Raw genomic sequence first — 137752 nt, forward strand, 5'->3', positions numbered from 1 at the left:
TAACTTAAGGGCCATCACCATGGTATATTTATAAAAAATAATTTATTAAGCACTTACTTGCACATGATGTTGTGCTAGGCACTACATAGAGCCATTTAGACAGAATTTCCTGTTGTCAAAGACTTGGCAAACTTCTAAGAAAACTGTATGAAAAAATCCAGTTAACAAAACTTTAATATTAAAATTATTCAAAGCTACCTAAGCTATTGCTAATCTAAAACACACCATGTTTTAATCATCCATAAAAGGAAAATTATGATTTAATAAATAACAGTGACTTTACAAAGTTTAAGAATTTTAATTTGTGTCACATTTTATGCATTCCAGAAATGAATTTTAAGGAGACAAATGAATTATTCAATATGTCCCACAGCTTCATAAAAATAAAACTACAGTACTTTAAAGATAAAATGTCCTTTAAAAGTTTTAAAAAGAAAACTATTCACTGGTTGATCATGATTGCTCAGAATACTATCTAGCTGATGCTTCATGTGCTTTTTGTTTCTGAATGTTATAATACAAAGAGGATATCTTTATATCATCAAAGTATCCTGTCTAATGATATCACTATTAAGTTAGTCTGTCATAAGACAGTTGAAGAATAGAAATCAATCTTATTATTTATGACAAAGACAAGTAAAGTTTTAAATGAGGACATTGGCTTTACAAGAAAGTCAAAAGGTCTTTTTTTTAAAAAAAATCATAGTTGACTTTTGAGTAAAAGTAAAATCAATAAAATATTTTAAAACCACTTTTACCTTGTTCTTGTGGGGTACAAATTATTTTAAAACTTAATACCAGTGAATGTAATGTAAAGCTAAGTTAAATGGTAAATGAATACTGTATTCATTAAAACCAAAAGTTACTATTAATACTGCTTTTGAAATCCACTCTAAAAAGGAAAAAAAAAACCAACCCTGTGAATATGGTAGAAAAATAGACAGAATATAGAATGTAAGAATTTAAACTGCAAAATCACAGCATTCTATTTCCTTTATAGGAAATGTTTTTTAAATATTATTTTAAATGTTAGGACTCTTACATTTTATAGACTCGAGATGGATTTATTTTTATTTTACCTATTTTAAGGTATATAAAAATGTCTGAAAAATATTTTCCCATAGGAGTTTATAAATCTTAAAGCTATACACCAATTTGTAAATTCAGAAAATTAAAAAAAAAACCTTTATAAGATAACATGTATAAAACAAGAAATGAAATGTGATTTTATTTAAGGCAATACTGGGCTACTTCACAATTTACCACCTCAAATATATATACACTGCTCCACACTACTAAATTTTCTATCACATTCACAACGGATTCTTTAATATCAATTGTTTAAAAATCTCTGATGTAAATTCTTTATTCACATTTCCATTGTATTTATTTAGTTCTATGTCCAGATAGAAGCACTGAGGAAAAAAAAAGTGTAGCTTTAGGAAACCGTTAAAAGAATCTGAGTTAACTACACATGAATGCTATCCATCCAAAGACACTGGATGGTAAACTTAGAAACATGAGCATGTTGTCAGTATAATGTGTTTACCCTATGAAATGTGGTTTCATCAAATTCCTCTGGTAAATAAATGCTGTATGCAAAATAAGCTGGATATGGCAGATTTTTTAGCTTTAGTTCAAAAAGTTCTTAATTTAAAACAATTAAAGACAATTTTAAAAACTTGATCACTTAGTTACAAATTAAAATTCCGAATATAAATGTGTCATTTAATAGTTTAGACTTACAGACTGCTGGTGGCAGCAAATGATTTACAATAATAAATATATACAAAAAAGGTATCTACAAATAAAGAGTACTGTTATACATGAGCAGTGACCTGGTGAAAGATACCAATCACAGACAATTCACAAAGATTTAATTCATGGAAAGGACAGTTTTGCTTTGTTTTTTATAGAAATTTGAGGTTTAGCTCAACTATTTACAAAAACTGAAGCAATGATTATGTTCCTCAAGTCCCATAGGGATAAAACCAAAAAATTTTACACGACTGATGTCATGATTTTTTTTTCCAGGTTAATTCACATCAACAACAACAACAACAACAACAACAACAAAAAACAATTTAAAAAATTTCTTCACGATTACTAGCATGCTTGATGGCTTCCTATTCAAAATAAAAATGTATAGGTTGTATTCAGAATATAGTAGTTATCAGTTCTGCAATTCTCCATTGTCATTACCCCTATTCATTTCTTTTGTGACTGAAAGATCTGTATCATTTGAATGTACTTCAAGTTTTTTCAAACTGACGGTAGGTTTCATTTCCTGAAGCTGCTTTAACACAAGCTCAGTGCAATCTTTAAGAGTCTTGTCTAAAACAATTTTTACATTTTCACTGCACTGAAGTTGTGATGGATTGGCAAACTGGACAAAAGTCTCACTTTCAGAACATGTCCATATGTGATCACCACTTGCCAAAGATGTCTTGTCAGTGGATTTTTTTGAGTTTGAGTGAGAGCCTTTTTTAGTTCCGTTGTTTTGATGGTCCTTGTCAGCATTTTTCTTTTGCTTCACTGCAGATTCCTCAAGAAACTTGAGAAATGATACTTCAAATCCCATTGGTTTAAATGAACTCCAGTCAAAAGTTGTAGGTTGCTCCTCTGTGGTTTGAATTGCAACTGCTGTTTCTTCTTCTTTATGCACGCTACTTACTTCAACTGCCAAAATTTCTTCAGGTTTTTCAACCTTCTTCTTTTTGTTTTGTGAGACAGCTTTTTCTTTATTTGCTCTCTTTAAGTTATTTGATTGTTGTTTTTCAGACTGGCAGGTGATATTTTCCTGAAGATCATTACTTACACATGAATTTGAATTATCTTCTTGGTTCTCCACAGTTGTGCTGTCTTCATTAATGAGTTTGGTAATAAACAATTCTGTTAGTTCATCCATTTCATCTTTTTCAACCTCACTCTGTGGAACTGTTGTCGTACTTGAGTCATTACTGCTCTCTGATATACATGTATCAGATTCTTTCACATCACTTTTTTTATCAACTTCTTGTTCAGAAGAAGTATCTTTTACTTGTGAGGGACAACACTGTTTGAAGACAATGAGAAGATCACGGTGTTGTGAAGTAAATGATTTTGATAACTTATGGCATTTATAATGTCTAATTATATTATTCTCACTTGTAACAACTGATGTACATCCTTTTATCATACATGGATATTGTGTTACAAATCTGCTTGTACACTCTGATAAAGCATCATTCCTAGCTTTTATAGAATACACATGCTTTCCACGTTTCAAAGAATAAGGTTTATTTTCTTCAACCTGCTCAGCTTTTGAATTTTTATTTTCTGAAATAATGTTTTTCTTTCGTTTGTTTTTAGCTTTGCTTCCCTCTTTTCCAGATCTGTTGTATTTTGCCCCTCGATGTTTAGATCTTGATTTTTCTTGATTTGCTTTACTTGATATGTTTTCCTGACCAGGTGTCAATCTTCTTGGCCTAATTAAGTGAGCTTTATGTTTGTCATTATGTTTATTAAAAATATGTCGTAGTAGATTAGATCTAGTTGCATAAATTCGGTCACAGCCTTCACAATCACATTTGTATATACCATCATCCTCCATTTTTTTGGGCCTGAACTTGATTCCATGGTCCATCTCAAGATGAAGAATATAGTTCAAACATGTAGTAAATGAAGATTTACAATGGGACTGATCACATGGAAATCTTCCACAATCTAAGGAGGAAGGCATACTTCCAATTTCTTCAGCCGTCATCTCATGAAGTTTCATGTAATGCTGTATCAAACTAGTGATCTCTTGAAAAATTCGAGAGCAGTCACTCACCTGACATCGGAATTCTTTCACAGTTTGCTTAGTTTCAGTTTCTTCACTTTCTTTACAAGCCTCACTTTCTTCTTCAATCTCCACAGGGAATACAGGTAGATCTGATTTATGCACAGCCTGGTAATGAAGAATCAAGTTTTGCTGTATTGTAAAAGCTGCAAAACAACCCTGATGGACACACCTATATGGTCTATAGGGACTATATCTTGTTGGCACCTCAGGAGACTGGATTTCTGGCTTCTTGCGTTTAATCTCCTCCTTTTCTTTTCTATGCCTCCTATTTTTTCGTCCTTTTGTCTGTATGTTATTGCAAGAATGTGTGTCACATTGCTCTGGAGTGGCTGTACTCACTGGTGGAGAACTTTCTGTTTTTTCAGGATTTTTTTTTTCTATAAGGTGTGTTTCTGCAGTCATTACCACATTATTTATGGCAATTTCCTTTTGTGTCTCAACTTCTACGGGAGGCTGTACTTCACTTTTATTTTCCACTGTTGAAGTGGTCTGTTTTTTTATTTCCACAACTTGTGGGGCTGCTGTTATATTTTCATTCTGAGATTTTTTTCCATACGGTCTTTTGATTTTTAATTTGACCATTTCTTCTGTTGTGAAGTGATGTACCAATTGACAGTGTGCCCGGAGATTAGAATTTCTTGTAAATGTTTTTGGACAGGTAGTTACTACACATTTGAATGGAGCGTACTTGAGTTGATGTTTCTTTATTTCCATAATCATCTCTGCAGTATAGTGATGAATTTTACCATAGTGTTTAAATAAGGCATCCTTTGTCATAGCACTGTAGCTACAGCCTGGGTCTTGGCATACAAAAGGTTTATTAACTTTATCACTAAACTGAATGTTGTTTCCCACTTCAGAAGTTTGCTGAATAACTACGGTATTTGAGGTTGCTTTAACTGGTGTGGAAGCTAAAGCAGCACATGCATTCATTGGTAGACAGGAGGGAACCTTATCAGAAAGAGGAGTAGATACATCACTTTCTAACTTTAATTTCTGTAAGCCTTCCAAAATTTCTAATACTTGAAAATCATCCTTAAGTGGCATTTCAGGCTTAGGAGAGTTGTCACTTGCAGTGGGGATATCTCTGTGCAATGAAAACTGAGGCATATCAGACATTTTAGAATTCTGCATTACATTTACTGAAGGAGGGATCTGAGTATTATAGGTGATCTGTGAATTTTGTGATGCTCCAATAACATCTTGTATTTCACTTTTAACTTCGAGTATTTGAGAACTCATAGCAGTTTTAATAATTTCAAGAGTCTTTTCAAAGTTCTGTATAACACTGTCTTCAGAAATTTGCAAGTCAGAGTTTACTGAGGCCGTGCATGAATTCATAGCCATCATTTGGGAATCTCCATTTTCAGTTTTTATTGTTAAAGGAGTTAATGAAGCATGGGACTCAAGATTTGCTTTGAAGTTTTCTTTGATACTGGCCATGAACAATTGATTGTCAACATTATTTAACTTCTGTGTGAGATTTTCCACTAATGCCTGAGGTTGAAGAGTATCAGTTGGTATCTGTGCATTGCTTTCAATGCTCTTTGCCAATAGTCCCATTGCTGTTAAGTCATTTGTCACTAAGTTTTGAGGACTATTCTCAAGTAATGGTGGCGCAGCTTTCCTTTTTCTCTTAGAAGCACAGTTTCCCTTTTTATTTAAATGACTACCTCTTGCATTCTGGGGACTATTTATCACTGAAGCACGTGAACTATTAGTGGTAAAATTCTGTGAAGATCCAACAGAATTGGGAAATGAACCAGAGCACAAACCATTTTCAACAGTCTTCAGTAGTAATTCATCTGGTGGAAACACTGGTAAGTTGCTGCAGTCATCTATGGAAGGGGTTTTGGTGCTTAGTGTCCTGCTTTGGTCTGTTAGCAGAGTATTTGGGTGACAGACAGTCTGTAATAAAGGAGAAACATCTGGATTAGGTATAACTGCTGCATTTACTTGAGTTGCATCAGTGACACAAGTTGCTGGAACCATGTGTGAAAGAATCTCTGTATTCTCAAATGTACTGGTAATGCCAGCAGTCTCCAAGGCTTGTTTAATAATTTCACTTCCTTCCTCATTCACAGTGGTATTAAAATTAGTCACACTAGAACGAGGAAATGTATTTTGTAAAAATGTTGATGGTCGATTTTCAGATGTAAGCAGCTGAAGAAATGATGGATCTTTAAAACATGTTTCTGAACTGAAGGTAGGTTGTTGTGGTTGCTGGACATTTATTGCATTTGTAGAGAGTATCATGTTGGCAAGAAGAGAGGGCTGACTGTTACTCTGCAAAGCTTCTTGAGAAATTTCTGATCCTTCCAGTGGCTTACAGTAGGACCGTTTAGATAAGTGTCCACCCAGTGATCTGGGATTGGTAAAAACCCTGTAACACCTGCTACAGATAAATTTACCATCTCTAATTATTGCTGGCCACTTAGCCCTTTTGTTATGTTTTGGTTTTCTTTCCTTACCATTTGGGCCCCGTCCACGGTCTTTTTTATTTTTTTCTGGTGCTGGATGTTGAGGGGTGGTGGCACTGAAGCTGTTTGTAGTGTTTACTTCTGAAGTAAAAACTCTATTTTGAGCATTTTCTTCCTTTATGAAGGCAGAATTAGTATTTCCTTCAATTTGTGGGAAGTGATTTGTACTGTTTTCCAGCTGGGAAAAAACTGAATTAGTCCCATTATCTGCTGGCGAAGGAAAAAGAGATATTGAACTACTTTCTGCAGGCAAAGGAAGGAAAGGATCTGAACCACTGTCAATATTTAACGGCAAAACTGTTTTTGCTATATCTTCCAACTGTGATGGCAATGCTGCATTTGACAAATTTTCCATTGGGGAACATAATACAACACCTGGTTCACTTTTAACATGAGAAGGTATATTTGTATTTAGGACACTTTCCACTGAGGGCAACAATGGGTTTGATAAATTTTCTAGGTGAGTTGGAAAAAGAGAAGTTGAAACATGTGGCAATTGTGCTGAACAAGTAGGTTTCACACTAGTTTTGGTCTGTGGAGTAAAAACAGCATTACTGGAACTGCTCACCTGTGACGGCATAAAATATACACACTTCCCATCATTTGGCATATTTAAGTTGCTGGATCTCTGTCTTCCTTTGCTTTTACGCTGCATTTTAAACGCAGCATACTGGTCAGGATGTGCCGTTTTCATGTGTTTTCCAATACTTTGTGAAGAATTATAAGATCGAGTACATCCTTCAACCTGACAACAGAATTTCTGAACTGGAGCTGTTGGGGGAACAGGTGGGGGAACAGGTGGTGGTGGAATAGTTGGTGGAACAGGTGGTGGTGGAACAGGTGGTGGAACAGGTGGAGTCACTAAAGGACTATTCAGATTGGGTTGTGGTGGAACAAATGTGATACCTTCTAGTGTCTTAAGTGGCAAATTATAAAGACTAGATGTAGTTTTAGCATTACTTTCAAAGTCAAGTTTGGAAATAGGTAAATTGTTTTGAAATACTGCCTGATTTTGCAAGGTAAAGGTCATAAGGTTGTTAACTTGTCTTTCTAAGTTTTGAGGTGCAAGATCACCTATTTTAAGGGGATCTGAATTTGCTGAAGTATTCTGAATATGTTGACCTTGACTCAAACAATTACTATTACTCTCTTTTCTTTCCTGCAAACCTGGAAGACAAGAATCATTACAAACATCTTTAACATTTGTACATAATTGTATACCCACAGATTTATCAACGTTCATCATACAGCCTGTAGAAGCCGATTTTTCCTGCTTCACAATATTATCCTGGAGTTCCTGGCTGAGGGATACCTTAATGTTATGAGTTAATGTAGTTGCTTCATTTGCTGGAAGAAAAGGGATAGCAGGGTTTTCTGAAACATCAGAGAGCAATGTATCAGCCCGCCCAAGCTCGGTGGCAGAAATTTTGGCTTGCTCAGTCACAACTGATTCTGTTTTGTTTTGATCCCAAGCACTGTTTCCATCTACTGCTAAGTTACTAGTGTTATTTTCTGAAGGAGGCACAGATATCTCATTTTTTATATTTTCATCTGTGTTTTCACTCACTTTTGAAGGCTGAACTGACTCATCAGCTGTATTGTTTTGGCCTTCAGGAGGCAGCACTTTTTCCGTATTGTGATCATCCAAATGCTTTTCAAGCTCACTCTGAGAACGATAAACTTTCCCACAACTTGTGAATTTGCAGGTATAGGTATTATAGTGCTGTGCTTCATGATCATAAAGTAGATAGGCTTCTGAAAATATTCTGCCACACTTAGGAAACATACATTTTGCTCTAAAGACCTGGTGCTCTTTTCTGTGTGTTAAAAGCTCTGCATAACTGTTAAAGCCTGCCTTACATTTTATCTGTATACAAATATAGGGTTTACTGCCACAGTGCATTTGTAAATGATCATTGAGATGAGTAACACTTACAAAATGCCTCCTACAATACTGGCAAATAACTTTTTTGCTCTGCATTTCGAGGAAGCGCTTAGCTTCTTCATTATCTTTGTGTCCCTTGACATGAGCAATTAAATTTTTGAAGTATTTAAAACCCTTCTTACAGAAAGCTACAGGGCAAGTGAATTCATTGACAGGTATTGGCTTTTGAATAGGAATAGCATCAGGTTCATAAGATTTATCTTTGTCATCATTTTCATCATCTGAACCATCATTGTCATTGAACAGAATGAAATCAGCAGAATAAAGACTGTTCTTCTTTATGGGTCGCTGTTCTTGTTTGGTTACAGTAACAGTCTTTTGATTCTGACTGGCGGCTGGTACTTTAGGAGGTCTTCCTAATCTTCTCAATGGTTTCATAGCAGCCAGTCTCTCTTTACTAGACTGTTTAACATGTAAAGTCACATGAGGAACAAAAGTTTCTTTAGAATTAAAGTTTTTTGCACAAATTGGGCAACTGTAAACCCCATCTTTATAATGCTTCTGTGCATGTCTTACTATTCTATGACCAAGGAACTCTTTGTCACATAGAACACAATACTGCATGTAGGCTTGCCAGTTTCTAAACCTAGCTGATATAAATCCTCTCTCTCTTAATTTTTTAATTTCTTTCTTCTTTTCTTTCTCATCTCTTATGCCTTTAAGAAGGCTTGTGGCTTCATCAAAACAGCCAGAAAGTCCATTCACAGAAGTTTCTTTTCTTTCTCCTTGGTAGTCTTCTACCTTTTCATACACTTCACTGTCATTTAGTTCATCTATTGAAGACACAATAGATGCCTCCTCTCCCATTAAAGCGAGACACTGTCGCTTTAAGGTTTTCCAGTCCCAAAACTCTGGATCAAAGGGCCATTGCGTTTTTAACACAAGTAAGAGCTCACAGCGCAGTGAATTGGGTATTGGAAGATTCTCTTCATCATATTTCTGGTCGGGCTGGTTATACAACATTTCAACAGCATAGTATGCATCAACTGTGGGTTCAAGAAGAAATTCACTGAGCTGACAAGCACGCTTGACCTCCAGATCTTCAGGCAACAAGCACGAAATGGTTTTGCAAATAGATATTTTCACTTCAGTGTTTTCAGCAGAGTCCAATCGAAGAGCTTTCACACAGAGTTCTATGCAGGTAGCAAGCCCGGCTCCTTCCGTCTATGAAAACAAAAGAATAAAAGTAAACGTTTTATGATCTACATAACAGTAATTTACAAACTAAATCTATTTTAAAAGGAGCCAGTTGTAGAAGCTGGATAGGAAGATAGATGAGGAAAAAATATAAGGAAGATCATGGAATTATGAAAGGGCAAAAGGATATAGCCACACCAGCAGAAAAAAAGCAAGCAGTTGGGAGAGACAGTATGGCACAGAGGCAAAAGAAAGGTAGGAAAGACATACGCAAAGTCTGAAAAAGGAAATGTAGATTTTGGTGGATAAAGAGGTGGAATATAGGCCAGTGAAACTTAGGCTGTTTTCTAGTTGACAGAGAGGACGTAGAGCTTCTGGCTAACAGATAGTTGGGAGAAGATTTTCTGGGACTTAACAGGATCTGGGTAGAACTTTCTTATGGATTACAGATATCCTGAGACTTCACTTTCTTGACTCTTTTGATACTTTTATTATTCCTTAAATTTTCTTCTACATTTAATTATCCCCAAGACATTCTCTACATATGCTTTTTCTAAATTAGGATAACTGAGTTCCTTTACTTAAATTTTCCAATTTCCTATTCCACACTTTTCCCTCAACCATACTAGAAGAGTGCAAGCTCCTAAAGAATAGGTAAGACTTTTGTTTTTGTCTTTGTAGATCCAGAACCTATCATAGTGCTTGACACAAAATAGGTATTTAACAAAAATTTGTTGAATTAAATTGCATTAAAGTGTTTATTAAGTACTTAATATACACTACACACCGTGCTAAATGTTGGGAATACAAATCCTCATCTATTCTCCCATTTGCCTTTCACAACTGGCTCCTTTTATGACTATAACTGCAGTCTTCCTTCTACTATCCAGACTAAGATATTGTTCATGAAACATAGTTCATGCTGCCTTGTCCTTAAAAATTTGAAACTATAACACCATTATAAAAAAGCAAAGACCTGCCCTCCAGGAACTTACATTCTAACAGGGAAGACAACACAGTAAGGAAAATGGTGGCCATGGAGGCACACACTTTGGTCCAGAAAATTACAGGGTAGAATAGTGGGGCCACCCCTTCTCCCTTCATAAATACCCAATCAAGGAACAGTGGAAGAGTTGATTTGATCAATATTTATGGTTCTAACTATATTTCAGGTACTGACAATTCTTGAAAATCTGAGAGCTATTCTGGTCTTTGAGCTATTCTGGACTTCTAGCTGGTTCTCTCTACCCACCCTGCTCTGCAAAGAAGAATATATATCTTCACTAAGTCAATGAGGCAACTCAGTGGGTAAAACAGAACATTAGGTCTGGAATCAGAAGACCAGAATTTAAATTTGGCCTCAGATACTTATTAACTGTGTGACCCTGGGCAAGTCACTCTACCTCACTATTTCTTCAACTATAAAATGGGGATGATAATAACAGTACCTACCTCAAAGGGTTGTTAAGAGGATCAAAAGAGATAAAAACTGTAAAGTGCTTAGCATAGTGCCTAGCACATAGTAGGTGTTATATAACCATGCATGTGTCTATAATCTGGTTTCAATTAATATATCCTGGGACACAGACATGATTGCCTGCCAACGGATATCAGTGGTTACAAACATTGACAAAACTGTACTTATACAGAGTGAGTGCCAAACACCTGTTGTTAGTACAAAAGCCATCTGACACAGTCATCTCTTAAAGATGTCACAAAAGCAAACAAGCATCTACTTAGAGGTTCTTTAAATAAAAAACAATAAATTCACAACAACAAAAACAGTACTTCCCAGATGATACATGGTATTGATAAACCACCTAATTGGACTTTTCTGTTAGCTATTCACTTAGCTATCTTTTAATCCTTCTGTCTTTTTTCCTTCCTTTTGCTGATCTTCCATGGTATTACTACATTTCTCTAGGATCACTATTAGTATTATATTTGCTTCTTTTCTCCAGTTACAGTGTTTTTATTTTTTCTGATGGAGAAGAGGGAAAGAATGAAAATGAAGGGGCAAATAAGGAACAACAGCTATTTCTATATGTGGATTACTTGTAAATTATAGCTAAGAGAATATCAGAGTAGAAGGGACCTTAGGTATCACTTGTCCAACACTCATTTTATGAGTGAAGAAACTGAGGGCCAGGGAAGTAAAATTACTTCTGAGTAGATGAGCCAGTGTTCTTCCTCTATTTTCACTATACATGTACTCTTGTAAGTCAGGTGTTTTGTAAGTTGGGGATGGACTATAAATTAAAACAGCATGTTAATGTTTAAGAATTTAATTTAATTTGGTTACTACATCAACTAGAAGAAAGGGTATTATAAAACATGATGCTACAAACTTTATGGAATAAAAACTGGGAATAAGTTAAAGAATAATATAGGCTTCACCAACCATTAAGACTGTTACCTTGTATAATAGTAATTTAAAGGAAATAGAAAGATTAATTTCTCCCTCTCTTTATTCCTTAAAAGTAGATGATATTAAGATTGAAAAATGAAGATCTATTCCCCTGATTAATCAAAGTTTTAAGAACAAGAATTAAGATTTTTTTGGCGGGGGAGAGGAGAGGTAAGGTATTGAATGGGGTTGGGATGAACTTTATTTTCCCTTTTCTAAATAAATTACAAACAGCATATACAATTTAGAAAAAGTCAATCTTGTACTCTGGTTACTGATTCTATGCAATATTAGCATTTCTATAAGATAATCTCCCTATTTGTGGGAAAAAAAAATTCCGAAAGCAACTGCATTCCTGACTGGAATAGTGTTCCATAAAATAACCTAAAATAAACTGGTTTTATAAAAGCTGCACTCTAGGTAATCTTTAAAATAAATTTTTTATTATATCATTTTTATTTTTAACTTCAAATTATTTAATTATTTCTAGTTAGAAAATTTCTACCCTGAATATTCTTAAATGAAAGAACAAGTATAATCTTCCTTTTCCCTTCTGTTTTATTTTAAAAAGCCTAGGAGCACTCAATGAGAAAAGTAATAAAATATGGCTTTCATATGAACTCATTTTTAAAATTATGGGCAATTCACCCATAGCACTTCTCCTTCGTGTCCCCAAGTTTTCAAGTGTCAAATAAGAGAACATACTGCCTTATTAGGACACTGAGAACACAATCAATAGCCAAAGTCCCTTAACTGTATTAACTGGAAAAACAGGTGCCAATAATAAAAAAGCCATCTATTAAATATAATTGATGTAATTTTGAAGATAATTGATTATTCTTACCTCTGAATTAATAACTTTAATCAAGAAGAAAATGTGATAGACCGTCTTGGTTAACAAAGAAAGCTGACGACACCTCTCTAGATAAATTTGCACAGATGGTTCTACTCTTTGTTGTAATTTACTCCAAAAAAGAGTCAGCTCCCTAAAAGGAAGTTTAAAAAAAACACCAAGATTATGCAAGAATGTAGCAATCAGGGACCATACTAATTCAGTATGTGAATCAAATATAAAATCGGCTTCACCTTTTACTTTCTTTATATGAAATAAATATTTGAATAGTTTCTATTTTTTTAAAGAAATGATATATTCATAAGCAGTGAACAACTTAATATCCTTAACAGTCTTCCAGTTCAGACAAAGAGGTACTACTTTCGACAAAGAAACATTTGCTACTTACTTGGGCAAATAAAATTCAATTTGGACAAATAATTCATAATCTATATTTGAACTGGCAATATGATGGATAAAAAAATGGTGACAGCCATCAATGCCATACTTTTTTAAAATGCTTACATTTTAAAGTAGAAATAGGCTACTTCCATTAGGTCTGTTATTAGGTGTCTTTACTAGAAGAACCAGTAATAATTTAGAACACAAAGAAAACAGAACGATTTCACAAAGAAATAAGCCACAAAATGAGAAAATCAAGTCTAATACTAAAAAAAAATTAAATAGAGTTCTGGCTTCCCTTAATTTCATCTCAAACGAAATAATTACATTTGTCAGAAGCAAATGAATTCTTCTGAAGGTAGGGTTCTCATATTTCCCTTTCTAAACTATCGTCCCATTTTTTTTTTCCTTTAAGAGCAATAACCCACAGCAGGAAAGCTTGCTGTGGCTAGATTAGGATAAATATCTCTGTGTTCTGTAACTAGTCAATCGATATTAAGTTGCTTTATTTCATCCTTTCCCTTCAGTTGTTAATAAAGCTGTTTTTGACAACTCAACTTTTGTATTAGATGAAAGAAGGCATGAAAGTTCTGTGTTTGTGCCTGAGCCAGGATTATCTGTGGAAATCAAGAACACTCAGAAGCCAGGTAAGGACTTGTGGCAGTGAGAGGGGCAGCTATCCCAGTGACTGCATTGAAGGCCTATTTAGAGAAAGTAAGGAAAATTTGAGCAGCCTTGGGAGTTTGGCTCTGAGTTTATTTTCCTTCCCACCTGGGGCTATTGCTTTTTCTTGCTCATTTCTGTCTAAATTTATTCTCTTAAAGATCCACTAACACGTTGCAATGCATAAACAGATAACTCTAAAATCTGCATCTCTAGTCCTGACTTCTCCTTAGTTCCCTACCTCTAATTTTTCTACTATCTGCCTTCGTTTGGGTGTCCTTTTCCATTTGAAACTGAAAGTGCTTAAAAATAGCAATCACCATCCTTCCTAATTTATCCACTGCTATCAATGGCATTTTCTTCCTCCTGGTCAAAATCTGTTTGAGACTCCTTTCTCTCTACTCTCTCCAAATCCTATTTTCTTGTGTATCCTAAACCAAAGGTATCAAATATGCTATGCTGCCCTCAACGAGTGTGTAATCTTTAACAAGATTAAAATGTAACTGGGAAATATTTAACAAAATAAATAAAAACACATAAAACATAGTTAAGATAACATTTTAAAACTAAGTTAATATGCTGCTGATGGATGCTTTTTTATGGATTAGTGAGTTTGATATCACTAGCCTTTAGAATCCATTACATCAAGGCTGTCACTTCTGTTTCTGCAACATCCTTTTGATCTGTTCCTTTCTGACAAGCACCAGAAGGGCCTTATAACCTCGCAAATACGCTTTTGGGTGGGAACTTGAACTAGATCTCTAATAACCTTTCCAATGCTAAGATCCTATAATTCTATTTTAGTCGTTCTATTTGTTACTTAGCTTATTCCTCCATCTCTAATTTCTGCATCTTTTAATTGTTTTTGTACTTCTAAGACAATTTTCCTCAAGCATCACTTGCAGTATGTAATTCTCCTACACAAGAATTTACCAAGTCTATCTCTTTGGATATCAAATTCAAAATCTGGTTTCAAAGTCTTTTACAAATGAAACATCACATCATCCATCTTAATACTTTCTGTCAGAAGTACTCTGCTTCAGCATTAGCAAATCTTTTTATCTGTTCTGGCCAGGGTTTACTCACTTTCCTTTTATTGCCCTAACAGAACCCATTATCCCAAATGCATTGTTTCCTATACCATCAAACCATGCCTCCTTTCTAGTCCTTAAAGAACTGGACTGAAATGATCCATGTAGGGAAGCTTATTTACTGACTATTTGTTATGTCTGATATGGTCTAATTATTAATTTTTTCCTTCCATTTGCACTGTATACATTCAAATCTACTTTATAAATACTATGAAAGTTTTATTATATGCTATATTTTAAAGGCCTGGAAGGAAAATGTCTTTTAATTTATTTTGTTTTCTCTAAAGCAACAAAGTCAGTAAAGCTGGAGAATATCCAGGATGCCAAGAGAAAAGGCAAGGACTACTGGCGGGAGAGGTCAGCATGCCAACAATCCTGGGTGCCTTTCTGAATGAAAATTCCTTTCCAGAAAACTGTAAGCTCTGTGAGGACAAGATTAGGTCTTAATAATCTTTGTATTTGCCTCAGCATCCTTGCATAGTACTTTGAAGTAGACATGTAATAAATACCTACTAAAGTGAAACAAAACATAAGCAATTTTAAAGTGAAGTGCTTAATAATTAATGTCAAAGAAGTATGTAATAACTGTCATATACTGTCAATAAAAGTATGTAATAACTGTGAATACTGTCAATAAAAGTCATCAGCATTGAAAAAAATCCAAAGGAATTTTAAAAGTAAATAGTTCATCTAGTTAATACATTTTCTAAATCACCGCTGCCATTCTGTTTTTACTGATGAAACTGGTCTTTAAAAAAATAATTAGCTCACCAGGCACAATACATGTCTCCTTGTTGTAGTTGGCGGGACAAAAATGCAGTACATAAAACCAGAGCACTTTTTTCATCTCCATCAGATTCTAAGTTACATATCATTTCTAGTGCATCTTTGCAATCAACTGCTGAGATCTAAAGGGAAAAAAATACACATGTAACAGATTTTATATTTGGATACATGTTGATCTAATCTACCATTACAGAATTTCTATTAGAAATTTATTGCTTAGCATCCAACAGTAAAATCTCATTAACTCAGATGCCACTAATTAGAACCATGGAAGTAAGCAATGAACTTAATTTATTGATCTTGAGACAAACATTAAAAACACTTAAGAAAAATCACTTGTTTTCAAGGTCTTTAAAAGCGAACAAGTAACAGTCTAATTATATACTTATATCCTCATTAAAATAGATTCATTAAGGACCCCTACTAGATAACAATTTGAAAGAAAACACGTACATTTAAAAGAAAGTTAACAATATTCTCTTTGAAACATCTACGCCAAAAGATTTTAAGTCATTAAGTATCTGAGTGTTTATTATGTGTAAAGTATGCTATTAAAAACACAGGAAGTGTTCTAACAAGTTGTCTACTTATTAGTGGAAAGGACAAGGAGTGATAAAAACTTTTCTGGGGTTCTGCTGACAGTTTCCCATAGACTTCACTGGTCTCCCCCATTTCAAAGCCAGTTAATATTATGAACACACACCTTGAGGGTTCAGAAAGAATGCACGATCAGATTCAAATCTAAATAATGATAATGATGAAATGATGATGACAACTGGCAGTTATATAGTATTTAAGGTTTGCAAAGGACTTAGCCAACAAACTCTTTTTATCCTGGACATACATGGCACTATACTGGCCACTATTCAAAATCAGTTAAATATATATAATCCTACTTGTTACAAGTTTATGAAATAAGATAACATATAGCCCCATAGATAATGGTATTACCATGGACAACAAGAGAATTCCAACACAATGCCACTTAGTTTGTGGTCATTGCAAATTATCTGTGGAGAAAACATTTTTCCCTATGGTAGACCCAGAAATCTTAAGTTTCTGAAATAACTGTTTCCCTAGAATCCCCTTCCTCTTATTGTCAGCCAGATCTTCTCTCCTTTTAACTTCTGCTACCTCTGAACAGAAAGAAGACAGCACAAGAGTGATGGTGGTTTACATTTCCCTCTTGCCTGCCTAAAAGGAAGCAGTTGCTGAATTCCCTAGCAATTAGGCAGGTGAAAGGAGAAAATAAGAACTACCATTTGATACTACTCTGGTTCTAGAAGGCTGCAGTAGCAAAACTTAGACAGAAAAAGGCTATCCAAGAAAGAGATAGCTAACCGTGGAAGGAAGAAATGAAGACTTTCTTAGAGCTTTTGTACCATTGTCTACCCTGTAGGGTAGAGAAGGATTTTCATATATTACATGATATATAAGTTAAGACATTTCTTTATATCCTCTATCATCTGTACTGTTAACAGGTTTCTCCTATATAAGCACTGATTGAGAATAATATGTGAGACCTTAGTAGTTGTATATCTGAAGGTTAAGGTCAGTTCATGAAGAAGGCACAAATTCAATAACTGTCTCAATATTGAAGGGAGAAGTGACTGGTGAACATATGAGGAAAAGGGGTACACTGGGACAAAGTCAAAAAATATGAGAGCCAACAGTAGCAATGAACAGGGATAACTAAGAGAGTATGGAAGGGAAAGGTTGAAAGTGGATGAACAAAAATGAAATTAGGCAAGGTATAAATTAAGGGATTTGATGGATAATAATTCCACCCTTATATGAGAAGAGGTAAGAAATCAGAGCCTTACACATGGTATAGTAGTGACCTAATCGAAGTAAAGGATAGAAAAGAACATTTTTGCATTACTCTTAAAGAGGAAAAGGAGGGGATAAATTCTGGAAGTCCTACAGAAAATATACTATTAAAATTCAACTGTTACTTTGACACCCCAAATTATCACCAAAATGTCCCTTCTGTATTATGACATCTTTGATTTCCTTTCTTCTTTTTGCCAGTTCTTGATAGGAGAAACAGAACCAAGCAAGTATAAACATTTACATGTGATGTGGTTGTCGATAAAACAGATGGCTAATTGGGATGGGAGGGAGGTTGCTAAGTATGTTAGATGGAACACTGCAATGTGTAGATAAACTCACAAGTTATCATCATGAAATGAAAAAAGTTGGGGGATATAATGAAGCTGATGGATGATTTGTAACAAAACCAATCATTTTCATGACCTACAAAAATTAGGGAGTAGATTATCTCAAAATTCTCTTTCAGTTCTGGATCATAGGATGCTATAACTCTCTGGCTGTTTATTGGGTGCAGAATAGGCTTGAACGAAAAAAAAAGCATATCCTTTTGAAATTTAAAGCACATAACATTAACTAGGGTATATAATAATACACAGTAAGCATATCAGGGAGGTGTGTCACAAATTTCATAAAGGTTTATGTGGTAGGAAAACCTATATTTTCAAGAAGTTTTGAAAAAAGTATATTTGAATTAGGCTATAAGGGGTAAGGATTCAAAAGACAAAGAGGGAGAGGATATTGCAGATAAAGGAAAAAAAAAACTATCAAAAAAACCAAACACTCAACAAACCTTTACTATGTACACACTATGTACCAGGTACTGCGCAGGCACTTGGGATATGAAACAATCCCTACCCTGAAGGAGCTTAAATCCTATCAGAAAACACAACATGTTATGTGCAAAATAGATACAAAGTGATTTTCTCAAGGGAGAGCATATACGTTTTCAGGAAAGGTTTCATGTGGAATATGGTGTTTGAGCTAAATCTTGAAGGAAACCAGGGTTCTAAGAGGTGAAGGTGAGGAAAGAGGGCATTTCATATATGAAGCGCAGCAAGTACAAAGGGACAGAGATGATAAATGGAGTGTAGTATATAAGTAACAGTAAGAAGGACAGTTTAGTAGGGTAAATGAAAGGGGGAACATTGTATAAAACTCTGGAAACGGAAATTGAGGGGCATTAATAAAGTACTAAGGGACAGAGATGAGAAGTGGAGCATGGTATATAAGTAACAGTAAGGTCAGTTTGACTAGGGTGAATGAAAGGGAGAAATGTATAAAAGGCTAGAAAGGGAAATTGGTGCCAACTGGTAAAGTGGTTTAAATGCCAGAAAGAGGAATTTGTATCTGATCCTACATGTAATATGGAACAGCTAGTGCTTATCAAGCAAAGGAGAGAGATGGTCAGATTTGCATTTTAGGACAATAATTTGGGTAGTTGTGCAAAAGACAGATTGGTATGGGGACAGATTTGAATCAGGGAAGTGTTAGGAGTCTATTATAAAACTCCGGGCAAGACATGATGAAGGTCTGAATCATAATAGCTTTATAGGTGGGCAGGTGAGGGAAGTGTGAGATGACACTGAGGTAAAGACAAGGAGATGTAGCAACTGAGTGAATATATTAGTCAGTCAACAACCATTTATCAAGAGTTCATTATTCCGACGTACTGTGCTAAGTAAAAGGGCAAAAACAGTCCCCATCCTCAAGGAGCTCACAATCTAATAAGGAGACAACATAACAAACAACTCTGAATAAACAAGATATGTATAGGAAAAACTGAAGATAATCTCTGAGGGAAAACACTAACATGAAGCAGGAATGGGAAAGGTTTCTTATAAAAGGTGGAATTTAGCTGGGACGTGGAGGAAGCCAAGAGAAGCTAGGAAATAGATGAAAAGGGAGAATTCCAGGCATGATAGATAGCCATTGAAAATGTGTTGTCCAAATACAGTGCTTTGTGTGAGGAACAGACTAGATAGAAGGGAGTGAGGTGTAAGACTGCAAAGATGGAGGATTTTAAAAGCCAAACAGATGATTTTTTATTTGATCCTGGAGGCAACAGGGATCCGGAATTTACTCAGTGGGGTGTGTGTATATGTATATGTGTGCACGCATGTGTATGAGACATACTAAGACCTGGAATTTAGGAAAATCACTTTGATAGGTGATTGGATATAAATGAAGTGGTGAGAGACTTGAGGCAGGTGTAATTGCAAGTAGGGTGGGACTTTTTTGTTGTCTTTTGTTTTGGAGTACTTATCAGCACTAAGGTAATCAAGTGCCTTTGAGTATTGCTTTTGTTTGAATCAAGGGTCATTGATTGGAAACAATACATTTGATGTGGTGCTAGTGATTAAGGATCTTTCCCACATCCTTTTGCTAAGTAGTTGCTAAGCCTCAGGCCTACACCCTTTTCCTAAGTAGGCGCTAAGCCCCCGGGCCCTAAACAGGGTATATATGCTCTGAGGTTAGCATTTTTCTTTTGGGGGGCTTACTCATGGGAAAAGTGTTCATATGATTTGGCCAGACAAGACTCTGGGTGGCTGTTGGAAGCCTCCCCCCACCCCCCACTTTGAAAACCCAGATGTTGGTGCTTCTCTCTCTGGTGACTACATATGTATTGTTATGGACAGTTAGAAGCCTGTCTGTTGATTTGTGTTTATTTGCTCTGTTTATATAATTTCTGCTTGTAATTTCTGTTTGTATTCTTTTTGAAGTTCAGGGTGCTGGCTTTTCCCCCTGAACTAAGTATGATATATTTATGTTTAATTAAAGTAAGACTGTTAACCCCTTAAAGTTGCTTTCCTTAGAAAAATAGATCAAAGAACCTCTGCTAGCAGCCCTCCTGTGTGCTGGTATTATTGGTCTTACACCCACCCTCACAGCAGCAACATTGTTGTTACAGCAGAGAAGCCAAGCAGTAGGTTAAGATAATGATGTGTGGATGAGGGGGAAGAATGGGAAGATGGTAGTACCTTTGAAAGAAATAGGGAAGTTTGATAGAAGGGAGATTTTTTAAGTAGATACTGAGCTCTGTTTTTAAAATGTTGAGTTTGAAATGCCTATCTAGTTTTATATCTATTTATCTATCTATCTATCTCTCCACCAGGCAGCTGGAGATACTAGATTGTTGTTTTAAGGGTGACGTTGAGGTTAAAGACCCAAATTTTTGAGTCATAGGGATAAAAGTGATAATTGAAATCATGGGAATAGAAGAGATGACCAAGGGAGATAATGTAGAGAAAGAGAAGAGGGTAAAAGACAGATCCTTGAGGAACATCTTAAGACATATGAGAAACATAAGGAATCAAGATAGGAAACAGAGAAGGAGTAGTCAGAAAGAAAACAGAGTAAAACTCCAGAGAGGTTAAGGAAAATGAAGGCTAAAAAAAAGTCATGACATTTAGAGATAAGGAGTCATGATCTTAAAAAGAGTTGTTTCATTTTAGTGGGGAAGGATAGAAAGCAGATTTTAAAAGAGTGGGGAGTATGTAGTTGAGGCAGATGTAATGAGAGTAAGTAGAACTATTTTTCACAGAAGTTTGGCAGCAGAAGAAAATGGTAAGATGGGCATCTAGGGAAGATTTAGTGGGAGATAAGGGAGACAAAAATGGCTGGTTTCAGTTCAGTAGTGAAGAGGAGTTAATAGAGTAGGAGAGAATGAAGATTAGACTAACAATGGAGCAAAGTAAAAGAAGAGAAAGGTGGGGACAGCATCAATGAAAATGAAGATAGTTGCCCTTTCTGTGAGACTGCAAGAAAGGAGACAGAAGACACTGAAAGATTCAGAAGGAAGGAATAAAAGAAGTTCACACCAGGTAGTCTTCTTTTTCTTAGTAAAGTTGCAAGTGAAACATCTGTTCAACGCAAGGGGAGAGGCAGTATAATTAGGAGCATGAGAGAAGAGAATCCCTAGTAAAGCTGTTATAGGTGAAATGGTAGAGAGTTAATAAAAGCATTTTCATGTAGTGATAAGGACCTATTTGAAGTTAAACTGCATACATTTTTAGTGTACCTAGTCCACTACATTTCTACTTGAAGGAAAAAAGAATGAATGACAGTATCAGAGATAGGCTGGTGAAGAGGTCTAATGAAGTATTTATGGGATAAGGGAGAAATAATGTTGGGATAATGCATTCAAGGAGTTTGGAGAAAGTAGCAGAGAAGGTATGCTGACTGGACTGAAAATCAGGAGGGAATGGTAGAAGGTCAAGAGGACAAAGTATTCAAGGATGCTTACCTTTCTGTTTTCAGACTACTGTCTTAGGACAATAAATTATATTTACACTTTCTGCTGAAGATAAAGAGCATCTACCAAAGCTGGCTGGGAAAAGGATTTTTAAGAGTTGCCTGCTCAAAAAAGTTTGCAATTACTTTTCATAAAGGAAGACTTATTAGATATTTCTATGAATGAGTGAGAAAGAATGGCTATTTAGGAACCTGGAGATGTTTAAGAAACTGATGTAAATAAATTTAAGTGTGGAATCTGGCCAAGGTGGTGCTATTCAAATTACTCTTGGACCTTTCAGAAGGTATAAATTGGACCTATGACTTCAGCAGTACAGAGAATCTCAGCAGCAGGAAATTCCTTCCACTAATGCAGGCGAGCACCTTCTCTGTAACTTAGTTTTACAGTTACCAGTGACACTGAGAAGTTAAGTGATCTGCCTAGGATCACAGAATCAATCACCAAGCATTTAAGTGCCTACTATAGGTTAGGTACCAGGGATGTAAGGATAAAAATGAAACAATCCTTACTCTCAAGAAGCTTACATTCTAATGAGAGGGATAAGAATATGTATTAATATATATAACATATATACAAATACATACAGAGTGGTTATATACAAGGTGGAACACACTAGCAATTTTGGGGAATCAGAAGAGGCTTTATGCAGAAGATGGTACTGAAACTGCATCTTCAAAGAAAAATAGGACTCTGTAAGGCAGAGTTAAAGGAGGGAGCACATTTCAAAACATGTGGAATAGGATGTGGCAAGGGAGATGGAATGTCATGTCTGTACAATAGAGAAAAGGTCGGTTTGGCTAAATAGCAGAATGTAGCAGAAGTAATGTCCAGTGAGACTGGAAAGGTTAGGGATAGGGCTATGAGGAAAAAGTTAAATAGAAGAATTTATATTTTATCTTAGAAACAATAAGAAGCCACTGGAGTTTAACTGAGTAGAGAAGTCACATGGTCAGATATGTGCTTAAAGAAAATTATTTCGGCAGCAATGTGAAAGATAGATGTGACATGAGGGAACCAATAAGGAGGCTGCTGCAATTAATAAGGCAATGGTAATGAGGACCTGGTACTTGTGGGGGTGTAAAGAAGGGGTCAGATATGGAGGTAGAAATGGCAAGATTTGGCAACTGATTAAATATATGAGGCAAAGGAGAATGGGGAGTCCAGGATAATGCCAAAATAACAAACCTAAGACACTGAAAGGATGGTTGGGCCATCAATGGAAACAGAAATTGTAAGAGGGGATGAGATTTAGGGGGAAAGTAATGAATTCAATTTTGGACATGTTGAATTTGAGATGTCTAAAGGCAAAAGTTTGAAATATCCAATTGGGTAGCAATTGGTGATGTGGGTCTCAAAAGGGCTCAGGGTTGCGAGACCAATGAGGTTACCAACAGAGGGGAGACAAGGACAAAATCCTGGGGAAACACCCACAGTTAGGGAAAAGGTGTGATAAAGATGATAAGCCAGCAAAGGAGACTGAAAAGGCAGAATTTAAACCAAGTTTTCTTGGTTCTGAGGCAGGCTCTCTAGCCACTATGCCATAATACTTCTCATTACCATTTAGTAACTGCTTTAATGTTTTCCCTATTGTTTAAATAGTAATTTTTCGTCAAGTGTTGGAACTCCTTAAATTTTTACTTCCTCCAACTTCACTTAAGAATTGGGTACGTTACCTGATGATAGGAAAAAAAATTCCTACTTTAAACAGAGGTCCTAATTATTTTGCAAAATAACTTTTTTTTCCCCTACTTTAAGCTTTTAATTATCATTAGATCATAGGATTATAGGATTTAGAGCATGGAGGGAACAGAGATTATCTAATCCAATCCCTTAATTTTACAGAAGGAGTTACAGAGAGTTAAAATGACTTAAAGTAATTTTTGTTCCAATGGGAAGTTAATAATAATTTCTATCAGAATAATTAAAAAAAGAAGATTCAGATTAGGTACAAATTATTATAATTTTTATTTAAAAAGAAAAATATCCTTCATGGGGGGAAATGGTTATTTAAATTCAGTACGATGACTTTGGAAGTATTAAAAAATACAGAGATAAGCAAAAACTAAAGTGTAAGGTCCCAGGAGGTCAGGAATTATATTTTACTTACCCTTCATCCTCCTCAGTCCTAGCATGTTACACAGAATATAGCAGACATTTAATAAATGTTTTTGAATGTTAAATTCATGGCAAGTGTCTTGAAACCATACAAACTGAAGGATAACTTCAAAGTCTGACACAAAATAATGACTTTTAAATATCACATCTTTCCTATAATTTAACTGCATCCTTTAAGAGAATACTAGCAGCTAAAACAGCAGCTCAAAGAAATTTATATACAGCAGAATGGACTAAGAGAATTCCCCTTATCTAAAAATCAATAAGTAAACAAAAAAAGTCTATAAAGTTAATTAACCCATGACTAACTTGAAGGATGAGAAACAAAAACCTTATGACCTCCTTCTCCCCCACCCATGAATTAACAATAGCTAAAAAATCATGCCTATAAATTTTAGAAGCAATTTCAGTAAAGAAAATATACTTACCTCTTCAATTAACTTGTCATTTGGTGATGCTGTGCTGAGACAGACAAGGTAGGTTTGCTTAAAACTGCCCTTTGTACCAAGCTCTGGGTGGTCAGAACACAGCTTTGCTAAGGCAGTAGCTTGGCTTAACTGATTTGCTTTGATTAGATGTTTAATTCTCATATCCAACAAGATGGGACCCTCAAAGGCTAAAAATTCATTCACTTTGAAAGACAAAACATAACTCATTATTAACTGAAAATACTGTATTTGACAACACTATATTTGAAATGCAAATATTCCCAAGGAATTTAAAAGCCAAAAGGGCAGACAGCACTAAAAACGTTTTGTAATTGCCATTATATTGTTAGGCTAGTTTTTTTTTTTTTCCATAAAGTTCCTGACCTTAAGAAGAGGCTGTATTTTATTAAAAGAGTCATTAGCAATTTCTGTCCACTACAGTAACATATTAGAAGAGACACTGTAATAAATTCTGAAATACTTAACAAGGGTAGAAATAATCCTACATTAAAGTTGTTCAAAAACATACTAAGTTCTTTTACTTGCATGATAGTTAACGCTAGGTAACAGCATTATGGGTTGGAATCCTTGGAGATTCCTAATGGTCACATAAATGTGGATATGGTTATTTCAGAAGGTTTTAAATTGTGGTTTTAGTTTATAGATATGAAATGTTTTTCTTCCTAAGAACTCAAGTCCTATTTCATCTGTGCAGTTGTGTCTGGACAAGTCATATTTCTTAAGGGGTAGAGCCTATAAACTGTTAATCCCTGTATATTTTATTTCTTAGGTGACAAACTATATGAGGTCCCTTTCTAACCCCTCTGGTTTCACAGTGGTGTGTTTAATTGTCTATGAAGAGGAAATTTTTGCTTAATATATAAAATTTTATATGGTGATAACATGAAACAGTTTTTTTTTTTTTTACTAATGATAGCATCCCATAAATAATACTGTTTTTTCTATTTACACATGGAGTACAATACTTACCTAGTACTAATTTTGTTTGCCCCCCCACTATGGATATTCTTTACTCTTCCCTTAGTATTTTGCGCACTACTTATAGCACTATAGTATAATGACTAAGTTCTGAATGACTTGATTATTTAACATAGTTTTTTAGCTTCAAAACTAAATGAATCACAGAAATCTCAGATTTGGAAGGCTCTCTAGCCTCCACTGAGGCTCTCTAGTTAAATCTGTATATAAAAGTACCAGAATGAGAATCCCCTCTACAACATACCCGGCAATACTAGGCAGCTCTCCAATGTCCTTTGGGCAACCTGCAACTTTGATTCTTTAAAGATTGTGGTGTTCCAAGATTTGTCACCTACAGCATATCACCTGGAGAACATTTGTGTTTAAAAAAAAGATGTGGTTTTGTACTCGGGCACACCTTGGGATTGTTGAAAGCATTGTGCAATTTACCAAATGCCAACCACTGTTTTCTTCCTTTTATTTAGTTCTGAGCCTAACTCAATGCTTATCTGTAGTGCTCTTCCCAGGTGTATGCAATGATGTAATAACTTAGGGAACTAACCACTCAACTCTGTTTTGGTCTAGACAACAGGCATTTTTCATGCATTTGGTTTTTCCATTTTTTCCTATATAAGAATTGTTGATAATCACAAAAAATAAAAGAATCTTGAACCAAGAAAGTACTGCAATGGCTATCAGGTCCCAGCTGTACCTTAATACGAATTTCCTCTAAAATAAATCTCATTTTACATTTTTCTCCGTTCAATTTAATCTTACTACAAATATGGCCCAATTGCTCTGATCCGTCCAGATGTTTCTGTAACCTAACTACGTAACACAATATACAACCTATTCTAGTTTTGTGTCAACTTAGATTTGATAACAATCCCATCTATGACTTCATCCATAACAATGAGAAAAATAGTAAGTAGCACAAGTCAAGGTCAGGTCCATTAGTCACTAACTGATTATGCCTTAGGTCCAAACAGTCAAATAGCTCTTAGTAAACAATGTCAATATATAAAAATCAAATTATACAGATATCACATAATTTGTTATCTTTCTGGTGTCTTTTCTTCTATTCCTCCTCTAAGTTTTTTGACCCAATTTCCCTTCTAGTCTTTTCCATATCAAACTAACTCAAGAAATTAAAAGAATAAACGCATAAAATAAATGCCAACAACATCTAGTTTGGTCAAAAAAAATATACAGGGCAAGATCTTTTCAAACATCTCTAAGAGAAAAACTCATTAATTTCTGTGTTGTGTTTAGTTTAGTGTCACATGGGGAATACAACATGTGATTTTAAATCTAAGTTTAAAGAAAATATGAAATAAAAATGATGGCTATTCTGACTATAAACAAGTCAAAGATATACTAGCTTCTAGTTTCTAAATCTATCTTCTTTGGAAAGGCAAGCTAGAGATGCACAAAAGATAGGAATTATTTCAAAATAATCCTCTAAAGGCTCAAGATGAGATCACTGTAAAGAAGTAATTTTGAGAGACGGCAAACATGTCAACCAGATGGCTGGATTTCCTAAAATCCCAAATTGAAAAAAAGGAAATTAGATTGGGAAAATGGGCAAAGGGGAATTGTTACAATGAAAAAATTAATGTCACAAAAGGTAGAGTTAAATATGAAGGCAAAATTAAAGTTATTAAATAAAGGTTTTGAAGAAAAGGGAAAAAGAACCTTTGGGCTACAGGACAAATCTAATCCTCAGGAAAATTGTAAAGTTCACCCTGGCTATAAGTTGGCAAAAAATATCATATAGATTGTTATCTTTTAAAAGATGAAGCAGTTAAGGAGATACTAAGCTATTAAGCAAGTAATCAGCTTTCAAAGAGGAGAAATAAAAGGTGATAACCTAATGAGAAATCTATGGCCCAAGTAAATGATAAGGGTATGTGTGATAAAATTACCAGCACTTACCTTGGCCTCTCTATTTTCTGTCCCTTTCCTTCTTTACTCCCCTGTCTAGGAGTTATCTCCTTACTCTGTTTCCCCAATTCTCATTCTCTTTTCCTTAACTGGCTATAAAATGAGACTTAAGTATTTTATAGTTTTTTCTAAACATTTACAAGGTTTTGTGTCCCTTGCACCTATTTTAAAAGTAAGTTGTATTAAATAGTCATGATATTGTGTAAAGTCCTTTCTTTTTTTTTGTGTACACAGAAATGATCATGTTTGATGTTTGTCAAGTAAAAAGTAATAAAAATATTTTTAAACAGCAAGATGGATATATCATATTTCATGATAAAAAAAATCCTAAAATTAAGGTAAGAAAGTTGAACATGTCACGTATTACAAAAATAAGTTCCCTAAAAAATTAAGTTGACTTTTACATATCTGAGACCCCTCAGGTCTTTCTCTCTGGAGCAGATGACAACAGAATATTAAGAACAATTGTTTGCAAAGTGTTTTATAAGAATTAACTAATTTTGAGCTTCACATAAACCTTTTGGAAGTGCTGCCAGCATTAGCTCCATTTTTCAGATGAGGAAACTGAGGCTAAGAGAGGTTAAGTGATGTTTTTGGATACTTGGTTACAAAATATCAAATGTGAGATTTTAACTTAAAAGTCTTTCTGACTCTAAGTTCAAGATCCTATCTACTTTACTAAGGGAAAAAACTTTTCTGATCTATTTTAGGCGCTTAAAAAAAAAGCTTGATAGATATCATAAAGTGCATGTTATTAGTTTTAAAACTACCATTTGAATAGAAAGAAATGTTCTTATTTTACTCACCTCTAATAATCCATAAAACTTGAATGAGAAACATGGAATATTAGTTTTGTCACTATTGAAAAAGGTTAGTTTAGCACCAACTAAAGCTGAAATTTGAAGGGTTAAATTTCATTCATTCATTTATACCTACTTGGGATCATTTTAATCCTTCAATAAATAAAAGTTTTTCACATATTTTAAGAAAATTGTTTTTATCACAGCCTTTGCAGTACAAGGAGCTATGATTTCACTTAATTAAATTTAAAGAAAGAAGAATTTGGAGTTGGGTGAACAAGATTTAGTTGGCTCCAAATGATAACAACTAGCATTTGCCACTTTACATATCAGACTCTTGATATTTGTCCGTTAGTAGAACAATAAGTTTGGAACCAAGAGGCCTAGGTTCTAATTCTGGTTTTGAGATGGCTCTGTAACAAAGTCAGCAGAGATTGTTTTTCATTTTTGTGTCTTTGTATCCCCAGTGTTGAAATGTCTGTTGAATTAAATTAGTAGCTGTGTGACTCTGGACAAGTCATCTTACCCTCCCATAAGCTCAGTTTCCTCATTTGTAAAATGGGAATAACAATGCTTATACTACATACTTTTATAAGGGCTGCTGATAAGCTATGTGGGCTTGGTGTGAGAAAAATGCTTTACTAAGAAACCTTTAAGTGCTATATAAATGTGGGCTATTATTACTACAATATTTGCTGATCATATTAAGGGTGGGGAAGAAGTTATTTGATTTCCAACAATTAATATTCAATTATTTTATAACCAACAGACAATGGGAATCATTTGTAATTTATGTTGAATTCAGGTCAATGATACATTGATTCAATTCCACTCCATTTCTCCAAGATTAGACTAGATCAACAGTGTTCCTGTATGCACCCCCCCCCCCAAAAAAAAAACAAACCTGACAATAATTTACTTGTTTTGTAGGAAAAAAAAATTAATTTCAAAATTTCTATAAAAAGTTTATAATGAAGGCACAGGTTCCTTTCACCTAAGCTTATTTCAAACCTATACTTGTATGGAATTGAAATTTAGGGAAACTGTTGTCTGATGAGTTCTCCAGAAGTTTATTTCAAAATACCTTTAGTTGATCTCTAAGTGTTTTCAGTAATGGTTTTTAGGGAGGTCTGCTTCTGAACTTCAGAAGTTCATTTAAAATTGAATTTTATTTCCTCATGTAATTCTGAAGGTTTTGTACTGTAAATGTGAAGGAAAGTGCCTAGGTTTTTTAGTAGTTTATTTTTAGAATCCTGAGATGGCTTAAGTATATATTCTAGATAATAAGGCCAATTCGAAAACTGTCGATTTGTTTTATCTTTGTTCACTGAAAAACTAGCTGAGAAGAATGAGTTAACTGTATTGCTCTGAATGTAGGGCATTCTTCTCTAAAATGATCTTTTTGAAAGAAAAATAATCCTATGTAGCCTTATATTGAAAATAATTACATCAAATTACTTTAAAATATTTATTTCAGAGAGTAAAAAAAAATAGCTCAATTCAAATAAAGATTTTTAGAAAGTGTCACTTTTCTCACTGCAATTTGTCAGAAAGATAGCTGTGAGGATTAAAAAATAAAACCAAGTTACAGTCCTCATAGGGACAAGACAGATTTGGGGCAAAGTGTGGCTTATAGTTGGCCAATATAATATTTGTGTCTGTTGTGCCTAAATAAAAGGAAGAAGCAACAATAATAACAGGGGACTAAAGCTTCCTTACATTTAGTATGGACATTTTTTGTGTACTTTTTTTGGCGCCATCATTAATTTCACTGTTTCAGCCATTTAAAAAATTTAGTATTTTAAATAGTGGTGTATGGCTGTTTAATAATAAGAGAAGCTTAGGCAGAAGTTCCAAAGTACTCCTATAGATATTTTTTTTAAACTGGAAATACAACTAACTAAAATTTTAATTCAAATTAATGTGACTCACATTTGTTTTAAGATTTTGCTTTCTCTAAACAATTACAGCTGACAGAAGTAGTTGCATGATTTGCTTCTCTAATTTAAAATTAGCTTCTAAACAGTATTTTATTCAATACCACCAAAACGGAAATTAAAAAAAAAAACAGGTTTAATGACTAATCTCCAAGAGAAGGAAATCATAAGAAGTGGGAAGTCACATTATTAGAAGTTAATACATTTCACAAAACTCATTTACATGTATGCATCTATAATATATACATTTTTATTTATATTGTAATATTTTCTTAATATGCACTCTGATAAAATGTAAACTCCTTGAGACCAGAGACTGTTTAATTTTTATTCTTCGTATCCCCAGGTACATAACAAGGTACCTGACCCATAGTAGGCATTCTAAAAACTACTTGTTGATTATCTGGTGTCCTTAAATTCCAATTTATAAAACAATTTTCTAAACATCAATCCCTAGAATACCCCAGAGGTTATTTTGTTGTTTAAGTAAAGGGGGATTCAATGAAGTCTCATTCCTACCCATAGGTCCCATTATTCTTTGAACTATGTTGCATGCTGTTTCAACTAGTCTAATGAATAAGTATCTAAAAGAAGACATTTAACAGAATAATTATTAAATGTGCTGAGTTAGGGACTGACAGTATATGCTTTATTAAAATGGTTACCTTAAAATAAAGTTTGGTGAAGAAGAATTTAAACAAAATATTTAAATCCAATTTTAACAAAAGCTTGTCCTTGCTAGAATGTATGTTATTAAATACATACTTAGAGAATGCAGGGAACTTTTTAAGGGATATTTCAGACTGTTTTTAGACTGAATTAAATTTCCAACATAGTATTCATATAATATTCAAATATCTAAGTATTATCCATATATAGAATATGCATTTATTTAAGTTTAACTAAGTGGCTCTATCATCATGACAGAGAATCTTTTTTCTATCCAGAGTCAATGATTCACAAAAAAATATTAATTCAAGACATACACATAAAAAGAAATTTAATTTAATGAGCTGTTCAGGTCATCACTTTTTTTTTTCAAGATAACAAAGCAGTGTGTTATACTAAAAAGGGATTCTGGACTAGCAATTATGAAAGACCTAAAGAATTATGTTACCATGGATAAGCCACTTCATCTTCAGCTTTCTCATCTGTAAAATGAGGATAATAATATCTATAATACCTACTTCAGAAAGTTTTTGTGAGGCTCAAAAGACAATGTATGTAAAAGTATTCGGCAAAATTTTAAATGCTATATAAATGACAGCTATTATAAAGAAGAGGAACTATGATATTCAAGAAATACAACAAAAAATACTCAATTCTATATTATGGTCTACAGGGGAGATAAAAAGAGGGCAGGAAACAAGGAAAAAGAAGGGAAATCAACATTTGATAATAACTAATAATTCTCTTAATGCTACCATTGGTTAAAATACAAGCACAAGCTTCCAAAATATGCTTCTCTACTTAGAATTACATGACATTTACACATTCAATTTGGAGGATATAATAACGAGGAGGGGATAACACATCAAGTGCTCTCTGAGGAGAATGTTCCAGGAAACAGATTTCCTCAACTAGGCTGAATTAAGTACCCAAGATTCCAAAAAGACACTATCCTGACAACATTCAAGAGAGGCAAACATACACACAAAGATAAAAGAGCAAAAGACAAGGAGAGAAACTGAAAGATAATATGTTGAGGTGAGTGTGTAAACTAAATTACTTTGGTCCAGATTTAGAGCTGGAAAGGACTCCATCATTTTTCAAATGAAAAAACTAAAGGTTATACCTTCTCAGAGGGTTTAAGTTACTTGCCCAAGGTTCACATTTTTAAGAGACAGAGCCAAAAGTGACTCATTTCTCAATTTCTGTTGATAGAAAAGAGCTTGTCATTCAAATATTTGAATATTACACTGAAACCAACATTTATTACATTGAATCCTAAAGATAGGTGAAAGAAGGCAAAAAAAGGCAAAAAAGAAGGCAAAAAAAAATCCCACACCTCAGAAAACAAAAACAGAAAACCCAGATTCCACAAAGTTCTACCACCCAGAGGGGTATCTGGGCACTACTCTCCCCCAACCTTTGAGAAAAGCTGCACTTAAACTTAGTAAACGCAAAACCCTTAAGGATACAACTACATGCTTTATATAGTTTGCATATAAACACAAATGTTATATGTTCACAATAATATGATATAGTATCATTCATATTACTCTGACCAGACATTAATTTCAGGTATGTAGGGAGCTCTCAGGGGAACTTCCTTTATCAAAGCAGATCAGTAGCTTCTTTGCAATCTGTGGAATGGCTAAATCATTCCTATTAACAGAGTAACTTTGCAATCTGCTTTCAGGGTGATGCCAACCAGTTTCCTTGAAAATAGGTTCAGTATTGCTTAAACCCAGTTGGGACATCCTAAAGCAAGTTGCATTGAAGATAGAGGCAGTGGAGTACTAGGTTTGGAATTAGTGGACCTGTGACAATTCCCAGATTTGTCACTTACTATCTGTACAATCTTGGGAAAGTTACTTATCCTCTGAGTCCCAGTTTTCTCATTTATAAAATGAGAGGATTAAGACCTTTAAGGCTCCTTTCTAATGCTATAGCTACAAAATGATATGATTATAAATTAGCAACAAAATCTAGAATGGGGCAATGGGCTCTAGTATTAAGAGTAATGAAATGTGAATTGAGACCTAGTTTTTATTATCAGCTCTATCAATGACTTACTGTGAAAGTCTGGAGAAATAATTTTCCATTCTATTTAGGTTTCCCAATCTGTAAAATAAGATGTTCATCCCTCAAAGCATTCAAACAAAAACTGACCACTTAAAGTATTCCTGTAAAAGTAGAAAACCTTAAAGGTCACTTCCACATGTAAGGTTCTCTTCATGAATACACCCTCTCCTGACCACCTTGACAGATAAGAAAGAGCCCTGAGGGTGAATGAGATCAAACACAAATGCTTTGGGCACTTCAAAGGAAACTTTACTTAAAGACATCTTTTAAAAGTGATATTTTAAAATAAGATTTCACAAAACATTATATACTTATTTTTGTATTTCAACAGATATCTTCTCTCTTTTTAAAAATTTTACCTTTTTCCTTATCCAATGGTTCCTGGGAAAGAATTGCATGCAATACTGGGTTTTTCCATATCCCAGACTCTTGAGCAAGAGTAGCTAAAAAATGCAATTCACAACTTCCATTCTCCATCAGCTTTTTATGAGCTACCTACAAACATCAGAAATCAGAAGAATAATGGTTACATTTTTAAAAGCAATACCACAATATTTTGAAATTCTTAATTTTAAAATAAAAACGAAGAAACCCTATAACGAGGTCATGAAGAGTTGGACCACGACTGAATGACTAAACAACACAACTTTTGAAATAGCTTATAAAGACTTATCTGGGAAAAAACCCGTTATGTTACAAGATGCTTACTGCTTTCATTTCTGTTTTTAAATAATCTCAAAGAGCAATAAAGCAACTATAAAACTTAATTTCCATTATTTACAGAGAGAATTAATATTATAGAACAAATATAAAAATATGAATACATTTCATCAAACCTTTATTTCATGGAAGATGTCAGAATTGCCACTCTAAAATACTGATTTTAAACTCAGTGTAGATAAAAAACAATTTTTAAGCCAATATATGTTGATGGCACATACAAGTATAATTTTTGCATAAAATATTCACAAAAACTCCCCAAATGAAAAACAAAGAGACATGTTTTCATTTATAAATGATACATCTTTTGCATTTTTTACTTAAAATTTTATTCTGAAATTATTTTTACAAATGTTGCTTACTAGGGGCAGCTAGGTGGCACAGTGAGTAGAGCAATGGCCTGGGAGTCAGGAGGACCTAAGTTCAAATCCAGTCTCAGACACTTGACACACATACTAGCTGTGTGACCTTGGGCAAGTCACTTAACCTCAATTGCCCTGCCCCCCCCCCCAAAAACCTAAAAAACAACAAAAAAACCCCAAAAAACAAATGTTGCTTACTTAATTTTGCCCACAAATTAAATTCTGAATTGTACATACACATCTTCTTTTATTGAAGTATAAGTCAGCTTTGTTAATAGTACATAATAATTCTCTATTAAAGAAGACTAAATAAAATGCCTTAAGAGTTTTAAAAAGATAACAAAACAAAAAGCATACTTTTCTTTATCATTCACCCTTGTACAAAAGGTTCAACTAGTTGGTAATAATTAGCAAAATGTGCAAAGTAGCTCAATGTTACATTTGCATATAAAAATCTATAAATTGTCTTTTGTTAGTAAAGTATATTTGAAAAATATAGTATTCATCACAATCTAAGCTCCATGATGTGCTGATACTCTAAAACAGGGGAAAAACAGATGAATAAATATGAATTTTAATATCAAATAATGTAATATTTTATTTTAGGCAAAGGTAAACACAAGTAAATTTTTAAAATAAATTTCTCTGGCCAACTAATTTTTTTTTTACTTTATCACTATTTTTATGCCTGCTGTTCCCTAACAAGGCTTAAATCATTATACAAACTGATAAAGCTAAAAAGGTATTCTTAGAACTCTTCATAGATACATACTATGACAGCTTGTAGGGAGGCTACTGCCCCATCATTAGAAATACGTATTAACTCAATTAACTAAATCACACAACCAATATATTTTTAAATTATATACAATGTACTTAGCCCTGTGTTTGGTTCTGAGAAAGATATAAGGGAGTATAAGATGTGGTCCTGCCCTAAAAGACTTTATATCTCTTGTTCCTGAGTCAAAGCTAACAAATAAGACAAAAACTAGAGAAAATTAAGTACTGCCTTAATGATATGACAACCTTAAGTGCAACAATAAAACTAAATGAGAATCCCTACCTTCCTTCAAACATCAGCTAAAGTGCCCCTTCCTATAAGCCAATCCTGATACCCTCACTTCCTCTAGCTACTATTGTCCTTCCTTCATCTCTGAAATTACTTTGACATTTTCTTTGTATAAATTTTTCAAATATACTTTAGTAACAGGAAACAATTACATAGATTTTATATATACTTTCTGGTGCATGTGTTGTTTCTTCCCAGTGAAAGTTAGACTTCTTGAGAGCAGGTACTGTTTTTTGTTTTGTCTTTAAACCCCAGTGTTTAGAAGTTCTTCAAACGGAACAAGCACTTAATACATACCTGCTGAAGGAATGAATTGAATATAATACCTTTTTCAGAAGAGTTTAAATTAACTGGCTTAACAAAGCTAGATAATACATTGGATATTTCTAAATTCAGATATGGGTAGTTGCCTTCCTCTGAAAATCCCAAGTTGACTGACCCTCAAAGAATAGTGCAAGTCTTAAGGGGCCTGTTGAAATGTATGTGCTTTTTTGTTGCCTAGTACAAACTGAAGTTTTGTATTTTAAAATATGAGGCAAAACCATTTAGGATACAACTACTACACATTCTTCTTACCTGGACCAATGTCTGAAACTCTTTCCACTGACTATCTGATAATTCAAAGGGCAAACACAGTAAAAGCTCGACACAGCTTCTGAAAAGCACAAAGTTAGTAAGAACACACAGATGAGTCAAGTAAAATTCAGTGATTCTTGTATTGACAGATTTAATCTATTTAACTTTAACATTTCTTAAGTTCTAAAAGGTCATAAAAATCTAAATCTAGGATTTGATTTACTGAAAAATATACTTACAATGCCAATCGTTCCAGGACCAATGCAACATTTTCACACTCAGAGGTAAGATAAGGTCGTGCTTTAGCGTAGCTTTGAATAGCCACTGTGTAAACCTCCAACAAAGGAAGAGGATCTTCTGAGGTTTTCCATTTCTCAGCATATTCAAGGAGTGTCTATTCAAAAGAAATAAAAAGCTATGCTAAAAATAAAGCAAATCTTAAATTTCGTTCATCAGAGGGAGAGAAATCTCAGTTTTTGGAAATTCAAGTAATTCACAAAATCTCAGAGTAGGAAGACAAGGAAAAGTCCAACTTGTACCAGAACAGGAATGACTTTCACAACATCCCAACTCATAATGTCCACCCAACTTCTGTTTGAAGATCTCGCCTGATGCATAACATACTACCTCCAGGCAGCTTATCCCACTACTGGACAGCTGCTTCTAGTTCTGCTCTTTTTCTGAGACTAATTAAGAAGTAGACTGAACTTTCTGAAAAATGGAAAGAAAATGGGTTCCCTTAAATGATTCTCTTTGATTTAGTATTTTAATTAGACAAAAGCCTTGTCAGTTCAATCAAAAGATGTAAATTCTCATCAATTCTGGTGTATGAATAACTATGGTTTACTTTCCCTGGTTAAAAAAAAAGTTACAGATGAAATAATGTCTCAGCTAATTTAAGGGAAGTTGTTTCAAATCATAAGATGTTTAAATAATTTATTTTTTGCCTAACTAGAATACTTTTAAGCTAAATAGCACCTCTGATCTAATAATCTGAAGCATAAGGATATAGACTGTTCCTGTGATTTCACTTATGCAGGGCACTCTTTCTGCAAGTGCAGGTAAGTAGCACCTTCTCTGCAACCTAGGGAGGTGCCTTAGAGCACTAAGAGATTAAGTGCCTTGCCCAGGGTCACACAGCCAGGATGTATACAACGCATGACTAGAAGCCAGGTCTTTCATGGCTCTCAATTTTCTAATCTACCCTTCCTCTCAATAATTTCAAACATATTATTGCAAAAGGTAGAAAATGGGGAGTGTTCTATTTGGCCATGCTACTTTAAAATCCCAATGACTAAATTTAATATTTGTTATCAGATAAACTGAAAATTTTTAAGATTTAGTATAGCCGGAAAAACCTTTGAGCTCATGCAATTAAATCTCCTTATTACACAGACGAGGAAACTAAAGCTCCAAGGGGTCAAGTGTTAGACAGGTAGCAAGTGGCAGAACCCGGATGTGAACTCTGCTTCTGTCTCTGAACTAACATTTCCGATAAAATGAACTGCTTATGGTCACAAGTTTCAGTCCAAAAAATGAAAGATAATGTGCAAGAAAAAAAATGCAGTGGTTAGGAGGACAGTCTGCTGGACTTGTAGTCAGGAAGATCAGGGGTCAAACCCTGCCTCTGTAAGCTGTGAAACCCTCCACAAATCACTTACATTCTCAGAGTCTCAATTTCTTCATTTATAAAATGAAGAGGTTGGACAAAATGCCCTTTGAGATCCCCTCTAACTCTAAATCTATCATCTAGTTAAATCTATGATTAAAATTAAATCTACGATCTTCAGTTACATAACAAGTTTCTATCATACAGAAATGAATCAAAAACTTTAAGCAATTCTTTACAGGGTCAAGGCATTTCTTGGAAACTTGCAAGCTTTTTAAACATCCAAACTGACTTTTAAAAAATATATTAAGTATAAAAGTGTTACAAATCCAAGGAATTGGTAGTGGTAGATGTAGACTTCCAGATGTTATTAATTCTCCTGCAATTACTATTTTAAGGTTCCACGGTTTATTTTTAATACATTGGGGCTCTAGATACATATTCTTACATGGTAAAAAAAAATCTCTAAAAGCAGTCAACCACAAGTGTGCTTGGCAGACTACTGGTCAAGGACTCATCAAGGTCAAGCCTAAATTGCATACTCCCAGAAAGGAGGTGCACTGCTGGCAAATATGAGATTACATTTTCACTGTCAGTGTGTCCTATAATCAGTATGCTGTTCTTGTCTCCTCAAAAGAATGTAAGCTCACTGCACTTAAAGACTGTCATTCTTTGTCTTTGCAACCCCTCTCCATCCCTCCACGAGCCTAGTAGATGCTTTTAATAAATGCCTGCTGATTGAATTATTTTCCAAGATCACACAGAAAGTTAATGGTGAAGCCAGAACTAGAAAAGTCAAGTCTTCTGATACCTAGTATCATACTCTTCCCAGGACACCTTATACAAAGAGGGTTGTAACAGAAGGAATTGAAAAGAACAAACAGAAAGCAAAGGACACCTGACAAATGCCCTCATGGAAACCTATAATGAATTCACTATGTATTTGGTTTTTTATTAAGTAGAGCAGAGAATTGAATATATTGTTGTACCAGAAGCGAGCGAGACACACCACAGAGTATAAGTTTTAAGTGGAGAATTTATTAGCCGGCGGCCATTGGGGTACTGCACCACAAATCAATGGCAACGTGTTGGGGTGACAGCTTGGCTTATATAGGATATGTGGGGGTACAGGGTGGGGGGAGCAGGAACAAAGGTCCTGGCTGATCAAAAGATTCAGTCAGGTTATCGTACTAGTGGGATAATCTCATTTACATTCCTTGGTGGAGTCACGGAGCCCCAGGGATATCCGCTAGAAAGGGTCTGCCAGGTTATCCTTCAGTGGGATGGTCCTATCTATTGACATTCCTTGGTGGAGTCATGGAGTCCCAGGGGGTTTGCTAAATGCCAAAGATATCTGAGTCCATTCTTTCTGGGGGTGCTTGTCAGTAGCTAGGGGTTTCTCAGGGGTTCCTAATTTTCCTTGTATTACAATATGTCCTCTGGAGCAAGAAAATATGACAAATTAGGCTCAAGCCACATTATTTATTTCCCTGAAGGAATAATAATGAAAAAGGAAAAGATGGAAGATTAAAGTCACTAGGATTTAAAATTTTATGCATGTATAAGCTAAATTACACTTTTAATCCAAAAAATAGTAACAGTCAGTAGGATAAATTTGCATTGCTCTATCAGTTTTGGCTTTAACTATAGTTTCATCCTCTAGCGATACCAATCAGTTATATTTAATTGGATACTTTAGTTAAATATTATTAATAAATTTCCACAGAGCCATGATAGCAACAAACATAAAACCTTAATTGTTTAGTTTTAGATTGGCTTTCAAACTACAGCATGGAAATGAAGTTGGAAAAGTTACAATTTGCATTAAACTGTAACAGCATTAAGTTCTCAGTCTGAAGTTTTAAAATGAACAAAGTACTTAAAAGATATAAATGTCCAAAGCTAGGTGTAAAAGTAAAATTAACTGTATAATGTTCTATGATTTATAAAAGCAACAAAAGCAAAACCCCACAAAATAAAGGTTATATTATAGTTCTTATTAACATACAACTTGTCTTGACAAAGTTAAATGAAGATGTCAACTCTAAACTTTGATTTAAAGTCCTCTTTTTAATATGAATAAACAAGATAAACTTGGTCAGAAAAGGCTATTTTTTTTCTGTCAAATGTAAATTCCCTGAGAGCAAGGAGTGATTAATTTTTGTCTTTGTACTCCCAGCTCCTAGCACAGCGACTAGAAAATAGTACAGAAAAAGTTTAGGATCTTAGATGTAGAACTGGACCCCAGAGGCTTAATAAAAGCTTGTTGAATTGAAATGAATTTGGTTTATAATTAAACCTTTTTTAAGTTCTTCATTTTAAAGATGTTAGTCATTTGTTACCTAAGAAAACAGGAAAGGGTAAGTTTGCTTTTTACAACCCTCAAATTATCTACTCAAGTTAAGAATGACTATAGCCACTGAAAGCCATTCGCCAAAAGATAAATGGTCAAATTAGGGGAACAAACAGTCCTCAAAAGAACTGTAAACTGTTAACAATATGAAAAAATGTTCCAGAGTACTAATAATCAAGAAATGAAAATCAAAACAACTTTGAGGTTTCATCTCATTTCCAACAAACTGGCAAAGATGAAAAAAAAGTGTAAAATGGTAAATCTTTGAGAGGCTGTGGAAACAATGGAGGGCTAATACACTGTAGACCTGTGAACTGGTCAAACCACTAGAAAGTATGTAAAATCTGTACTTATGTAAAGTGAGTAAAATTGTGTAAAGTGAGTGAAATGTCCATACCCTTTGATCCAGAGATTCCACTGCTAGGAATTTACCCCAAAGAGGTCAATAATAAAACGAAAGATTCCATAACATTTACAGGTCCCAATACATTTATAGATTTTTTTTTTGTAGTTGTAAAGAACTGAAAACAAAGTAGATACCCATCAATTGGATTAACTTGCAGTACAGGAAATATAAGAAAACCTTAGTGTGCTATAAGAAATAATGAACATTATGAACACAAACTGAAATATTAAGCAGAACTAGGAAAATAAAATACACAATGACTACAACAATGTAAATGGGAGGAAAAAATGGCCACTTCCTTAATATGTCTGACATAGGTAGTGTTTCACCGGGATTCTTAGTCTCTTTCCTCTGCAAAGAAACGGAGGAAGAGGGGCTTTCTCAGAGCTCTTTGGAGCCAAGCTTGGTCATTCTCGTTTCACGGTTATTCAGTTTAAACCATCTAAAAGAGTAATTTCAGTTACATGAAACTGAAAAGCTGCCACAGGGTGCATGCGTGCAACACACACACACACACATGCATATTGGATAAGGAAAGCAAGGGGACTGGGGGGAGACATCTTTGTATAAAATACTCTTGATAAAGGTTTGGTATCCAAGATAACATAGACAACTAGCAAAAAGATATAAGGCCAAAAGCCATTCCCCAATAGATAACTGGTCAAAGGATCTGGACAAATATTTTTCAGCTGAAGAATTGTATGCTATTGAAAACCATATAAAAGAATGCTCCGAATCACTAATAAGAGAAATGCAAATCAAAACAACCTTGAGGTTTTATCTCACACTGAACAAATTGGCAAAGATGACAAAAGATAGAAATGGTTAATGTAGGGGGTGGGGGTAGGGGTGTGTGTGTGTGAAGATAAGATCACTAATGCTTGTTGGTGGAGGTGTGAATTAGTGTAACTACTCTAGAAAACAATTTGGAATTATGGCAAGGAAATGGATAAAATGTCCCTACCCTTTGATCTAGAGCTCTCACTGCTAGGCATGTACCCCAAGGAAGTCACTGATGAGAAGAAAGTCCTTATATATACTCCAAAATATTTATAGTAGAACTTTTGAGGGGTAGCAAAGAACTTGAAACAAAGTGGATGCCCATTAACTGGGGAATGTCTAAACAAATTATGATACATGAATGTAATGTGTTATTACTGTGCTATAAGAAACTATGAATATGATGAACAGAAAAGCATGGAAAGACTTACAAGAACATGAAATGAGAGAGTGAAGTAAGCAGGGCCAGGAAAATATACACAATGACTACAACTATGTAAATGGAAGAACTATCACAAAACAACTGAAAGTGAATACTGCAAAATTACAAAGAGCAAGTATGGCTCCAAAGAAATATAAAAATACACCTCCTCCAATCTTTGCTGAGGTTGGAGGTCCACATATTTTGGAACACTGCATATAATTTGGGATTTTTTTCAATATTTTGGTAAGTTCTGCTGATTTTCCCCCTTCTTTTTCCTTTTAAAAATACCATTTGTTACATGAAATGTTTTATGAGAGGAAGAAAGATGAAGAGGTGATGTAAAAATAATATCAAGAAAACATTTTAATTAAAAAATTTTTTAATTAAAAAATCTGTCAGCAGTATCAGATCTTGAACTATATTATAAGGCAGTACTTATCAAAACTATCTGGTACTGGCTAAGAAATAGGAAGATAGATCAGTGGAACAGAGTAGACATAAAATACACAGAAGCAAGTGATTACAACAACCTTGGGTTTGACAAACATAGAGATTTAAGCTTTTTGGTTAAGAATTTATTATTTGGTAAAAAATTGTTGGAAAAGCTGGACAGCAGTCTAGTAGAAATTGGGTATAGACTAGTAGCTTACACTATTTACCAGGACAAGGTCAAAATGGGTACTTGACCTAGATATAGAGAGAGATATCACAAGATAATTAGAAGAACATGGAACATATTACCAATCAGACTTCTGATAGAACAATTTATGAATAAACAAGAGACAGAGAGCATTGTGAGGTATAAAACAGGTAACTTCTATTATATTTAATTAAAAAGTTTTTGTACAAATAAAATCAATGTAGCCAAGATTAGAAGGAAAGCAGAAAACTGGGAAAAATTTTTATAGACAGTTTCTTAGAAAGAGGTCTCTTATCTCAGTTACATAAAGAATTTCATCAAATTTATAAGAACATGATTCATTCCCCAATTGATAAACGATCAAAGGAAATGAACAGGTAGTTTTGTTGATGAAGAAATCCAAACTATATATAGTCATATGAAAAAATGTTCTAAGTCATTATTGATTAGAAAAACTCTAATTAAAACAACTCTGAGATACCATCTTACACCTATCAGATCAGCTAAAATGAGAGGAAGTAGCTAAAATGAGAGGAAGGGAAAGTGACAAACGTTGGAGGGAATCTGAAAAAACTGGGACACTAGTACACTGTTGGTAGAACTGATCCAACCATCATGGAGAGAAATCTGGAATTATGCCCAAGGAGTTATACCCTTTGACATAGCAATACTATATACTATTAGGTCTGTTTTCCAAGCTGATTGAGGAAAAAGCAAAAGAATTTATATGTTCTAAAATATTTATAGCAGCTCTTTGCAGTGGCAAAGAACTGGAAATTGAGAGAATGCCTGTCAACTGGGGAATGCTAAACAAGTTGTGGTATATGATTGTGATGGACTACTACTGTGCTATAAGAAATGCTGAGGTAGTGGATTTTAGAAAAACATGTAAAGACTTGAATGAAGAGTGAAATGAGTAGAACCAAGAAAACCTTGTAGACAATAAAAGCAATATTGTTCTAAGAAAAACTTTGAATGACTAAGTCATTTTGATTATTATACTCAAATCAATTACAAAGGATCTAGGAAGAAAGGTCCCTATCCAGAGAGAGAACTGATAAAGAGATGTATAGTATGGTTTTACATATACACACACACACATTTGTGTCTAAGGGTATCCTCATCTAAGGTGGGGTTGGGAGGGATAAAAAAAATAAAAAATACACAGCAAAAAACAAAAAAAACAGAAGGAACCACAGAAAAGAAGAACAGCTTTGAAAACAATGTGTAGTATTTGCTACATAGTTAAAAGTAAATGGTGTAAAATGGAAATCTATTGTAAAATACAGAATCTTTTTTTTATGTTATGCTATATACATGGAAATTATCTTTTGTCTTCGTATTTAAGTTCAAAATGAATACAAAATTTTAAAGTGTCTAAAAATGTCCATATCTTTGGCCCAAAGATTCTACTGACAGGCATAGATCCCAAGGAGGTTACTAACAAAAAAGAAAAGTTTCTATATGTTATTTTGGACATAGAGTGTTTTTTGCTGAATTTTTCCTTCTTTAAAAATTTCTTGGTTGTAAGTGGTATCTCTTTGAAATATGGGAAAGGAGGGATATAGGAAAATCTAGACATTATATTGTCTAGATTTAAACAGAAGATAATAAAAATCTATTTTAGATAAGTCTGACCTTGTTACTCACCTTTTCATTACCCACTAGTTGCCCTATTATCCAGAGGATCAAATATAAAGCACTCTGGCTTTTAAGACAACTTAGCCCCTTCATACTTTTCCAGGTTTTTTTTTTTATTTATTTGCATTTTACCCCTCTTTATGGACCTACAATTTGACAATACAGGCCTACTTGTTATTTCTTGAGTATGACACTCTATGTTGTCTGCATACTTTTTCAATGGCTGTCCCCCAAGGCTGCAATGCTTTCCCTCATCATTTCCATCTCTTGACACCCTCAACTTCTTTCAAGGGAGCTCAGACATATTTCTGTAGGATGCCTTTCTAGACCCAAGTCACTCAAGTTTTCCCCTCTAAGGTTAACGACCTACTTTAACTACAATGTATGTACTTATTTACGTACCTGTTTGTTCTGAGTTATAAGTAAATTCCTTGAGGGCAAGGATTGTTCCCCACCCCACTCCACCCCTTTTCTTTGTATTCCCAGAGTTCAAAAGCACAGTGCCTGGTCTACAAGAGAAAAAAGTAGGCAGTTCTATTATACAAGGGAAGGTGGGAAAACATGTATACATACAAGTATAATACAAAGTAAATTGAGGACAGCACTGACAAATGGAAGATAGGAAAGGTAAATTAAACTTAAGTGACAATTGAGTTGAGCCCTTTGAAGTTCAAAACAAAAATTGAGACTTGGGGATATCCCCTTTCCTATATATGCACCATCAGGATGTAAGTATATATGAAAGCATAATACAAGTTATTAATTTCTTTTGTTTCTAAATGAGGCAGTGTGGCATTATGACAGAAAACTGGTCTCAGTAAGACCTGGGTACAAGTCTAGACTCTGACATATGACCCTGAGAACATTATGACCTATCAGTGTACCAGGCAACTTTCTAAGATTATAAAAAGCAGAACAGTTAGTGATCTGTGTAGAGGGACTGGTTTCCTACAACAATGAAATTGCAGGTCCAGTCCATAAAAATAAGTATTTCTAATAACTGTAGGGCAAAAGAGGGTAAGATAAGCACTAGGTGAAAAAAAACTAAAAGTTTTAAAGAGATGGAATTAATCTATTAAGTTTCTTTGTCAAACATTCAATAAGTGCCTACTATCTTCAAAGAAATGCACAAAGTACTGGGAATTTTTTTTTCTTTTGGTACATCTGTGATTTCATGAGCGTTACCATACAAACTCTTTCCATCAAGAATATTGGCAACTCTCTAACTTAAAGATCAAGAGAAGCTATAGACCTCTGTGTCTTCATCTTTTTTGACCTTTCTACAACATCTGACACTGTTGATTATCCCCCTACTTCTGGGTCTTCATGTTACTCCTCTTTTGGGGTTCTCTTTATACCTGTGGAAAGATTTCCTTTGCAGGACCTTTACCCATAACCTATCTGCTATACATGAGTATACCCCAGAGCTCTATCCTGGGCCTACTCTTCTTTATATTCCCTTGGTGATCTTATCAATTCCCATCAATTCAACTATCCCTGGTACACAGAAGGAATTAAGAAATGCTTGCTAACTATACTAAGACTTTTTCATAGCTAGCCTTCACCTCTCTCCTAAAGTCAAATCCTCAATCTGTAAATACCTGGAAGACACAGGATCATAGATCCAATTCTTTCATTTTACAGGTGAGAAAATGGAAGCCCAGAGATGCTAAAAGTCTAAATTTCTATAGGTAGGAGGTGGCAGAACAGGGAATTGAAGCCTGTTTTGGACTACAAATCCAGCACTTCACTTGGATGTCTCAAAGGCATCTCGAACTCAGCATATCCAAAATAGAACTCTTTAACTTTCCCCCCTAAGCCCAACCTCCCCAATTTCCCCACTATGATTAAGGGCACACTCTGTTTCACATCTTAGCAGTCATCCTTTATCCTTACCTTTCCCTCATTCCTCACATCCAATAGTCTACTGAATGTTCTAATACCTAGCCCCTTTCTTGATTCACATCATTTTGGTCATCTCTTCCTGCTTTGAATAATGCAACGGCCTAAGTGGACTCCTTGCATCTGGTCTCTTCCCCTCTCCGATCTATTGTCTATATAGCTCTCAAATTGTACTTCTGAAACACAAGTCTGCTTGTCTGTTCTTCTGCTTAAGAAAATTCACTGATTGTCAAGATAAAACATACACTTGTCTGTTTGGCATTCAAAACCTGGGTCTCTGCCTGTCTTTCCAGACTCCTTCAGGGTGTAGTTAAAATAACACTTTCTTTAAGAGGCCTTTCCAAGCCCTACTTCCTAAATCATGATGTATTTATTTTGTATTTATTGTGGATTTACTTATCTCTCTCAATTGATCCCTGGAATGTAAGCTCCTTGAGGGAAGGGGTTCTCTTACAAGTTTATTCACACTGTCATAAATATATACCTGCCAAATGCGTTAACTGTTGAATGATCAAAGGTCATCTAGTCCAACTCCTCACTTCACAGATAAGGAAAAGCAGGATCCAATTCCCAGGGAAATGGCCAGAGCAGCTTGCTGTACTCAAAGAGGCAATATGGATTACAGGAAGAACTTGAACCCCAGTTGGTGTTTCTGACTCCAAGCCTGGCAAAGTGCCCATGGCACCAAGACATGCTAGTGACATAAATCTCAGGTACTTGGGATACGGCAAAAATGAAACAGCCCTCGTTCTTAAAAAGATTATTTTCTAGTGGATGACTATTAACATACCCACAAATAGACCCCGAGTTAAGTCATGAAGGAAGACACGGAGATAAAGGAAAGTTGATGAGGGAACATGCTCCAGGACAGGGAGACTAGGTGACTAAGTGTTAGGAAAATAATCTGGTATCAAAGTTAAATTTCAAGGTAGTATTAAGATTCTACTGCTGCTTGGGTCAGTGACAAAACTACAAACAAAATTACAGAGAAATAACATGGGGACACACAGATCAGAAGAGGTAGACATATCAGTTAAATTCTTAATGAAGAGATTCTTGTTCTATTATCTCATCACCTGAGTTGTGAACTCTGTACAGAATTAGTCAAATTAGGAGGAAAAATAATGGACTTTCCTTAAGGCTTGTTCCAAAGAATGAATGCTCAGTACCTTGAATAACTGAATGAAGATCCAAGCTAGAAGATTTCATCTGTGGCTCATCACTTGAAGTTTAAAGACACTTTGCACAGAAGGTGACAACAGGCATACCATGCATGGAAATGTCAGATGGAGGGCCTGGGTATGGAAAGGTTCTTGGTGCTGGAACTGGGACAATGACCAATAATTATGCTATGCTCTTTAGGAGTTGGGGTTATTAACGTTGTTTTATTTGCTTATTTTTCTTCGCTCTTTTAATAAAACCTATGCAGCCTGCATGCTGGCAAAAATGAGATCATATCAGCTTTGGGGGGGGGCGCTACAAAATGGAAAGGATTCTCCCAGGTTTCTAGGTGGAGGTTCAAGTGAAGTGTGACCTCACATCATCCCCATTTCCCACCCTCACTCTGCCACAAAGTGCCAGATACAAGGGTTACTCCACATTTGTTGCTCTAATGTCCTTTGGGAATAAATAAAAACAAGATGGCCTCATCCTTAAAGATGAGGATTTATACTGCGCTAAGGCCCTTTGTGAGCTACTTCAGCTCAGTCTGGGTCTTTTCTTCTACCAAAGGGTCTTGATATTAAAAGCTCACTAATATTAATAGTCCCATTCTGGGAAAGACGGAGAGACATAAAGTTAATTGTTCTGTTTCCATTTGGAAGACAAAAGGAAAAAGAGAAAAATCAAAGGCCTAATTTTTTAAAAAATCACAATTTCTGCAAATTCAATATTACTACCCACTAGTTGTGCTATATTTCCATTCTCTTGAAGAAGAGAACAATGTGGGAAAGCAGTTCCACAGATTTTACCAGATTGCCAAAAGGGGTCTATGACAAAAGATTAAAAATCATTGCTTAGAGAGGCAGATTTTGACTTTTTTTCAGCTACAGACAACACACACACATTCTTTTTCTGAGAATCCGTGTTCAACTTCATGTGAGAGTTCTTATCTCAGGCAACATCTTGAACCACATGTCAGAAGAAAGAAAAGGACTAAGCAGTAAAGACCTGAAGAGGACTGGAAGAGAAGGAAAAGGATGCTGCTGGCAAGCCAGAGTAAGAAAAACTAAGTAAAATAAATTGATAAAAAAAAAAAATTGAAAAGGGTTTGCTTGTTTTGTTTGTTTTATATCAGGGAAGTAAATAAATAAATAGGACCAGTGCTTGGTGTGTACAGGAATAACTTAGAAAAGAGAGAAAGCAGAGGTTTGAGAGGTAGTTTCCTCATCTCTCAAACAAGGGACCTGCACTGAATGGTCTCTGAAGTTCCTTTTAATTCTGAATCTAGGATTCAACTCTTACTTTGTTTTTGTTTTCTTTGTCAAGCAGAATGACTTGGAAATGACAGAACAAAAACAGCTAACAGCAAGCTGATACCCAAGAAAAGGGGATAATGAGATAGCATCTAAATGTCCTTGACTTAGTCCAGATGAAATGCATCCTGGGGCACTGAAAAAGGTGGTGGATATAGATGTGATCGTTGACCTACTGGATTAGCTAAGGTGGCAGAAAATGGAAGAGGTGTTGCAGGACCCTAAATGTGCCAATTCCACCCCCACCCCTTCACTTGCCCTAGATCAGGGGTTCTTAAACTGGGATCCCTAAACTGTTTTTTTTTTTTAAATTAAGAATCACTGGGCCTGACTGTTAGCAAACCATTTGATAAATGATCCAATACTATTCTTGTGGAAAAGATTGAGAGATGTTGGCTAGATAACAATAAAATTAGATAGTTTTAGAACTTCCTAAATAGCCAAACTCAAGTGGTCAATCCAAAGTCAAACTGGAAGGTCTCTCTTCAGTGGAATACTCCACGGATCTGCACTTGGTCCTCTGCTGTTCAGAATATTTTCATTAGCATGAATAAAAGCAGAGATGTATGCTTATCAAATTTCCATATTATACAAATCTGGGAGGGATAGTTAAAATAACAGATGATAGGGTTGAGACCTAAAAATTTTTTAACAGGCCAAGGAGTTCTTAGCCTTTTCCGTGTGTGCCATGGACCCCTTTGGTAGTTTGGTGAAGCTTATGGACTCCACAGAATATTGTTTTAAAATACATGCAATAGGGGGGAGGGTAGAAATGGGGAGAAAATTTGTAATTCAAACTCTTGTGAAAATCAATGCTGAAAACTAAATGTTAAATAAATAAATTTAAAAAAAAGAAGAAAAAAAAAGAAAAAAATACATGCAATAGGTAGTTAACAACAGAAACCAATTATACTGAAATACAGTTATTGAGGGATTCTAATTGCCACAGCACAGCAAAGACATTGATAAGCTTGCAGGGTGTCCAGAAGGGCAATCAGAAAAGTGAAGGTCTTTGAATCCATATTGGTAGAAGGAAATGGTACCATTTAACCTACAGAAGACAAGACTTTGGGTGACAAGACAGCTTTTCAAGGCTCTCACCTACAGGCAAAACCAGGAAGAACAGTTAAAAGCTGCTAAGAAGCAAACTCAGGCTTGTCAAGAAAAACTTCCTAAGTAGAAGCCAGATGACTATCTGTCAGGGGATTACTCCTAGGTTGTGGATAGCACAGTCACTGAGGTACTTCCAAACTGAATTCTGTGAGGATTCCTGAGTGGGGAAGTTAGTTCCTCTTAATAACTGCTTTTGGAATGGCAATTGATTCTTTACATCTCCCCTTAAGTCTCTGGAGAGGCAGCTTACTGTAGTGGATATCACATTAGACTTAAGAATTAGGAAAAGCCATGGATCACACACGCACATACACACACACAGAATACAAGGTAATTTTGGGAGGAAAAGCACTAGGTTGAGGGGTGGGGCAGGAGATGGCGCCATGGTGCCTGAGTTGCAACTTGATGAGAGGGGAGTATTTGAGTCAGAGGTAAGGGGGTAGAGCATTCTAAGTATGAGGGATAGCCAGGGCAAAAGCCCCGAGACAGGAGATGGAGTGTTGTGAGTGAGGAACAGTAAAGACTGGTTTAGCTGGATGTGAAGCCCAACAAGACTAGAAAAGTATGTTCAGCCCAGCTGCTGCCCTAGCCACTCCCATCCCCTACATCCATTCTCCGCTAACCACCAGAAAACCTAGGTCCTCTACAGCAGAGATGTCAAACTTTGGGGCCAGCAGCTGCAAAATTTCTCCTGAGAATCTGACACTGTTGACCACCCTCTCCTCTCTGTGTTGTTATGCCACTTTGCTCTCCTGATTCTCCACTAATTCATCATCCAGATCACACCTACCTTGTGGGGACACCACAAGGCTCTGTCTTGGGCCATTTTTTCTTTTCTCTTTAAGCTAGTTCCATGACCTCATCAGCTACTGTGGTTTCAATGATCACCTCCAAGCAGATGACTCCCAGAGCTATATATCCAGCTTTAGTCTTTCTCTTGTGCCCCAGTCCAGCATGACAAACTGCCTATTGGATCATTTCTACCTGAATGTCCCATAGATACCTCAAACTAAAGATGTACAAAACCCAACTCATCTTTCTCCTCAAATCCCCCCCTCCAAACTTCTCTATTACTGTCTAGGGCACCAACATCCTTCTCGACATCCAGGTTTGCAATGTATCATCCATCATTCTTGACTTACCAATCAACAACCAAATCTTATTTTTCTCCACATCTCTCACATACACATACATCCCCCTCCTTTACACTCATACAGCCACCACCCTAATTCAGGACCATATCACTTTTTACCTGAACTTGCAATCACCTTTCGGCTCTCCCTCCCTCAGGTCTCTCTCCATGCCATTCCATCCTCTAGACAGACACTAAAGTAATTTTCCTGAAACTCAGGTGTGATCATGTCAACATCCAGTTTCTGCCCCACCCCCAGCTCCTTATCACCGCCAGGAAAAAATATAAACTCCTCTGGTTGACACCTACTTTTCAGTACCTGGCCCCTTCCTACCTTTCCAGTGTTCTTATATATTATTCCCCTCCGTGCGCTCTATGATCTAGCCACAATATTCTAATACCCTTCTTGATGCCTTTGCACTGTCTGTTCCCCACCTCCAGAATGCACTCCCCTTTTTGGGATCCCTGGTTTCCTTCAAGACTCAGCTTGATTTCCCAACTTCTACATGAAGCCTTTCCTGATTCCCCCAGATGCTAGTGCACTCCTCCAAACTATCTTTTATTTACTGAGTTTATAACACACATACACATCTTTACATATGTATACATTTCGCTACTATGATGTAACTTCCTTAAAAGAACTGTTATACTTTTATCTTTGTATCTGATGCACATGCTGTATGTTTAATAAATGTTTCTGCACTGACTGGATAAAAAAAGATTACATGTTATAAGTAATCACTATTGCCAGAGTAATCAGAGAAGCAACTGTAGTTGGAATTGAGGCATAGGTAAGATTTGTTTTGAAAGAGAATAGAAAATGGGGGTGGGGTGGGGAGTGCATACCACAAACTAGGCACAGGCAGAATTGCACCCAACTTGTGCTAAAGGTAATAAAACAGACAATATTAATAGGCTTATATAATGGGAGATGAAGTTAATCAAGTGAAAAAGTACTAGTTCTTAAAGGCTCCTGAATATTAAGTTGAGGACTTTAGATTTGACATGTCAGTGGATATGATCTCATCAATAGGAACATATTCTTTCTATCAGTGAAGATTAAAACCCCATGATGCAGGGCTGTGAATCACTGAGCTGTGGCAGTTACCAGACTTCTCAACCCACAAACACCAAAGACCATGGAGCACGTTAGTGGAAAAACTTCTGGACTGGAACAGACAGCAGTCAGGCCACCAGCACCAGGTGGTGCGGCAGTGGTAGCAGCACTAGCAGGAAGCTCCTGTGGCTGCTTCCAAAGGTCTAGCGTCAGCTGCTTCCAGAGTCCCTGGCTCACACGGTGGGAGGAATCAAGCAGCAGACCAGAGTGGGAGTGCAGGGTTGGATCTGGGTGGCAATCCTATTTGGCGGTTCTTGGGGCGGGGGGAGTGCTGCTGTGGCAGAGCTTGCGATGACAGTGGAGTAGAAATAGCTCTAAAAACAGCAGCGCAGCCCCTAAAGCTTGGGACAAAGTATTCTCTACTCTACAAGCAGTCATACCCTGACAAAAAGCTCAAAGGTCAAGTAGTTGGCTGGGAACATGGCCAGGCAGCAAAAAAGGACCCAGATCCAGGCTCAGAATCTAGAATCTCTTTTTTTGTTCACAAAGAAGATCAAAACATACAGCCAGAAGAAGTCAACAAAGTCAAAGAGCCTACATCAAAAGCCTCCAAGAAAAATATGAATTGGCCTCAGGCCGCAGAAAAGCTCAAAAAGCATTTGGAAAAGCAAGTAAGAGAAGTAGAGGAAAAATTGGGAAGAGAAATGAGAGAGATGCAAGAAAATCATGAAAAACAAGTCAACAACTTGCTAAAGGAGACCCCCCAAAATAATGAAGAAAATAACCTAAAAAACAGACTAACTCAAATAGCAAAAGAGCTCCAAAAAGCCAATGAAGAGAAGAATGCCTTGAAAGGCAGAATTACCCAAATGGTAAAGGAGGCCCAAAAGACCACTGAAGAAAATACTACCTTAAAAATTAGATTGGAGCAAGTGGAAGCCAGTGACTTTATGAGAAATCAAGATATTATAAAACAGAACCAAAGGAATGAAAAAATGGAAGACAATGTGACATATCTCACTGGAAAAACCACTAACCTGGAAAACAGATCCAGGCGAGATCATTTAAAAACTACTGGACTACCTGAAAGCCATGATCAAAAACAAGAGCCTAGACATCACCTTTCAAGAAATTATCAAGGAAAACTGCCCTGATATTCTAGATCCAGAGCGTAAAATAGAAGTTGAAAGAATCCACCAATAACCTCTTGAAAAAGATCCCAAAAAGAAAACTCCTAGGAATATTGTCACCAAATTCCAGAGTTCCCAGATCAAGGAGAAAATACTGCAAGTAGCCAGAAAGAAACAATTTGAATATTGTGGAAACACAATCAAGATAACACAAGATCTAGCAGCTTCTACATTAAGGGATTGAAGGGCTTAGAATATGATATTCCGGAGGTCAATGAAACTAGGATTAAAACCAAGAATCACCTACCCAGCAAAACTGAGCATCATGCTCCAAGGCAAAATATGGACTTTCAATAAAATAGAGGACTTTCAAGCTTTCTCAGTGAAAAGACCAGAGCTGAATAGAAAATTTGACTTTCAAACACAACAATCAAGAGAAGCATGAAAAGGTAAAAAAGAAACATCATAAAGGACTTACTAAAGTTGAACTGTTTTGTTTACATTCCTACATGGAAAGATGATGTGTGTAATTCATGAGACCTTTCTCAGTATTAGGGTAGTATATATACAGATGGAGGGCACAGGGTGAGTTGAATATGAAGGGATGATACCTAAAAAAATAAAAATTAAGGGATGAGAAAGGAATATATCGAGAGAGGGAGAAAGGGAGAGATAGAATGGGGCAAATTGTCTCACATAAAACTGGTGAGTAAAAGCAGTTCTGTTGGAAGGGAAGAGGGGGCAGGTGAGGGGGAATGAGTGAATCTTGCTCTCATCAGATTTGACTTGGGGAGGGAATAACATACACACTCAATTGGGTATCTTATCCCACAGGAAAATAGGGGGAAGGGGATAAAAAAGGGGAGATGATAGGAAGGCAGATAGGTGGAGGAGGTAATCAAAAGCAAACACTTTGGAAAAGGGACAGAGTCAAGGGAGAGAATTGTATAAAGGGAGACAGGATAGGATGGAGGGAAATATAGTTAAGTCTTTCACAACATGAGTATTGTGGAACTGTTTTACATAATGATACATGTGTGGCCTATGTTGAATTGCTTGCCTTGTTAGGGAGGGTGGGTGGGAAGGGAAGAAGGTAGAGAATTTGGAACTCAAAGTTTTAAAATCAGATGCTATAAAGTTGTTTTTGCATGCAACTGAGAAATAAGATATATAGGGAATGGGACATAGAAATCTATCCTGCCTTACAAGAAAGGGGAAAGGAGATGGGGAGGGGGGAGGAGTGGGGTGACAGAAGGGAGGGCTGACTGGGGAATGGGGCAATCAGACTATATGCCATCTTGGAGTGAGGGGGAGGGTAGAAATGGGGAGAAAATTTGTAACGCAAAATCTTGTGGAAATCAATGTTGAAAACTAAAATATTAAATATTAAAATTAAAAGATTAAAAAAAACCCATGATGCTTTGTTACACTGTACTGCACGTGTTTGTTTCTTTTTATAACAGACTCTTCACAGAGGACAATGTTAGAGGTCTTTCTCTTAGTCTTTTATATTTCACATGTTCTAGTGAAACATTCAGATTGTCTGTTTATTCAATCACTACTTTTCATTTCATGCCTTGCCCACTTCCTTTTCCAATCATACACTGCTTCAATGATTCCTGTTATTCAATTCCTTGCACATAGGTAATAACTAATTACTAATCCATATGACCCATTCTCACTTTAATGAAATCTTTATGAAAAAGATTTACATGTTTATTAAGGGCATCCAGAGGAAAACTAGAGAGCAAATGATTCTCTATAGAAGACTACAGCTTTATAGATAGGAAAAATTTTTAAATAGTCTTAGAGCAAGAATTCTTAATCTAGGTTCCACAGACCCCGAAAGGATTTATGAATAGATGTCAAAGGGTCATGAAATTGGTTGGGGAAAAATATAACTGTTTTTTATTAATAACTAACTTAAATATAGATTTTTCTTTATGAGTGTAGGCAACAAATATTATTCTGAGAAGGGGACAACGGACTACCAAAAGTATCATCCACAGCACACACACAAAAAAAAGGTTAAGAACCACTGTTTTAGAAGTTTCCTTCCAAAAAGGGATCTTTTATGACTGTTAAGTTCCTATATGATTTCTGAATAAATTCAAATAGAGGTAATCAATGACACCGTGATTAAGAAAGCAAAATGAACCATAAAATGGGGAAATGTATGCTCAAAAAGCATTTGCAATTATTATGGAAGACATCTTGGTCTACGTACAAATGGACTCAATGCAACAGGAAACAGATAACTATTACAGGTTCTTAAGTAGATAAAGGTCTATACAACTAACTTTGTTAAGGCTTACAAAGTACTTTCACATCTTACTTAAGATTCACAACAACGTTATGGGATAGGATGGCTAATATACCTCTAGTTTACCGATGATTTAATTCAAGATTTAGAAATGATGTGCCCATATCACTCAGGCTACCTCTGAAAAATGCAGTGATGAAAATTGTTTTTTATTTATGGCATTTATTTATTCCGTGAGGCGTAGTGATCTATGACTTCTGAAATAAAACCTCTTATTTTTATTATAGTGATATAAGCAAAATGAATTCCATAGGAGTATACAAATTATTTTTATTCTGTACTCATCTGAATATAGGCCTTTTTTTTCTGCCTGTATATAATCTACATTCAGTGCTCTGTTTCAGTAGGCATTTTTATTAAAGACCTCATCTGATGGATGCAGTCTATATGTAAAACCATATAAAATCGATGAACTAAATGCTGACACTTGAGATAAAGCAGCATGGTCAAAACCTAAATATTTCTAAAGTAAGTAAAACAAAAATTATACTATCATTAGCATCTATTAAAATAATATAGAAATTTGGGGGGGGGGCTTGTCTCAAGGTTTGCAAGAAGTATAGAGAGCTAGAAGCAGTCCTGATATGTAATATAGCTACTGAAACTAGAAAAAAATTTGATAGAAGTAGCTTTGGAGATCAGCAACAGATTCAGGATATTCAGAATCAACATTTTAATTAACTTAGAAAAAGAGATGTTATTAAGTAAGTAAAAAAATAGGTTGTCAATCCATAGATAGTATGCTAAAGCATTTACAACTGACACAAAATATTAAGTCATATTTCTAAAGCTAGAAGACTGTACAGTGCAACCTCATTTGATAAAGAAACTCAGGCACTAATTGGCTAAATGACTTGTCTGAGGTCACACAGGTAAACAGTGGCAGAACCATGAGCAGAATGAAGGTCTCTACCAAGTCTACATGTTCTTCCTACCACACCACATGACCCATCTACCCAAATAAATCCATTCTAATGGCCAATGGCCCCTCGGTTGCTTTTTATCCTGTAGTTATAGATCCCTAAGGTATTCCCGCAAGATATACTTGGCAGAGAAACTTCCAAGTAAGAGTCATCACGTGGAAAACACATGTGCTCTGACTCTTGTTGCTATGGCCACAGAAGGAAAGAGATACTTCCACTGAGGAGAGACCATAACAATTTATATGACATTTGTAAGATTATGGAAAGCCTTCCCACAAACTTCTACATTAAAAATGCAAATAAATTCTTATTAAACACATACTGTATGTAAAAGCAGTGTGCTTACAATGACAGAAAATAAGAATCCCTTGTTTTCAGGAGACTTACATCTTTATTGACAAGATAGAACATATACATAGATAAGTATAATAGAAGATAATCTGAGCAAGAAGAGAAGACTAGCCAACTGACAGGTTTCATACGTATGGTACTTGAGCCAAGCCTTGAAGGTAACACAAGGAAGAGGGTTCTGGGAAGATGGTGGAATAGGTCAAAAAATTCCAAGCTCTCCAGATTTCCTCCAAAAAAAAAAAAGATAAAATAACACCTCAAGGTGAATGTAGAGTGGTAAAAATAAACAAGAGTTGGGGAATAGTGGTCTTCCAGGGACAATCTGAGAAGATGAAGAACTTTGGTCTCCAGTTAGTGTAAACACCTGCAGGCTGGTTCCACTGAAACAGCAAGTGGTAAGGCCTGGGGCAAGTTGGGCAGGGAGGTAGCCTTAGCCCTAGCCACAGAAATTTTCACTTCAGGACAGTGTGGGGGAGTCAGGGAACTGAGCAGGGGAAGATTAAGGGAACCTGTGCTAAAGGATGCCAGGCCCAGCTGTGCCGTCAAGACGAGGTCCTGGGCAACAAGGAACCAGGACGCTCCCAGTGAGTGCAGAAGCAGTGGGGGAGACACCACTGGCTGTGGGCACTAACAGGAGGGTGGAGTTCTTGGCTTCTGTTTCAGGCTAGAGGGGAAAACTGAAAGAGAATCTGAGGACAGAGACACTGTCCCTCCTCTTACCTCAGAACTAGAGGTGATTACAATAAATAAGCTGCTTAAAAAAAAAAAAAGCAGGCAAAGGAGAAAGAACCCAACCATAGAAAGTTACTATGGGAAGAAAGAAGACTGGTGTTTGTCTTCAGAGGAAACTGAAGCAAAAAAAAAAAAAAGCCTCTCCTACCCCAGAGTAACATCACATGGTCACCCATCCAAAAAGAATTCATAGAAGAACTTTAAAAATTAAATGTGAGAGATTGAGGGAAAAAAAAAAAAAAGACTAATCTAAGAAAAACAGGAAGATTATGAGAAGAAAGTCAACCAACTAGAATTGGGTAAGAGGAAGCCATGGAAGTTATGAGAGACCAGGAAATAACAAAACAAAATGTAAAGAATGAAAAAAATAGAAGAGAAAGTAAAACATCTCATAAAAAAAAAAACCAAAACAAAACTGATCTGGAGAATAGATCAGGAAGAAAAAGCATAAGAACAATAGGACTACCTGAAAGCTCTGATTAAAAAAAAAGAATCTTGATAAAATAATACAAGAAATAATTAAATAAACTTGTCCTGAAGTGTTGGAACAAGAGGGGAAAGTAGAAATTAAAAAAAAAAACAAACCACTGATCACCACCTGAAAGAGATCCTAGGAGAAAAGCCTATAGGAACATCATAGCTAGATTTCAAAACCCCCAGCAAGGAGAAAATATTATGAGCAACAAGAAAAAAAAATTCAAATATGGCGGAGCCACAATTAGAATCACACGGGACCTAGGAGTGGCTACACTAAAAGACGACAGGTCTTGTAACACCATATATCAAAGAGCAAAAGACTGGAGTTGCGGCTGAAAATAACATATCCAGCAAAAATTCTGAATAAAAAAATGGACGTTCAATGAACTGCCAGACTTCCAGGATTTTGTTGCAGAAAGACCTGAAATCAATAGAAAATTTGACAAACGAGATCCAAGAGAAATGTAAGGTACGCATCAAGACTAATTACAAGGGACTCAATAAGGAGTGACTCTTTACTTTTTATATGAGGAAATGTAAATTGTATGTCTAAGATTGTTATTAGTAAATGGGCAGTTCAAAAGAAAGATTGGGGTAGACCTGAGTATGATGTGATACTAAAAAATAAACTGTCTAGGAAAAGGCAAAAAGGGTAATTATCTTATACAAATGAGGTGCAAGAGGAAGAATGACATAGAGGAATCAGACAGGGGAGACAGGCTGGTAATTCTGGAATGCTACTCCCATGGGGAATGGATTAAAGAGGAAACAACACAGGCAGACAGACAGACAGAGACACAGATCTAAATTCAGAAAAAAAAAAAGGCTAAAGGGATGGGGAGAGGGGAGAGGATATGGGAAGGAGAGTATATGGGAGGGATTTTAGAGTGGGAGTAGAGTTAGGGAGGGATCCTTGTCAGGGTAGGTGAAGTAAGCAGAGGAGTCAGGAGGGACAGGAAATAAGAGATATACACAAACATAAAATAAAGATCAGGAGTAGAATTTACTACGCAGAAAAGTAGGAGTAGTAATCATGATCCCAGACAAAGTTAATGCTAAAACAGATTTAATCAAAAGAGAAAAATAGGGAACTACACTATATGTCAGCCATATTAATCAATATTATTTCAGACTATTTAAAATAACTAGATATCACAAGGTTGGAATATTGATGTGGTATAGGAAATGATGAGTTGGTGGATTAAATATGGAAAGACTTGGACTTATGAAGATGTTATCCACCTTCAGAGAAACAGAGGACACATAAGTATAGTATGGGCTTACATAGACTCATGAGAATGTGTGTGTATACTCCTGCACTTAATTTTAACGGGGGAGGGGGGAGGGAAAGAAGAGGGGGAAAAAAGAACAAAAGAAAAACTACAAGAAAGGATGAATACCTCTGAACACAATGTGAAGTATTTATTATATAGGCTTTCTTGAAATGGAAATTTATTGCTTTATATTTTGAATCCTTTCATGTTCTGCTGTGTATGCAGGAATCCTTTTTTTCTTATTTTGTAATTAAGTTTGAAATAAATTTTTAAAAATTCAGTTGTGAATACAAGACCACCCATTCAAAACAAAACAAAACAAAAAGAAATACAAAGATTCTGAAAAGTGAAGAGGGAATTCATTCACAGCATGGGCGGGGGAGGGGGTCTAAGGGGAAGGGACCTCATGCAAATGCTTAGAGACGGGAGAATGCATATCAATTTTGGGGAACAGGTTTCTCGTGTAGTTAAGCTGGAACAGTGTGATAGGGAATGATATGAAATAAGGCTGGAAAGGTAGGTTGGCAACAGATTATGAAACGATTTAAACAATGGGGCTCAGGAATTCATATTTAATCAAATGAGATGTACAAAAAACACTTTGCAAACCTTAAAACACTATATAACTCACCTTTTATTATAAAGTCCAGAGGCAAGAGGGAGCCACTGAAGGTTTTTGAAGACAGGCACGACAAAGTCAGATCTGCACCTTAAAATTATTTGACTGTCATGTGTATGATGGATTGTTGAGGTGAGACAAAGGCTGCTAATACTAGTCCTAGAGAAAGGCAAAAAGAACATGGTGCAGGGTGATTGCTGTGAGTGGAAAAGAAAGGGTAAGATACAAGAGATGTAGCATAGAATAGCTTTTTAGGACTAGAAAGGCATTGAGAAGCTAGCCAGTCCAATGACCCCATTTGTGGAGGTAGAATTAACAGATCTTAGGAACAAACTTTTTTTGGAGGATGAGGGAGAAAGTCAAGGATGATGACAGTGGTGGTGGTAGCTGACATTTATGCGCATTATTGAATTGTAGCCTAACAACCCTGAGATGTTATCTCCATTTCAAAGATGAGGAGGCTGAGACAGAGAAGTGATTAAGTCAGGGTCACAGAGGCAGTACCAGAGGTAGGATTTGAACCCAGATCTTCCAAAATCCAAGTCTAACTATACTGCTTTCCAAGTATGATACCAAGATTAAAACTGATTCCTTTGAGAGAAATAGAGAAGTTTGGTGGAGGCAAAGGTTTAGGAGGGAGGATAAGAAGTTGTGTTAGACATGTTGAACTTGAGATGCAGGTGGGACACCCAGACGGAGCTCTATGGCAAGTAGTTGGATGTCTGAAGAGTGGAGTTTAGGAGATTAGGAATGGACATCTAGATTGTGAAGATGGAGAGATGGAAAGTCCACGAGAGGATAAGTTCACAAAGGCAGAATATAGAGAGAAGAGGGCTCGGGGTAGAGGCCTGGGGGACCCTCTCTCTCCTCAGGGAGATGGATGCAGCAGCAAAAGCATCTGAGAAAGTACAGTCAGATTGGTAGAAGAGAGTACCTAGGAGGATAGTCAACTGTGGCAAAAGACACAGGAGGCCAAGGATAATCAAGGCTGAGAAAAGGCCACTGAATCTGAGAGTTGAAGGATCATTTTGGAACCTATGAAATGTACCTGGCTTGGCTCTGCTTTCCCGATATCCCTCTCTGGGGGCAGCCATTGGCCTATGGAATAAAACCCAGGTTTTCTTCCCCCAGGAAGATTTTGTGTCTTTTAACTATTTCATAACTAACTGTACCTGTCTTAAAAAGTTGATTTGAAGGAACGTTTTGTTATCTGCCCAGGTGCCAGAGCTGCTAATTACACATGCGTTTAGAAGGCAGTTTCAGTACAGCAATGGAATTGGAAGGCAAATTATGAAGGGCTGAGTGAGTAGGTGGTGAAAAAGTGGAGGTGGCAAGTGGTTTATTCAAGTATTAAAGTGTACCTTAGGCCACATTAACCTACCGGTCACCTAGGGAACTTTGCCTTAAGTCCAGGCTCTTTTGCCTGCACTCTTTTTACTTCCCTGATCCTTGGTCCCCAATCTGAGGTATAAAACCTACTAGACTTTTCTGAACTCTGAGCTGCGACACCCAAAATTCAAAGACGCACAGTATCAAACCAAACAATCCATTTACCCTGTGCACACTTTCTGTCACTTTCATAGTCTCAGTGACATTTCCTAGCTTCTTTTTCTTTCTCCTTTTATGTCATCTATATACAATAGACTCCAGGGTACATTTACAAGGGAAAAAGTATATACGATTCAGAAATAGTATAGCAGGGCAGGGTCCTCTTAGCTATGTACCAGTAAAATCTGTTAACACATTTATTAAACATCAATTTTGTGCTAGACATCATGCTAGAGGCTAGGGATATAAAGACAAAAGCAGCATCTGTCCTCGAGTTTACATTTTATTAGAGGAAATTATATAATATACACACAACATACACATGTATACACCCACATGTACGTCTGCATGTATGTATGTATGTATGTATACAATGGGATCCATGGTATGGGAGCTGGTAGCATTGGGGGATGGGGGGGGGGAGAAGAAGAGATGCGTAGATTAGTTAAGGCCTAATATAGCAGGCAGTTTTTAAGTCAAGCTTAAATGTGACAAAAGTAAAGAGGGACTACTTTCCAAGCAAGAGGGACAGGTAAGGAGAATAGAGAAATCTGGTCTCAAATTAGGTTCCTAAGCCATTGCACCCAATATTCCCCCACTGGGTCTTCTACTTTGTAGCTCCAGATGAATAAGATTATCTCAGCAGAACACAACCATTACAAATTTAGAATTTTTTTCCTTTTATTTATTTTGCATATATTAACATGTGTATACATTATCCCCTACCCTTCTACCAACAGAACGTAAGCTCCAAGAGGAAAAGATTTATTTCATTTTTGTATCTCCAAATGCTTGGCACATATTAGGTGCTTAATAAATGCTTGCTGACTTGATTCCAAATCTAATTTTTCTCTCAGCCAACCAGAAAGCCTCCTAATGGTATAATGACCTTGCAGTAAGTGATCTGTCTACAATACCATAAACTCACTTAACTAAATCTGGAACTTCACTTCCCATCAAGGAAAAGACAAGAAAATACAAACAAATGAATAGAATCATCCCCATAACCCAAAGCCAATTTAACCCAACAGAGGCCACAACTCTAATTCCTTTCTTTCAAAAATACCATATTTTAAAAATGCTTTATAAAGGAAATGATTTTTTAATAAAAATTTTTTCTCCATTTGAGCCCTTAAAATAATCCTTGAATAGTACTAGGGTAGCAGTTTAAATTCTAATCAAAGATACAATAATGTTTGAATGGAAACACGTGCTTTGTACGCCTAGCTTTTAGCATTTTTTTTTTTCATTCTTGTTCACAATTTCTGAATGGAGCTAATATCAGCAAGAGCTGTGGACCAAATGCTTATATATGAAGTGTTTAAGTATGGAGGATGAGAATGGTAGTTAAGCAACATGGGAGAACTGTGAAGTATCCAAAGCACCATAAACTCAGTCAGAAAGCATCCTTGAGGTCAAGTCCAACTTCTATTTAACATGTGAATCGCTTAAATGACGTAAGACAAGTAGCAGAAACTTTAAATGAACACTTCCAGCAACAGAACTCTAGACATCTCTTGAGGCAAAAGAAGGGAAAGACATTATATTCATACTCACAAACCTGAGCAAAAAGAATAGTGACTTTTCATTGTTTGGGCAGGCATATATTTACATGCATTAAAGTTATTCACCATTCCTGTCTTCCTCTATTCTATCTCACACAGCCATAACAGGAGAATGCAATGAGTTGGTGGCCACAAGTCTTGGCTAGTACTGTCTTGCTTTATGACTTTAGGTAAGTCTCTTTACCCTTGGACCCCATTCTGTCTGCAAAATGAAGGATGAGGCTACGTGATTTCCAGGATCTCTACCACCTCTAACACCAAGTCTTAAGAGCTTCTCAAATGTGTCAATACATATATGTTACAAGAAACATTTAAAGATAAACGTGAACACAAAATTTAGTTATTTGTAAATTAATGCTTTATTGAAAGACAAAATAAATTGAGGCATGTGTAAAAAAAATTTTTTTATGGAATAAATGCCATTTCCCCATCATCACAAAAGCAGTTGTTTCTCAACTAAGAAGCAGAGTTTAACAAATAATATAGTTCTCTCTCACTGAAGAAGAACTCAACTTGTATACTGAACAAACTTGATTTTAGGTGCTATTATCCTGGAAAGGGCTTAGAACTTCAAAGTATTCTGGCCATTATAATTCTGTCAAGTTTTAGAGCAAACAAATAGAAGAAATGGTTTTAAATTGAATTCTTACAATCCTAAATAACCTCCTTATTCCTTTTGTAATATTGCAAAAGAACTAATGCTCTTTTCTAGTCATTATCATTCTACTGTCAAAACTACATTGCCCCCTAAAAATTGTTCCTCCTTAACCTTTTCCAGAGAACCCTAAAGGTGGGAATAGTCTTTTCTGTTGGTGCTGCAGAAAGTTGATTCTGGAGTGTACACTATGATCTTATTAATGCTATGACTAGCAACTTAATGGATGAAGCCTCTCCTTTGGGTTGTGGATCACAATGAATCCTGCAAAGACAGAAAAAGAAAACCAAATTACTAGGATACCAATTATGTATACTTAAGGCATAAAAACTTAAGCATTATGGATATTAGATGATAAGAGTATTTAAAAACTATCCTTTAGGGGTTCACGCTATTCAAAGATTCTTCATCCCTAGGAAATAGTTGTGAGGCATTCCACAAATAATAGAAAATGAAGTCATCAGTGAAAGACAGTAGGAAAATTTATTTCAATATTAAGAATTTGGGAGGGAGAAGAGAAAAGCAAGGGAAGCTTAATATGTATTCTGAGACAAAACTCAAGAAGACCTCACCCCCAAAAAATCCCAACACACTCACGTGAAATTTATTCTTTAAGCAAACACTCCCAGATGACCTGCTACAACACAAATACAATATTATATGCTATTTCAAGAGACTGAGTAGCAAGGTTACTAGATCTGGAGCTACATGTGGCCAGGTGAGTTCTTTGGTTAACAGACAGCACAGCTGCCATAATTTATTAGACTGAGACACTGGTAAACTATTGAAAACAATAACAACAACGACAAAAAACCCTTGCTTAATTGGGGGCCAGAGTTAACAGACTTTCTAAGATTAACGTTAAGAAATCAGATGGAAGCATAGTTCTGTTTTAATAATTTGGTCAAGTATACTTTTTACTGAGTGGGATAAAGGCATTCACTGTAATACCCTATTGCTACTGCAATAGGAGAAGCTTGGGTTATACTACTAATAGGTTAATATCCCTATAAATTTGAAATAGAAGGAGCCCACCCACTCACACTCAACCCATTCATTATAAATGCCTCATTTTTTCTTTGCTCCACCCCCTTCACTGCCAGAGTTTCTGCTGTGGGAGTTATGGTGAAAAAGCTTGGAGAATCTCTGAGTTTGGAAATGGAAGAAAGATGTAAAAAGTACATATAGCTCAGATTACAGTAGAGCTGGCCTACTGGCCTCAAACCTAAATATATTTTCCCCTAAAATGAAATGCAAAAATAAGGAACTTTGTTATAGTATTTGAAATTCTACCAGTTATAATTCACTTAGATTGACAAGTATTTTAAAAACAAAATAAAACACAATAACCCTCTGGCTAAGGGCCAGTCACTCATACATTAATGTGAAATAGTTGAGGCTGCTTCCCTCCTAAAAACCAGACAGCCTCACCAGAACTGAAAAAACTAGAAACTTTAACTGAGGTCCCTTAGAAGTCTATGGAAATAAAATCTCAAATTGGGCCACAGGGACAGCTTGTATAACCCTTAACTTTGTATCAAAAGTGCTGTAAACTTAAAACAAGCATGACAACTGGGCTAAGATCAATAGTTTATATAGAGTAGGGCAGGCCTAAGTGAAATGCTGCAGTGGGAAAGGAGGTATGAAGCAACTAGTAGCCCTACTGGACTTACTAGTGCCACTTATTAATGGCAACAGTGGTCCAGAAAAGGGAAGTGGAAAGGTGCTAAAAAGAAATTTTACCTACTTGTAATTTTTCTAAGTAGTTGACCCCTCAACCAAGAATAGGGTGGAAAAAACCTTTTCCTATTCTTATACTCTATGACTGTTCCAAGGTATTCAAAACGAGTTAGTTCCGGTATATTAGAGATTGGATAGACATTTGAGACTTGGCCAGGTCTCCCGATGATTTCAACTATCACTTCTACAGAGCAAATGTATTCTAGGCTACAAAAACCAACTTTTGGAACACAAACTAAGCTGAGGGCTATTTCTCTTACCAAATTCATTTAGGCACCTACTTGTCATTTTGTCAACCATAATCCTATTTTATATATATTTACATTATTGTAGAGCTAGAAGAAGGCAGCTAGGTGGCGCAATGGATAGAGTATTGGACCTGGAGTTAGGAAGACTCTCATCTTCCTCAGTTCAAATTTGGCTTCATACACTTTATTAAATTGTGTGATCCTGAGCAAGTCACTTAATCCTGCTTGCTTCAGTTTCCTCATCTGTAAAATGAGCTGGAGAAGGAAATGGCAAACCACTCCAGTATCTCTGCAAGAAAACCCCAAATGGAATCACAAAGAGTTGGACACAACTGAAATGACTGAATAACAACAAAAACTGAAAAAGACTTATTACCTAGTCCAACCTCTTCATCTTATAACTGAGGCTACATAGGTTAAATGAATTGCCCAAGATCACAAGACTAGTAAAGAGGCAAACCAGAATTCAAACCCAGGTCTCAGGAGTCCCAGCTCAGAGCTCTTTTCACTATCAGCTGTCTCTAATGGAAATGTCTTTAGTTTATTAGACATTACAACCTCTCAGTAAGAGATTTTATGCTTGAATTTCTAAGAGGAGCATTTTCCCCCCAAAATGACAGTTCTCAGAGTAAGGTACAAGTTTGAAATCTAACAAATCATTATTTTCTACAACAAATCCTAATGCATTACTAATGGCTGTTTTTTGGACCTTGACTCAAGTTCAGAAATATCATGAAGTGTGTCACTGTTAATCTTCATCAATGATTAACAAATAAATATATTATGCCTGCTCTGATACTTCTCTGTTAGGAATCTACAAGCTTCCTAACCAAGCAAGGATTATTAAGTATAGTTAAAATGTGTAAGATTTACTTTGGGAAAAGGTAAGCAAACAGGTAAACTTTATCACCAAAATTTAATATCATTTTGATAGACTAAAAACATCTCACGAGGATGACTGTCACTTTAAAACAAACTACTCTGCTAAGTAGCAATACAGATATATTCTACCCATTCACTAATTTTAGGGATATCAGCCACTTCAATAACATTAGTGATTAGTTCAAAATGTCTCTATCATTTCTATAATCCTGATATAGCAAATGTTGATACAAAACATAGTAATACCAAATGCTATTCCATTTAAAGAAAATCAAAATCAGAGATCTTCGCCCCCCAAATGTTAAAGTAAATATAGGATCTGTATTAAGTACAATACCTTCAGATAATGAATGGGCTTTCAGATGACTCTCTTCACTAGCCTCTGGCTCCAGGTTCCTCTCCTCTTCAACTAAAGCAAAACTTAGCAACGTTATATCTGAGCATCTAACAATGTAAAGCAACAGAGGCTACTTTTGTCCCCCGAAATAGTATGTACAACTGTTTAAAAAAATCTGGTAGGCAGATTTGCTTTACTCCTCCACATACTTCTATTGGATCATGAGATTTGAGGATAGAGAAAGTGGGGAGCAAAGTTAACTGAGAATTATCTACTACTGTTTTGAAGGAAGTCTGTTCTCTTCAATCCATCAAGACCTAAAATCTCAATACAATACTGGTGTCGAAATGATTCTTCTCTTGAATTCTAATTCTTCATATTAAGATGACAAAGCTAGTTTTATGCCATTTATCTTTGTAGAAAAAGTTTAAAGTAGGGAACACTAAAATAAAAAGTGGAATAAGTAAATCCAGTAATTGCTGAATCTGAAAATTTTACCAGGAATTACCCAGGTATTAACACAACACTGTAATGTTTTCTGCATAGAAATAACTTATTTGGAGAATATACTCAGACTTGTTAAAGGAATCCTACAATAATTTCAACAAGTTATTAAGGATATTAATGTAATAACAGGAAACAATAAAAAAACAAATATAAAAATGACAAAAATACAAGCAAATTAAGATGGCTAAGAAGAGAGTTTGGTGAGTTAGCACTGTTGATTAATTAATCATATGGAATGTAATACTAATTTGCAACAGTTTTTCTGTCTTCTTCAGCCTTCTCCTCTCAAGAAAATGTCTAAAGCCATAAAACTGGATCATCTGCAAATTTACTCAAACCAAAACAAAAGTTTTCAAAGCAATAGTCTTATTAGGAAGTAGACAAAACAAATAATACTATTTCTGAGAAATTTTAGTTCTGTATTTCCTATTATTAAAATACAATGGATAATTATTCAAAATGTCAGATATTTGTTATATATTTCTTCAACCCAAATACATGTATTCAGAATCTTATTAGTATTTCCTAAAAATCACTAGCTCTACAGATAAAATCCCATTAAAACAAAGCATTTTTTACATTAAAATTATGTTCATGTGCAGCTAGCAGATTAGCCATACTAATAATGGCTTCTATATTAAAACAACACTACCCATACAAAACAGAATCCAGGACTATTTTAAATTATTTTAACATAATATTCAAGGGCCTTGAAAACAGTAAAGTAGGACCAAATCAAACCAATGTTTTTTATATGGGAAATGTGAATTTAATTGAGAATGACTGACAGATATGAGGAGAACAACAAAAGCCAAAAAAGCAGTAGTATCTGCAAAGACCAGATTGTTGTCATTCTCCTGTGTGCATTCTAAGAATGAGAAATTAAGCTAAGAAATGATACCTAACTGTGAGCTTCAAAGAAGCAACTTAGACTTTTTGTAGACATTCACTTTATATCACTACTTGAGATTTCATTTTAGTTAGACATTCCTCCTTCTATAAAAGGTTATCTTTTTTATTTTTATATACTTTGATGCATTTTCATGCTAGATTTTAGGTTAGATTTTCAGGATAATACATGAACATTCCATCCTTCACATATGAAAATTCCTTTAGTGACCTAGCTGTGCTCTTACCTGGGGCCTTTTGGGACCAATGGCACACATTTGGAAGGCTGATAGCTACATTAGAAATCAAAGCAGTGGCAATGTAGAGAGAGATAAGACGGCTGGCCCATGTAGGACATGAACCACAATCTCGACCTCATCAGCACTTTGAACTAATCAACTAAGCTAAAATAACAGTAGTACTTTGTTGATAAGCTACAACAAATTTACAAAAGATAATTTTGTATCACACTTTCTCTGACAACTCAAAAATATACTTGTGCATTACTACCATTATCACACAATGAAGAACTTGTGACAGGTGAGTAGAAGAAAATGAGCTCAATTAAATGTCATGAACTTTTTTGTTTGTTCAAATCACTGTTTCACTCACTAGAGCAAACATTCTAACCACATTTTTCTCAGAAAAACTGACAATAATTGTTCAACTAACATAACCAAAGTTCAGAAACTTAAGAATAGGATGGAGAGACATTACATGTTTTCAGCTCCCCATCATGCCCCAATGAGTTTAGGGCTGAGGTGGGGGAATCTGTGGCCTTTTAGATCCCTGGGTGTAGCTTTCTGACTGAGTCCAAGTTTTACAGAACAAATCTTTTTATTAAGGGTATTTGTTCTGTGAAGTTTGGATTCAGTCAAAGGGCCACCCACACTTGAGGGCCATATGTGGCCTTGAGGATGCAGGCTCCCCACCCCTGGTTTAGGGAATTTACTTTCAATTCCTAGCATAAAGTATATGATTAATGTGTATGACTGTTGAATTTTCATTTGTTAATCACTATACAGAGGCTGGTCATGGTGGATAATATACATATTCCTTGGAGGGGAAAAAAAACTATACCAATGAAATAAAAGTCTTGCTATCTCCACTTCTTTTGAGACAGGAAATTGTTCTTTAAACAAGGTATCCTTGAAATCACCTTCAAATGTCCCTTCAGTATTTTATTTGGAATGTTTTATTTTCTTGAATGACATGCTTCAATTCACTCCCAAAATTTTTTAACCCCATCTAAAAAAAGCAATCTTTTTAGGCTTACCTTTGGGGTTATTGTGTTCTACTGTGCTGCAAAATTCTTTTCAGATTATACTACTGTTAAGGAGTCCTCTGAACTTGTCTTTTTGAGTTGCCATATTTTCTACAAACACTAGACTCAGAACATGCAGGAGACCCTGAATGTGTCAAGGATGAAGCTCCTCCTGAGCTAACATAATTTGATGTTGCACCCCAAGCTGGACTCCCTGTGTGTGCTTGGGAGGCACGACAGGTACCCAACTAGTCTGTGCCAGGCTAGGATAATGCTTGTGCAGCTGGGGTCCTTTGCAGATAAGCAGGCCCTCTTATCTTCATAGTCTAGCACATACCTACACAACTTGTCAGTAGGTAATGGCCAAAACTAAAATAGCTATACTTCTAGAGACAGATTGATGATGGTTGCCAAGGGTCATGTGACAAACTGGAGTGTGTGTGCAGTGGCAACTCACCTGTCAAGGTACATGATAGGCACAATAGTGACTTAGTGGAAGGTGGGTTAAGCAGGGCATGGACAAACCTACAAATTTACTCTTTAAATCATTACTTCCTTTTAAATCCATTTTTTTGCAGGTCACCTGAAATCCTTTGGCAGGCCGCAAGTGGAACCCATGTTGTCCAGGCCTGCTCTAGTAACTTCCAAGAGAAAAGAATGAAGCTTTTGCCATCACCTTGCTCTTCCATGTGGGGAGTGGTCCCCATCTCTTTTCCCACCTTTGCTGCACAGTTCCCCCTCCCATGTCACACCCTCCTCCCTTTGTCCTGCTACTATACAAATGTAAACTTCTGTAAAGACTTGGGAACCCTTTGGGTTCCACATGCCATGTTCATTTCTCTTGAAATAAACCTTGTTTTCACATGAAGTCTTGTGATGTTGAGATTGCCTGTTGACACTACTAACATAAAAATAATTTTATGAAAACAAACTTCATCTTTATTGAACTCTTCTACTTCACACTACATCAGTATTTATCACTGCTGGGAACAGAGGCTTGTCTTCCTTCCTTCAAGTAGACATCCATGGGGTGGTCTGAGTTTTTACTTTCTTCTTATAAGCCCTGATGGTTTTTCGCCTAAGACTCTTGAAAAATGCATTCCCTTTTTTCTTAAAATCTTGTACAGCTACATTCATATTTGGTCAAATCCCATATTAACCACCGTGTGACTGATCTTCCCTACTGCAGTTCTCTCTATAGTAAATTCAAAATGCTTCAGACTACATAACATCAACATTGGAGCAAATGCATTCACTAACATTTTTTTTAGCTGTTAAAGAGAGTCCTTGACTCCTGAGCCTACCAGCGTCACTACAGCAACTATAGGGTCTAACAAAGATCACCTAGCACCCTGAGCTTAGTATAAAACATAGTGGAATCACTTTATAAAGTTAGTGCCAGGGGCCAGCAATATTTCTGATATTATAGGTTACCAATATTGTATCTGGCTGGACCCAGTCACATGAATGATTTGATATGTGTTACATGTGAATCATTTCAAAGTGGCACTATGCCGCTAGTCTGAGAGACAAATATAAAGATTTAAAATATGGATCAGAAATTAGAGCCCTGGAAGATAAAAAACCCCACAAAACCTTAGGTCATCTTGTCTAACTCTTTCATTTCAGAGATAAGGAAACTGTGGCCAGAGAGGGGAAGTGACACACCCAATACATTAAGCTTTCTACTCTACCACAAGTCCTCTAAATTTTACTTTTAAAATCAACAACAATTTTACAAGTATAAAATGTATCTCTTTCATAATATTAGCACAAAAAGTCCAACATACTTCAGCTGGTATTCAGGTGGTATATTATTGTTGTATACCAATTTTAAATGGGTAGCTTTAATATTTTTTTTTTAGTTTGGTTTCCTAGTGAAAATATTTCTACAAATTAAAAGTCACTACCCTCAAAACACCATGATGGTTCCACAATCCTTGCAATAATGGACAGGGATCTAGGATGGATGCTTATATGCTACCCTGCTGTTACATCCTTATATAGATGCTTATTATTCCAGGAACAGAAAGCAGTATGCTATGAAGACTTGTTTATAGACTAAAAAGCCAAGCAGAGCAAGTCTCAACATAGAGAGATTGTTTAAAGTTTAAGTTCAAAATTCGAGCAGATTTTTCAGTTATGGACTAAATTTATCAGTCCCTTTTGAAACTTAAGAAAATTGCCTTTAGCACCTATTCAAACAACATTTTTAACAGTGTAACAGAAACCCTCAGCACTTTGACCATTCAAGCTAAAACTCAACAGCATAAAAGCCAAGCTCCTATATTACTTTCTTTCCCTTACAGAGAAGTTCAAAGTTGCAATTCCCAGGCTTTTGAAATTGAAAATTCCTACTGTACCTTAAAAGACAAAATAAAACTCTCTCCCTCTCCCAATCATTTTAAAAATTGCACTCCGGCTAATAATCAGCTACTGATTCATTTACACTTTAAAAGAATTGGGAGAGACTTGCTAAAACAATAGGACCAAAATGCAGATACTGCATTCCAGAATTGAGGTAAGTTAAGAATTTCAGCCAGTTGTGCAGATCAATGTAAAGAAAATTTTGGTAAGTAACAATCCTTCAAAAGTATAATTCATCCTGTCAATATTGAGGTAGTCCCCTCTTTATATTTCAAATTTAAGGAAAACAATTTCCCAACAATTGTTCCATAAACCTATCTTTTCAATACTAATATTCTTCTGGCAATGCTGTAAATCAAGAAATCTTTACAAAAATCAAAATTGTGGGTTATTGCAAATGAAAATGTAGAGACTCCCAGTGGACAAAAGTAGGTGAGTACATTAATAAAGAAAACAGATTTCAAGAAGCTAAGTAAAGGACATCAAAGAGATGTAAGGTTAGAAAATGTAGTGAATCACGGCCAAGCGTGAGGGACAGTAGACAGACAGCCGTTGTATTATGTTAATATCCTCAGTATGATTAAGAGCCTTAGAGGAAGCACCCTAGAACTGTGGTTAGATCTCCTTTGGAAGATTTACAGGGAGGACATGAAAAAGAGCTGCATATGATGAGAAGGCATGGATGAGTTGTAATCTGGACCTATCATCTGGAGAGAGTACTTGTGTATTAATAAGATCACATATTCATTGAAATACTTCATAAATAGTAGCAAAACCAATCCAAACGAGTATTAAGTACATTTGCAGAACTATTTTACAAGTACTGCATTAAGCTCACTTACTTATGTTAGAATCCAAACTGCCACCACAGTCATTAGGATCAAAAGAACATCTCAGGGTGAAATGCTCTGTGGGCACACACTCCAAAATAACATGCCAGATTCCATTTCAAACTCTGTAGCCAGTTAACTTTTCCAGTTTGGCTACAGTAGAAGTTCTACTTACTGAGCCATCACCCTTCCCTATTACCTACCACTCAACTGATCTCATCTCCCGTTTTCCCCCACTGCAATAGTTTCCTTAAGGGCATCTTATCTCATCATCTTAGATGTAACCTATTTGTTCAGTGATGCAGTGAACAGGACTACAAATTAGAAAGAATGAGTTAAAATCCTGACTCACTTTACTAGCTGTGTGATTTAATTACTTAAACTCTCTCAGCCTGTTTCATTGTAAAATGAGAATAGTAATAGCACCGGCTTCAAAAGGTTTTTGTGAGGATCAAATGACATAACAGATCAAAGCACTTGGCCAACCTTAAAATACTACTTAAATAACTAGCTAACATTTTAAGAAGAATTCCACTTTGTGCTCTTCATTCTTAGGTTTTTCATAAATACAGCAGAAATTTTTGTTCCAATGTCTGTATTTCTCCTGAGGACACCATATTCCCTGCAAATGTCCCTGCAGGAGACCTTTCCTCCCACTAACCTCAATATACAAGGGACAAAAGGAGAGGTTCCCATTCCCCATCACCAATTCCAGATCAATCCTCCATCTCAATGAACTAAATAGCCATTCCTCCTTTGAAGGCTATGCTATATAGATCTGACATTTTCTCCACTCTAGTTATCATCTGACAACTTCCAAGGTCACTCTTCCAACTTTCTCCTGGGTCTCAGGCTTTCTTCATCATAAGCCCTACATCATCCATGAGAACCTTGAATATTCATGCTTTTGAACCCTCCAACATTCTGAACACATATCTTCCAATTTCCTCAATTCAATAATCTTTTATTCTACTTAATCTACATGCCAGTAAAGTCACACCTTAGACCAGTGGTATCAAACTCATACTACCCAATTACATTTTAATCTAGTGCAGTGGACTTCTGTCTTAGACCACACTATCTCACAGAACATCACCAACCACCTTCACAATTCTTAACCTGGAAATTCGACTTCTGAAGCATACCATCCTATCTGTCCACTTATAATACTCTCTAAGGCTGTAAGGCAGCACAGAGCATTGGAAAGAGTGCTTTATTTAGAGTTAATAAAGATTTATGTTCAAATTCTGATTCCAATATTTACTACCCATGTAATGGTGGGCAATGCACTCAGCCTTCTTATCTGTAAAATGGAAATACAACTTGTACAACTTACTTTACAGACCTATTTTGAGAAAAGGGATACACACACATGTATATGTGTATATATGTATGCATATGCATATACACACAATGTATATACATGTATATATATATACGCACACACATATATACATATATACGTGACATTAATTGAGCCATTTTAATGAGTCAAATACTGGAGATACAAATATGAGAGTCCCTGCTCCAAGAAGCTTACATTCTAATGGGGGGAAGACAACACATACAGAGGTTTGGCAGCCAGGGAAATGCTGGGAAGTCAATGTGTTGTGAGCAGAACAAAACGGAAATCTACTGATATTACCCTTTCAAAAGGCAATATTAGTGCTGATTTGATTACAGTTTTCAGAAAAAATAAAAGGGTGGGGGAAGAAATTAAGCAGGAGATGACATGGTAGAAAATAGTTGTGATAAAGCTGGAGATGCATGGTTAACAAGAAATTCAGAGCTTACTGGCTTAGCTCTTCCTAAACATGGTCTGCGGAGTTCCAGTTTGGAGGGTGGAACGATAGAAGCAGCAAGGTAGAACATGGACAGGTTTAGTTAAAATGAGGTTGCAAGGTTCCAGGGAGCTAAAAGTTGAGCTACATAAACGTAAGCTATTATTACTCACCAAGTCCTCTGTAGTCATCCAGCTTGGCACCTCTACTTTGATTCTACTTACCTCCATACCCCAGCTTCTATCCTAGTCTGCCACCTTAGCGATTCACTAAGATTTAGCCTACAATGCTTCCAAGAACATGCCTGTCCTACATCCTTCTTCAGTTTTTGGCTTTCTTAAATGCCGGGTACCAATCACCCCATCTGATTCCTCTGGAAAGTCATGAAATGTTATTTCACTTTCTATAAACTTGTGGAGAATAGCTCAAGTGGCCTCTAACCGATTGACCATCTTTCTAGTGTACTTTTTAAACTTCTCAGGCAGCAGTACCTTTTAAAAAATTTTACTTTTTTCCAATTAATAAAATGCACCTTCTCTCCCTTCCGTCTCAACCTCAACCTCCCATTGAAAAAGCAAAAGCAAAATCCTTTGTAACAAACATGCAAAATCAATCAAATTCTCACAATGACCATGTCCAAAAAATGTGTCACAATTTGTATTCCGAGTCCATTAATTCTCCATCTCTGGAATCATGCTTGCTCATTAATCAAAGTTCTTAAGTATTTTGAAGCTGTTTGTCTTTACAATGTCATACTGTATAAATTGCTCTTCTGGGGTTTTGTTTACTTTGTTTATAAATGTCTCCCTCATTAGAATGTAAATGCCTCATTCTCAATCTTACCTTTTTATGTTTCTCTTGACTCCAGTGTTTAAAGTTTTTACTCAGCTTTAGTTTTTTTTCATAAGGAAGGAATCCTTAGAAATGCTTTACGTCATTAAAGATACATTTTTTCCTCATACAATTATACTCAGTTTTGTTAGCTAAGTTACTCTTTGCTGTAAACCTGTACTTTGATTTGAGTGGGATATTCTAAATTCCACACACTTCTAAATCTTGCGTGATCCTCAGTACTTAAATTTCTTCTTTCTGGCTTGCAATATTTTTTTCTTTGATCTGAAGGTTCTTGATTTTAGTTATTACATTCCTAGGAGTTTTCATTTTGGGGTTTCAGAAAATGACCTGTGGATTCTATTTCTACTTTGCCCTTCAGTTCAATTACATATGGACAGTTTTATAATTTCTGTGAATATGATGTCAAAGTTCATTTTTTAGGGGAGTGGTGGTGGTCATAGTTTACTGGTAATAATCATAACAACAATGAACATTTATGTAGTGTTTACTGTGTGCCAGTCACTGTGCCAAGTACTTCACAAATATAATCTTTTCTGATCCTCACAACCACCCTGGGAAGTAGGTGCTACTATTATCCCCATTTTACAGATGAGGAAACTGAGACAACCAGAGGTTAAATGACTTGCTTAGTGTCACACTACTAGAGTCTAAGGCAGGATTTGAACCTGGGTCTTAATGACTCCAAGCCCAGAACCCAGTCTACTGCAGCAGCAGGTAGACCAATGATTTTTAAATTATCTCTCATTTTTTTTTTCCAGATCAGGTTTTTCTTTCTTTCTTTCTTTTTTTTGAAGATATCTTACTTCTATTTTTCTCCCAGTCTTTGGCTTTGTTGTAATATTTCTTGTTTTTTCTTGGAGCCATTAACACTTAAAATAAGAAACAATAAAACTTTGCTTCTTTACTTCCAGGAATTCTAGTTGAGCATTATGTCCGTTGTGTAATTTTTCTTTAAGGCTTTGTTGTTGGAGGTTTTGGAGATATTATCTTCTAGTTTTGTGTCTTGGGTATAATTTTTATAACATAAGAATCATGATGGATTATTTTTGTTTGTTCATTCTTCCAGTGTTAACTTCCCAATTCTGAGCGTTATGGCCAGACTCTGAACATTTTTTCCGGCAATGTCTGGGCCCTGTTATGTATTCCAATAATTCTCTTGGGTCTTGCTGCTTTCTCCTGGTTGAGTATGTGTTACTCATGTATATCAGAGGACCTACAAGCTTTCAGTGTGTCAAGTCCAAGCTCTCCTCCCACCCCCTCGCTCCCCACTGCCACTTTTTGCCCTAGTATACAACAAGCTCCTGGTTAGATATATCATGTAGTCAAACTGATCTTATTAAAGTGCAAGTCTGACCATGATAACCTCCATTCAATCAACTGCAGTGACTCTATCGCCTCTAAGATCAAACATAAAATCCTTGGCTTGGCTTATAAATCCCTCCGTAACCTGGGCCCCTTCTTCTGAAACATTTTCTTACAACCCCTTTCTGCCCCACCCCACCCCCACCTTGGGTAATTTTCTTTATGAATTAATCTCAATATGTACCTTTGTTGTTGAAAAAGAGCATGGAAAATATAAAGAACCTCAAATTTGTAAGGGACCTTAGAGATCATTTAGTTGAACAGCTATCTGTGGAATCCCCTGTACAATATTCTAACATTTGTGTGCACTCATTAAACCTCTACTTGATGATCCCCAATGATGGAGATTTTTTTGGGCAGCTCTTATTGTGATCACCTTTCTTCACTTCTAAGAAGCTGAAATCTTCTCCCTTCAACCCAATGTTACTAATACTGAAATCTGGAGTTATAAAAAAAATCAGTGTTGCGGAAATACTGAGTTTTAACAAATATGAGTTCAAATACCATCTCTTTTACTTAACTGTGATGTGCTAGATATATCACTTAATCTCTTTGGGCCTTAGTTTCCTTATCTGTAAAATGAAGGAATTATTCTAAATGATCTCTAGGGTTTATTTCAGCTTTAAGTTGGTGATTTTGAGTAAAATCCCTCTTTCAAATGAAAATTCCCCAATATTTGAAGGGAGTTATCATGAACTAACTCTTCTCCAGATAAAAAAGTCTGAGTTTCTTCAACCTATTTATGAGATAGTTTCAAGACCCCTCCACCATCCTGGTCATTCTTCTCAGAATATATTTTAGCTTCTCAATGACCTTCCTAGTATGAGGTACCCAGAACATGAGGTACCCAAATGTGGTATAATCCTGGAAAAAGTACAGATAACCTCCTTCCTTCTGAATACAATTTTTTAAATGAAGCCTTAAGCTGCATTAGCTTTTCTGACTGTCATATACAAAAAGTCACTGATGCCTCATCTTAGGTTCTTGAAGGCCACACTAGTGAAATGCATGCAAGTCTTCTGGCAGGTCCTACAATATTAGAAATTGTCTAGACAATAGAAGGCTTGACTTCTGAGAATCAGCTTAAGCAAAGAACGGATGAAAAAAAGCAGTGATTTATTAAGCACTATGTCATCAACTATGATAGAAAGTCAAGATAAGAGAACATCCAGGAGTACAAACTGACTGGGATATAAAGTGTGTGAAAGGGGAATAACAGGAACTAAGTCTGAAAAGGTTAGCTGGATGACTGAATAGCACTACTGCCTCATAAACTCAAAAGTAGTTGGGGAGAGGGGGAGGGAGGAGTACAGAGGTTAATAGTAAGAACCCAGATCATCCTGAAACCATATGTAGGAGGAGGAGAAATTAATGCAAAATGGAACACATCAATGGGCATTTTGAAGCCATCAATTTACACTGGAGAGTGTGGCTAAATTATCACATTCTCTGCTGTGTGAAAAAGAGGCAATGGTGCACACAGGAAAACTAAAATCAGGAGAAAAGGATGGAATCGATATGGCAAAGTAACAGGAAAAAGAATAGATATCCCAGCCCCATGCTCCCCACCGCCACCTCTTTAACAAAGATATAAAAAAATTGTACCATACCAAATCTTGATCAGGAAATCCAAGGGAAGGAAAAAATTTCTCCAGCCCAGATCAATATAAGGAAAGAGTTAGAAAGACCCTATTACTGACACAGGAGATGTAGTATGGTCAGCAGTACAAAGGAGTGTCTCGGTGCACAGGGATCGAAAGAAGTCAGAGCTGTACAGTGGTGGGGCGGGAAAATGTCCCAGGGGTTCCTGAACTAGCACATGGTGCCAGAATAGCTGCTACCTGCAGCTCTGTCACTTAATACCCAGGCACAGGTCACAAATCCAGGGTAGACTGAGGAGGGGCCCTAGAGGTAGGGGAGAAGAAGAGCCATGCTTGTGAGGCTTAATTACTGAATAGGTTCAGAAGCCAAAAGGAATTATGAAGGTCTGACCCCAGGAACAGAGAATGGACTCAGTTCTAGCCTCCAGCCCAAGATCAAGCATGCAGTGAAATAACCGGGACAGGACTCCCAGACCAAAAAAGTACCTTCAGTTTGGTCCCTCTGAGCCTGCACAGCTTCCCAATGGGCAGACAATGGCTTAATCCCACAGAAGTATACTGGAACTTCCAACCAAACAAAAGGCAAAGAATTCTTGCTCAGACCTAAATCTGGATCAGGAACCTGAAGACCTCAGACCAGGAATACAGTGAACAGAATCCACACCAGATCATGTCACTTTCAGAGTACTGAAAGTTTACAGGGCTTAGCTAGAACTGCCCCTGAGATTCAGGAATAACATTATATTCAATACTCAAAAAAGTAGGAAAAGGATCCAGAGGACAGAAGTTCCATCCCAACATTTCCCTAAAAGTTTGCAGACCGCAGACTTAACAGAAAGTCTGAAGTCAAGAAGTAGATTGAGAGAATCAGCAAAAAACCAAAACAAAACAAAACAAAAGACTCCAACCAAAAAGAACAATTATGATGCCCTGGAAGCTGAAAGACACAAACCCAGAAAGAGAAAACGACTTTGAAACACCTAGGAGCAAAGCCTCAAAGAAAATCATAGCTTGGGCACAAACTCAATCATAAATCCTAGAAGAAATAAAGCAGGAGTTTAAAAAAATTGTTTAAAAATAATTTTTAAAACAAAGTGAGAACAGCTAAGGAAAAAAATGGTTAAACAAATCAGGTTATGGAACAAACATATGAAAAGAAAATTAGCAATTTGGAACAGGTACAAAACCTTACCTAAGAAAATAACAACCTGAACATTAGAACCAATCAAATAGAAGCTGATGATTCAATAAAAAAAAATCAAAACAGCCAAAAGAATAAAAAAAAAATACAAGAAAATATAAGATATGTCATAGTAAAAAAAAAAGTTGACTTGGAAAACAGGTAACTCCCAGGAATATTAAAAAGCTACAATCCAGATTTCCTGGATGAAAGGAAAAATGCTGCAAAAAGACAGAAAGAATTCAAGCCACAGTCGGAATCATACAAGATTTAGTGCCTATAAAGGATCAGAAAACTTGGAATATAACGTTCCAGGAGGCAAAAGATCTGGGCTTACTACAAGAATAACTTACTAAGCAAAACTGAGTATAATCCCAGAGGGTGAAAAACGCACCTTTAATAAAACAGATTCTATGTATTCCTAATGAAAAAAACAAAACAAAAAAAAACAGAGTTGAATAGAAAATTTGATACAAAAACCTAGGGATCAAGAGACACATAAAAAAATGAACATGAGAATGCAACCACAAGGGACTAAACAAATAAACTGCTTGTATTCTTATACGGGAAAATGATACATGTATCCCCTAAGAATTCTATCATAACTAGGGATCAGGGAGAGACTATAATTAGAAAGAGGGCCTTGGAATGAATGTTCTGTTTTGACAATGTGAAGAGAATATAAAGGGAGGAGAAGAGGAATATGCTAGTGGGGGGAGGGGGGAAGAGGAAGAATGGGGAAAACTGTCTCACAAATTGGGTGTACAAGTATTAGTTTATGCAGTAAGGATGGGAGTAGGGGTGTGGCCAGCAGTATCTGAATCTCATTCTCATATGAACTAGTTGAAGGAGGGAAGAATACATATACATATAAGTACACCCGGGCACAGAAATATATTTCACCCAATAGGGAAATAGGAGGTAAAGAGAAGAAGAATAAGAGGGAGGAGTAGTCAGAGATGTGTATGGGGAATCTAATCAGGGGATGGAGGAAAAAAAGTAAAAGTATAAGAGAACAGAATGTAGTGAAATACACAATGAACAAATACAACTATAAATGTAAATGGGATGAACTCACTCATAAAATGAACATAGTGTTAGACAGTATTGGAAATCCAACAATACATTTACAAAAAACACATGAAACAGAAAGCTATACACAAAGTTAAAATAAGGGGCTGGAACAGAATATTAAGCTTCAACTGAAGTAAAAAAAGAAGAGGTAGCAATTATAATCTCAGACAAAGCACCAAGCAAAAATAGACCTAATTAAGAGATAAAAAGGGAAATTACACTTTGTTAAAAGGTACCATAGACAACGAACTAATATCAATACCAAATACGTGGGCACTGAAATGACACAGCATCTAAATTCTTTAAGGAAAAGTTAAAAGTTACAGGGAGAAATAGTAAAACTACAATAGTGGGGAGATGGGGGGGAGAGGAGGGGCTCAATTTACCTCTCAGTCCTAGATAAATCTAACAACAACAACAAAACAAAAAGGAAGTGAAGGCCCTGAAGAGAAATTTAGAAAAGTTAGATATGATAGACCTCTGGAGACTACTGAATGGGAATAGAAAGGAATAAACCTATTGCTCAGCTTGCATGATATCTTCACAAAAAACTCACAATGCATAACAACATTAAAGCCATCCTATATTAAATGAATCTTTTTTTACCAATCATAATGTAATATAAGGCCTCTGAAGCAAAGGTTTCAAATTAATTATAAATTAATTCTAGAGAATGGGTAGATCAAAAAATAAATTACAGAAGCAATTAATAATTTCATTAAAGATAATCAGACCAATAAACCAAAATTTTTAGAATGCAGGTGTAGCAGTACTTGGGGTGAAACTTATACAGCATCTCAAAATCCCTTCATCAATAAAAGAGAGAAGGAATAGATTAAAAAATTAGGCATACAATTTAAAAAAAAAAACAAACCAAAAAAGTAACAAATTTGAAATCCCCAAATAAACACCGAAAGGATTAACAAAATTAAAAGCAAAAAAGAGAGAAACCCATTGAATAAACAAAACCAGAATCTTGTTTTGGAAGCAAAAAGAATAATAAAATAGATAGGTGGTACAGTGGATAGAGCAATAGCCCTGGAGTCAGGAGGCTCTGTGTTCCAATCTGGCCTCAGACACTTGACCCAAACTGACAGTATGAAAAGTGAAAAAGGTAAATTCACAATAAAGAAGAAATAAAAAATTAAGAGCTACTTCACCCAAATACATGCCACTAAAACTAATAAACTAAAGGAAATGGATGATTGTTTACAAAAATATAATATTGCCCAGATGAATAGAACCAGAAAGAGTACTAAAATATACCTATTTTAGAAAAAGAAATTGAACAAGGCACAAATGAACTCCTAAAGACAGGGTAGAGGGAGAGGAACTAAACAAGCAAATGTATGAAACAGTTAACAATTAATTCCAATATAAACTATTTAGGAAAAGAAGGGCTGCCCTACCAATGTCTAAAACAAGGAGGGTCAAAACAGAGGAAAACACTATTAATAACCCCAATGAATTTGACGCAAAAAATTGCAATAAAATATTAGCAAGGAAACTACAAAAACATAACATAAAGATGATACCTTATGACCTGGCTGGATTTATACCAGGAATGCAAGACTGGTTCAATATTAGGAAAATTATTAACATAACTGACCATATTAAGAACAAAACCAATCAAATCTGTATAATTACGTCACTAGATGCAGAAAAAGATTCTGACAAGATGTAACACTGATTCCTATTAAAAGGGGAAAAAAACACATCAAGAATAGGAACAGTGCTTTCCTTGAAATGATGAGTAGTACCCATCTAAAACCAAAAGTAAGCCTTATCTATAATGGGGAAAAGCTACAGGCCTTTCCTGTAAGATTGGGAGTTAAACAATGATGTTCACTATTCCCATTACTATTCAATACAATGCTAGAAATCCTAGCTATAGCAATAAGACAAGAAAAAGAAATAGATGGGAAAAAATCATAGATGAAAGTGGAAACAAAATGATCCTTTTTTTGCAGATGATATAATGGTTAACTTAGAAAACCTAGAGTTAACTAAAAACTAATTAAAAGAATTAACAATGTTGGTCAAGTTGCAGGATATGAAATAAACCACACAAATCATTAGCATTTCTTTTTATTAACAAACAGTATCCAGTAGGAAGACACAGAAAAATCTCATTTAAAATAACTACAGATAATACAAAATACTTGTGAGGCTAATCTGCTAAAACATATGCAGGAACTAAATAAATACATTTACAAAACATTTTCACACAAATGAAGGCAGACTTATATAATTGGAGAAATATTGCTCGTGTCTAGGTGGAGTCACTATAATAAAAATAACAATACTACCAAAATTAATTTGCTTATTCAGTGCCATACCAGTCAAACTACCAAAGGCTTACTTTATGTAGCTAGAAAAAATATTAACAACATTCATCTGGAGGAAGAAAAGGTCAATAATATCAAGAGAATCAATAAAAAAAAGAGGAGGAAGAAGGGGGTCTAGTAGTACCAGATCTCAATCTATACTACAAAGCCATATGTAAAAACAATTTGGCACTGAGAAAGAAATAGAGAGGAAAATGGTATAGACTAGGCACAATATGCAGAACAAATGAGTTCAGTGGCCTAATGTTTGACAAATCCAAATATGACAGCTACTGGGGTTAAGAAGTATTTGACCAAATTGTTGGGAAAACTGGAAAGCAGCCCAATTGAAACTAGATATAAACCAATGTCTCATGTGGTACACCAAGATAAATTCCAAAAAGGCCCACGATTTAGAAACAAAAGATGACGTCTTAAACAAATTGGAGGGGCATGGAAGAAATAAACTGTCAGATCTATAGATGGGGAAGAATTCACAAAATCAGAGACAGAGTTTCACAGGAGATAAAATAGACAATTTTGATTATACACAACTAAAAAGTTTATGTACAAGAAAAATCAATTCAGCTAAGATTAGAAGAGAAACAGGAAATGGTAAACTTTTTTCATTTTGTTCATTCTCATTTTCATATTTTAATGTCTTTTTTCATTTCAAAAAAATCTTTGCAGGTATTTCCTCTGATGAAGGTCTTAATTCAAAGATAAACAGGAAAACTGATTCAAATTTAGAAAAGCCATTCCCTGATAGGTTTCCAGAGCAATAAATCCAAGCTATCAATAGTCATGTAAAAAAAAATGCTCTAAATTACTGATAAGAGAAATGCAAATGAAAACAACTCTGAGGTATCATCTCACATCTACTAGAAGATGACAAGAAAGAAAAATGACAAATGCTAGAGAGGATGTGGAAAAATAGGTACACTAATGCACTGTTGGTGGAATTGTGAACTAGTCCAACCATTCAGGAAAGCAATTTGAAACTATGCTCCAAAAGCTAGTAAACTGTACATACCCAGTGATATCGCTACTCTGTTTATACTTTACAGAGACAAAAAAAAGTTAAAAGCTCCATCCATACAAAATTATTAATAGTAGCTCTTTTTGTGATGGTAAAGAACTGGAAGCTGAAGGGGTACCCATTAATTGGGAAATGGCTGACGACATTATGGCATATAAATATGATAGAATACTACTGTGTAGTAAGAAACGATGATGGGGATGGTTTCAGAGAAACCCAGGAAAACTTGTAGGAAATGATCAGAATCAGGAGAACAATTTATACAATAACAATAATATTGTAAAGACAGACAACTTTGAAAGACTTAGGAACTTTGATTAACATAATGATGAACCATAAATCCAGGACTGATGATAAAACAAACCATCCATATCCAGATGGAGAAGGGATGGACTTGGAGTACAGATTGAGGCTTTGGCTTTTTGTGTTGTCTTTGATTTTTGAATATGGCCAAGTGTAGGAATTTGTTTTGCTTGACTATACGTATTTGTAATGAGATTTTTTGGGGGGGAGGGGTAGGGGAGGTATTGCAAGAGTGGAGGAGGAGATTGTTGAGCCATTTGGACCTGAAAATATAATACAACTAAATTTAAAAATAAAGTCAGGAGAAATGTCTAAACCTGATTAAGAAGAATACGTAGTTGAAATTTACATTGTAGATGACACTATTTTACAGGAACTCAGGGCTCCATCTTGGGCCTGTGTAAAGAAAGAGATAATTTTTAGGATGTGAGGTGACTATACTCTGCCCTCATCTGACTTCACATGACATATTTTATTTGGTACTTGTCAACATAGTTTTAAAGAAGGTCATTTGATAAGACATTTTGGAGAGTGTCCGACACAAGCAAAATGGATAATAAAGGGCCCTGAGTCTGGGAAGGAACTGAGGATCTTTATTTAGCCCTAAGAAGGGAAAAATTTAGCAGGGAGATGAGATGTCTTCAAGTACAATGTTATGTGGGCTGTCACGCGAAGAAGGATCAGTCTTGTTCTGATTAGCTCCAGGACAGAAACCAAAACAATGGAGAGGCATCAAGTTTAATTAAACTTGATGTTAGGAAAAACTTAACAATTTGTCTTAATGTGAAAAGGACTGCTTCAAGAATTGAAGCACTGCCCCCTCCACCTTCCTGTGAGAAATATTATTTTAGCTGAAAACCTAAGGACCTGAGAGCATAACTACACATGGCCAAAAATATTTTTTCCCAAATAATGACAATTTTTAAATATCTTGTCCAACAAGATTCAGTTTCATACCCTATATATAATATAAAAACTTATAAAACAGCAACAAACCGATGTCTTTATTCAGTTTAGCCTCAGAGGTTTTTAGGATAATTGTACAAGGGCTTAGAAATTACTACCAACAGCCTTTCCAAAGAAAGTTCTGAAAAATGTTATAACAGCGGCGGGGCTCCCAATCAATGTGTTGCATACCTGTGAGGAAGCTGTGTAGTTTTTTGAAGGAATTTATAAATGTATGTTCACATCAAGCACTGTCTTACTATAATTTCAATAAAGCATGTAGCACTGATGGTTTTAGTCTTTTAAAGGTCTCACTGGTGTCTTTTAACAGGTACTAAAAAAAAATTGTGAAATTTCTGGCTGACTTCTGGTTACATATTCTAAGTATCTAGAACTCATCCAATAAAGTTGTGAAAAATTCCTTGCCTTTTTCCACAACATATGTTTGCAGAAAGCGGATTTTTTGCACTTGTTGCATTGGCATCTAAATAATGAAGCAATCTGGAGGAATCAAATTTAAAACTGAAATTTTTATCTCATCAACCAAGCTTCCATTTTTTTCAAATGGATGCTACTGTAATTGATGAAGTTACACATTCACTTAAAAAGTGTTATGGAATACAAAGTAGCTTTCTATCAGCATGTATTTTCTCAATCAGTAGAAAAGAATACAACTCCTAGAAAAGAACCACCACCAAAAAAGTCAATTATGAGCTGAAAAAAAAAAGGATATTAAACCATTCAAAAGGGATGACTATTATAACCATTTTAGGGATGAGGAAATATAATTGGATATCATGGTTAAGAAAGGGGTGGGGGATCATAATGAATACACTAGTTCTCAATGCCTCATTTTGCCCACTAACCAGATTTCCACAATCACACAATGTTAGAGAAGGAAGAGACTTTAGAACTCATTTATTTGAACCACCTCATTTTACAGATGAGGAAACTGAGCCCCAGAGAGATTAAGTGATTTCATCCAAGATCAAAACAATAATGAGCAGCCCTTTTAGTTTTTAGACCAAGCTTGGCAATCTGTATGCCCTGGGTTGAGAAACTGAATCATCCACCTTGGTTTTTAGGTTCAGGGATCTGAGAGACTATCTCTGCTGCTGCCACCATACTTTTAAGGCTTGCCACCAGCAACCCACACCATCTTTCCAGTAGCTTCTCTTTTTGACACACTATTGATATTCTGCATATTTTAAAAGGGTTTATTCACAGGAAGGACACAGTAAATGTGTGTGTGTGTGTGTATGTGTGTATATATGTATATATATATATGTTAAAGAAAACCTAACTGTATTTATCTAGTAAGTTATGGGATGAACTTTTTACTAATCTAGCCTACTTAGGGCCCCAGAAGACCACATTCAAGCTTGACCCTGAAACAAAACTAACTCCTTTACACGAAATACCCTCTCTTCTAATTTGATATAGGCCTGGTTTTTCTAGAGAGTTCATTCATATATCTTTAATTCTAGCCAATCACGAAGTTTTCCTGTTCAGCGGTGGGCTTTTAAAGCTCAAACCAAATCAATTCAACCAATAAGTGCTTACTATGTATGTGTGTAACAATGGGACCATTCCTATTTATTCACTGAATAACCACCTCACTTGGGAGGAAAAGGAAAAAGAAAAGTGATTTTTTAAAAGGATAATCAATTTTTTTCATTACCTTAGAAATTAATTTAATTTGATAACCTGTCTATCCCTTAAATCCATAACACTCTTCTCTTTTCAATCACAGATCCTACCAAGACCAATCACAAATCAAATCTCAGCCTGCTTGTCCTGCTTTTCCCACTCTGTCCCATTTTCCTATCATTTATTTCATGCAATAAAATCCAGTCCTCCTGGTGCCCTAACTTGTCATACATGTCTGAGAAAGAAAATCCTTTTTTTTTTTCGTGGGGTTATATTTTGGGTTGAATTTCGCTGTCACTGGAAACCTAATGCAACTCCCACTTCTTAACTGTGTTTATGTATCGGGGAAAAGGGCAGATAGGTGGTGCAGGGGTTACAGGGCTGGACCTGGAGGTGTTAGGAAGACTTCCTGAGTTCAAATCTGGCCTCAGACACTTACTAGCTGTGTGACCCTGGGCAAGTCACTTAACCCTGTTTGTCTCAGTTTCTACATCTATAAAATGAGCTGGAGAAGGGAATGACAAACCACTTCTGGATCTTTGCCAAGAAAACCCCAAATGCAGTCATAAAGAGTTGAAAATGACTAAAAACTATGAAGACCACCACCATCACCAGGAAACAACAGCAACAACCCTGACTCTGTACATAACTGAGCAAGCTAAGTCCCTATGCATCTAAGTACCCTTATTTGCAAAATGAGGATAATAGCACCTACCTCATAGGGATGTTTTGAAGATCAAATTAAGAATGTATATAAAGTGCTTTGCAAACCTCAAAACATTAAATAAATGTGAGTTATTATTATAATTAAATTTGGCCCAATGCTCTAGCCTGTCAATCTTTAAATACTAATCCTATGATCACCTAGCATGTTAGCTATTCTTTAAATCTTCATGTGATCTCCAAATGATAAGAATGCCAGCTAGAGTGGTACGTAAATTACCTGGAACAAAGTAAAATAATTAAAATTAAACCTTACAACTTTTTGCATCTTCAGAATTTTTTTTTTAAAAATGCATTATGTCCTCCTTTTGCTGCAATCACTTGTTTTATATGATTTCGCAGTGAGCTCACAAGATTTGGACACATTCTTAATTATTCACCATGAAAATACACATTGATTACCAGGGTCATTAAGCCTATTTTAGAACAAATAATCCATTTTTATAAGTCCATCCTTGATTATGCCCTGTAGTTTTCAATGGGGTTTAAAAATCAGGTGAGCCCCTCTGAAACATATCTATCTTCAACTTTTGGGTGAATTTCTTAAGTTTTCTTGTCCTCTGTGTCAAGGAAAAGGTCCTGGGGTTATAGTTGAAAGTCATGTGGCACGGTACAAAGTAGTATTGCATTATTCCATTTTCATTTGGGAAATTCTATAATTCCAGAACAATTCTGCTTCTTAGCACATGAATATATTTATAGGTGTTCATCATCCTCTCAATGTGGATAACACTTCCAGGCCCACTGAATGTAAAAAATCCCCCAAACAGTTTTTTGGTTATGTTACAATCTGAGGAAGATGTGCAAATCTTAATAGGCTCATTGGAACTTCTGAAAATAGTTCTCGTTAGCCTTGAATGAAAAAAATTAATTAGCAAAAATTACCTTCTTCCAATCTTCAATAGTCTAATCTTTGTAATATCTTGCCTATGACAAACATCTTTATGTCACAGCACTGGGGTATTTTGTTTTTATCTGCCTGTGCACTATTCTTCCAATATCAAGAAGTCTAGGCTTCACTGTGGAAGAATCAATGTCAAGACCCTCGTTTCCAGACAGTTCTTAAAGTCTTTGTTTTCTAATGATATATTAGGCTATGCTACAGCAAACAGTTTGTCTCTTCTTGGTATTTTCTTTTCTGAAGCACATTCACTATGAAATCCTATTTTATAGTGAGCCTGAATAGATCCTTGAGAAGCTTGACTTTCCTGTGCTAATAATATTTACTGAAATAACTCTAAAAGTCATTGAAGTATTCTCTTTGAGAACTTTTACATTTCTATAGAGGGTTACTCTTTAAAAACACAACAAAAGAGAATAGTGAAATACATGTATCGCATGATATCTAGCACTAAAAAACCAGAGAGCTAAGGGTGAAACCAGCTTGACCTAATTTCATCTGGTTAGGGTAAGAAGTTCTGAATTAGCCTAGTATTAGAAACACACATGCATTACCATTACTGTCACAAAATGAAACATATCAGAGTATTTTCTGTCCTAAGTAATAAGAACATTACTATATGCCTCCATCCAAGACACTGATAAATGTTGTGGTAAACTAAACAGAAAAGGATTCAGTACTGAACCCTGGCACACTCCCCTGGATACTTCCAAGATAGTTTTCCTAATTGTGGTGCATTGAGGGAAGACACAAAAGCAAAGGACAAAATTACTTGATAGATTTTAATATAAATAATTCATAAATATACTTTTTTCAATGGAAACAGTTGCTATAAAATTCAACAAAAAGGAGAGTAATTCAGTGAATTTAGTCCAACTGTTGGGGAGTGGCAAAAAAGAGATCATATCGTGGCCTTGGGTGGTGGGCCTCAGCATGAAAGGCAAAAGACGGGGATAAGCTGCTTCTCTTACTCATGATTTTTTCTTGTGCTGCCTTTTCTCTGGCTTCTAGTCACAGTGGAATAGGAGGAAAAAGAGCTAAGCTTATGGCAAAGCTCAGCCGTCTCACAGATTTGGACGTTCTGTGATGCAGATGCTTGCCCATCCAGTGTGTAGCTCTTGTCCAAGTCCTTCCATTAAGGTCACCATAGGGGGTCCACCTAGCACAATAGTTGCTTTTCTTTGTTCCAACACCCTCAGATAATTAGAATTCCCCTATCTACCCATCATTCCTTAGTTTTGCCACTAAGACATCTTCTTGCAAACATATATTTTCTTGATGTCTTTTTCTTCCATTCTTCAAAATTCCCCACTGGTTAAAAGCCACATTGTGTTCATATCTACCATAAGCCTTTCCATTGCCCTCTGTGTGATATTTATTTTTAAATCTCCAGAGCCTTTACTGCAATACAACACTGGTAGAATGCTGATGTTAAAAAGATGGGCTTTTGTTTAAAGGAACTTTTCAAATTCCCTTAGACAACCTACTACTACACTCTTCCTCTTTGCCTTCAAGTCTGACTAATTCACCTGCTCTGTCTCAGAAATATATAATGATGAATATGCTTTACAGGTTGAACAATCAACTGCCTGTCATAATCTGGAGAACAGACATTCTGATACTTAGTCTTTCTTGCGTGAATGATCATATCAAACTCTTTTGAGTGGGTACGCATCTGCTAAAAGTGACTCTACAATGTCCCAGGTCTTGATCTAACCAGTACAGAATCATCAGCAAACAAGATCATCCAGCAAAGAGGTTCAAAGATGGGAGTGGCGGTTTTGAAAGGGAGGAGGTACATTTTAAGGGGAGGAGGCACTGCACAATACAATCATGTTTTCCCCTCTACTTCTCAGAAGCAGAGAGTTACAATTGAAAGTGCTGGATTTAAAGTCAGAATACCTGGGTTCAAAATATGACTTTGGGTTAATCACTTACTCACTGCAGACCTCAGTTTCCTTGGAGGGTTTGGACTAGATGACCCTTTTTATCACTAAATCTATGCTCCTATGACAGTGACTAAATGGCAGTAACTTATTGTGTATTTAAGATTTACTTAATAGAAAAAAAGGGGCATTGCTATATAAAATTTAGAAACTATTTTAAAATGCCACTGAACTATCAATGACTATTATTTGAGTCTGGCCAGTCAACTAATTCCAAATCCATCTAATGGTGCTATAGTGGAGACCTTATTTTCCACAAGAACAGTATAAGAAACCTTTATTATATGCTTTGCTAAGATTAGGTAAATCATACCTACACCACTCTCCAGGTCTACCAGTTTAAAAATCCTGTTAAAAATGAAAATATAGCTAAATGTGGTATGACCTGTTCTGGGTAAAGGCAGCTCTCTGTGATTACCAACTTATTTTTATAGAGAGTTCTTGCCTTGGGAATTCTCTAAACTGAGGAAATCACAAGTCTATAATGAAAGCAGTTAAAGTGTGTTAAAATTACCTGGGTCTTAAATTTTTCGTCTGGCTTCTAGATTCAAAGCAGATTTATCAAATTCTGAAAATTCTATGTAGAATTCATCAAATATTTACTAAGTACCATGTACAAAGCATTATGATGAGTCTGTATTCAGAAAACATCAGTTCCTTCTCTAGAGGTAGACAGAATGAGTCCTTTGGGATTGTCTTGGATCATTATATTTCTGAGAATAGCTAAGTCATTCACAATTCTTTATCATACAATACTGATGTTACTGTTATTAAGGACTTCCAACGTTCTCCTGGTTTTGCTCACTTCACTTTGCATCAGTTCATGTAAGTTCAGGTTTTTCTAAAATCATCCTACTTGTCATCTTTTATAGTGTCTTATACTTTACTCTCAAATGAACTTTTCATCCTTCTGCCTTCCTTAACTATAGCATATGCTCCCAAAGCACAAACTATCATGTCTCTTTTTTTATATCTCACATAGTAATTTATATGTGGCAGATGCTTATTAAGGATGTGTTAATTTTGTTTTAAAAATAAGGTATGCTGCATTTTCATTCCTAATATTAAATGGTCTAAATGTCTGGTTTAAATGGAACATATTAAATTAAGTCATCTGGCCTCAGTGTGTCCTTTTATCTACTAAAGTAAAAGATGAAATATTTTAAAAATTATCTGAACTAAAATGCTATCATTTTCAGTGGAACTTTTAATTGTAGTAATCCACATACTCCTTAGAATAGAAAATTTTCTAGAGCTAAGAATCAGTATGAATTATTTTTAAACACAGCATCTATTTTTCTCCATAGGTACATGAGTGTGAACACATTATTAGCTTTAATAAAACTAAGTAAGTAGTTCAAATAGCTCCCCGCTTTTGAGTACCATATCCAGTTCAAAATACTCTAATCTTCTTCTGAAGTTTCAATGAAGTACAATGACATCCATGACCTCGACTGTGAAACTGAAAACTAATACCCCATTTTGCTCTATATTAATTATTGATTAAGACTTAGGAAATAGTTTGCTTTAAAGGACAGTTTGGCTACTTAACATTAGAAGGTCTGACTTCTTTATAAGAGTTAACTTTCCCATTTATCTGTGCTACAGCCCAGATTCATGGTCATAAGATGCCCTGCCTGGCCATAAACCTAGTAGGGGACCACTCTGGTGTAATGTGGTCACTGAAACAGGACTTTCCAGACAACGCTAACTCTGTGTTTCACCCTTACCACAGACTTTGGAAACAGCCCTTTGGCAAATCAGCATGATTATGCCAAATGTAAGCCCACCCTATACCTTTACTCCACCTCTGCTATACAGCACTGCTTCCTAAACTTTTCCCACTTGTGATCCATAAATAAATTCTAACTTTACTTAAAGGAGAAATTAGAGTAAAATTGAGTTTAAATAATCACACAATCAGAGGATAAAACAGAAATTTCAAGGATCCACCGATCGCCTCCTCAAAAAGATCCCAAAAAGAAAACTCCTAGGAATATTGTCACCAAATTTCAGAGTTCCCAGATCAAGGAGAAAATACTGCAAGCAGCCAGAAAGAAACAATTTGAATATTGTGGAAACACAATCAGGATAACACAAGATCTAGCAGCTTCTACATTAAGGGATCGAAGGGCTTGGAATATGATATTTCGGAGATCAATGGAGCTAGGATTAAAACCAAGAATCACCTACCCAGCAAAACTGAGTATCATGCTCCAAGGCAAAATATGGATTTTCAATAAAATAGAGGACTTTCAAGCTTTCTCAGTGAAAAGACCAGAGCTGAATAGAAAATTTGACTTTCAAACACAAGAATCAAGAGAAGTGTGAAAAGGTAAACAAGAAAGAGAAATCATAAAGGGCTTACTAAAGTTGAACTGTTTTGTTTACATTCCTATATGGAAAGATGATGTGTATAATTCATGAGACCTCAGTATTAGGGTAGCTGAAGGGAATACACACACAGACACACACACACAGACAGAGGGCACAGGGTGAGTTGAATATGAAGGGATGATATCTAAAAAAATAAAATCAAATTAAGGGATGAGGGAGGAATATATTGAGAGAGGGAGAAAGGGAGAGATAGAATGGGGCAAATTATCTCATATAAAAGTGGCAAGAAAAAGCAGTTCTGTTGGGAGGAAAGAGGGGGCAGGTGAGGGGGAATCTTGCTCTCATCAGGTTTGACCGGAGGAGGGAATAACATACACACTCAATTGGGTATCTTACCCCACTGGAAAGACAGAGGAAGGAGATAAAAAAGGGGGGAGATAGAAGGGAGGGCAGATGGGGGAGGAGGTAATCAAAAGCAAACATTTTGGAAAAGGGCAGAGTCAAGGGAGAAAATTGAATAAAGGGGAATAGGATAGGAAAGAGCAAAATATAGTTAGTCTTTCACAACATGAGTATTGTGGAAGGGTTTTACATAATGATACACATGTGGCCTATGTTGAATTGCTTGCCTTCTTAGGGAGGGTGGGTGAGGAGGGAAGAGGGGAGAGAATTTGTAACTCAAAGTTTTAAAAACACATGTTCAAAAAAAAAGTTTTTGCATGCAACTGAGAAATAAGATATACAGGCAATGGGGCATAGAACTCTATCTTGCCCTACTTTGAAAGTAAGGGAAAAGGGGATGGGGGAGACTGGGGTGACAGAAAGGAGGGCTGACTGGGGAATGGGGCAACCAGAATATATGCCATCTTGGAGTGAGGGGGGAGGGTAGAAATGGGGAGAAAATTTGTAATTCAAACTCTTGTGAAAATCAATGCTGAAAACTAAAAATATTAAATAAATTAAATAAAAATAAAGATAAAGAAAAAAAAAAGGCAGAACAGGAAAATGTTTAAACCACCTTCAGTTGCCAAAGGAATAAAAGCAAGTAAAGTTAGAATTTATTTATCCTTTGGTTTTAAACAACCAACCTGAAGACACCAAGCAAACCCTATTATCAGACCCTACACTGGGGCTCCCAGATCAAAGGAGAATGCCAAAGTATTCCCAGACAGAGAAAAGCTTATTTTAAAACCAGGAAGCAAGAGAAAAGTAAGTAAAATTTAATGTTTTTCTATGAAGGCTGTAAAAGTTTAGGGTAAGAAAGCAGAAGAAATAGACTTAGTGTCTGAGTTATTTTTAACAGAAATAAACAAAAAGTTACACCTAGAAATCTTCAGAAAATTAGTCTCCAGAAGACACCATTTTTTTCGGGAGTGCAATTCCTGTTACCACTAACAAATATTCCTGTTGGTGTTTTTTTAGTAAAAGCATATAGTGTAAAACAAGAAATTATTATGCTAGAAATCAAAGGACATTCCTAATGCAAAGCACTGTTGATCATTTGACAATGAGGCAAATTTTATTATAGATTATGAAGGATAATAATTTATTGTACTATCAAAGAGTTAGCGAAAGTAGTATGAAGTCTTTAAAGAAGGCTTTAACAATATCTCTAAATGTCAAAGGATTTGTATAAGTGTACTGTAAAAAGGTACTGTTGTTTAATTTATATTTAACTGAATCAATGGGATGCTCACAATCAGTCTCACCATTACTTTTCAACATGAGTTAAATTTGAAAAATTAAAGCACAAGCCAACTGAAAGCAGTGGGCTCTGAAAATTAAAATCCTAGCGGGTCATGGTCCTTGTGAAAACTGAGATGTTAAATTGTTAACATTGGTGATTATATACCTATATTCGATTTCAATGAATCCAAAAACTAAATGAGCGTGATGAGGATTTCTGTTAATTTAAAATCATTATAAAATTAACTGTTCTTTTGATGAGAAACAAACCAAAAAACTCCTAATTGCCCAATTATATACAATAACTTAAGAACCTGTGGTATTGGAAAATATCACTAGCTTTGTAAAAGGAGGAACTAAGAACATTCAAAGTCAAATTAAAAAGTACTTACACGTTTCTTTACACATTTAAGTACCAGCATCAAAGTGAAAGTTGCTTTTATACAATAAGACTATAAACTGAAAAACCATACTTGGACTCTGGCTGTTGGCCTTGGTCATTGCCAAATAAACTCCTTTGTGAAATGAGTAGATGAATGCTTTTCTAGAATAAAAGAGGTTAACTCTGAGAAGGAGATGGATGCCTTCCTCTCCAAAGTCATCCCTGCAGACAGAAATCTGTGACACTCTACAATGAAGAAGTAGGAGGAACCTTAAACTTTGCAGTTCTGTTGGGTGAGTGAGTTTTATTTGGGTTTATCTATTAGTTAGAAAAACTATGTGATTGTAACCAATTCTAACTGCCCAAAAGACCTGAAAGAAATTGGAATGAACTATATATTTGTAAGCTTTTAAGAACCCCAAAATGTGACTGTATTCTGATAAATGATTTTGTGTAACAAAAACTTGTACTAATGATGGAATTCTAAGAAAGCTGCCCCCAGTCCCAATATTCTAACTTCCTTATAGGACCCACTGAACAGCAAGCCCACTGTACCTACCTAGCCTACACACCCCTTCAATATCCTAACTTCTTCATATATGCCTCATTGCTCACTAGAACAGGTGTATCCATGCACTCAACCACAACCACATCCATCTAGTCTCAGACAGGAGTGTAAAGGAAAATTCACTACAATGAAGACTAAATCTGTAGACAGTGTTGGATATGATTGAGAACTAAAGACTAGAGGAATTAAGCAGGGTGAAGAAAGAAAGAAGGTTTTGATTTCACTGAAATAAAAAAAAGGTTTCAATGATTTTTACAGAAATGCCTCTTTGACAAATACTGCATGTCTCCCTTCCCCAAACAATGTAAGATTACAAAAGAAATTTCCTGAGACTTTGAAGGGTTAAATGAAAGTTTAACAAATACACATTAATTGATAGATAAAGATTGTTTCTTTGATCTAGTTTAAATTATGTTAAAAGACTTTGTAAAAACAAAAACAAAAAATTAGTAGCTTTTCTGGCCAGGGTTACAACCAAAAAACCTCTGGGTAAGGAGAAATGTGTCCTTTATCTAACCTCTTAAGGTACAGTGGTAAAATTAAGTTAGGAAAATAAAAAGAACATATTTGGCTCTTTGGGTGATTTAAAGAAATAAACAGTCATGGGGAGCTGGGAGGCCACCATAAATTTATGAACATGAGCTAACTAAAAACAGTGGACCCCTTTGGGAAAAATGAGATTTAAATATTGCCACTTGAAATAGTTAATCAAGAATTGATTTGGTTGAAAGTTTTATGATAACATTATAATTGTGGTATATTATAGAACTTAATATATAGAAAAAGGGAATAATAATAATAACACCCACTTCCCAGAGTTGGAAGAATGAAATGATTCTAAAATGCTTAGCATAGTGAGCACTGTATAAATGTTAACTATTGCTATCAGGTTTCGGGCTAAAATACCATCAACACTAATAACATGAATGATTTTCTAAAAAGGTTAAGTTAAGGTTTTATAAAACTGCACAGATGAAATTTAAGAAGTCTGGTGCTATGTTTAAAAAACAAAACAAAAAAACAAAAAATATTCTTTAAGCTTCTAGTTTTTCTTGCATTGTGGAATTTGGAAGAATATCAGATGTGATTAGAAATGTGCATTTTCTTTTAATTAGGAGAGTAAGTTTTTAATTACATAGTGTTATATAAAAAAATTATAAATTATTGTGAAATACTATTAGGGGGCCACTTCCCTATTGTTATTAAAATGACCTCCTGACCTTCAATCAGAGCTCTGATCTAAGATTTCTAACTGTGATCTAAGATTTCTAACTGTGCTTGGGTAAAGTTATACCATCTTGTCAACAAAGTGGAAAAAAGTCTAAAATAACGTGAATCATTATCTCTTCTACGTTACGGGGAAAATCCGCATAAAATTTTTTGGCTCTCCCTTCATATCAGAGAACAAGTCTAAAAGTCTGAATTATTATGGCTTAAATGATAAAATATGCTGATATATAATACTATACATATATTTTATGCATTTTTGAATTTCTAAATTGTTTCTGTGTCATCTGCTGGCCTTCTTCATCTTCACCTTCCACAGAAGTCCCAAAATATTCCCATTTAATTTCTTATGTTGACTGAGATATGATGAAACTGAGATGGGGAAAGTTACCATGCAGAAAAATTAACTGCAGTTACTTCGAAATCAACTAAACTGATGTTATTTGGCTAAAATAAGTTTTGTCTCCTATGAATTGGTCTGCTAAGAGACAGCAAGATTGTTTAAAAACTATTAAATATTCACTGGGTTATATTTTCCTCTCAACTACCCTCTTAAAGGGAAAGACTTCACTCTTACTAGTCATAACTGCTTTATGATTTAAGTCAGTAAGTGCCTCAAGTAATAACTGAGAAATCAAAATCTGAGCGTTATAAAATATTACAGAAAACAGGCCTCTGAAATCCCTTAAAGTAATCTTTAAGAACTAGAAAAAAGTCTCCAATGTGGTAAGCACTATGTAAATGAACTATTGTTACTTCTTTAATTGACTTTAATTAACTCCATATTGGACAGCTTTATACTGGGTTTTAGATGTCATTGGATATGATTAGTAAAATACCAAAGATGATAAGATGAATGATTTTCCTCTGTAAGATAAATAAAAATGCACTGGATTATTGTTATCAGACTAGTAATAAGTTTCATGTTTTAAAAACAGGATATTGGGCATGCAAAATTTTCTCTTGCTGATAAAAATGTTAAAACAAGTTATTTTCCTTTCCCTTTTAATCTGAATGCTGTGAGATTATAAATATATCTGTTACATAATATTACTATGTTTGAAACCTGTTAATTGTTTAATAAGGCATTTTAAATTAGAAAATACTAATAACTCACTGATGGGAGTAGAGAGTGATCACATCCTCTTAGATCTTTTTCTCTGTGAGGGATAAGATCTCACCAGCTCTGCTGACAGCATGTAGTGCTGTAGTTTAAGGAACTAAGACCTCTCCCAGCCAAAGGCAAGAAATTTACAAGTTAAACTTTAAATAATAAGTGACTTTTATTTAAGAACATTTAGGAAAAACACAAAATTGTTTCTGCTAATAATTAGTATGCAGCAAAGCTACATTTCTTAACCAACTATTCACTGTATGTGCGAACTGGTGTTCACTGTATATGAGTACAAGTCCAGGATTTGATTATTCTTACATAGAAGATCAATAGAATGTCCTGATACTAAGTAGAAAAATAATAATAACCTAGCCCTAAATTGTAATTAGTGAAGTTTTGCTGCTTGAGAAGTTTCTTGGGATTTTAACTTGCTGCTATGTTAAGTTTTGATTCCAGGTACCTCTAATGAGGGCATCTACATGGCACAGTTGATAGAATGCTGGGCCTGGAGTCAGAAAAGACTCACCTTCCTGAGTTCAAATTTGGTCTTAGACACATTACTGGCTGTGTGATCCCAGGCAAGTCACTGAACCCTGTTTGCATCAGTTTCCTCATCTGTAAAATAAGCTAGAGAAGGAAATGGCAAACCCAGTATCTTTGCCAAGAAAATCCCAAATGGAGACATGAAGAGGTGGACATGACTGAAACAATTAAACAAGAAACTGTCCAATACCTCTCAAGAGGCCACTAAGTCCATCATTCACCAGAAATGCCATGTGCTCCTACAGTGTGAGGGCTGTTACAGGTGGACATCTGTCTCTGGGAAAGTCAAGAGAACAACCTTTTGAAGGTGAAAATAGGAGTCTTTTGACTTAGCTTCCCCATCTTGGTACACGAGACATTTTCCCACCTAGGTATATCTGAGCTTGGCTATGATATATGATACCCTGTGGCTCATGGTGACCCTTTCTGTGGGGCCTGTTGACTAGGACCTATACCTGAAATCAAACAGAACTAAGGAACAGTAGTGATATGGCTATGTCCCTCCCTTTTTCCTCACATAGCAAATTCCATTGATAAGGGCAAGTTTATAATGATGTTTTTCATTTTTTCATTGTAACAAATATGAGCTAAATCCTATGGGTGGCTTTTGATTGAATAATATACTAGTACAGTATGACTATATTGAAGAATCAAATTTATATTGTCATTTGAGTTACAAATAATAGAGACTGTTTGATAGGGTATTTAATTTTTAGGACATTGCTACTACAACATCCTTTTGTTATGTTAATATGATCATAATAGCTTCCTGAGGTGGGGAATGAATTTGGTTCATATTTAGGTAAAGAAAGATAAAGATAAATGAAGATGAATGTAAAATTTTAAGATAAATGAAGATGAATGCAATTTTTTTTGAGGTCTTAAAAATTAAATGGAGCACTTTTTTTTTGAGGAACAAGATGACACTTGACTTTGATGGAACATACATTGGTCTATTTTCCTTTAGGTTATAAATTCCCTTGAAGTTGCAAATGTAGGTTCCCAATTTGATGTTCTATGGTTCACCATCTCAACTAGTTACTAAATTGTATTAGAATCTATTTTGTGAAAGGGTTATAGTAGAAAACACTTAGGAATCTTTGTAAGTAACCAGTCTTTCCATCAAGGTCCACCTTCATAGCTTTCAGTAACTGAGACCTAATACAGAATGAGACTTAAGAGAAGTTGTTTCCAAGGGAACACACATATCTGAGACATTTGAAACTCAATTGGGGACTAAATGGACATTGGGAGTGGGCTACTAGGGAAGACACTTGATCATTGTATCATTACCTCCACCATTCCCATATGCCAATCTCCCTATAAAGCTAGCCTGCTGAAGGGAACTGCCACCAAGGGATTTTTGACAATGCTATGAACCCTATTCCTGTCTAACCATCACAACATGCAGACGTGAGAGACTTAACATCTTTTGCTGGGCCACTTGTAACAGTCAACCAGCACCAGTAATAATCAAACTTCTCTTGGCTAGCCTTGAATAAAATGTTGAACTCTGGAATTATTACTTTCCATTGCTCCATTACTAATTTAATTCTAATAGATGCTGAACAAGTCTGATCATATCAATTTGGTCTACAGATGATAATTCAGTGGAGATCTGACTCCACAGAATCAGAGGGGGGAAATGTAAAATTGCAAATTGATACCCCACTTTGTTATGTATTATTTGCTTTGAAGGAGAATTTGACTACTTAATATTAGGAGGTATGACTTCTTTATGAGTTAACTTTCCCACTTCTCTTGGTTACAGCCAGACTCATGGTCATAAGATGCTTTGCCTGGCCATACTAGTAGGGGACCACTCTGGTGTATGTGCTCGATGACACAGGACTTTCCAGAGAATGTTGACGAATTTTCTTTTTTCTCCTTGCCATGGACTTCGGAAACACCCTTTTTGCAAATCACCATGATTATGCCAAAAATAAGCTTTCCCTATAGCTTTACTCCACACCTCTATATAGACTAATCACAATCCTAGTTGTAAAAGTAGCTGTATAAAAGACTGCTTAGTCTGCTGTAATGTGTCTCCAGTCACGGAAGGACCATAGACTTCTATTACTGGCAACTTCTAGCCTCAACAATAAGTAGATTATGTTCAGAACTTTTGTGCTTCAAAATTTGCTTCTTCGTTGCAAATTTTTATTTCGACAAGACACAAATAAATGCAACTAATTAATTTTGATCACCTTCATCCTCCCCATATGATTCCATTTTTAATGGCATCATAACATGGTCAGATCAACTTCAGCAAATACTTATTGAGCACATATCATGAGGCAGGTCTCTTCCAGCTCTAAACCCTAAGTACTCAGACAAGCTACCTTTAAATAGAAATATAAGCTGTTCATTTCTCAGAAATAGAGCACTTGGGGCCCATGCCCTCTCCTCTACCCCCTCACCAAGTTTAAGGCATCATCTAAAACAAGAAAAAGTAGGACATGTTTTTAGTGTGAAAACACAGATTAGCTGTCAAATGATAATTGGACAACCAAAAGAAGCTTTACTATCTATTGAATATATTGAAGTTTCTTTCTATTACTTCAGATATCAAAGAATCATCATCACTGATTTGTTTACCCTGATAAGAAAATTTGAACATTTGGGAGTTCCCCTGTGGGTTTTTTTTTCACTATTTTCCCCAAAATCTCCCTTTTTTACTGAAGATATATATACACACCAAAAAATTTCAGAAAAAATTCATAATTTATCGGTGCAATGACAATTATAGGATAGCACTGTCAAACGACAAGGAACAAGGTGTTAGCTCAGCAGCCCACTGCACTTTGAAAACATTCATTTTTGACATCACAAAATACCTTGGTTTAACAGGGAAAGCTCAATTAGAAAATTTAAATGAAACACTCAAGATCAGAAACCAAGACACTGGCAGTAGTCTTTAGTATTCCAAATCATCCTTATTCTTACTCTCTGATAAACTCTAGACATGTTAACCACCACAATGCTTAATTTCATAGCCAAATAGCCATTTAATAATGACTAGAAGCAACTATGGAATTTATTGTATTGTTTCCATTCATTTAATGGAATCAATAAAGAAGAAGCCAGCAATTTTTATTTTAGATCTAATCTTGAAAATATTCAAGATGGAATCAAGAATCAGATACACTTTTTGACCATTCCAATAATGCAGGTGACCCAGTACACTGGAGAAAAGGTATGGCATACAAGAATATATTTTTTTAAAACCCAGAAACCCTTAAGGAACCTTGAATGTTTAATCAATTTAGATGGGAGTCTGGAGAACTCAGTTTTAGTTTCAGTTGTGACCCGAGATACAGCACTTAACTTCTCTGGACAGCAACTTCCTTATCTTAAAACAGAGATTAGAATGCATGGCACAATGCAAACTCCAACATTGGAAAAATCAAACCCAAACAATTTAGTTGAGATACTGGGCTAATTATATACAACTTGAGAGTGGGGGATTCAATTTTTTTCTGCTGAGGAAAAAGTTCCTCAGAAAAGCAAAGAATTTTGTTTGACTCTTGTTTATTTGTAAGGCAGAATTCAAAAAATTCTCACCCATTAACATTCTTTTTTCCACTTTTACAGCAAAGTGTTACCTAACAGGTGCACAAAGAGGAAGATATTACTTGGTAAAGATACCATCCAATAAAGTTGTCGATACCTTTCCCTTTTTCTTATAGAAACGGTGATCCAATGGGAAAAAGGATTGGATTTGGAGTCAAAGGACTTCAAATCCAGTCTCCATCACTTACAATCTGTGTAGACCTTATGCAAGTCATTTAACCTTTTCTTTTTTGGGGTGGTGGTGGAAATTGCCTGTCAAAGTTTTCTCATGTGTGGGATGGACCCTTTCAGGTCCCTTTCAGCTGTAAGTCTACTGTAAGGTTTGTTCCTCTTAGTAATTTTCTTCCAAATTAACATGAAAATAAGTAATACAGTTAAGTAACATTGGCAAATTCAGCAAAAGGAGTAACACATACATATATATTTTATATATGTATATATTTAAATCCTGGGTTTAATCTCTAACTTTATCATTCATTTATGCCAACATCTGGCATGTAAGGCTAAATTCAGGGTGGAGGATGAAGTCTTTGGGTATCTAGGCAAAAATACAAGTTAAGTTCAGAATGCTTTATCAAAGATTTAGCAACTCAATTATTTTGTGACATTACAGCCTATACATTCTGAGTATTCAACTTTCTCCAAGAAGCCTTTGCTAGAGTTCCCCTTAATGTTAGAGCATTCCTTCTATGATTACCTTCAACTGGTCCTGTTGATGTCTTGTTTGAACCTCGTTGTTTAAATGCTGTCTTACCCATGAGATTATGAGTTCTCTGAGGTCAGGAACTGTTTCCTGTTTTTGCCTTTCTTTGTATCCCCAGCACCTGGCACATAGTAGGTGCTTAGTAAATGCCTCTGGACTTATCTAGACTCTTCCATTTACAGCATGTAAAAGAAGAAAAAGTGAACATGATATCTATTTTAAATGTTGAGGGTGAACGCTTCCAATGACAGAAATGATCAGGACCTTAAATTTAACGAAGACTTTATTTCATAAGAATTTTCCATTATGTTAGAGAATCTTAGACATTCCAGAAACATTTTCACGAAATCATCCATCTTACATGTGACTTGACTTCTAATTTTTTTCTTTTAAAATTAAAAATCTCAATCTAGCATACTCCTACTTATACACAGCGACTATTTTAAATATTTCACAGAGATGACAGGGAAAGTCTGTTTGGAATCCCTTTCCTTAATCGAGAATTCTGTCCTTGCATTGCTAACTAGCATAAACAGACAATGCTGCTCCATTTCCAGTTCTGGTTAGAAAGCAGTTACTGGAGAGCAGTTTTTCACACGTAACAGGAAGAGAAAAGCTCAAACTGCCCAGGGTAAAAAGTACACAACAATGGTCTGCCACTCTACTAAGAGCCTAACGGGAAAGAGCCTCTAGCTCCACAAGGGAATGGCTGGTAAAGTGGACTATTTTATTCCAAGGGTAAAACCCGCACGGGGATTTCCCCCGCTCCCCCCCACTACTCCCTCCCCGGTAGAACCCATTCTGGGACAGCTCCCTCCCCTACGCGCCCCAGTACTGGAGAAGGGATGCAGCAGCAGCAGCACAGCCAGCCAGGGCGGGAGGGCCAACCCCCGCCCCTCTCACCGGCTCACCCAACAGGAGGCCGAGCTGAAAGGGGTCGGTGGGGACAGCTCCTCCGACCAGCAACAAAGGCCCCTTCAGTCCGCAGGCGAAACTCCCACAACAAAGGCCCCCGAGACGGCGGGCGAGGACCGGGCCGGGGTGGGGGGGCGGGCCGGATTAGGTCCGGGAAGGGGGGTGGTGGTGGAGGCGCCCATGACCGAGGGGGCGGGGGCCCGGGAGGGAGGGAAACCGAAACGGGGGGCGCGGTAATCCCAGGAGCACAATAAGAGCAGCGCTATAGTGGTCGAGGGAGAGAAAGCAGCGGCGGAGGCAGCCCAGCTCTCCTTATCCCCTTCCCGAAACAAGGCGGGGAGGGTTCCTCAGCAGCGGTCCAGATCCCTCCCGCCTAGCCCGCCGCGCACTCCCGAACCCATGGGGGGAGGGAGCGGGGGACGTTTTCCGCCTGGACAACAGCCCCCCTTCCCCCCTCAGGCACCAGCACACGGCCGCGAGTCCTCGCTGCCACCGCCGCCGCCACACAAAGGCGCTCTCCCCGCAGCTTCGCTCCCGCCTCACCTCCCCCCTCACCGTGGCTGCGGCCACGGAGATCCCCAGGCAGAGCGGATCGCTCCGAGCCCGCCTCTCGCTCACCCGCTTCCCCACCAGCCCGGGGGGTGGGCGGGGAGAGGGGGGAGGGGGCCCTCGGGGCGCTCTCACCTGGCACAGCTGCTGGCAGTACTCGGTGGCTGCCTCCACGGCCGTCCCGCGGCTCTCCCGCAGCTGCCGCTCCAGCTCTTGGAGCCGCTCGCCGAGGCGCTGCAGCTCCGCGGCGCAGCCCCCGCCGCCTCGGCTGAGGCTCTCCTGGTCGGCCTCCTCGTCCGCCATCTTCACACCCCGCTCCGTCGCGTACGCACCTGGGTCACGTGATAACACAATGCCACGTTCGGTGGGGTCACGTGCCGGGCGCGCTTGCACGCCGCCGAGCACGTACACTGTCAGGGAGGAGGCGGGGGAGCTGCGGGGGAGCCGGGAGGTGAAGAGAAGGGGAAAGGGAGAGGGAGGGGGAGGAGGCGGAGGATGGCGGTTGACTTACCCCGCGCTCCCCTAGCGGATGGGCCCCGAGGGCCGGAATGGGGAGGGGCTGAGCTCGTCCTGGCGCGCGCCTCCACCACGTGATCGCCCCAAGGGGGAAAGAGCCTGCCTCGCCAGCTCCACGAGCTAGGCTTCGCTTTCTTTTCCTCCCGAAGGCCGGGCCCTGCACTGAGGCCCGAGAGGGTTTTGTGCGCAGCCGCTGGCTTCAGTTAAACGATGTGCAGGACAGAGGCAAGGCAAGAAAAAGAGTGAAAAGGCCCCTGGGTGACACCCACAGAGTGGGAGCCACGTGCTGCACAGGTCAAAATCGGACCCTCGCTGGAGCACAGGGAGGGCCTATGGAGGCCATCTCACCCAGGCCTCCCATTTTACAGAGGAGGAAACTGAGGCACAGACAGGTTAAGTGAATTGCCCAGTGTCGGACAATACCACCACATGTAGTTCTGAGACTGGAGTTGGAATGAACCATAATAAGAATTCCAGGTGCCGCCCTACTTCTTCAGGTGTGTAAATGTTTAACAACCGGCCCTCCGTATGCTGGAAGCACTTAAGTTTAATCAGCATATTTTCTCCATTATTTTTCCAAGTCTAGAGATAATTAATAAAACAATAAATGGCACTCCGATTTGTAGCATTGGAATACTCAGAGGTATTCTCACATTGAAAACTTAATCGACTCTGAGGAACAGGTTGGAGTTGGCTAGGGTTCATTGTCTCTGCTGCCTCCTGAAAGTATCCTTTCAAGACACAATGCCCACAAACCCAAAGGGCATCATCACAATTCAATATCTAGCCAGGGGTGGGGAACCTTAAACCTGGAGGCCACGTGTGACCCTCTAGGTCCTTGAGTTCAGCCCCCTCACTGAATCCAAAGTTCACAGAACAAATCCCCTTAATACAAGGATTTGTTCTGTAAAATTTGGACTGTCAAAAGGCCGAACTAAAGACCTGGAAGGCTAATTGTGGCCTCAAGGTTGCAGGTTCCCCTGATAGGCAAAGGAAGGAAGAAACAGAGCTAAAAGGAATAAACTAGGCAAAACAATATTTAGAGCGAATGGTAGACTCAAGATCATATCTTCAAGATCACAGAGGCGTGGACAAAAAAATTCAAAAGACATTATGAGATTCTGGAGCTCAGAAATGCAACTGACTTGAGAAAACATGAAGACCTTCCCAGAATTAGTGAGAGGAGGTAGTAAATCTTTTTTTGGTCATTTTAAGAAATAATAATTGTAGTGTACTCTGCTATGGTCCTTTAAACTTCATAAAGTTATACAAAGTTGATCCTTCTGCCACTGAAAATCGACTGTACAGGAATCTCTTGAACGTAAAGGAAATTTAAGAAAACTCATCAACAAAGGCACTATTACAGAATAAAACAGTGACAAGATTGGGATTATGGAAAAGGTAAAAGAAATCCATTATTGAAGGGAATATAAATATTAACAGCATTACTCCCCAACAGTATTCTATATTTCTACAAAGTGATATTCCAAAAACTTTGATTCATAATCCTACTGTTTAAATTATGATGAACTAATTTAACTGGCACTGTGTTACAAGATAATAAAAAAGTAAGTCTCTACAAGCCAAGGGAACCACAGAAAAGTCTTAGTGTATCGGATCCAATACAAATTCAAGAGGATATATGAGCTCTAAAGTAACCTTGGGCAAGTCAGCAAAATGTTTAATCAAAATATGTAGAAAAAGTCTTTTATGTGCACTTCCGAAATACCAACAATTATTTCAACACAAATATCTAAAATAAAAATTAGCTCCATTGCTTTGCCTGGATCCTAAGAAGTTTCTGATAGTTGTCAGAAGTGTTCAGAATCAATAATACTCTGGATTAACTACATTGTCATTTTAAACAACTTGGAAGTTTATAGGGCAATATGATTAGGTACTGAAGAAAAGTCACCAAGTTACTATGTTGTTGTGAGTCACCATATGTAGACTGAAAGACACAATTAAACCATTTCTGGGAACAAAGTACAGGCTTAATACAGGCTCAGCATCAATTACCTGCAGAATAACAAAGAAGTTTGATTAGCATATTGTAAACAGAAGTCACTAACAAGACAACAAATTCCAAAGTTGATTCAAGCAAATGGCTTGGTAGGGAAGACAAGTGTAGAGTAAAAATTATGGTACCCCTTTGGAAGTCCAAAAGTTAGAAATTACTGATACAGCTAATAAACTTTGTTAGCAATTCAGTTTTCTAACCAAAATAAGTTCTTCCAAATTGTTTCATCTGTCTAGAAATCTAGTGACAAATGTAAGCATTGTCAAATGTCATATGTATCAATAAACCAAAGACTCAAGAGAGTATTTTGGGTAATGATTCACATTTCTGCTTTAAATCAATGATATGGAGAGATAGTGTAGTATTACGTAGTGACTAAAGTGATGGACTTAGGATAAGGAAGATCTGGGTTCAAATCCTGACTCTGATGTCTATTAGTTGTTTGACTATGAGCAAGTCATGTAACTTTTTGAATTTCTTTACCTGTAAAATTAAGGAATTGGATTATGTGGCATCTATGGTCCCTTCCACCTCTAAATCAATGGTCTTTTGGCCTATAATAGGAAATCATTACATCTAAGGCATATCTCTCCTTATTTTCATTAGAGTTATTTGTAAACAGACTTTTCTTAGCAAACTGAGGATGTTGAACCAATATATAGACTGGTGGACAGCCAAAGGATTTAATGTTGGCTTCCCTTCATAAAGAGTTTTACATAGAATATCTCATTTGACTCCCCAAAACAACATTTAGGTAGGTCATACAAGTAATAGTGTTCCCATTTTAAAGATGAAGACTCAAAGGGGCAAAGTGACTTTTTAAGGTCATATAGCTAGTAAACGTTAGTCTGATCTAATGCAAGTTTTCTGACTCCAAATGCAGCAATCTTTCCACAACTTTGTGCTGCTTTTTAAAAATTTGCCAACCATGTACTAACTCCCCCACCCTCCCATATAATTAAGAACACATTAGGGTAAGAGAAGAAAGAGATGAAGCTTTTAATCAGAGCAACCAAATAAACTTGGATGAAGAATATGACTAAGCGTGCTAACCAGAGGTCCACAAAATGCAGAGGATTTTCTAATTGGATGGGAACCCAATGAGAGCATTACAGTACACCTTAACCTATAGAAGAAATTTAGGAGGAAGTAGTGAGAAGTGGGAAAAGCACTGATTTGGAGTCAGGCTTTCAGAAAATTGAAGTGATTACCCTAATGTCACTTAAGGCCCCCTTATCTTTAAATCTATGATCAACCCCATGACTTTGTAATTGGGTTATCTAACCTTTTATTTGATAATCATATGAAACAGATCTCCATCCACGATAAAGGTGAACAGTAATCAGGTATGCTGCACCTGTCACACTTGTGCCCCAAATGAAACCCTGTTGTTTAATAACAAATTATCAATAAACACAGGCACACACCTACCTATTGGTCATGTTCCTCAAGAATGTCAAGATGCCTTTCCATGGATGGCATTCATCACCGACTCTACCAAGCAGAAGGAAACACTGAGCCTTCTCCACCAACTCTAAGGATATCCACTGCATTAAAGATTAATTAAGAGAGCTAAAGGTGTGGCGGTAAGAGATGGAAGTATGATGGGGAGAAAAGGAGAAAGAAAGCTCTTGCACCTCGGACAGCGCCTGCTGTTCCAAGTGCAAGAGGAGTTGATCCCAGGAATTTTCCTCTCGCCCTTTCTTTCTTAGGGAGAGGAACAGTTTCAAATAAAGGGGCAAGAAAGTAGCTCAATCTGAATGTTTGCTTGCCAAAGAAGGCCCTATGGCTTGGCGAGGTGCCTTGAAAGCAGCAAGCACGAAGTTTCCAGATACAATGCGGTGCAGAAAGACGATGGTAACAATCGCCCTGCAAAGATAACTGGAGCTTAGGCTAAAATAGGACCAGAAAGATTCTTCCGCACCCAGCAATAGGCTGTAGAAGATCCCTCCTGCTCCTGGGAAAGCAGGCGGGGTTAAGGTTGGAGGTGGGCTGGGGTACTAATGTTGTCCCGGGGGCGGGGCAGGGAGGAGACAGAGCTCCTTTGCCAGCTGTCCGAGTGTGGGCAACAGGTGTCAGAGAGGCATGGGTATATTGTTCCAGAATTCGCTGGCCTTTCCTTTCCCGGGCCCTCCATCACCAAGTAAAGCTGAATGCTCCAGGTTAGGAGGATACCCAGATAACTGTCTGTCCGTCCCGCGGTTGTCTAGGCGTCCCTGCAGCGCCAGCGGCCCTAGACTGGCCTGAGTGAGCCTCGCACAGCAGCTCCACAGCATCCGCGTCTGTAGCAGAGGCCCACGCACCCAGGATGCAGATGCCGGCACAAAGCACCGACTGCAGAGCGTTCTATGCTCACCGCAATCTCATTTCAATAAAGCGTCTTTCCTAAAACCTGGAATCGAATCCGAAAGCCGTAATGAGAGGCTGGCTCCGGATCAAACGAAGGTTTCTTGGCCCCTAGTCTCAGGATCCGATGTTGGCCCCAGGCAGGGTGAGAGCAACTGGGGCAGATAGCGTTCCAAAGTTGGCCCAGTTGCAAACTGGGATCGAGGCACTCAGCTTTATCTTTTTGAGGAGGCATGGCAGTCTAACTTCCAGAAGACAAAGTCTAACTTCCAAAGGCGATTTAATCCTTGTGACTCCACCTGTCCCCTTCTGGTGACAGTAATCTTCTGGAGTCCTGAAGAAGGCCACCAAAGAGACTAAGGAACCAGTGTTTGGTCCACCTCATCAAAGAGGGAGACACACATTGAATGAAGGTCTTGAAACTGGTTTTCTAACAAAGAAAAACTGCACTATACCTTCCTGAGAAAGAGGGAAACTAAGAGGAAAAGTAAAGGGTGATAAATAAAATGTTAAATAGGGAAAAGTTATATGGCCTCCTTCCTCTCACTGAAAGAAATATCTTGATGTATTTTCAAACGACACTAGGAGATTTTGAAAAGTTCTCAATTTCTAGAGGCTAAATTTGAGTCCTTAAGTTCTCTGAGCAGAATCCATAGTATATATACATACTAAGAAAATAGGATGAGGTGTTGTCATTCATTGCCACTTAGCCTCATGAAAAACAGGTTTCTTCAGTTTCCTTTTGAAAATCATCATGCAAACGCAAACATTATTGAAAACAATTATTGAATAGAATCTCAATTTCTAAGCCCAATTATCTAAATTTCTGAATTATCCAAGGTGATTATAGTTCTGGGAAATGAAATAAAATAGGAATGTGGACACTTCATTGTTGTCCAGGAGTTATAGAGTTGGTTCTCTATTTTCTTATAAATTCATTTTGCTCTTTCTCTTCCTTCTTCTCTTTAATAATACTGCAATTGAAATCACATGTCACCTCAATTGATACTTAGCCCTACCAATCACTTAATTGATAAGCAAGTATTAAGCACTCACTATTTGCCAGGACTATGCTAGGTATTGGTGATACAAAGGCAAAACTGAATCAGTCCCTGCCCTGGAGGAACTTACATTCTATCAGGGAAAATAACATGTACAAATACACGTAAGTACAACATTTATTCAAAATAATTACAAGGTAATTTTTTTGTGGGGTGAAGAATTAGCAAGTGGGGGAATCAGGGAAGCACTCATGTAGGTGGCATTTAAGATGGCCTTTAAAAGGACACTAGGGATTCTAAAAGGTGAAGGTTAGGAGGGAGTGTTTTCTAGGTACAGAGGACAGGCTGTGCAAAGGCAGAGGCATTGGAGCTGGGATGTCCAGTTTCAGGAACAGTAAATAGGTCAGTTTGACTGGAAGTAGAATGCTGTAAGATGTACAATATGTAATAAGCCCAAAAGGTAGTTGAGGTCTGATTATATAAGGCTTTAAATGCTAAACTGATATTTTATTCTAGAAGCAATAGGGAGCCATTGGGGTTTGGTGAAAAGGGAAATATGGTTAAACCAGCACTTTAAGTAAATAACTTTTGGCAGATATGAAGAAGATGGATTGCTTGGGGAGAGACTGCAGACAGTTAGGAATTAGGAAGTTATTAAAGAGTCCAGGGGAGGCCCTGAACTAGAGTGGTAGCTGTGTGAGTGGGGAAAAGGTGACATGTGAGTAACATTGTAAATATAGAATTGACAAGACTTGACAACTGACCAGATATATGGGTGAGTTGAGGGAGAGTTACAAATGGAATATAACTCTGAGGTTTTGAACCTAGATGTCTGGAAGAAAAATGGGTGTTCTCAACAGAAAGAAGGGGAGGTTTGAAGAGGAAAGATGAGTTCCATTTTGGAGTTTGAGTTTGAGATGTCTATAGGCCATTCAATGGGAAATGTCCAAGATATAGTTGGAGATGTGTAACTGGAACTTATTACATTTAAGAAAAAAATTTTGGGGGGCAGCTATGTGGCACAGTGAGTAGAGCACCAGCCCTGGAGTCAGGAGGACCTGAGTTCAACTCTGGCCTCGGATACTTGACACACTTACTAGCTGTGTGACCTTGGGCAAGTCGCTTAACCCCAATTGCCTTGCCTTTCCCCCTCCAAAAAAAAAAAACAAGAGACAAAAATTTTTTTAACACGTGTGTTCTCAAAATTCAAATTAAACTGTGAGTATGAGGGGAGGAGTTAGGTGAAGGGAGAGGAAGAAGAACTCTGGCTTTAAAGTAGCATATTTCTATTTTATTAAGGCTTCTGTTTATGAAATGTCTTTCTAGTAATACCTTCTTCCTTTGATTTGGGGGAGCCTGCAAAATGAGTAGATTTCTAGTATTTTAATGTTTATGGTTTTTGTTTTTTTTTTTTTGCTCAGTGAGGACACAATGAGCCAAAGGAGGGAGATAGAGAAAGACTTCCTTCTTATTTGGAACAGGAAAACTCTCTATTTCTCTGTGTCATTTCTATTCCATTGGAGGATTTCCTTCTTTATCACCCTCGCTCTGCTTCATGTGCTAACAGTAACAATGTTTATAAGCACTCAACTGTCTGCAGCCTTGGTGCATCATTTAGAAAGCAAGAATTCTATCTCTGGAAAGCACTAAGTGGTACAACCCAACAGGAGAGAAATGCTAAAGGAAAAACCGTGGGATTTATGGTTTTTTTTTTCTGTCCAATGCCTAAAGTCTTAGAACTTTAAATGAATTGAATATTTTGAAATTAATTAAATGTTGCTTAGAAAAGGACTAGAGAAACCTTGAGTGTAAAAGAAAAACAATTCACAAAAAGCCCCTATAAATGATCCATGTAGTGTTAGTTGCTTTTCATAGTGAATTATGAAATTATCTGTTTCAGTTAACAGATTGATCCTGACTGTGAAGGTCAGTTTCTGACATATTAAACTTTGTAGAATATTTTGAATATTTTATGTGTTTGCCATTACTTTTACGAAGATTTAATGGCTAAGCAAAAGGGTAACTATTACTCACAGGAACACAGATTTAGATTAAAAAGGGACCTTAGCGGGGTTCTTAACTGTAGATGAGCAAATTTGTTTAGAAAATTATTTCAATAACTATATTTCAGTATAATTGTAGTTCTATATATTTTATTTTATGCATATAAAACATTATTCTAAGAAGGACTCCATAGGTTTCACCAGACTACCAAAGGGGTGGTACCCATGACACACACATAAAAGGTTAAAAGCTCCTGATTTATGTTTAAACACCTAATTCTACAGATGAGGAAACTGTTAGCTAGTTGTATAAGTTATCCAAGGTTGCTCAAGTATTAAATAGCAGGACTGGCATGCCTAGCTTGGCTCCACGGATATGTTAGCAAATGTTTAACAACTGACTCTCTGGGGAATAAAGTATATTCTGGACACACTTTTAAATTTAATATGTGTTATTATTTTTTCCCCTTCACTTTCCTGAGACTAGACACTCAAGAAACAGTAAGTGAAGCCCTGAAGCATTTGTCAAATTTGTGACAAATTGAAAATTTAGCAATCAGCTCTTGTGACACAGTTTGAGTTGGCTCCAACACAACACTGCTTGGCCCCATTTCCCCCCATTTCCAGTATCTTTTCTCCTAAGCTGTAGTTATAGACACTACCCATTGCACCTTCCAAGGTCAACAACAAAATCATAGCTAGTCCCTTTTGTAAATTCATGTCTCATGGTACCATGGAATTTATACTGATGATCAAACCATGGGCTTAACAGGGCACCTCTGGGCTTAACAGGGCACCTCTCTCACTATGGTACTGTCAGAAAAATCTACAATATGGTTATTATCATGCTTGTTCCTTTTTGGGCCAATCTAGCTAGAAGTGAACTCTCCTTCTAATCCCCTGAGGCAATTATTGTCTACAAGTCATTTACCTATTAATCACACAGTTACTTATGTAATCTCCCTATTATTGTCATGCTTAAGTATCATCATTTAATTTTTTATGCATGTATTTCTTCTATCTTTATTAAATTGTAGGCTTGCTAAGGATAGGGACCATATCTTATATACTCTTCTTTTCTCACAGTGCATGTAGAAGATAATCGATAATAATTTTTTAATTTTGATTTTTTGTTCTTTTTTTCCCTGGACATCAGGGTTTCAACTGAACTATAAGATAATGGAAATTAGAGACAGTAAAATGATCTAAATATTTTTAATGGGAGATTGATAGAAAACAAGGTTGATATCAACTGTGAAGGTTAATTCACAATCTCCTCAGTCTCTGCAGAGAATAATCCAGGCTTGACAAAAACTAGACAAGCATTCACAATGTGATGGAGTGTTTTGCCAAAGAAAGAGCAATTCTTGAGAGTCCTTTTAAACAAGGGAACTGAGAAAAAGTGGCAAGGCATCTTACTGCACCTTTGGTAAGAAACCCTCTGGGTTAGAACTGTGTGTCCTCTGGGACCCTGATAATTTGGAAAGGGTCTCAAAAATGGCAATGAAGAAGGTAAAAAAAAATTAGAGAGTAAGCACTATGAAATGGTGTTAAAAAGACAAAAAAGCTCTTGATAAACAGATGAAACCAAAGATAAGACAGGCAGATAAGTGACTATAAATACTTGAATTGGTAACATCATGAAAGGAAGAAAATAATTATTTGATGGCATAGTAAGAAATAATACTTGAAATTTTAAAAATATTTAAATTTAAGGTTCATGTTAGAAGAAAATGTATCAGTAAGGAGACTTAGATAATGGAAGAATTTATCAAAAATAGTTGCTAAAGTGTCAATATCATACAAAAGCATTTAAAGGTTTTATTAAACAGAAAAGAGGTTATTGGTGTAGAGAACATTTTTCCACTAGGGCTTGGTATATGCTAGCAAATTCAGTAAGCCTTTTTTCAAACCTATCATTTATGCTTCAGTTCCTTCTGTGAGTGCACAACTTAACTAAAATTGTGTGAGTGTGCGTGTGTGTCCATTAGCTTGTGTGGACTTCTATCAACACAGTTGCATACAGAATTCCAATTTCACTAGCAATATCAGAAATTTCAACTATATAACCAGCTCCCCCTGGGGCAGATTGTCTTCCTATGTAATTTGATTTCCATAGTTACATAGAATGAGAACCTGGCCTCTTGAAAACAAAGTATTGATCTGGTAAGAATCCATCTTATTTTTATTCATAAAAAGCTGTAGTCTTTTGCTAGCATTTAAAGCTCTAAAAACCATCTCCCTCAAAGGGAATAATGTGAAATAACTTATTGGGTATAATATTTTTTCCTCTGAAATTTTGCATTTAATGTCTCCTAAAGAATTACAAATTTAAGCTAGCTCATATTTTGCACACATATTAGCTTTAAAAAACCTCTTACGACTATTATTATTATTCTTTCATGTACCATGTATTTTGAGGGTTCTATATAATTTTTTGGTTCTATTCCTATTGATTAGAGGACAGAGGGTAGGTTGTTGTAAACCCATAGCTAGAAGCCTTTTGAGACTTTTCATGGGAATACGAGAAGATTTTGTCTGTTCTTTTGCCAGAATACTGGAGAAACAGCCTTCTCTCATCTGTATCTCCAGATGTTAGTCCTGTAGAGCTAAAATAGGATTGATTTCAAATATGCCTAATTTAATTTGATTCTATTGTGTTTCTTTCTTTCCTTTTCATTTCTTCTACTCTCTTAAAAGTTCCCAAAAGTTTCCTTTATTTCCTTATTTATGTCCATGCAGCATTTATTTTTTCAAATAATACTGAACCCAAATTAATCATAGGTCACCATTGAGAGGAAAGACCTCTGCAAGTTTATTTAGGATGGAGAGAAGTTCTCCACCCCTGTGGAGTGCTGCTCTGGAAGAATGTAATCCTTTAGTACTAACCCAACCTTATAGTTCTATTTGATAGAGAGATCTATTAAGGGCCACAGAACCCAAGAAAAGAGAACAGGATGACTTATTTAGAAGAGGATGAAAAGGATAAGGGACAGGTGCCCATTTATATGTAAGAAAAGGGTCTCTGGGAAGTAGGAATGTTCAGTTACCTTGGAACTGATGAGGGTTTAAGAGCTGAGATTCATGGATTCTTGTAGCTCATCTGCATTTGATATATAGATTTGAACTTTTAAATTAAATAAACATTAAGCATTTCATAATGTGTGGCAACTATTAATGTATCTAGGAGTTGGGGATATAAGAATAGAAAAAAACGACAGACCCTGTCTTCATAATTAAATCTAATACTAAAAATAGAATAAAAGTTTCTTGAAGATAGATACTGTTTCATCTTTGCACTTTTTGTTTCTATGTAGTCTGATACATTGTATATATATAACAAATACTTGTGAAATTGAATTAATTTTTAAAAATTCACAAATAGCTACAGTACTCATTAGAATGTAAGTGTATAGGAACATCAAAAGAGCAGCAAGAGGAATTGGAGGAAAGAAGGATCATTTCTAGCTGTACCAAATCATGGGAGATTTTAAGGACAAGCTGACATCTGAACTGGATGGACTTGGAGGAAGAAAAGGATTTCAATGGATAGAAATAGGTCGGGGGTTCACCCCAGCCCTGAGAGAGAGAAAAAAAAACATTAAAAATCAGCCTAGAAGAGGATAGAATGTGAATGGAGACAATTGTATAATACAGACTCGCTGGATTAGGGATAGAAAGGGTGCATGGGCAGACACTCACACTGCACCACTTTGCACCTTTCTCCCAGATTTGTGGAGACTGCTTACTCTCTAGGTTGGATTGCTTATTCCAAATTCCTCTAGCGGGTTGATTCCCATAGAAGGAACAGCAAACAATTACATTCATTTTCCCTCAGTGTCCTAGAGGTAACCTTGTAATGAGGAAATGTACTTCTTCTATTTGTTACTTTAGATTTTTGAACCCCCACTGACGTGTTTCTATTTACACCACCAGCCTCTCACAATAATGACATTTTTACATCTTAAATATAACCATTTACTTAATAATAAAGCAAAAGAAATTATATTGCAGCTACACATATGTTACTGGCAAATGTATCAATAGTAAATACATCTCAATTTACATACAAACCTGCTTCCCATTCTTCTACTAATGTATTCAGCACTTTTGGAGGAAAGTGGGCACACATTGACAGAAACCTGACTGGGAAGTACACAAGTGAAGCAAAGTCATGTGTTCAGGGTAACTCACAACTCTGGAACTATCAGCTTCATCATCCTCTCTCTGTTTTACGAATTGTTCATGAAGATTCTTTGATGACTGTAGCTTCTGTATTGAATAGATGCTTCCACTGCCAAGATGAATTGATCTATGCTGTACTTGAATAACACTTCACTGATCATGACATCGAAGCTAGACTAGTTAATCTCCAGTCAGCTTCTCTGATTTTCTGCTCATTTAATTTACTCCTTAAAAGCAATAGAATCCATCTTTCTAGTTTCAAGCTTAATTGATACAGTTCTGATATCTGTCCTTTCACCTCTCTTACAGTTCTGTCCTGTTTCTGGGTTTGGACTATAATCAGATAAATTATATCATCCTTTTATCCTATAATCATAATTTTGGTGTCCATATCTCACTAGTTTATAGAAGCTTGTCATATTCTGCAACAACGGACTCAGAAATATGAGATAGAGTAACTGCTTCAAAAACTGTTTTTCTTAGGACTCTGAGAAAGCTTAACACATCAATAACCCTTAAAGAGACAGTACATTATATAGAGTGTATAGGTAGGGTATGATGTGATAAAAAACTAGAAAAGTAGTTTGGAGCCAGATCGTCAAAAGGATTTTAATCCCTGGGTTGGGGGTACAAATTTCAACCACTTGATATTTAGGAATAATTTAAGGTTTTTGAGTAAATGATCAAATATGATCAAAGTGGCAAAATTAAGGTCACCTTGGCAGCACTGTGTTGATTTTATTAAAGTCTTGGTGGGGGGAGGGGGGAGATAGAGGGCTTCGAGGCCAAAAGCTACTTAGAAAAGTATTATAATACTTCAGGTGAGGGATTCTTAATTCTTCTTTTTTTTGGTATCATAAAACCTTTTGGCAGTCTGGGAAAGTTTATGCACTTCTCAGAATATTGCTTTTAGTTACATAAAACAAGATACATAGGATTACAAAGGAAACCAATAATCAATTTTATTTTATTTTATTTTTACAAAACAAGTTCAAGGATCCCAGGTAAAGAAACCCTAGTCTAGGAAAAGAGAGATTAGGTCCTGAACCAGGGTGATTTCATCAAAAGTAGAAAGGAGGGGGTTGATGAAAAATGTATTATGGAGAAAGGATCAAGAAGACTTGAAAACAGATTGGATAGCTATGGATAAGTTGAAGATAACTTCAAGATCCTGACCCTAAGTGCATGGAGAGATGATGGTGTCATCATCTGAAACTGGAAGGTTAGTAAAAAGGTTGGGGGTTAAGGAGAAGATGAGTTTCATTTTGTACAAGTCAAGTTTCAGGTGTTGGAAAGACATCCAACTGGAAAAGTTTCATAAGTTTTTGGAATCTTAGGGGTAGCAAAAATATATGATAATAATAATTTACTTTTAACTAGAGCCTTAAGTTTTATGAAGCACTTTCCCCACAGCAATCTTGTGGAGTGAGTAGTAATATTATTATCTACATTTTACAGATGAAGAAACTGAATCTCAGAATGATTAATGACTTGTTCATGGTCATAAAACTATTAATGATCAGAACTGGTTACTCAAATTCTGGTATCCTGATTTCAAATATCCTGCTCTTTCCATTACACTATTTTATATAGAGGTGAAGCTCTAAATTAAAGTAAGGGACCTGTGAGACTAGGCATAGAACAAAGAGGTTGGAGGTCAGGATGAGATACTGGGAAGCAAGGGAGGAGGCAAGGGAAGAGGTAGGTGTTGGGAGTCAGTACACGGAGGATCCAGGCAAAAGAGGCTGAAACATCTGTGCACTAGAAAGTGATGAGGTAAATCTTTGCTTTCACCTTCTTCTCCTTCTTCCCACTCTACCTTTTTAGGCACTATCTGGCAGTCTTGAGTCTTATTAACTTCATTGGAAATGCTGCTAGAGTCTGCTCAGTCCCTAACTGAGATCTAGCTTCCTGGATTGAATTGGTCCATGAATTGTAAGCAGAACTGCCTCTATTCCTCAGCCCTACTTACTCTCCTCATACTTTCTGATTTAGCCTTTGTCCCAGAGCTTCTTTCACAGTGGGGCCAAGGTGAGAAACCTAGGCTACCTGATGCTCACCTGAAATCAGAGAATGTCAAAGCTTGAAGGAACTTGAAAGATCAACTAATTTCATCTCTCTTATTTCACAGGCCCAAAGAGGCCCATGCGACACATTTAATTAAGTGGCAGATCCCAAGTCTCCACAGTCCTTTCCCCATTATATCATACTTCTCCCTCCCTGCCTCCCCACTTCCATAGCCCTGCACTTCATAGTAACCCAGGCAATCCTGGTCCCTGTCTCTGGCTCTGAGGTGGTGGAATCAAACTGTGGTTACTTTAACATCATTAATGGTGAAAGTAGATCATTATATACATTTTAAAAATCAATTCCATTTTAGACTTATTTGCTTTTCTTCCAGAGTCATCTAAGAAATCTCTCAGACTAATCTCAGAGTCATCTTTGACTCTTAATTCTCCCTCATAATATTCAATTTCATCTGCCCCCCATATCCAATAAATTGGCAAGTCTTATTGAGTTTATCCTTACACCTCTCCATTCACATAATCATTGCCCAAATGCTGTTTCTCAGGGCTGAACTATTACAGTAGGCTCTCAATTGCTTTTTCCACCTTCTGTCTTTCTCTCCAACTCATCCACATAGCCATCAAACCAATATTCCTTAAACACATATATGACCAAATTAGCTTCCCATTGCTTCTTGAGCCTGTCAGTTTAAAGCCTGAGTATCTCCCACTAGTTCCAGTCTTATTTCATCATTCCCCTTCACGCACTCCCCATTGCAATCAAACTGGCCTACTAGCCCATCTCTGTCCCTTTGCACAGTCTCTCCTGAATGTCTGGAATGCACTTCCTCCTTTTGCCAGAATAATCCCCCAAGACTTATGCCAACACTAATTATTTGATAAAGTGGAGAAATGCTAATCTGAGAAGAAGGAGGCAGAATTTCTTGGCCAAATGCTAGGCCACAGGGTATCTGCATGAATCCACCCAAGGATAGGTGTCACAGCACAAGAACTCCCACCTCTGTGAAAGACTTGTAGTGATTCCTTTGCCAGGCATTGAACTCACTTTATACGCAAGACTTGTGCCTTGACAGCCCTCTCAGTGATCTGCTGGAGCACTCCAAGACTTTTCAGTGATAAACAGACAGAAAAGGCACATTTAATTATCTGAAGAACTGGTTTGCTTCTGCCTGTATCTTAACTGCTGAACTGCTAGAACAGCTCAGTATGGCATCCAAGGCAATCAGTATGGCCTCTCATAGGCTATATCTTCCTTCTTTAAATCCCAGCACTATACATAATTCCATAATTTGACCAAGGCAGAAAAGGACCCTACCTATTTAATTTTACACGATGGCATATGGCTACACTCTCCCTGCCTGTGACCAATTGCTTCCAGAAATTATTAGAAGCACAAGCTGACCTAGCTACTGTATTTGCTGTAACAATTTGACCTGAGTTTTTAAAATGTTTCTTTATTATGTATATGTCTCAAGGGAATATCTGCAACCATCCACTTGAGGCTACATGTTGCCTTTTTGAGTATCACTTTTGTTTGTAAAAACATACCAAAGATAAAGTAATCTTGAGAGAGTGCTGAATTTGTAGTCAGAGGACATGAGTTCAAATCCTGACCCTGTTCCTTTCTACCTGTGTGACTTTGGACAAGTCACTTAAACCCTCTGGACCTCATTTTTCCTTATCTATAAAATGAGGGGATTGAACTAAATGGTCACTGGGTTTCTTTTCAGCTCTAAATTTGTTGTGTTATGTGCTTCCCAGGTAATAATCTCAGGTTCTTAAAGTCTATGCCAGTGGAACACCTGCCCTAGCAGGTTCTATCATGCTGGAAAGGCTTAAAATATAGTCCAGCAACAGACTGTCTGCTTTGTGAGGAGCAGCCTCATTAAATATGGAGAGGCTCACGACTGGGAGATCGGTAACTTGGTGATGATTTCTTTGTACATAGTAACCTATAAAACCACGAAATATATACATTGGACTTCAGTCCTATGTGGCCTCCTGCTACTTCTGCAGTGATGGTGGCAATTGCAGAAAAGAGGGTAGCAGGTGCTAAGAATGATACCTTTTTTTCACCCCCTACAAATATTGACAGTTGTTTGTATTCTAAATGTGATATTAGGCCAAGAAGGGGACATGCTACTGAAGAAACTGAATTGGATCAGCCTTGACATTACTGTTGTAAATGAGAAAGAATGAAGCTAAACAGAAAGAAAATTATCCTTGAAGAAGCAAATAAAGGAGTTGGTGTAGTTGGCTTTATGATGTGTCCAAAGACAACAAGACATAACTTCGTGGGACACTTGGTCATCTCATATTGTAATGTTCATGATAAGTATTTGCAAAAAGATAACAGGGGCCTAGTATATACCTATTTCTTATGCAGAGGACAAAAGTTGCAGAAATTCTATCGGGAGCTCTATAAGACTCTTCAAATTAAATTAATATACAATTTTATCCTTGGTGATTTCAACGCAAAGATGAGAATTGGCTAAGTTGGTGAAAATGTTGGAAGATATGACTCAGAAGTAAAAATGAGAGGAGCCTAAAGTTTGTATCCATTCCAGAGGCCTTTTACATATATCATGAATACTTTCTTTGATCAAAGAATTGGAAATTACAGGACATGGGAGGCACTGAATCATATCACCAAAAACGAAATTGATTATATTTGAGCTAGGAAAAGACTTGATACAGGTCAGAAATCTTATCCTCCTTCCACTTGAACCAAATCAAGTCAAATTAGCAAGCATTTATTAAGTACTTACTATGTGTCAGGCAGTGTGCTAAGTGCTGGGAATTACAAATAGGAGCAGAAAGACAGAAAGAAAGACAGACTCTGCTCTCTAGGAGATTATATTCCAATGGGGGAAGATAATACATAAAAGAAGCTGAAAAGAGTGGGGAGAATGAAGGTACCCAGTGAAGGGACATTGTAGAGAAAGTCCAGGAGAGTCAGGAGTACAGTATGGAGAGGAATGAAGGCCTGACTGGGCTGGGCTACCTCCTTAAAATGGGGATTCTGGGAGGAATTAGCCAAAGGGAGAGGCCCTAGGGACAAAGGGTACTTCCAATGTATGGAGTTGAGGGGTTGAGTGAACTTCCAGGGTGAAAAGATTTTTGGGCTCTGCCCCTAAAATTGCCCTGAAATCAGATAGATGAGCATTTACCATATCTTATCTAGAAGTAGGCCTCCACATATTCCTAGTCACTGTTCCTGGGCACTGCATTTTCATCACTCATTTAGGATGTGTGAAGAAGTCCTTCAATGAAACTTGATGGAATAACAGGATGGCTAGTTGGCTTAAGGATCAGCTATACTCACGGTGGCCTTTATAAAGTGAAACAGACTCTAGTGAGTCAAGAGAGCAACTCTTAGAAGTATTTCTAGCAGAATTTGGGTTGGGAGATATTTCCCTTTCTTTCTCTTCTGCAAACCTGGCAGAGTAGAATCTAGGTATGAGTAAAGAAAGCTGGTGAGAGGAATCAAGACAGAATTAGGCCTGAATGCTAGGAGTTGAGCAGGCTATAGGAAACTAAAACCCAGGATTATGGGAAAATGTTTTGTATAGCATTTCATTTTATTGAATTCCTTTGCTTTGAGGTAATTGTGTCATCTGACAGTCTAGTAAAGGTAAAAACATCAGTGGAGCTAGTGAGCTATAGTTTTAGAAGTATAGACCTGTAAAATTGAAAATTGACTTTAATTCTATTTTTAAGGCTTAATCGAGCTAGATTTAATATTCCCTTTCAAGGTTCCTTCCGCTTGTAAATTGTCAAGCTTTTATCTTGTAAACCTATACATTGGGTGTATGGATATTCAGGAGGACTAGGACCTCTGGTGTGAGGGCTTGCCAATTCCTTTTCAGGGCTGCTCATTCACCTTTGGTGTCCACCTGCACTCAACTCTCACCTGTGGCTCCAAGAAGTTGTAGCATGTGCAATGGCTACACTTCAGTAAATCATCTTGGCAGAGGGGCTAAGCCATGTTGAGGGTAACCTATAGGCCTCAAAACCCATTGTTGAGTTAGGGGGATGTCTACTCCAAGCCTGTGAAGACTTACCCTGGTGGAATGGGCAGATGAGAACAAGTTGTTCCAACTGCCATGAGGGCGGCTAAAACAGGTACTGTGCAGTGCTTAGAGCTTGGTCAAACATCAAAGCAACCAAGGTCATGCACTTCATCCCAGGCCATCATTAGTCCTCCTGACTTTTGTCTGGCCATTGGACTTCAATGACTCTAAAGGAGTGAGGCTGATGACTTTGGGCAACTCTGCCTGTCTTAAGTCGATTCAGCATGAGTTAAGACTTCATTCTGTGACATTATCGATCCTCTTCGAAAACAACACCATCTCCACTTCTGTAACCTCCCCACCCCACCCACCACCCACTTTCCAGGGAAACTTGATGAACCTGAAAAGTCAAATCTCAGCAATTTAAATTATTGTAGCAACTCTCATCACTTGAAGACTACTCCTATTACCCGAGGAGAACCTTTGTCCTGTGACTTGAATCACATTCTTGGCTGTGGTCAATTAAGGAGGTTTTAGAAGGGAAGGTCCAAATGATGCAATCTCTATTCTATGTCATTGCCAGCCAATCTGAAGAAGATAACTATGTTGCTCAAGATTTTGCTCTGTTGTCTTGCTAATTGTTAGAAAAGACCCTCTTAGCTCTCACTTAATGTCTCTGGAATAGCTGAGGTAAACTTTGATTCTTTTATTCATAAATTCATACTTTATTAATAAATGGATAATGTTCAGAACTTTGCTCCTCAGATTACCTTAATTTCAATTATGACAGGCCATAACAGAGAACTTTTCAACTCAGTACCCATCCCCTTGGAGGATCCAACTTGTGAGTACAAGTTGCAGGGTGGGGAGTTCAGTCATTCATGGAGGGTACTAAGTTGTGGAGGCTCATCCAGGTGGATGCCTTATGTAGTTGCAGGGAACACCTGAAAAAATTGGTAGTTTTGTTTTCAGATTGTAGTTGGATGATCAGTTTTTCAATTGAGAAACCTCACTACAAGAATGGAAGCCTACATGTACAGATGCCATAGTCCTAGAATTCTGGTGCCTAACAATGTATCTAGAGCATAGAATGAGAGCTCATCCATGTTCATTTTTAAAAAATTTTCTTTTCAACAGATCTAGACTGCTTGCCTTATTGGACTCTCAGTCTAGATAGCTTATCTCAGAGTTTTAAGGTTCATATGTCCATAGGTACATCTGAAGTATTGGCTTATAGGATAAGGTTTGCCTAATGGCCTAGAAATCTCTTGAAGATTCTCAAATACTATTTGGGACTCTTTGGAATTTGTTTGAATTCTTTTAAAGCTAGCCCATCTATACTAGAAATGGGTAGGTTTAACTCTCCATTTGGAATGCTAAAGTATTGTAGGAATCTACTGGAGAAATATTTAGTGTGATATGTATTTCAGAGACCCAGATGGATTTTCACTAGCTCTGTTTAACTAGGAAGATGGTAACTAGGTGCCAGGCTTGGGGGTCAGGAAGCTCTGAGTTAAAAACCAACCTCAGACTTTTATTAGCTGTATGACCATGGGCAAGTCACTTAACCTTGGTTTGCCTCAGTTTCCTCATCTGTAAATGGGGATGATAATAATAACACCTCCCAGAGTTGTTGTGAGAATCAAATGAGATAATAGAATGTTTAACACAATGCCTAGCACATAGTAAATGCTACATAAATCTTATCTATGATGCTGCTGCTGCCTCTTATGTCGTGAAAAAGCAAGGATGGCCTACAAAATGTTGGAAATACTGTTGTAAATTTATGGTAGAACAAGGATTAGAGCCTTCCCCAGGCAAGGCAAGTGTGTAATCTACATTGCTTATAGGAATACTCACATTAATGAGATCACAACAGTTCCATCTGAATAGTTGAAAACTTAAGCATGATCTTCCCCAAATAATTGAATGCACTATAATACTAGATGCATCAGTGGCCTATAAAGAAGATTAGCGCAGGGGCAAAATAGCTTCAAAATAATTATTTGCCATCCATATGATGTTACCCTTAAAATGTTTGGTCAATTAGTATTGAAAATTACATGGCACGCTTGAAATTGAAGAAATATTAGTGTCCCTTGACAAGACAAAAACAAAAGCAAAAACCAACACCACCAAAAAAACAAAAACCATTCAGCAAACCACAGCAGCAAAGATGGCTTTCAGGCTCAATTTTCCTAAGTGCTGTATTAGTCTTTGCTGTTCTGACTGATGATGAATGATGTATATACTCCCTGTTACTAGAATATTGATTTCAGCCATATGATAAAATCATTGCATGGGGGAAGGGAGAGCACAAACACTAGCAGTCAAAATGAAAAAATGGAAAAGCAATAAAAATTTTGATTTAAAAAAGATTTATGGGAATACTATGTAACAAAGAGTAAATTTCTTGTGTAACATAAAATTGAAGAAAAATGGTGAGAATGGAAAAAAAGACTATTACATTAACTGATGCTTAATAAAATGCATCATAACATATACCTTTCTTTAGCAGCAAATTTTTACTTTCCTTTACCTCTCATTATGTGGCCAATTTTCTCTTGCACAAAACCTGGCATTATTTACAATTAATCTACTGGCATTATAGTGATGGAGAATCTTGTAAGGAAATATTAACTTCCTTCTTTATATTTCTCCTGAGACTAACAACTCACAAAACATATTCTTTGTCAGAGGCATACAGCTTCAATTTTTTTTTTAACACTGAGATAACAGTTTCTAACACAGCTATTCTTACATTTGATTAGGGGCAAAATGTCACCATTGCTGAAAGCAAGCTTGTGCTCTGCTGAGCAATCAAATGTCCAAAATTTCATACCACAGGCAAAGTTTTTTGATGGCTTTTCATTGTATGTGTGTGTGAGGAAGGTGGGGGTGGCAGAAAGGGATTGAAGGGGAAAAAATGGAGAAATGAGTTTCCTGACATGAAAAATAATTTTTGAAACCAATGAAATTTATTTTGATATGCCAGATAGCTCTTAAATGTTTCCCATTGATTCTTTTAGATTTTTAAAAATTTATCATGAAACTTTTTTGATACTTAACTAAATTTCTTGGACTCCTTTTAATAGTTTTCTATTTAAGGTTCACTGTCCCCAAATCAGTGTTCCTTTATTATTATAGTACCTATAAGTCTCCAATGTCCTCATCTCTCTTCACAAGTAATGCTGAAACTTCATTCCTTTTTTTCCTTTTCACACCCTTTCTCAATCTAATCCTGAGTTCCTGCTTCAAAATGCCTAATGCCACCCTGTATAAAATATCTTCTGGATTTAATACTCCATTGAACAATTCAAATTAAAAAAATTCAATTTAACAAGTGTCTACTATGTATTGACCCTGGGGACACAAAATTTTTTAAAAAATGAATCACTTACTGCTCTCAAAGAGCTTACATTTTATTGGGGGAATGCCACATGTACAATACTGCTAAATATTGATTTGGTTCCAATTAAATCAGAATGTTGAAACTTCCCCTGAATTCTATCTTCATGCCGTTAATGATATCATCATATATTCTGTCCAACATGCTCATCTCTGTCTGCTGAAAACTTAATAATCTCTCAAAATCTAGCTCAGCTGGAACCTTCTCTCTGAAGTCTCTTAATCTCCAAGCCAGAAGTGACCACTCCAACATAAACTCTCAGCGCACTACTAGGCCCTGTCCTGTATGCTTAACCACATTGAAGTTCGTATGATAATTATTTGTTGTCTTTTCTCCTCCACTAGATTGTAAATTGCTTGAGGGTAGGAGTGTTGCAATTTATTTTCATCTTTATATCCCTACCACCAAGCTCAGTGACTTTCATAGTGTAGGTGATGAAAGCATATTGAAGTTTTGATTTGTTCATAAGGCTAAAGTCTCAGACTGTTGACATCACTTCCCGGTCATCTGAATACAAAACATCCATGAAGAGCCCCAGGAGCTCCCTGATGCTTGACTAGCTGACCATAGTTAGCAACTCAGGCAAAAGGACTATGCTCAGTTGAATCAATTTAGGCTATTTTCACCGCATATCTTTGCTCAATCTCCTTCTACTGTGGCTAAGTAAATTACTTTTATCAGTTGTTGAATGCTCTAGAGGTGTCCAATATTGATCATAAACTGGCAGGAGACTAGCTTGAGTCAGGTTTAACCCAGAACACAATGATTAAAATACCTATTTAAAAAACCTTCCTATTGCCTCTAGAATAAAATGCAAATTCCTCAGCCCTCTACTCTCCATACTACCTTTCTAGTTTTTGTTTCACATTAGTTTCCTTTAGGCACTTAAATTCTAGCAAAAGTGATTTACTTGATCAAGTCACACCACCCTGCTTAGAGTAGGGCCCTGATATTTAATAGAGCACTTAATAGAAGTGTTTAAGGTTTTTAGGGAGGACCACCCCATCCAGTGTGAGAGCTTGCCAAGCCCTTTTCAGGGCTCCTCATTCACCTTTGGCATCCACCTGCGCCCAACTCTTACTTGGTGGCTCCAAGAAGTTATAGCATGTGCAGTGGCCACACCCAGGTAAAACCCATCTCAATGCAGGAGATAAACCAGGTTGAGGGTAACCTGCAGGCCTCAAGCCCATTGGTGAGTTAGGAGGATGTGTACCCCAAGCATATGAAGACTTTCTCTGGTGGATGGAATGGGCAGATGAGAACAATTTGTTCCAACAGCCATTAAGGCAGCTGAAGTGCTTGATCAGTAGTTGAAAACAGTATCGACATCCACTGCATCCCAGGCCAGTTGTCTTGACTTTTGTCCTGTCACTGGACTTTGAAGGTTCTGGGGGAATGAAGCTGATGACTTTGTGCAACTCTGCCTCATTGAAATCCAATTCACTCCCAAGTGAAGACATCACCCATAACATCATGAGATCATTGGTCATAATCTTTGAGAATGAAGCCATGTTATCTGTGAGTAGTGGTAGCTGTCTGCCTGGGAACCAACCTGCCAATTCAAGTTGGAGTTGGGGAATACTACTGTCAGAAATGGGGGGAGGGGGGAGCAGTTTTGTTTCCACAGAGTTGAAGGTGTCCCTCTCTGCCTTCCCCCTCCCTGCTGCGCCCCCCCCCTTTAGCAGAATGTAAGTCAGGTGACTGATTGGAACTAGGTCTAATCAGAGCTCTGAGCTAGCAGAAACCAGGCCCCAGGTGGGTCGGGTGAAAGGTTAGCGGCTTGTACACATGTTTAAACAAGCCATTTGAGGAGGGCATGATGTAGGCAGTCAGTTGTACATGGCCAGTGAAGAGCCTGATGGGAGATTTGAAGGGGGGGGTTGTCAATAAAAGGACTGGTGTCCATCTGAGTCCTTTGTACTCTCCTGTACTCTGTTCATGGGAGGTACCCATTTATTCAGACCAAATAAATGTAAAAATATAATTAAAGAGCCCCCAACCTCTACCGCTTGGGTGGCATCCTTTCTCATGAGAAAGAATAATAAATTCCTTTTCTGATTTCACGCTCAGACTCCAAACTCTTTATTGTGCTGTTGCATACACTACTATTTCTCCTCCTCCTCCTTCCTTTCCTTCTCCTTCTCTTCCTCATGTTACCACATGGTTTCCCTCTCTCCACTTGGGGCGCCATACCCTTACACATAGGAGTTGTCTCCATGGGAATATAATTTTTGGTTGATTATATTTTGAAAGATATTTTGGGGTTTGGGGGCTAGATTTTTTTAAAAAATTGTTATTTTGTTTTTAAAAAGCTGGGGCAATTTACTTTTTGTCTTGTGCATTTTTCATTTATGATTTCTTGAAATATAGCTCTGAAAAAACAGGCTCTAAAAAAGCCCATCGTGATTGAAATGGAGCTACTTGACTACACCTTTAAACCCAAATCACTGGCTTTCATTGAATGGCCAATAATAGCCATAGCCCAAGCCTCTGTTGCTTATTGTTTTGATTTTGATGGCTTAGAATGAGTGTCAATAGCAGTTCTTTTCTATCTTCCCCTCCCAGATTGATACTTTTGTCATGGTATAAACTAGGCCATATTTTGTCTCGATTCTTACCTAGCCCTTAGTCGTTGAGTGAATATTACCTCAGAAAAACTTAGACCTGGGAAAGATCTTACTTTAGAAAGATCCAGGTCACCCACTGCATCCTGGGCCATTGCCAGTCATGTTGACTTTTGTCTTGCCGCTGGACTCCGATGACTCTGGAGGAAAGAGTGAGGTTGAGGACTTTGCCTAGATCTACCTCACTTAAATTCAATTTACTCAAAAATCAAAATCCCTTGTGATCATCTTCAAGAATGAAAGACAAACAACAATAGAGATGAGGGCAAGTCTCAGTCAGTCAATCAACCAATCATATGCTTTGACACTTGGAACCAGAATGACCTTGCAATGGAAGAGTATTTGGATAGGCTGAAAAAACTTGTCTATGCCCCAGGGATCATCTGTAAAATTTCAACCTAGTTGATAACCTGAGTCATTCCAGAGCAAATGTGGCATTCTAGTATAACTCCTGAGGAATAACCATGTTGGGAGGCAAGGACAGGTCTTGGCTTACGTCCCTGTCCCTCCACTTTACCTTTAAAGTAAGTCTAGAGGAGCCTTATGAGTTTCAAAGGGTACAGAGGATTCTGGATGTTTCACGTTCCCATCCATGCCCTAGCATTGGACAATTGTGGCTGGTAGTAGTCTGGAGCCAAAGACAGTCTGGTTTTAGATTCACAGCTCTACAAAGGGATCAGGAAAAAAACTAAACAAATAAACCAAAAAAAAAAAACCCACTCTACCATAACCAAAGAAGGGGACTTCTTGAGTATCCCACAAAGAAAAAAAACTACTTCCAGAAACCAGGAGCTATGAGTTATCCCTTTGCCACATGTATTCTCCAAGGTTGATCCCACTTTCTTCTGAACTCAGTATATACTTGTGAGAGAATACATCATAGACTGCAGGGGGATATTTTCTATCAACTGTTATTAATGTATAGATTTAGTAATACCCCTTTATAAAAGCCACTTGAAGTTAGCTGACCAAACTGATTCTCAACTAATAGCTTTGGGGAAGTACATGGCTAGAGCTTTGTGATTATTAGAAAAGACATGCCTACCCCCCATGGGTATCCCAAGAACCCTGAAGGGATGTAATATCCCAGTCTGAGGACCTGATTTTGCAGTACGAGTGTGATTTGGAGCATGTGTTTCACATTGGTAGTAGTAGATTAGTGGGTAGTGATAAATATGTAAAAAAAGCATTAACTTTTAAAATTTCATAGAAGATAAAAAAGTACAGAAGGAGACACAAAATGGTCTTGTTATCTTATTAAATTTAATATATAAACAGACTTAGAAAACAAACTACTAGAAACAGAAGTTCACAGTTTGTTATATAATTCCCTTTCCTTTTCTTTATTGAAATGTTTGCGTTGATGATTTTAAAGTTCACAATAAAAAAGAAAATCATAAAAAATAAATAGCTTGCTAATCTTCTTTTGAAAGTGAATTTGATTTTTGGAGAGAGACAAAAACCATTTGAAGTGAGCCTGCTAAACAAATTCAATCAAGCTTGGGTCTAAAATGCAATGTGGCTATAAAGTAGTTAGAGTAATAAAGTAAGAGTTGTGTAGATCACAAATTGATACTGAAGGCAATCATGAACCAGGATTCCTTCAAACCTTCTTAGCAATTGCTGCATCATTGAGATTTTTGTATAGCCTTCTAGGGTGACTACTTTGAAAGGCATAGCCTTTATGTACTTTTTGATGTATAAATTCTATTATGTCGGTTTAAAAACCACATTCCTTGCTTTATATTTACACATGATATAAATGAAACTTTCAGACTGGTAGGGGGGAAATCTTTTTCCTTAAGCAAACTTGGGGTTTAAATTTGGCAATATCTCACAAAACTTGCAGATCAAGTGAGGCAATGCTTTACATTTTTGTTTTAAAGCAGAAAACTCTCATAGGATCTCAAAGACTACTCCAATGGAACTCAAGAACTGGCAGATGCCACCAAACTGAAAAGACTTCAAGTATGGGCTTTGGGCAATATGGTCTGTGCCTCTGATTTCTGAGCACCAGCTTCACTAACTTTGGAAGGACTCCTTACCAGGTTGGCCATCAGATAGCTAATGAATGCTGATGTCTACTAAAATGTGGAAGTGTTATGATCCACATCTATGGTGAGACTACTCCCTGTTGTGAAATCATGGGGTTTTTGAAGGATTGAAGTTGAAACAATATTGTAGCTTTGAAAAGTGTGTGTGTATGTATGTGTGTGTGTGTCATGCAGATGAAGAACTGAAGAAGAAAGAACCACCTTGGGTGTATGAGGGACATATGATTGCATTGAGTGCTTCCAGTGGCCTGTGCATTTATTACCCCTACACTTAATTGTTTCCCCTCTCTAACCCTCACAAGAAAATGAAGCCCTTTATTTGTATAGAGTGAAAAAGAACCAAACCCACCCCCTTCTCTCTCTCTCTCTCCCATCCTTTGCTCCCAACCCTATCCCCACCCCGGAAAACAAGATCTTAGATTTTAACTCTATTTGATCTTATTTTCATGCAGAAAAAAATGGGGAAGGGCTGAAGAGACACTAGGAGTCTGTTTGTTTCCAGGAAATGTTAGCATCTTTGAAAATAAAAAGCAATGTTAAAAAGCTAAATATTTTGCTATTTTTACCTAGAGAGCAAAAATGTATGATGGTTTCATAATTCCCATTGGACAGGGGAGAATATTAAAACAGGAGAGAATTTTGAATGCTTAGACAGGGGACAATTCTATTTCTAGGACACAAATTGCATACAGGATTGATGACCAGAACAGGAGGAAATGAAGCTGTAACATCAATAACATGGATGAGGATGAATGTGCTATCATTCAAAAATACACGTCACAGAAAGAAAGCAGAGCTATTTGACTCCTTTTTTGCTTTCATCTTCTGTATCAAGGAGAATGATCTATAAAATGAAAAGGGTAGAACAAACATCGTTAAGAGGGAATTGGCACAAAGTTCAATTCAATTCAACTTATGTACTTACTACCAACTGCTATGCTAGGTGCCAAAGACTCAGTGACAAAAATGAAAGTCACTGCTCTCGAGAAGGTTATATTCTGTTGGAAGAAACGAAAGATTCACAGATAAATAAATCCAAAATACATACAAAATAATTTTACGTTTGGGGGGGAGCGTGACCAACTGCGAGAAATCGGTAAAGAAGGACTCTTGCAAGAGTTCGCTCTTGAGCTGAGCTTTGGTTACTGTATCCAGTGAAAGTTCTGGAGTCATTTAGTATCGTTTTCATCTATATCACCGAGGTCATTGTGCAGCTTGTTCTCATGGTCCTGCTTTCTTCACTCTACATCACTTCATGTAAGTCTTTCCAAGTTTCTCTATGTAGATTCAAATATTGCCTTATATATTAACTGTGAGACCTTTTGCAAGTCACTTAGCCTCTTTGTGTCTCAGTTTCCTCAAAAGTAAAATGGCCTTGAAAGCTTCTATGATCCTTCCAGCTCTAAATCCATGATTATTTCTTAGGACACAATAATATTGCATTATATTCATATGTTACAGTTTATTCAACCATTCTTTATTCAATGGATACCCACTTAGCTTCCAGGTTTTTGTTGCTGTTATGTTATATGTGATAGCCAAGTATGGGAATGAACAACCTCCCATCAAGTTGAAGTCTGGGATTCCAATTTTGCATCTATTTATTTTGAGTCACTGACTCCATAATTACCCTTGAGGGCCACAAGGAATTCGAGAACCTTTTGGGATAATTTTCCCACGTTTCCTTCTAGGGGTTTTCAACATATTATCCCCTTTGGTGATTGTAGATATATAGCAACAGACTAAACCTTGGGTCAGGTTGTCTAGTCCATCTTTTTACCTTTAAGTGGGACCAGACCTAATCTATCCCCAAAAGGTACAAAGATCAGTGATTTTTGTCCTCCATATACATTACATCATAGTTCTTCTGTTTCTTAGTAGATGGCCTTTGATAATATTTTTGGCAGAAGTACATACCAAGTTTGGGGGATGTGAGGAATGATGGGTGCAGAATGTAGGATGTGCTATCAGATGTCATTATGGTGGTTTATTTTTGCTTACTAATTGCTTTTCTTTGTTAGGAGGGAGGGTTCAGTGTGTGTGGATATGCTCTTTGTTTCCAGGTTTTTTTCTGCTTCTCTCTCATATTTTATAGAAAAGTGTGGAAATAAGCAAGGTATGGGGAGGGGAGATTATTAGAAAGTGACTATTGTAAAAACCAAAAAGCATCAATAAAGCGTTAGAATAATATGCATGCATATGCACACAATATATTATATACACAACACATGCAGATGTGTATGTATATACATATGTACCTGGAATTTTTTTAAGCTACTAACAACCCTCAATAGTTATCTGCTGTCCTTATTCTGACAGAATGAGCTTCTTTCAGCATCCTAGCTCAGGGGCTTGTTAACTGGAACTGCATACAAGGCAATTCCAGGGGGAAACAGAAGGATTAAGTTATTTGGTTCATCTAAGAACTGGAGCATATTCAAATTCCTAACTTTTAAAAAAATGTTCTGAAGTGACTACTTCAATCATATAGAATTTGACTAATTAAACAGCCAATTTAAATGCCAACTCTACTAACTAGATTTTGAGTTACATTTAGTCCTAATTGTTCTTTTTCTCTAAAAATATGCATAAATGCTTTTTTAACTCCCCATTTTACCCAGCAGTCTGCTCTCCCACACAGGCAGCTCTAACAGCAGCAATGGCAACACGTACGTGCTGAGAGTGGAGCTTCCCAGCTGTGTGCTTATTGTTGGTTTGCTGGGCTGCCTGCTTAGGTAAAATTCTGCCCTTTGGTGAATGCATGAAAATCTTCCCTAGAGGCAAGGATGTAATGCACGCTGCACTTGTCAATTGAGGGCCAGATCTTACTGTTATACAGCAATCCAGTCTTACGCCGACGACACTGCTCTCCTTTTTCATTTATTCACTCAATTGTGTCAGGCCCTGTAGAGATTAAAAAAAAGGGAGGCTAAGATTTGGTTCTCACCCACAGGGAACATACCATCTAGTTGGATAGATTAGGCATATATATATGGAAAAACCCCACATTTTAAATTATGTGATTGCATCAAATATACAGTGGAAATATCACAAGCTTGGACTCAAAAGGCCTGGCACTAATTATCTGTGTTACCTTGAGCAGTATGCTTAACTTCATTGAGCCTTGGTTCTTCATTTGTAAAATGAGGGGGCTGCATAAGATGGTATCTGAGGTCCCTTCCAGCTCTAAATTTATGATCCTATGAATCCAGATTCTTCTGCCATTGTAGGTTTTTTTTAACATTTAAATTCTTTCTTAATTTCACATTTAAGTTCCTTCTGTTCAACAAAAGCCCTCTGTGCTCTAGCCATACACCTTCCTTCTACTTGGGATAATCTTCTTGTGCTGTGCCTTTTGGTGCCCCTCCCCACCCCATCTCAAAACTTTCCTGTTTGAGACTTTCCAAATTAGAAGTTTCCAGCTTCATAACTTCCTTGCCTTTGACCTCAGTGGTAGGAAACCAATGAGACCTGCCAGAGAGGGACTTCATCTCTACCTGTGAAACACCTGACCTGTCCTGATCCCTGAGTTGTTTGCTCCCTGAAGCATGACATGAAAAAGGACCCAGGAGTTCTAGGAAGAGTATGTAAAAGTGTATCCAGTTCTGGGAGCAGCCTCTTAGAAGGAATCTCTTCTTCTGCCTTGGTCTGAAGGCCACTGTGTCTAGAATTCCCCCATGCTGCTTATTGTATTTGGGGATATCAATGGGCTTCCCTAGCTTTGGAGGCATCAGCTGCTGCCCCACTTTGTAGAGTGGATGCTGCCCTAGTAATTTCCTTTTTTTATTCTCTACTATCCTCTTATTCCCTATGCAATTTCTAGTCATATATTCATCTAGGGATAGCTGTGATTTGGAAAGCATTTGGATTTGGAGGTAGGGGACCTGAATTTGAATCATAGTTCTGCTACTTACTACCTGTGTGACCTTGGGCAAGTCATTTTTTTCTCTGTGACTCAATAATGGAGTCTCTGGTTCAAATGATATGGAAGTCTTAGTGACTTTATTTGCATGATGCAAAATTGCTTTTCAAAATGGTTGTATCATCTCACAGTTCCACCAACAGTATATGAGTGCCTATTACTCTACAATCCCTCAAATATTGACTACTGATATTTTTTTTCTCCCTGGACCAAGCACAGCTATCCCTGGGCTCATGATCTTATGATTTGTGTCCAGTAGACCCTTGCTTCAAATCTTGGCTACAAGATCTACAGGAACTGATGCAAAATGAAGTTAGCAGAGCCAACAAGACAATCTATGTAATAACTTGTTCAGTCATGTCTGACTCTGTATGACTCCATGCAGTTTTGTTCACAGGGTTTTCCTGGCAAATATACTGGCATGGTTTTCCCTTTCTTTCTCCAGCTCAATTTACAGATGAGGAAACGAGGCAAATAGTGATTAAGTGACTTGCCCAGGGTTACACAGCTAGTAAATGTCCACATTTGAACTCAGATCTTCCTAACTCCAGGCCTGGTGGTCTATCCACTGTACCACCTAGCTACCCCATAAACCACATAATAAGATCTATTATAGATAAACCACAAGGTATGGGCTTTCACCTATTTTCACCTAATCCTCCATGCACGTGTCGTGTTGAATTCCAGAAGTAGCTCTCCTTGTAAAACTCATCCAGGTATATATAGGATGACTGTGGATAGTAGTCCATACAAAACTGCTACTTAAACTTTAGGTTTTCTGAAAGTTCCTGTGTCATCTTTGAAGTGAAATGTAGCCCTTTGGTCAACTGTGGTATGAGGAACTCTGCCACAGACAGAGAAGGGTTTACCCAGAGCTTAAATAGTAGTAATCTCACCTCCCACAATCATTCAGGACCATTTTGACCTCTTGGGCATAAGAATTAACAAAAAGCAAGAGGAACTACTTCCCATTTTTGAGCCTGGGGGAGGAGACCAGTTTAGGCCATTTGTAACTAGTTTCAAGGACTTTTCTATATTTGCCTCTTCCAAGGCCCAAATGAATTTGGCGGTTTGTGCCTATACTGAGCACACTTCAAATGGTAGAACAGGTCTTCATAGTCCTTTTCAAGTATGGCCACCAAATGAAATTCTTTCTTCCTTTAGTGATAGCCAGCCACCTTGAAGCCATATATGTAAGTACCAGTGTCCTTTCTCCTGGCCATCTGGCTCAATCTGGTATCCATATCCATGTGCCTTTGCCTAATACCCAGTAGTACCTCCTTAGATAGCCCTTAGCCAAAAAATAAGGTCTCTCTAGTGATAGCTCACAGTTCATTAGACCACCTTTAGACCACAGTTTATTAAGCCACCATTGCTGTATGTGAATCTTCATTGTGCTCTGACTTGGAGAATGGGGTTGATCTCATTATGGTCATGATCAAAGGGCTCTTGTCTATTACTTTTTAATGTTTTCCTACCTTATTTACTCATTTGGTACTCTATCTGGTGATACCCATGTCTCTAGAATATCACTTCAAGCCTGGACCACCCAAGCCTCGGCCCATCTCAGAAGTGGTCCACAGTCTATCCTCTCTTGATACCCCAGATTAGCTTGAGCACATGGGTTATTCAAAATCCCATCTATTTGGTAGTTTCTAACACTGCCTTCTGATTTGACCTAATTAATATTTTAATATTAATATTTTAAACCTAGGCTTTATTTTATTTTAAGGTTTTATTGATATCTTTTTTATTCTAGTCATTTCTAAATATGTAACATTATCATTATTAGCCCCTGACACACTGTGAGCCTTTCCTTGTGACAAAGTAAAATATTTAAGTAAAACCAGTCGTCAACACAGTGACAGCATGGCAGTGTATGCAATGTTCCACATCCATAGCCCACTACTTCTATAACAAAAAGAAGGAGACACATTTCTTCATTTCTTCTTTAGGACCAAGTTTGATCATTACAATCATGTAACGTTTGGCTTTTAAAAATAGTTCTTATCAATTCTCTTACTTCAGTCACTGCATATATTGTTTCCCCAATTCTGTTTACTTCATTATATATCAGTTCATATATGTTTTCCCATGTTTTTTCTGAATTTTTTATATTTATCATTTCTTTTTTTTTTTTTTGCAGGGGGGAAGGCAGGGCAATTGGGGTTAAGTGACTTGCCCAAGGTCACACAGCTAGTAAGTGTGTCAAGTGTCTGAAGCCAGATTTGAACTCAGGTCCTCCTGACTCCAGGGCCATCATTTCTTAAGGCACAATTCTATTAGATTCACATAACAGAATTTGTTTAGCCATTCCCAAGTCACTGAGTAACCCAATTAGCATGTTAGTAGACAATGCAGAATTCACTGATAGGCAGCAGGCACTTTATTCTTTCTTTTTCTTTCCAGATCCCCTATTTATTGCTTCAGGAATATTGCATTTCAATATCAAATCTACAGATTATTCCCGTGCAATAACTACTCCATGTTTGTGTTGCCCAAATTGATGGTTCAGAAACCTACTTCAAAGACTGACCAAAAATTCAGTGTGGACCATCTCTGCATAGGTAGCACTCCTCCTTTTTCATCAATGACAGCCTACCAAATGTGCCCCTGATAATCAGTTTCAGTCCCCAATGATGAAATACATTCAATTAAAATCACATTACAACCCAATGCTTATCTCATTTTAATTTGTAATCCTCTAAGTACAAATTCAACCAAATTTAGTCTGTAAAGAAATCCAATTAATCAAAAAACAAAATGTAAAATAAAAATACAGATTAAAAAATCATTATGCCATTTGCCAAACTTTCCTCTCATCAGAAAAAAGGTTCAGGTATTCCTTATTCTTCTATCCGGGGATGGGGAGTCTGCAGCCTCCAGGTCACATGTGGCCCTTATTCAGACAAAGGGCTGCACTTGAGGACCTAGAGGGCCACATGTGGCCTGGAGGCTGCAGACTCACCACCCCTGGTATAGGAGAACAAAGAAATGCTCCCCACAGACAAACATATTATGACATTCCCTTAATCCATGATGCCTTTCACTTCATTTAATTTAGGGTCTGAAAACAATACTCTATGGGTCAGACATAAGAAGGCAGATTGACTGAAATTTTTATAATTAAAAGACAGTTCCACCATCCCTATATTCACAGGAACCATGAATTTCATTTAAATAGATGCTCAATTTTTTCCCTTCCACTCTAACTAAACCTGCTGGAATTTCAGGATAGATTTTGCCTTCCTCCCATTTCCTGAAAGTGTCAGCATTACTCACTTTCCTCTACCCCCCACAGAGAGCCTGATATGATTTCTAACTCCCCCAAGTTCACTCCTAGTTTGTCATTGCTAAAGAAAAACAAAATGATCTCTCCAAACCACATTAACCCCGGATATACCAGTGTTATGTATACACACTTAAGCAGTAGCAAAATGTGGATAAATATACACACAAAGAGATTTCACACTTAGCCACAAAAAAAACTTTCAGAATAGCTACTTGCTTAAGGAAAGAATCATATTCCATAGCAATAATTTGAAGTGTACTTAGTCAATTTTTCCAAATCTTTATGAAGCAGTATGGTGTAGTGGTTAGAGAGCTATCCTCAGAACCTGGAAGCCCCTGAGGTCAAGCCTCTGACACACACTGGCTATGTTACCCTGAACAAACCATTTAAACTTCTTAGTGTTCTGGGCAAGGTCTGTCTAACCTTAGGTTTTCATTGAAACAATAGACAATATATTTCAATTTTCTATTTTAGTGAGAGCTCTGCAGTAGCATTCATGCAAATTTCTATGCTTGTAGGCAGCTGCATAAATCACACTGAGGGCTGCATGCGCTGTTCTGGGCCACTCTCAAAGTCTGGAAGTTGTAGAGAAAGTTCTAACTTGAGTGGGTAGAGAGTTTCCTTATCCAGGGAGCTCTCTCCTAAATCTATGTCAGTCCTCTATAACCCCTGAAACAGAGTTCTACCACCATCACTACAATCAACATAATTTAATACTAATAATTACTGACATTTACTACCACTTTAGACAGTCAGCCTACAAGTATTCATTGAGTACTTACTATGTGCCAGGCATTGTGCTAAGCACTTTACAATTTATAAAACACTTCACATACATCATCTTATTCAAGAATTAGGCACTTCCCTTTTTCGGGGATATACTGGTCCCTGGAAGCCAAGATATATCCATCAGAATTTTCCCCTAGGGTTCTAACCACTATCCCAGTTATGTCTATTTAGATTAAGGATAGACTACAGGTTTCCAAGATTTGTCACTACTCTAGATGCCTCTTCTTTTAGTTAGCTGTTTGAATTTTATAGCATACTATATAAGACTTTCTGGGTCTCAGGGACAATTGTGCCACCCTTACCAAGCTCTAATATATTTTTCTCTTCCACCTGGGTCAATTTCTGATTGTACCCAGAGTTACTATGATCTCTATAACCCAATGATATATGAGAATATGTTGTTGCTCACTTGTGTCCTTCAGCCTGTGACTATATGTGTCAGCAATCTGGCTAGCAGCTATTGTGGGGGTGAAAGACCAACACAAGTCCAACAACAAGAATGCTGCCAAAGCCCAGGTTCTTTTGATCTGCTTTACTAAGGAAAGCAACGTTAAGGGGTTGGCAAGCTCACTTTAATCCAGCATACAAATACCATTCACTTGGTTCAGGGGAAAAAGCCAGTACCCTGAACTTCAGAGCAAAATACAAACAAATTACAAGCATCGACAGACAGACCAAATACAATTCATAGTTACCAACATCTAAGTTCAGCCTGGGAGCTCATAACAAGGGCTGGCCCAGAGTC

The 137752-nt window shown here is 36.8% G+C and overlaps 1 protein-coding gene across 1 annotated transcript; it reads right to left on the bottom strand.

The window, feature by feature from the left end:
* Positions 1-1701: 1701 nt before the first annotated feature.
* On the bottom strand, positions 1702-103109 carry ZNF292 (zinc finger protein 292). Its single transcript, XM_036765783.1, has 8 exons — positions 102942-103109; positions 35571-35725; positions 35332-35410; positions 32964-33099; positions 24198-24400; positions 15555-15691; positions 12640-12781; positions 1702-9415 (listed from the first exon to the last, which is right to left on the bottom strand). The coding sequence occupies exons 1-8, from the start codon at positions 103107-103109 to the stop codon at positions 2174-2176; spliced, it is 8262 nt and encodes a 2753-aa protein (XP_036621678.1). The 3' UTR covers positions 1702-2173.
* Between the last annotated feature and the right edge of the window lie 34643 nt (positions 103110-137752).

The sequence above is a fragment of the Trichosurus vulpecula genome, chromosome 7 (assembly GCF_011100635.1).
Source record: "Trichosurus vulpecula isolate mTriVul1 chromosome 7, mTriVul1.pri, whole genome shotgun sequence".
Lineage (NCBI taxonomy): Eukaryota > Metazoa > Chordata > Mammalia > Diprotodontia > Phalangeridae > Trichosurus > Trichosurus vulpecula.

Bases quoted from the DNA above. Each gene is read 5' to 3' on its own strand.
- ZNF292 (XM_036765783.1), bottom strand. From the start codon at position 103,109: ATGGCGGACGAGGAGGCCGACCAGGAGAGCCTCAGCCGAGGCGGCGGG. The intron at 35,411-35,570 runs GTAAGTATATTT...TGTGCTTTTCAG, and splicing joins GTCCTGGAACGATTGGCATT to AAGCTGTGTCGAGCTTTTAC. The intron at 12,782-15,554 runs GTGAGCTAATTA...ACTTCCTTTTAG, and splicing joins GGAGACATGTATTGTGCCTG to GGAGCTGACTCTTTTTTGGA.